Source organism: Eulemur rufifrons, chromosome 30 (genome assembly GCF_041146395.1).
Source record: "Eulemur rufifrons isolate Redbay chromosome 30, OSU_ERuf_1, whole genome shotgun sequence".
NCBI classification, from domain to species: domain Eukaryota; kingdom Metazoa; phylum Chordata; class Mammalia; order Primates; family Lemuridae; genus Eulemur; species Eulemur rufifrons.
The window spans coordinates 132,206,392-132,350,570 of NC_091012.1; the positions used below are offsets into that span (position 1 = coordinate 132,206,392).

Here is a 144,179-nt window from a genome sequence, read left to right on the forward strand (position 1 = left end):
TATTGGAACCCTCATACATTGCTGATGGGAATGTAAAATGGTGTAGCTGCTGTGAAAAACAGTTTGGCAGTTCCTCAAAAGGTTAAACATAGAATTACCATATGACCCAGCAGTTCTGCTCCTAGGTATATACCAAAAAGAATTAAAAACAGATGTTCAAACAAAAACTTGTACACAAATGTTCACAGCAGTACTATTCACAACAGCCAAAAGCTGGAAACAACTTAAATGCCCATCAACAAATGAATGTATAAACAAACTGTTTTATCCATACAATGGAAAATTATTCATCCATAAAAAGGAATGAAGTCCTGCTACAGGCTACAACATGGATAAATTTTGAAAACATTATGCTCAGTGAAAGAAGCCAGAAAAAAGCTCATATAATGTATGATTCCATTTATATGAAATGTCCAGTATAGGCAAATCAGAGATAAAAGGCAGATTGGTGGTTGCCAGAGGCTAAAGGGAGGGAGGAATGAGGAGTAACTATTAGTGGGAATGAAGTTTCCTTTTGGGGTGATGAGAAAGTTCTGGAACTAGATAAGGGTGATGGTTGCAGAACGTTGTGAATGTACCAGATACCACTGAATTGTACACTTTGAAATCATTAAAATGGTAAATTTTATATTATATGTATTTTCCCATAATTAAAAGAAAGAATTTAAAAATAAAAAAGAACAAAGCCATCTAACAGAGTGACCAAGCAGAGCATGTCTGTCCATCTTGTACAAAAAGAGACCAAGACCTTGCCAAATGCCTTGCAGAAATCTCTCTGCACAGTATTTTTTACCACATTACTTTGATCAACCAGCCTAACATCATTAGTGAAGGTACAAGTAAAAGAGAATCAAATGACCTGACATGATGTTTTGTGTGTTCCCCTCTGTCCTGGCTCCTACAGCTCACTGATTTCCTGCGTGGGTGCTTGCAAGTCATTCTTTGAACATTGTAATCCATTACCTGGGGATAACATCAAGTAAAATAGACTATTATTTTTGGTATTGTCTCCTTTTTCAGAATTAGGACCCCTCTCCTCCATTCCTCTGGAGTTTCTCCTACTTTCCAACCATAGACATTCAGGGTCTCATTTGTAAGTTTTCTCTGTTTATTGTATTCACCTAGGCCCAAATCCATACTTATAGCCAATAGGGACTGCATCCTTGGTCTGTGTTTTTTCTTTGTTTCTGATCTCACCTCCCACAACCCTCTTCTTTGTGCACTCTACTCCAGCCATATTAGCTTCCTTCCCATTCCTTACATCAAATATGCTATGCTTCCTCCCGCTAAGTTCTAAGATTTAGCACTCTCTGTTCCTGTGGCCTGGAAAGTGTATCCCTCCCCACCCCCCACCCCCACCCCGGCCAACCCCCCATTTTACCTGGTTCATTCCTTCACTTTCTTCAGATCTGTGCTCAAATATCATTTTGGCAGGGAGGCCTTCCCTGACCACTCTATCCAAAATGGCAAACCCCATGGCCCTTCTCTGGCATTTCTCCCTTGATGTTTATCCTCTCTTGATCTATTTGTTTATCTGCTTATTGTGTGTCTCTTGCAATTACTCCCTTCCTCTTACCTCTTGGCACTTCTCACTACCTGACATATTTATGTGTTTATTTTTGGGTTGTCTGGCTCCCCTGGCATGTCACGGGTGTTCAGTAAATATTTAGGTAATAAATCAAGGTTGGGCTTCCACTCGCACAATCAAACAAGAATTATTGAGCAATCTTTATTTTCCAGGCACTGCAAGGATGCAGAAAATGAAAAGACATGGTCCTTGCTTGTTAAAATCCTCCAGACTAGCAGGAATGGATAGACAACAATTTGTCATAGGAGGGGCCAAGATGTGGGGAACATCGAGGAGGCTTCACTGAAGAGCTGAAAAGGACTGAGATTTTTTTCTGAAGGCCGATGAAGGGTTCCACAGGTGTTCAAAGTCACCGAGGTATAAGAGAATATAGATTGTTCAGGGAATTTCAATATTCTGAGGCTAGAGCCCCGGATGTGTAGGAGAGAAGGGTGGCACTTCATCACCTGATTATTTGTTTATCTGTTGATCTGTCCCCTCTCTCTTTCTCCCTACCTCTTGGGCTTATCACCTTCTGAGCAAGCCCCCAGAGCCTGACCCTGAAGGGTCACCACTTGGAGTTTCATACCTGCAGGTGGCGGAGCACGTGGTCAAGAAGATAGAAAGGGAAAAACAAAGCAGGGAGCCTAGTAGCTATGCCGTTGGTACAAAGCCCTCATTATTTCTGCTTGCAGATGGCTATGGTACTTAAGAAAGCTGCCAAGTCAGATTAAAATCAATCAAGAATGTAGAATATGGGTCTTAAGTTCAACAGACAGAACTACTAGCGAGGGAGACGTTGCTATACAAAAGCCTCCCTGTTTCAGCATAGGTTGAATGAAGTAGGGCTATGTTCAGGGAAAGGCTGGTTAACCAACTCAGCATGTAATCGAGTCTGTTCTTTTCTCTGTTCTACTAATGATTCATTAAGCAGAGTGTACCGCTCACTGCGATCCAGACTCATGTCTTCAAATCAAACAGAGGAGGCCAATTTCTGCAAAGCATAGGAAGGAAATAGTCAGTGCTCTTGGCTTGGTTAGGGCAGGCTACAGAGGAAGGAATCCTGCAATTGCTTTTCTCTGGGAAAGGTGTTGTAGGAAAACTACAACTTCAGACCTAGACAGAGAACAGGTAGTAGAAAAAGTCTAGGCTACTGATAAACACATACCTTGGACTTGGTTACCATTGCACCAATTTTTTTAAACAAACCTAAAAGTAATTATGAAGTTAGGACATTTTAGCTATAGTTAAATTGTTAGGTTAGAGAAAGAAACAGACAATTGGCACTAAATATTTTAAATGTAAATATTATAGTATTAAGAAATTATATTTGATCTTCAATTCTTTAAGGAGAGCTGAGAATTATTGGAAAGCTACTGTGTAGGGAATTAATATTTATAATAATATTCACATTCCATTGTATACCTACTATGTACTAAGCATTATGATAGGTCCTTGGCATACTTTATTTCATCTTCAAAATAACTTTCTGAAATATGCATGGGTGTCTGTGTATATACATATACATATATATATATATATTTTTTTTTTTTTTTAAGACAAGGTCTTGCTCTGTTGCTCTTGCTCTGTTGCCCAGGCTAGAGTACAGTGGCCTGATCATAGCTCACTATAACCTCCAACTTCCCACTCAGGTGATCCTCCCACCTGAGCCTCAAGAGTAGCTAGGACTATAGGAGTATGCCAACACACTCAGATAATTTTTAAATTTTTTGTAGAGATGGGGTCTCACTATGTTTCCCAGGCTGGTCTCAAACTCCTAGGCTCCAGAGATCCTCCCCTTCATCCTGCCAAAGTGCTAGGATTAAGGTGTGAGCCACCCACACCCGGATGAAATATATATATATATTCTTAACCTCATTTAACAGATGAGGAATCTGAGGTTCTGAGATATTAAGCAAGCTGACTAAGGAAAAGCCAAGATTTAAAGCCTAGGTCTGCCTGACTTGGAGGACATACTGTTTTGTGTGGTGCCCTGAAAAGCTCTTTCAGGCTTTTGTGGCAAACACCAAGCACCTTCCAAAACAAAGTCCTGTCAGAGAAAGAACAAGTGGAAATTAGGAAAGTATTTTTCCTTACTGTTAATTTGCAATGATGGAAATCACAGTGAGGAGTTATAGTTTCTCTAGTAGTTGTGAAAAGTCCTGATTCCCTACTCTTAAATTAGGAGATATCCATAAGTGCAAAGAAAGCAGTTGAAGGAAAGACTGCCATTTGAGAGGAAGCAAACCACCTTCATTTAAGGTGCAGTCATGAATAGAAATGAGGCATAAAATAAGAAAGCATCTTCATGAGAAACACACAGAAGCCTTAAGAAAAGAGCCTTTTCCTTGAGGGCGTATGTGTTAGGTGTTATGGGGGCAATTCAAAGGAGATTCTAGACATTGGTCTTCTAGCCCATTGTACCTGACTATTTCAAGACTTCTGACACATAACTCATGAAACACTTCATTTCTGTTTAGAGTGGACACACACAGACACACACACATCCCAGAACAACAACAGATTTGAACTGGGTTTTTCAGGATCACTGAATTGAAAGGACCCTTAAGGTTCTGACTGTCCAGCCCTTCACTGAACATCTCCAACAACTGGGAGTGCGCCTACTTTGATTCCAGATTCGTAATTATTACATAATGTTTATATTTTATCTGAAACCTACCACCCTGTAACTTTAATCCATTGATCCTTGTTATCCTCTTGGAACTAAACAGAATTCTAGCTTACATCCCATCTCTTTAAATGCTGTAAGAGAGCCATCCTTTTGCCTGTAAATATTTTATTTCCTGAGCTAACTCTCCTCACTCATTTTGGCTATTGCTCATACGTCATGATTTATAGCACTATATAATATGACTCCTATGAAGGAGTTGAAGTTGGTCTATGTTACCTCATGAAATATGTTTCCCGGAATTGAACATAATAAATCAAAGTATGGTAAGGTTGATTATCAAAGTATGGAGCAATGAGTTCTGTTTAAACAGCCCAGGAATCCTTTGGTTCCTTCCCCCTTCTGTTCTGCAGCCTCATCATGCCCTTGGCTCTTACTGGATTCAGGCCACTAAAATCCTCAAGTCTTCTTTTCCACATACTGCTATTTAGCAAGTTTTCCCTACATCCTTAACTTTGGTTCCAAGGATAGAACACTAAAACTCATCCTATTTAAATTTCATTTTAATAGACATGGCCATTTATGCACTTATTTATGCATTTATCCTGCCTTATTCCAAAAGATCCTAGGTGGCTCATACATCATCCCTGGGCCCACGCCAGCTTGGATCCTGCTTTGTCATCTGATTTATTCACATTCCCTCCCAGCTTCTTATTCTCCATACACTGATAACCAGGCCTGCTCAGCCCACACTTAGTTTGCTTAAAGAAGTGTTGAAAAAAAAAACATGTTAGGAAAACAGCCCTGTTCAATACAGATCTTTGGCACAATTTGCCAGATTTGACAAAGATAGATCCACAAATCAGCATTCTTACGATAGGTTGGTTATGTTGCTAAATTATCTTATCATCCATCCAGTTTTTCAACCTCTTCCACAAGGATGCCATTAAAGATTAAAAAATGCCTTGCAGATACACAGAAACTCTATGTCCACAGGATTCCTTTGATCTACTAGTCTAATAAACAAAAGAAACCAAGACTTGTCTATCATGTTGTCTTTTCTTACTAAATTCATGTTGTTTTCTTTAAGGATCAACTCTTCTCTCTCTGGAAGATCACATATCACTCATTTGATATTCTTAACAGAGAATTAACACTGTGGCCAGGCGCAGTGGCTCACGTCTGTAATCCTAGCACTCTGGGAGGCCGAGGTGAGAGGATCGCTCGAGGTCAGGAGTTTGAGATCAGCCTGAGCAAGAGCGAGACCCTGTCTCTACTAAAAAATACAAAGAAATTAGTTGGACAGCTAAAAATATATATAGAAAAAATTAGCTGGGCATGGTAGCACATGCCTGTAGTCCCAGGTACTCGGGAGGCTGAGGCAGAAGGATTGCTTAAGCCCAGGAGTTTGAGGTTGCTGTGAACTAGGCTGAAACCATGGCACTCTAGCCAGGGCAAAAGAGCAAGACTCTGCCTCATAAAACAACAACAACAACAACAACAACAAAAAAAAAAAACAGAGAATTAACACTGAAATCCCTGGTTAACATCTGTATCATCTACCTTCTCCCCATTTTTGAAAAGCAGAACATTTACCCAACTCCTGTCTTCAGGAAGTACTACCATTTCCCACAGATTGCAGATGATATTTTACAGATCTCTTTTGAAAATTGTTTCACATTCTCAGATATGATTTGTCCAAAGCTAAAAACTTGCATTCCTTTACTTTGCATAGTTGGAATGGGAATGATGGTGGTAGGGGGAGAGAACAATTCCTCCAAAGAATAGGGGTACTCTTTTCAAAAGGAGTGAGAAATACTGGGCAAACAAAACAGATTCCATTGAAGTAGTGATCCTTCAAATTCAAATAGCCTTCATCAAGACTGGGTTCTCTCCAGCTAGTCTCTTGCATTACCATTACAGGTCTGTGCTGTTCTTGCGGTTTGAGTCTTTGATTGCTATCTCCCCCCCTAGGGTTTTTATGTGCCTTTTATAATCTGAGCTCCTGGGAGAGCCTCAGCCTTTCTCCCTAGCAAATTTAGTATCTTGGATAACTTCCTCCATGCTGTGGACTTAATGTTTGTGTCCCCCCTAAAATTCATATGTTGAAACCTTAATCCCCAATGTGATGATACTTGGAAGTAGAGCCCTCATGATGGAATTGTAATAATTCCCTTATAAGAAGAGACTTGAGAGAGCTTGCTTCCCCTCGCTCCATCTCCTCACCTTGTGAGGATACAGTGAGAAGATGGCTATCCACAAACCAAGAAGAGAGCCCTCGCCAGACACTGGATCTACCGAATCCTTGATCTTGAACTTCCCAGCCTCCAGAACTGTGAGAAATAAATATTTGTTGTTTAAGCCACCTAACCTAAGGTATTCTGTTATAGCTACCCAAACTAAGATACTCCACTGTTATTAATAAGGGGCTCTAGTCCCTTCATACAGACTACAGTCCCTTATGCTTGTTTGTAATTGACATTTCCTGGAGGTAAATGTATTCATTCAGTTGTATTGCTTTTAGTAGGCCCTGATCCCATTTCCATGGTTTCTGTTACCAACGTGATTGAAAATTAGCCAGAGACCAGAGAAGACAAAGCCATTGTGGGCTTCCAAGGTCAACAGGCTAGGAAATAAATTATTCCATTATCAGGATGAAAACTGAATCCTCACATTAACCTTCCTAATTGTGTGCTTACCTTGTTTTTATACTTTCTAAGTGAACAGGAACAAAGCTACTTGCTGCTATTCTCATTAACACTAATGATCAATAAGTAGAAAAAAATTTTTTTGCTGATTCTTATATTTTGTTCAACATTATGTATGCTTAATTTAGAGCTTATTAGGCCATTGCCAGTTTTGCTCATTATCTCCTCTGCAAGATGAATATGTTTCTTAGGCAAGTAGTTAGCATGAAGCAACAATGACTGACTCAGTTTTTGTAATTAAGCAAGGGTTTCAGTTATATTTGCTGGGGGAAGGGAGAGAAGAAGCAGCATTAGCATTTAATATTGACTTATTTTAGATACTCCCAAGAGAAAGAGGTACTGATAACAATTTCAGTGCTAAATATGAATGACCAGAGCTGATTTGGTGACCAAGGGAAATGTTTGGCCTTGCATCCTTCCCTAAGATCCTTTGAGGTTCTTTCCATCCATTAAAATCATGCTCTGAAATGAAGTACTAATACATGCTACAACATGAATGAACCCTGAAAACATTATGCAAAGTGAAAGAAGCCAGATACAAAAGACCACATATTGTATGATTCCATTTATACAGAATGGCAGAACAGGCAAATCCATAGGCAGGAAACAGATTAGTGGATGCCAGGGATTGGAGGGAATAGGGAGATTGTGGGGTGATGGCTAAGGGGTATAGCGTTTCTTTTTAGAGTGATTGTGGTGATGGATACACAACTCTGTGCATATACTAAAGGCCACTGAATTGTACACTATAAATGGGTGAATTGGATGGTGTATGAATTTTATCTCTATAAAGCTGTTTTTCAAAAAATTCCACTCTACTCTTCCTATTGCCATCATATACTCCCCTTCTTTTCTTGGAATCTTTAGCAACTGGGTGATCCAGTTTTTCTATCAGGTCTCGATAACATCCTGAATGACTGCGACATCCACATGGAGGACTCACCACTTGACATCCCAGCAAGTCTCCTTCTTTGATCTTTGCTTCTCCAATGACCTTCAGCTCCTTTCCTCTCGGTCACCCGCTCCACTCTTGATTGCTGCATGCCTCACCTGAACTGCTCACCCTCCCTACCTCTGAAACAATGAATCTACATCTCTCAGAACACAACCTCCCATACTTCCAGATGTCTGGCTCAGTTGCTCCAATTATAACCTGGATTTTGAAGGCACAGGGCCTTCTTCTTCCTCAACCCCATCACTTTCTCTCTTTCTGCTCGATCAGCATCCACAACCTCCCTGCCTGTCCTGCAACTCCCCAATTTCATTTTCACTGCTTTCTTTGTCTGGCTTGAATTCCATGCTTATCACTTCCTCTCTTGTCCTTCTGTCTCAATTATCTGGCAAATCTCAACCCTCCATCAATGTAACTAATTTCAGACTGACCTTGTCACAGATCTCATCTCAACTGTACTCTCAGTGCCCTCATTTATCCTTCCATATTGCTTCAGAAGCTTCTGTCCAGTTCTCCAAGGTCTCTAGTAGAAACCCACTCCACACTTTTCAACTCATCTTCACCTCCACCTACCTCTTCATGCCCAGCAGATGATCTTTCATGCTCCTCTATGGCAGACAGGAAGGAACTCCTTCCTTACCAAGAAGTTTTAGTCAACATTTCCCCTTACCCAGGCAGGGCTGTCACCTAGACTCCAGAGACAGGGCTACCAGCATGGGAATAAAGGCTTAGCATTTTAATATATTTGGGGGATATGTTTTTCTTTAAGCAAACTATATGCTTACCTAAATCCTTTCTTCCTCCCCTACCACTTGCTGTTCTGAGCAAAATGGCAGAAATGTCCCTTTGTTTATTTAAAGTTTCTCCACCTGTATCCTGGCTTGCATCATCTCCTTACTACTCAGTGTCCCTGCAGTATTATTTACACCTTTCCCGCATAACTTCAGCTTTTCTCCCTCTACTGACTCCTTCCCATCAGCATGCCTCTCCTTCCTTAGACAACAACAGCACCTCTAATTTGATGCCACACCCCTCTCTCCAGCTACCTCTCTAATTTTTTTCTCCTCTTTAAATCCAAACCTACTAAAAGTGCTGTCTCCACTTCTCCCTTTCCACTTTTTCCGTCATATGCTACAATCAGTATTTCCACACATCACTTCATTCAAATGGCATTTTTAAAAAATCCAATGAGCCCTTTTGGTTCCTACTTGAATTCTCACCAATATTCGGCACATTTAACAACTTTCTCCTGCTTATCAGGATCTCTTCCTTCAGTTTCATGACTCTACATACTTCTAGATCTCCTCTCGTATCTTCTTTTGAGGCTCTTATGCTGCCTGTCCCCTAAAAGTTAGTATTTCTGAGTTGCATTCTGGGTATTTTGTGGTTGTTGTTGTTGTCTTAGAGACAGAGTCTTGCTCTGTTGCCCAGGCTGTCGTGCAGTGGTGTCATCATAACTCACTGCAGCCTCAAACTCTTGAGCTCAAGTGATCCTCCTGCCTCAGTCTCCAGAGTAGCTGGGACGACAGGTGCACACCACCATGCCTGGCTAATATTTTTTTTAAATTTCAGAATATTACGGGGGTACAAACATTTTGGTTACATGATTTGTTTTTGTGTAGTTTGAGTCAAAGTTATATGTGTCCCCCTCACCAAGATATCTTGCATTGTACCCATGAGGTGTGAATATACCCCTCCCACCTGCTTGGTTTCTGTTGAGTTTTACTACTGCATGTGCACATGGACGTTGATCAATTAGTTCCAATTTAATAGTGAGTACATGTGGTATTTGTTTTTCCATTCTTGCAATACTTCGCTTAGAAGAATGGTCTCCAGTTCTATCCAGATTGTTATAAAAGGTATTAGTGCATCATTTCTTTATAGCTGAGTAATACTCCATGGTATACATATACATTTTATTCATCCACTCATGTATTGATGGGCACTTGGGTGGATTCCACATCTTTGTGATTATGAACTGTGCTGCAATAAACATTCGAGTGCATATGTCTTTTTGATAAAATGATCAGCTAATTTTGAAAATTTTTGTAGAGACAGGGTTTCACTGTGTTTCCCCGGCTGGTCTCAAACTCCTGACCTCAAGCGATCCTCCTGTTTGAGCCTCCCAAAGTGCTGGGATTATAGGCATGAACCGCCATGACTGGCCACATCCTGGATATTTGTATAAATGATCTATTAATGTGTAACAAGTTATCACAAACTTAGCAGTTTAAAACACCATTCATTTATTATCGCTCAGTTTCTGAGGGTCAAGAGTCCAGGCATGGGTTAATTAGGTCTTCTGCTCAGGTTTCACAAGGCTGAAATCAAGGTGTTGGCTGGAGCTGCATTCTCATCTAGACCTCAGGGTCCCCTTCCAAGCTCCTTCAGGTTGTTGGCAGAATTCAGTTCCTTGTGGTTATAGGACTGAGGTCCCTGTTTTTTTGTTGGCTATTGGCTGGGCTGTTCTCACTTGCAGAGGCTATTCTCAGGTCCTTCCATGTGACCCCCTCCATCCCAGCAATAAAGTAACTCCTTCCTGTTGAATCCCTCTTAGGCTTCAAATCTCTCTGAGTTCTTTTTCTACAAGCCAGAGAAAATTCTCTTATTTTCAAGAGCCCCATATGATTAAGTTGGTCCCACTTGGATAATCTCTCTGTTTTAAGGTCAACTAGTTAGTAACCTTAAATTATATCTGCAAATTCCCTTTTGCCAGGTAACTTAACATAATCATGGAAGTAACACAAGGTAGGGAACCTCATGGAAACCATCTCATAATTCTGCCTTCCATAGTTTTAAAAACATGATTATTATTGTATCCATTCTCCTGGAGTGATCTCATCCTCCTACTCAGCTTTATTTACCAGCTCTATGCTGATGACTCACAAATCTCTAGCCAGCTCCAACCTCACGCCTGAGCCTTTAGACCTATATCAACAACTCCCACTGTTCGCTTGAAGGCTCCACAGATACCTGATTTGGGAGGGTGAAAAATGAATCCATCCTTTCACCATCAGTTTGCCTTCTTCTTGGGTTCCTTCTCTCAGAGAATCATCCCTCAGTGTCATCTTTGCCTTTATGCCCACTCCCCCTGCCGCCATATCAAAACAACCTACAGCAATCAATCCTGCCTCCTAAAGTCTCTCCAATCTACCTCCTTTTCTTCATTCCCTGTTCAGGCTACCTTCATCTCTCACATGAATTATTCAACAGTCTCTAAATTGGTCTCTTGGCCATCATTCTTGACCTTTGCAGTGAACATTGTAGATCTGCTTATTCGATATCCATTCCACCTTCCTTGTGCTCCTTTCAGAAAACTAAAAACTATTATGTATTTCTTAGCTAGGTTTCTGGTTGTGATATAGATTCCAACAATCAGGTGCATCCATGCAAGATTTGGAAGGTGGAGGTGATATATCATGAAGAGGGGCTTTGCTTCTGTCATTTCTGCTAGCAAGTAGGGTTATGGAGGCATTGGCTTTCAGCAACAGTTTGTAGAGGGAGTCCAGTCTTCAGTCCCTAGCTACAAGAGTGAAAAGAGGCAGGACCCAAAGTATCTACTTTGCTGTCAGCAGCTTTCTGATTTCCAGATCGTAGCAGAGAAGTGACAGTCCTGCAGCCAGCAGTCATATGGAAACGGCGTTTTAATATTCCAGCTCACTGATCACAGCAGAGACAGCAACTCTCTGGCAGTCTAGTTCAGCAGTATTATTTTGGAAGGTTTTCCTGGAAGTTCAGCCTAGATTTTGCTCCTCCAACAATTTCAATCATTTTTAGACTACTTCTGTTGGTATCAGAATGGTTTATTTTATCTGCAACTAAACTCTGACTATAGCATATCCTACAATTTACCACATCTCATCCAGGGCAAGCTTTCTGAAACTCTAGAACTCAAATCCAATAATGGCACTGTCCTTGATTAAAATCTTTCAATGCTCCCCAATATCCTTATATAAAGTCCAAATGCTTTAATCTTATTTGAAAGGTCCTGCATGATTTGGTCCTCCTATCTTTTGCAGGCTCGTCTTTACCCAGGCACCATCTGGCCACACTGACCTTCCATTCAAGTGCCTAAGACAGTCATGCATCTATTTCTTTGTCTTTGCACATGCTGTTCTCCCTGTCTGGAACACTCTTGCCCTGTCTTCTCATGGCTAATACCCATTTTTTTTCAATCTTGGCCTAAAGGCTGTGTCCTGCAAGAAACCTTCTCTAACCCTACCACCCATCATTACCACCAAAACTCTGGATTAGGCATTTCCTATGTGCTCCCAGAGCACCCGGGCCTTCCCCGTTTGAAACACTTACTCCACTGTATGGGGATTGCCGATAGCAAACTGTGCTCCCCCACCATTATACCATAAGAACCTGGTGGAAGTTTCTATGTCTAAGTTGTTTTCTATTTCATCCTCAGCCTCCAGTGAGTACTTGGCCCAAATTTAGGTGTGCAAATTGAATGCGATAATAAAGAAGCAGAAGCATTTTAAGCAGAGGGTCTAATCTCCATTGGATTTATGTTTTAGAAAAACACTCAACATGGCCATTCGCAGAAGGAACTGTAATGGGATCAGGTGGAGGGAAGGGGTGAGACATAAAGTCCAGTTTGTGGGTCTGACCTAGGGCACCATTTGTGGGGCTAAAAAGGAGGGGAATACCCTAGAAAAACTGAAGTAATGAGACAGAGCCTTATTAAATCTTCTTTTGGCATTTCAATTCAATTTAATTAACATGTTCCTGAGTACCTACTCTATGCAAAGCATTGTATTAGGTTATACCATAATGCAATTGTTAAGATATTATCCCAACTTTGGAGATTGCAAGAGTTTCAGTGGGCCAGTGGAGACATAAATACTATAATAGGCAGAGAAGAGGAAGCAGAATTGAAAAATTTATGTTTTGAGGGTGAGCGAATGTGGTTTTTCAGTTGATTTATTCATGTGTTTGCTTGTTTGTTTTTGCCTAAAGATAATGGGCACTAGACAGTGAACTGTCTTGCCAGTGATGGCAAGAAAATTGCCTAGAGACAGAACATAGGAGTCTTAGTTCCTCACTTCCTATTACCTGGTAGTATGATCTTGAACACTTGCTTAACTTCTCTGGGACTTAATTTCTTCATTTGTAAAATGGAGTTTTTGAATGAAATGACCTTTGAAATTCTATTATCTTATATATTTGTTATATTTAAAATGTGTGCAGTATTTCTAAAACATTTTCAAATTATGTAATTAAAATGTTCATAAATTCTCAATAGTGCTTTAGGATAAATGTTTTAACTTTTTCTATAGTATTTATAAGATAAGGACACAATATGGTCATAAATAAACATGAAGCTTTGGTTTCTTGATTCCAAGAGATTGATGATATAATAATACTGTATTCATATTTGCCAATTTGGGACAGTTTACCCAAATGTGCTTTTTTCCCCTTCTTCCACTTCCTTGGTCCTTTCAGCCTTATGATTTTTTTTTAAATTTTGCCTTATCTATTGCCTAGTATAAATGCTAAGCTTTGTCAGAGGAATGTAAAGAGTCTCAAATCCGTCTTTTTTGCTTCTTTGATATATGAGTAGTTTTAAATTTTGGGCTCAGACTGTTTAATGATTCTCTTCAAAATTTCAATGGAAAGGAGACACATGAAGGAGCATAGAAAGCAGGATTAGAATTAAGAAAAGGAGCTAGCCACTTGAAAATTCACCTGCTCTCCCCATCACCAGGGCTCCTTCTCTTTGTAACTAAGTGGCAACAGCTTTCAAGAATGGCCAGTAATGCTAGCAGCTGTCACAGATGAACCTAGGAAAATCAGTGGCTTAACAGGAAGTTATTTCTCATTCACTTAAAGTACCATGGGTGGTAGGAGTCATGATGGTGGTAGTGGTCTGTGTATGTCTGTTCCGTGCAGTCATTCAGGAACCTAGGCTGACAGAGACTCAAGCGTCTGCAATTCATGACTTCCAGGGATACCCTTCAGCATCCAGTGGCAAAAGCAGGGATGGGGAGGGAGGAGGAGAGGGAGGGGAGGGAGGTTTCTGTGAGTCAGGCCTGATATCACTTCCATACACATTCATCGGCCCAATCTTAGCTCCACGGGGACAGGAGACTGAGGATCATGGTCTGGCTGTGTGATAAGGAATAGAAAGGGCATATTTGGGTTACTACATACTGAGTGATCTCTGGTCTCGGCCTTACCCAGGGATATTGATTCTGTCTAGCTGTTCCCTCTTGACGTCTCCTTTCTACCCCATGTCTTTAGTTGCTGACAAAATATTTCAGAAGTGATTCCAACTTGGTATGAGTAGTTGGAAAATATTTTTAAAGTAGTGATAGTCATCAAGTAAGCATGTGATTTTTATGGTGTAACCTTCAGGTTTCTCTAAGCACTCTAATTTCTGTCTTAGAATATTATAGTACATTAGTTTGTACAAGGTATACAATGATCATATGTCACTCTGGGTTGGGCATATATAGATTTAGCTTCAGGTTCATGTAACTGGGAATATTACTCTCCTAATGTTATCGGGCTTAATGACGTCAGCAATAAAAATATTCAGATCTCAAGTTTCCTTTAATCATTTGGGAAAATTATATCACAATTGCTGGCCTTAAGAATGTTCCAGTTGGGTATCATACCTTTTTTGGTATAGAGCAGTGGTTCTCGAAGTGTGGTTCCAGACCAGCAGCATAAGCATCACCTGGGAACTTGTTAGAAATGCAGATTCTCAGGCCTCACCTCAGACCTGCTGAATCAGAAATTCTGGGTATGAGGACTAGTAATCTATGTTTTCACAAGTCCTCTAAGACAATATTCTAGAACTACTAGTCTAGTGATTTGGAGTTGAGTTAGGTTATTATTGAAGCATCTCATTTCAAGGACCAGGTAAAGATACTACTTGAAATAGTCTGTTTAAAACACAGAATCTTGGCCGGGCGTGGTGGCCCACGCCTGTAATCCTAGCACTCTGGGAAGCCATGGCGGGAGGATTGCTCGAGATCAGGAGTTCCAGACCAGCCTGAGCAAGTGCAAGACCCCGTCTCTACTAAAAATAGAAAGAAATTATATGGACAGCTAAAAATATATATATAGAAAAAATTAGCCGGGCATGGTGGCACATGCCTGTAGTCTCAGCTACTTGGGAGGCTGAGGCAGGAGGATTGCTCGAGCCCAGGAGTCTGAGGTTGCTGTGAGCTAGGCTGACGCCACGGCACTCTAGCCTGGGCAAGAGTGAGACTCTGTCTCAAAAACAACAACAACAACAACAACAAAACCCCACAGAATCTCTCACATATTGCTGCGAATTAAGAGTGATGTAGAAAATGTACAGAATGAAAAAATTGCTAAGAGCCCTGGAAGGTCACGAAGGCAAATAGTTTTCAACAGGTGTCAGTCATGGAAATCTAAGGTTCTATGAAGCATCTCTAGGGATATTCTAAAAGAAAATGTTCATGTATTTGATTGGCAACTGCTCCTTTGACCATCCAGGGTTGATCTCCAAAAGATTTGGAATTCTGCATCAGGAGAAAAGGTTTTGGAGATTTAGGACCAAGTCACTATTTTCTTCATCTTTGTATCCTCATTACATTCCAAAGTGCCCAGTATAGAGTAGATACATGATAAACATTTATGATTGATGAATAGATGGAGAGAACAGTCGTCTCATGGATTCAGGCTCTTAAGTAACTTCCACTAATATTCTGGGGTCACCTTTTTAAAAAATTTGATTTGGATAGTTTATTCCAGTTGCTATTAAAGAATAATGATTGCCTTATGTATGAAGTCAGTCTTTTCGGAAGCTTAGGATTTTATCTACCAAATATTAAGAATAACGCCTCCAACTCCTCCAAGAGAGAGAGAGAAAAAAAAAAAAAACTTATATAAAGATAGTGCTTGTTTCATTTCTCAAAATGTCTATAAAAGATCTGTTACTGCATGTTAATCTTTTCAGTGACTAACCCAGGGTTTCTCAACCTTGGCACCAGTGGCATTTGGGGCTGGATCATTCTTTGTTGTAGGATCTGTACTGTACATCGTAGGATTCTGAGGAGCATCCCTGACCTCTACCCACTCGATGTCAGTAACATCACCAGTCGTGACAAGCAAAATGTCTCCAGACTCTGCCAAGTGTACCCTGGGGGCAAAACTGCCCAGGTTGAGAATAACTGCTCTAACCTAATATTAATGGGAGAATAGTAATTTTCCTGCATTTTATTCAAAGCTATGGAAGCAGGCTTCATGAAAGAGCATATGTTCCACATTTCTCTTTAGTTCCTTGTTGAGGACTTTGGCAGTGACAGCTCTATCTATTTTGAAATGATTTGGTTCACAAATTCTCATTATTTTAGGCCATTTTTCTCCTTGGAACAACTTTATCTTTGGAGATGCAAATTCACAAACTCTAAGCATTTTTTTTTACACTTACTGTGATCTTCTACGCTGCTTCAGCATTGAATTCCATTACTGGGCATTTTTATTTAATAATTTCTAAATAATCTACAGACTGGCTAAAGGAACTCTGCAGGAGTCCATAACATAGAGTTACCAACTAACTGAATGGTTTTTATCTACTTCATTACAATATTTTAAAAAATTATTTAAGTAAAAACCTAAGCAAAATATAATAATGTCCTTTGTTACATCCTACCTCAAGATTCTGTCTCTGGAAAAAAATTCACCATTGCTTCTGGAACTTGCTGGTATCTAAAGAATACACTAATAATTCTATTTCTTGATTTATTTTAGATGTTATCTGTTTTCTTCCTGTTAGTGCATGAGGATTTAGCATTATTTCAACCTCCCCTCGCTTCTGCTCCTCCATAATCTCAATATATTACAGTTTCTCTTTAAATCATCAGCGTTTAAATCATGAGCTGACAGTGTATTCTGACATCCTTATTTACATCTTCACGTTAATGTCCCCTTTCTTATCGTCCATGTGGGTATATGTTTTAAACAGTCCCTACTGTTTAGGGAGGGAGAGGGGATAAAAGTATATAGCCCACACACATTTATCAGGAAACTAAAAGTACTTTTGAAAATGTTTGAAGGATTACATAAAAAGTCTCAACATATTACTGTTAGAAGCTAAAGTCCCTATTTTACCCTCATCTCTTGCATTCAGCATAAATGACAGCAAGGCACTTTTTTCCAAATTTAAAAAACAATATGAAATCTGATTTTTAATTGTTCATAAAAATTATTTTTGTATTATAATTTTTGTATCATTATTAACACCAAGAAATCAGGACCATCTAGAAAACAAAGAGGATTAAAAAGGATACCCTATTGACATGACAGATAAAGAAGATACCAGGTGAAAAGAAACATGTATATAACAAAGCCCACAATTTGGCAATTGTGGGAATCAAAGTCAAGCAGTTACTTACTAACAAAAATGGCAACCTTGTTTCTTTTGTCTGTCACAGTGAATGCACAATTAGCACTTAATACTAAGACTGGGAAATAAACCATCTATAATCTACTGAAAAAGACCATCTGCTGCTATAAATTTTGTTCTTATACATTTGCCAGAAGAAGAGAACATATTAACAAAATAATGGGCCCTGCACTGTTAATTGCTAGGTTGTTTGCAGTTGTGCTGTTGCTATTAGAATATAATAAGCCATTCCTTCTGCTAAATTAATAAGCAGCCAAGATTATGTAATAGCTGCTTTCAGCTGCTAATTATTTTTCCCATAATTCCCTCCCCTCCCTACCCCCACCCCCACCTTTTTTTGGCTAGGAACACCCAGAGGAGACTGCCAATATGTCATCAGCAAGTCTCCCGTCCTCATTTTCAGAGCCACAGAGCAACATCAGGAGCATAACTAATGAGTTTAAACTTGGAGGTGGCTATCTCAGGAACCTTGAGGACATATGTGTTTTGTACAGAAAAAGAGAAAAGCAGCATTTGGAATCAGAGGGCAAGTTTTCACTGCGTAGTATTAGAACTATCTTTGAACTGGCTAATGGCATCTGTGTCATGTAGTAAGAGAGAAATGGGACATTGGCAAGCACCATTGGGGCATGACTGGGCAGGGAGCAGGGAGAAATTTGGGCAGGGGGCCCAGCTCTGTGCTTTGTGTCAGGGCCTTCCTTTAATTTTCCAGTATGTATTAATCTACATGTCAGTAGGAAACTTTCCAAGCAGCATAGTAGTGCTGAAAAGAGGAGGTATTATACATTTTTTATTTTTCCAAACAAGGGCAATAAAATGCCCCCCAAACTATCTTAGTTTTATACATTGTAATATACAAAAAGAACATAATCCCTAATGAAGGATTCCTTTAAATTCGCTGAATTTAGCTTCATGAAAAATTTAGCATTTCTTTTTTACTTTGGGCCACTAAAAAATTCCGACTACTATGTGTAGGAACCTCTGCAAAAGGGGAATGGCCCAACAAAAGCAATTTTCTAGCTTCCTTTGTCAGAACCTAGGTGACTACGGTAATGAATAGCATTCGACATGGGAAACCCGTGGCTGTTCAAGGAAGGTCACGTAATCCCATGGGGCTCCCCTTTCCTTATCTGTAAAAGATGATTTGGACTAGATGATTCATCCATTCCAGCATTCAGAAAAAAATATGAACATCCATTATGTGGCCAGCCTTATGCTCAGCATTAAGGTTCTTAATAAATCGATCATTTTATATGCTTTATCAGTCAACTCACATTTATTAGTTGTGCTATATACCAGGCAGTGAACTAGGTTGGGATGCAAAATGAATAAAATCCAAGATGTGCTAAATAGAGGTTAATGGGCACATGGGTGAAAGAGGGAATCGTTCGTACAGGGTTTTAGGGTGAGGCTTTGTAGGAGATGTGACATTTGAGAGGGTATGCCAGGCAGAGCAAGTCGTCCGCAAAGCTCAACTAGAAACCAGGCGGCAGGTGGGGGCGTCCCCGCGTGAAGGAAGCGGGATCTCGAAGATGAGGTGCTATCTGGGCTTTTCAGCCGAACGGACGGTAACTCAACTCATTTAGTCCGCAGCACTGAGGATGGGCAAGGCAAGCTCGGGGCGAAAGGTGTCTGGACTAGGGCTGCAGCAGTACAATGGAAGGAGGGGCCGGATTCCCGGCAATTTTGAGGCAGAATGATAGCAAAAAGCCCTGTGAATGCGTGACGAGCTCTACGAAAGAGCTGACTTGTTTTTCCCATAGTTGCAGCACTCCCTCTCTCCTCTCACCATCATCATCGGCCGTCATACCTCCCCGTCCCACCCTCCTGGGGCACCGAGAGTCATCGGAGCTCGTACTTGGCTCTTTGCGGTCTGGACCTTCCCTGTCCCGCACCATGGGGTAGGCTAAGGGCGCCGCAGAACCCCGTCCTCTTGTCACTGAAGAGTCAGAGCAGCCGCCCGCGCGCGTCCCAGAAGCACGGGCATGAGTGCGCGGACGCGCCGGCCCCCGCACACGGCGCTTCCGGGTCACGTGGCCCGGCTTCCGGTTTGTACCACCCCCTGGTGGAGAAATGGCCAATCGGCTGCCTTGGGCTGCGCCGTCATCTGCGCTGCCTCTGGTGCCGTTGGTGACGGCTGAGCCGCTTCCCGCGCGTCGCCTAGCCCGCCCCTCCGCTCGCCGCAGCCCCGGCTCCTCCCTCGTCCAGCCCCCGGGGCGGGGTCTGTCGGATCGCCCTCCCCTAGCCGCTTAAGTCTGCCCTCTGCCGAGCGGGTCCTCTCCCCACAGCAACACGGCTTCTCTTCCTCAGCACGGCGACGGGGGCTTCCCCTCAGCCGCAGCCGCCGCCGCCGGCCAAGCCCAGCCGCTCCAGCGGCCCGCGGCCGCCGTAAGTCCCGGGGGGCGAGCGGGGCCGTTGGGCATGGGGAGGGAGAGGGAGGGCTGGGCGCGCCCCCTGCCACCTCGGCGCGCCCCGACGACCCCACCCCGCGCCCGCCTGGCCCGCCACTGGGGCGCCGCGCCCCGCAACTCACTTCTCTCGGTGTCCGCGCCCAGCGCACCACTCCGCGACGCGCCCCGGGATGTGGGGTCCAGTCCCGGGCTCCGCGACAGCCCCGCGGCACCTGTGGTTCGGGAATCGCCTCAAGTTTTGCGGGGCGTTTTCGGGAGGGGCCGGCGGCCGGGGGCGGCGGCGGCCGAGGACTCTTGGCGCCCCCTGCGCGGCGGCGGATGCCATTGTCTGCTCCGCTCCTTGCCTGTCACTTCGCCCGGGCTTGGTCAGTGATGGAGTGTGGCATCGGGAGGGAGGGAGGCACTGGAGACGGCCGGACCCGAGGAACGCTGGCCCCGAGCCCGCTCCGCGGCTGAACCCATTGTTTTTAATACCAATCTCGAGGAATTGTGTCCTGTGATTTGCGGCAAAGTCAAAGCATTGGTTTTTAACGAGAGGGGAGGAATACTTATGCCTTGCAACTGGGTTTTGTCCCATGTTAGCACATCATTTATTTTAAGGAGAATACATTGTTTTCGTCCTGCAAAGTGGTAGGGTGAATACAGGACTCTGCTACAGACAGTCTTTAGCCCATAGCAAACCTCCACCCCTTCTGTTCACCAAGATCTAGGAATACGGGGTCCATTCTTTTCCAAGTTCTGGTAGCGGGTTTGCATTAAACGTTGTCCAGTTGATGCTTCATTTGCTGTCCCCTTCGAATGCCGCTATCTTCAGGACTTAATGGGAGGCAGTTTGATATCACCTAATAATGTCCGTAGATTTTTGTGTCCCTGAAGCATCTTAAGTGAGGTAATAAGGCAGTTTTAACTTTAATAAAGTTAAACTGCCACGTCATAAATTTCCAGAAATCTTGTTGATGCCTTTTGGGGTTATTACAAAAAAATGACAATAATTTCTTGTCGAAATTTAGAGCCCGTTTTATTCTACAACGGTTGTGTAAATTTCTCCTCCCCACGTTCGAATTCAAGATGGTGTGGTGAATATTGAGAATCAGGCTTGAATCTTGCTTGCAGTAACACCGTTAAAGGAACTTAAAAGGGTTAAAAGAAAAAAAGAATACCTATCTGAATTCTACCTTTAAATTACCTTTGTAGGAACAATATTTACCTTTTTGCAGTTGTGATGACCAATTAAATTACAAGAAGCCTGCTTTAAAAATTAAACATGCAGACTAATCAACAGATTTGCAGATTCCAAATAAATACATACAAATTAGTTTAAGTATAAAATACACTAGATTCAGCATCCAGTCCATCTTAGATGCTGTTTTTCATTGTTTTAAATGAAGTATTTCGTGTAATGTCTCTGAATGTTTGTAACTGTTATTTTGGCCTTTTTAACATTTGTATTGTCTTTCATAATATTACGTTAACTCAGTTGTTAATTGTGTGCATATTTATGTTGGAATTTTTAAAAAGTGATATAAAACAGATACTTTTTTATTAAGCAACACGCTATTTATGGGATCCTTTTTTTGGTTAATATTGTAGATCATTCTGTTTTGCTTAAAATATGGTAGCATAAACTGAAGAGAGCATTCTAAGTGTTAAGCAGTCTGTCTACAAGTAATTCTGCCTGGAACTAGAATGGCCTCAGGGTGAAAAATAGTAGGTCTCTTGTTTCATCTAAATGGACCTAAATCAATTGATGTCTGCAATTCTCTTTTGATGCATATACAGACTGTAGAACGTATAGTGAGAGTTATCTATATTTTTCTTCACTCCAAATTATTACCTGTTTTTCTTTTTTCCCCCACACTTTCCTCCAAACTTATATGGAACAGGGTGGGGTGGGAAGGTTTGCATCTAGTAGGAAGATTTGTCTAAAAGAATTTCCTGGTATTTCAACTGGCATAGAAATGTTGATGGCTACTAATCATTTGTCAGTTAAACTCCCCACCCCCCCAAAGCTTCTCTGTGAAACATGTAATCTTAATCTTAACTTTATTGATTTGAAGTATTGCATGTAATCTTGATTTTATTTATCTTAACAGATGCAGTTTATGTTGCTTTTTAGTCGTCAAGGAAAGCTTCGACTGCAGAAATGGTATGTCCCGCTATCAGACAAAGAAAAGAAAAAGATTACAAGAGAACTTGTTCAAACCGTTTTAGCAAGGAAACCGAAAATGTGCAGCTTCCTGGAGTGGCGCGATCTGAAGATTGTTTACAAAAGGTATAATTTTTATTTATCAGAAAGGTGAAATAGCAGAATCAAATGTTAGGTCATTTAGGAAATTGCAGACTTTTGAGTGATGACATTTACAAATCATGATTAGTAAAGATTTAGATGAAATAGGTTTAAGAGATAAAGCTTTGCGTTTTTAAAGTAACTGTTGTTTTGATTGATTACTCAGGCTGAAATGATAAAGGCAGAGAAATCATTTGAAAACTAATTATATAATTAAAGGCATAAATGGTTATTCATGCTTAATCATCTTTTTAGAAGAGTTAGTGAATTCATTTCATTGCAGAGGAAAATAGTGTCAGTATTTTAAATTGGGTGAGTAATTCTCTGAATTTAGACAAGCACAGATGCAGAGTCTAATAATCCCCTCTCCCCAAAAATCTATAAAGTAATGACTTTAGTCTATAAAGTAATGACTAATATTTGACATACCTTTTATGTGATTTTTAGAATCTTACTTTTACTCACTTATAAATACCTTGGGTACATAGACCATTTCAATCATATAGATGCTTAAAAACTTTGTGTATAGGTTGGGCACGGCAGCTCATGCCTGTCATCACAGCACTTTGGGAGGCTGAGGCAGGCGGATCACTTGAGATCAGGAATTCAAGACCAGCCTGAGCAAGAGGGAGACCCCGTCTCTACAAAAAATAGAAAAATTAGCCAGGCATGGTGGTATGTACCTGTAGTCCCAGCTAATTGGAAGGCTGGGGCAGGAGGTAGGCTTGAGCCCAGGAGTTTGAGGTTGCAGTGAGCTAGGATGACCTAGGCAACAGAGCAAGACCCTGTCTCAAAAAAAACCAAACAACTTTGTGTATATATAGGATCTGTCTGTAAGCAGTGTTTATTAATTTGAAGTACACGTTGCTGTGGCAGAGGTATGATTAGATATGATAATTTTGCCGAAGGTTTTTAAAAATTTGATTTTGCAAAGTGACTCATTTGAACACTGAGTTTTTTTTAAATGCTATGTATCTTTATTTTATTAATATCTGAAACTCTTTGAATACCTTAAAATTATCAAAATTGTTCTAAGTAGGTTAAAAGAATATACTTTCTTTGAGGGGACATTTAATTTGTTCCCCATTCCTGTTCCTTTTTGAATAATTTCTTGAATTTAAGATAAGAGCATTTTTGCATATAAAAATCTTCTTGTATGAATACTATGCATGGAAGTAACAGTAAGGGTTGCAAGGGGATGGAAGAGAAGTCTGATTTTCTTCTCGGCTTTCCTTTATTGCACTCCAAGTATAGATTGGGTTTTTTTGTGGGGGAGATGGCGGGGGAAGAAATGGAGATTATAGTACAGAGAGAGTTTCTTAAATATTATAGACTCTTCTTTACTATAGAATGAGTTTAGTCATCTTTGGGTGATTTTGCGTATAGTGTTTGGTTTAATACTTGCTAAAGATCGTAGAAAAATCATAACATTTGAGAGCTGGGAGAAACCTTACAATAATCTAGCCTTTTATTCTTTTTTTAAAGCTTTTTACACCAGGGGTAGAACCTTAAATAAAACAAGTGGAAGTGGAGTTGCTCTTGTGAAATTAGGAATGGGGAATCCTGTACCCTTGCTCACTTTGCCTCTACCTTTTGCACAGGAGACAGTTCAAAACCTCTGTTGTTGCTCAAACTTCAATTTTGTAAAAAGTGAGGATTTGGGAGAAGTGATTTGTCCAAGTTCATATGCTACTTAGTGATTGACAAGGGGCTGCAACTCAAATCTTAAGCTTGGAGGCAAAGGTTTTAAACAGAGCTGAAAAAAAGATCAGATTTGCATTTCTTAAAAGATTGAAATAGGATAATGGTGGGGGGAGGGGCTGAGACTGGCACCTGTGGGATTAGTAGGAGACTGCATAGTAATGAGTTGTTGAACCCAGATGCTGGAAAGGAGAGCTTATAAGACTTGGTCACCTCTAGAAATGGGGAAGGAGGCAAAGGAAAGGGAGGAGTGGGAGTGATTCACACTTCTGATTTGGCTAATGGGGTGAATGGTGAGCTAGAGAACTCAGCTCATTTGGGGGCAAGTTGATTTTGGGATGTCTATGTGACTTCCATTAAAAGATGCCTGGTTTTCTTGATGGGGTGTGGTTGGCATAGCCAGAAGTCTGGGGAAAATAAGCCAGAAAGCCAGCATTCAAGCAGCAGGCAAAGGGGATGAAGAAGGGACCTTCAGAGTAGAATGAGAACCAAAGAGAGAAAGTATTGGGTCTGCAAAGTCAGGGAAGCAGAGAATTTTGAAAATAAGATCACCAGTGCCAGATGCATAAAGTTCAATGAAAGTGAAGAAAGAATCTGTTAGATTTTACAGTGAGCATTTCATAAGATGCCTTTTGCCAGAACATTTTCAGTGGAATAGTAGAGACAGAATTCCCGATGTAATGGGGCGAAGTGTGAAGTGGAGAAATTTAAACAGCACGTTTGTAGACTATTTTGGGGAGCTTTGCTGTGAAGGACAGGAGAAGAGGTGGTAACCACCTATAGACGTAGGAGTGGGGGATGTGGTGTAAAAAAAAAGATGTGAGAGGCTTAAGCTTATTTCTAGATAGGAGAAGGAGTCCCCCGTGTGGAGGAGGAAAATACCAGCAAGGGAATCAATCCCAGGAAAGAGCTGTTAAGGGAAGAAAGGAAAGCACTGGTTGGTGTTCCTGTCCCATGCTGGGCCATCGCCTTTTCTTTTAAAAGCTATAAAAGGCAATCTAACCTGACTCTGATACTTATTAATACATCCAACCCCTTTAAATAAAAGGTGGATTAAAAAAAAACAGCTTTATTGAGATATCATTTATATTCAAAAGGTGTTTCTCTATACACTCCGCCCCAACATTTCATGCTGAAAACATCATCTACTGTACCACTTAAGAACTTATTTTTTGTTGATATAAACAGATGATTTGTTTTTCCTGCTCCAGCTGGAAGACAAGACCTTTTAAGCAAGAGAATTGCTGCTTAGCTCCTGAGAAATTCTGAACTAGCACTTTCGCTGTTCATATCAGCAAATGCATTTTGTTGTCTTTGTTCAATTGGCTCATCTACATTCTTCATCCTGAGTATTTGGCATACAAATGCCCGTTTTGGGGAGGGCGAGGTAGAGGGATAAGAACAATATTAGCTGAAAAGACAGACTGAAAATCTGGGGACTTGAATTCTGTTCCCTTTGTGCCATTAGCTAGTTTTGTGACTTTGAATAAGTCACTTTGCCTTTGTTTTCTCGTCTCAAAACGCTCTTGATAATCCCTTGAAGACAGAACACTATGCTTCTTTGATTCTTATTCTGTGCAGCATTTTATGGAAGAAGCACTGGATTAAAGTCTTTCAAAAATTAATTTAAAAGCACATACATCTCCAAATTACTAGCTTGAGAATTTGTCAAAGAGTACTTATTGATTTTCTTTACTAACAAAAGAATTTTTAATGGCATACCAGTGAGTATTGAGAACAGTTTAGCTACATTCACCCATAGTCAGCTGATATTTAGCTGACTGCAGAGAAGTCATGTGTTTCGAATATAAGAATAGGCACTTTCAGATGTTCTCTGAGTGCCAGTAATTAGAGTAAGCCTTAATCCACTGTGCTAAAAATAGCCAAACATACCTTTCTTCTTACTAGTCTATTATTAATTTTACTTCAGATTTAGACTTACAAATATGCACTAAGAGAACAAAATGAGCTCATTATTGAATTTTTAAAAACCATTTGGTCCTAAATATAGGGAGTACACTTCAGGTTCTCTTGGTAATCTTTTACTAAATCAGTATGACATTTTTTATTTCTCTTCTTCAAAGCTCATAAAATATTGTTTTGAGCATATTTTAATTTTTGCCAGGTGCAGAATTACTTTAATACAGTTGCTGGCTATAGTTTTTAATATAAAACTTGGGCTCTGGAATCAAATTGTTGTTCCTAGGCAGGTTACTCAAACCTGGGTCTCCTATAAATGCAAGTAATAATGGTATCTCTCTGGTAGGGTTGTTGTGAGGATTTGAATGGTAAAATATGCAAAAGCCTTGGCTGACATTTAGTGCCTCATGTAGGGTGAGGACTCAGTGAATGATATTCATGATTATGCTTGTTTCTTCTTTCCCTAAGCTTTCTGGAAAGAGTTGCATTCTTAATTGTGATAGCTATCTGTTCACCTACAATGAAGAATTCATTAATTTGATGGCTCTTTTTCCATTCTGAGTGAAAGTAAACATTTAGAGAGTGTTGTGGATTTTTTTTAATATTACTGGTTGGTGCTTAGACACATTGATCCTGATGACTTTTAAATTAATACTTCCAATTGATTCATACAGTTTAGGACCTTTGACTAGTGTTTAAGTGGTGTTTATTTGGAAGTAAAGAGGCAGTACTGTGGATAAGAAGCAAGAATGGAAACATTATAACATTATATTCTTTAATAGTAGCACTGAGGAAGTATTGAAAATAAGAGTAAAAGGAGTTTTACTTGAAATTGAGTATTAGTAAACTCTATAATGAAATTATTTAACATTCTGTTCATATCAGCTAGTTACATCTAGTTGTTGTTGTTTTTTTTTTTTTTTTAGACAGAGTCTCACTCTCTTGCCCAGGCTAGAGTGCCATGGCATCAGCCTAGCTTGCAGCAACCTCAAACTCCTGGGCTTAAGCCATCCTCCTGCCTCAGCCTCCCAAGTAGCTGGGACTACAGGCATGCGCCACCATGCCTGGCTAATTTTTTCTATATATATTTTTAGTTGTCCATATAATTTCTTTCTATTTTTTTAGTAGAGATGGGGTCTCGCTCTTGCTCAGGCTGGTCTGGAACTCCTGAGCTCAAACTATCCACCCACCTTGGCCTCCTAGAGTGCTAGGATTATAGGCATGAGCCACCGTGCCCGGCCTACATCTGGTTTTAATCTATCATTTTTATGTCAGTTCCTTTACTCTTTAGTTTTCTTAATTCAGAGAATCTTATGTATCATTTGTATCAATTTCCCCAAATTCAAAATAAGTTAGAATATCCCACTGCCTTTTTTTTTTGTTTGTTTGAGACATTGTCTCACTCTGTTGCCCCAGGTAGAGTACAGTGGCATCATCATAGCTCACTGCAACTTCCAACTCCTGGGCTCAAGCAATCCTCCTGCCTTAGCCTCCTGAGTAGCTGGGACCACAGGTGCCTGCCAGCCATGATGCCCGTCCAATTTTTCTATTTTTTATAGAGACAGGATGTTGCTTTTGCTTAGGCTGGTCTTGGACTCCTGAGCTCAAGTGATACTCCCACCTCAGCCTCCCAGAGTGCTGAGATTACAGGTGTGAGCCACCACACCCAGTCAAATATCTCATTGCCTTTTAAACAGATAAACAAAAACAGAGTAGTGATGGGAAAGAGAGGAAATACTTTGTTAAAGTTGGAGGTGATGCTCTGGTATATCCATGATTTATTCCCTTCATGATGATAAATGCACACATTTGAATGCCTACTCTCGATAAGACTACAGGAGACTCACCATTTTAAATAACTTACCACCGAATGTGGAAGTCGGGTAGAGTGGACGTAAAAAAGTCATGATATGTATGACAAGGGATTTGGTATGTAGAGTGGAAAAAGGCTTGGAGTTAAGGTCAGAAGATTGGGTTTCTTGTCCCGGTACTACCACTTGTGGGGCCTGTACTCTTGGGCATCTTTTCTTTTTCTTGTTACTGTTTTTTTTAAATCTGTAATCAAGGATGATAGTACTTACTGTTGGAAAGATCAAATGAGATGAGATGATTTTAATATTGAAAGTAATAGTGTTGTATGAATACTAGTTATTTTCATAAAGAGCAGGAATTCATTGAATCCCAAAACTGAGGTTGTGTGTATTTTTCTGTATATAATATTATTTTACATTAATGCTATGAGCAGTAATTGCCCATTGTGTTTTCTAAAAATCATTTAAGTGCTCCTTTGTGAAAATTATAATCTCAATTGAGACTTGTTTAGAATGTCTTAGGTATTTATTTTCTTTCTTTTCAAAAGCTTTAAATACACTTAAACCATTTAAAAATGCTCTTTAATCTTCCTCAAAGGACTTGCTATGCCTCAGTGTTGTTCATTAATAAGTTTGGCTTCCTTAGTTCAACCATAATCTGGTCCCATGTGCTAGGATCCTAATTTGGAGAAGAATATGAATTTCCCAATTTAATTCCTTCCTCTTGGGTAAATAAACTACACTTCAGTTCAACAGTTTTAGAACTTGAAAATTTTGAGGACAGATCTCAGTTTCCCTTAAGTGGAAGGAAATTTCTGTTCTCTTTCTCTAACTTCTGTCATAACTTGGAGCGTTGTTCTTTTCTTGGGGTTTCCCCAATCCTAGAAACCTCCTTTTTAGAAACAATTCTATGCTGTTAAAAATCACCTTAGGGGTGGGAGGTTGTGACTAGGAGAGGATAGGAGAGGGGTTTCAGGGTTCAATAGTGTTCTGTTTCTTGATCTGGGTAACATAGATGGGTTCACTTTGAAAATTCATTGAGCTTGTGTGACTTGAGGTCTTCTCTGTATGTATATTATACATACTCCAATAAAATGTCCCCCAACATTGACCTCACCTTGATAATATCTTCAATAAGTCCTTCAACTAGAAGGTTTGTTTTCTTCCCTGTTTAAACAACTTGTTTGAATGAATCCATAGTATATTTTGTTTTAATTAAGTTAAGAAAAATCTGGGTCAGCTATGTTTTAAAATGTTCATAGAAAGGAACCTGAAAGGAAGAAGAGCAAAGTTAGTTACTCTTTCTAGGTGGTATGATTATTTTTTTTTTTCAGTTTGCTTGCCTGTGCTTTTCAAAATTTCTCTTATGCATTTATTACTTTTGTAGTCTGAGAGAAAAATAATCTGTACTATTGTAAAAGAAGAAAACTGTATAAGCATGGGTTCTTTCACAATAGGGTATGAAAATATATTTAGAAAACATGATTACTGTGTAACTTATTTTCCACATTTGTATTTTGTTACAGATATGCTAGTCTGTATTTTTGCTGTGCTATTGAGGATCAGGACAATGAATTAATTACCCTGGAAATAATTCATCGTTATGTGGAATTACTTGACAAGTATTTTGGCAGTGTGAGTAGTATTTTATTTTAAGAAATTGGATGCCATAGTATTTTGTTTTAAATCTTTTCTCTAAGAAGTTTATTATTTGGTTGTCTTAGGGATTCCAACTGCAGGAGAGGACAGTAATGACTATTTCTTGTCAGTAGGCCTAGACAGTTAACTTCTAGAATTGCTGGCCCTATAGACCTAACTGATTTAATTATGATGGTGACAATGAGGTTTAAAACAGTGAAGTAGAAAGGAGTCCAACATAACCATTAATATTCTGGAAGTGCTTCGTATAGCATTTAGATTTGGTTTAGCAGTTCTAATCACATTGCCCAGGAAATATGTGTTTAAAGACCAGTTTTTAGTAGGAAATTGTTAAGTTGCCCACATTGGGAACATGCAAAGCCAGGTCTCATTTAGCTTGTAGGCATTATGTTTTCAAGTACTTGAGATATGAGATATGAAAATTAAGATTAGATAAACCAGTCAGCATGATTGCCGTTTTTAGAAAGAATTAAGATTGATTCGTTCTGGTCAAATTTTATTCGCTGCCTTGTGGTGAATAAACATCTTTTGCTTCCTTAAGTTTTTTTTTTTTTAACCCCTAATCAGTGAAGAGAGCTTTCTTAAGTTTTAATAGTATTTTCTTTGTCTTTTCAGGTGTGTGAACTTGATATCATCTTTAATTTTGAGAAGGCTTATTTTATTTTAGATGAGTTTCTTTTGGGAGGAGAAGTTCAGGAAACATCCAAGAAAAATGTCCTTAAAGCAATTGAGCAGGCGGACCTACTGCAGGAGGTAAGATACTTGTTCTCTTGACTAGGCAATAGCATGTTTTGCTTTTGCTGGGGAAGTCTCAGTCATCATTCTTATAGTTTCACAAATTACTCTGAAGCATGCTTGGCATGTAGTGTCCATCCATGTGCAGTTATTGATTGGAATATGTGTCAGTCATGTCAACTCAGTTATCTATGGATGGATGGTTCACTTTGGAGATGGTCTGTTGGTCTGGCCTCTTTTTGATGGCTCATTTTTGGGCCCCAAAACACTGGAGTCAGAACTTTTAGAGGACAGACTACTTTAAAAAGAGAAAAGATTGGCTGAAAATTAGCAGTAAGTTGAGAACTCTCCATCCATTGCTTGGAATTATTTAAGATAATCCCCTTGTTCATTAGGGTGGATAATCAGGAGTTGACTGTGAGATTATGTCATATTCATTCCAAATTAGTTCATATTTTCACTTCATGTCTCTTAAATGCACATGTAGCCAAGCATATGATAGTGTTTTCTAATTATACTTTTTGTAGTACTCTTGGGTTTTGTGTTAGCAAAACTAAATAAACAGTATTTGTACTTCTCTTTGCTCTTAAATAACAAACCATGTTCTGTCAAATTCTGCATTTTTTTTTTCTTAACTCCGTATTCCCAGAACCATAACTCCCTTTCCTTTCTAATTACCACAGTCATCCTGGGTTAATTGTATATTTGGTGCTGATATACCTTCTATTTCTGAAGTGTAAAATTTCATAGATAAGGCTACCTTTTCCTAAAAACTTAATGATACCTTTAATCAGATACCAAATTGAATTATGCTTTAGAGCTAATTGTGATTTTTATCATATAGAAAAACTATCTTATTTTTTCATTTACAGCATGAGAAGGAGTTAGTAAATATAAAAAAAATGTACTTTTTTCATTAAGGTAGTTAAGTTTGTGTGTGTGCATATATATAAAAGGTCTTAAATATTTTTGGCCCACTGGTTCATTTTCCAGAGGCACTGAAAGTATGATTTTGTATTTCCATTTTATTTTAATCCCTTCTTGTTTGTTATGTATTTGTTTATGAGTTTGTTCCTCTCTTTTTTTTAATTATTAAGAAGACTTTAAATACGTTTTTTTAGCATTTCTATTATAACAGAAAATGTCCAGTTTTAAGGGAATGAAATAAGGGAAGAAGAGTAACTTACTTTCTCCATTGTAACTTCTTAACTCTTGGCCTCTGGGGAGGTTTGTAAAACTACCCAGGAGTCCCCCTGCATCAGTCACTGACTGGGTGGGTTGTGGGGATTGCTTGAAGTTGACATGACATCATTTGAATATACATCTATTAAATGTGAGACAGTGCATTGTGTATTTAATGATGTTGGCATTATCAAAAGAATGGTTCAGGTGCCTGCAAAGGTGAGGCATTTGATTGGCAGTCCTGCTGCCACCTGCTATTCAGTAGTGAAATGAGCACCGGCCTTTTGCCTCGTGTGTACACTTTGCCTTGGTGGTTTATTAATTGACTGGACACATCATTTTAGAGATTCTTTTTTAAATATCAGGTGTGCTGACTACAAGCTTATATTTTACTGTTATAAAACTGGTTTTTTAAAGTTAGCATCTTCTTATTTTGCTGTTTACTAATCAGACTTCTTAAAAAATTAGGTCAAAACCAGGATTAGGAATTAGGAATTTTTCATATTTGTCTGTTCCTTTGATCACTTTTATATTTTGTTATTATGGATCTATGTTCTATCAGAACCTAGTATTGCCTCCAAGTTTTTCATCATTTTATGATTGATTGCATTTGCTTTAAAATGTTTTAAAGCTTATTAAAGTTTAGCTTTTAATTTTAATGTTTTTCCTGGAGAGTAATGTTTAAGGTTCTGATATCTCTGTCACCCAGGCTGGAGTGCAGTGGCTGGATCATAGCTTACTGTAACCTTGAACTCCTGGGTTCAAGCGATCCTCCTGCCTCAGCCTCCCAAGTAGCTGGGACTACAGGCGCGCACCACCACACCTGGCTAATATTCTTTTTATTTTTTGTAGAGAGGAGCTCTCGCTATGTTGCCCAGGCTGGTCTTGAACTCCTGGCCTCCAGCGATCCTCCCACATCAGCCTACCAAAGGGCTGTGATTACAGGCATAAGCTGCTGAACCTGGCCTCTTGTCTTCCTTTTTAAAATACTATTTTTATGTCTTTAATTGAGGAAAGTAGGAATAGTGAGAAAGGTATAGGATTTGCTATGATCCTATGTAAAATTTTCCTTACCCCCTCCTCATCCTTGTTTAAAAAAAAATTGACTACTGTTAATTACAGTTCCTTGTTTTTAGAAGAGAGCTATGTCCCTGTTTCCCTTCTGTGACTCTGTGACTACTTTTACATTGTTTGTACACAGTCCAAACTGAAGAGTACATTAATACATTGTCAATTTAGGGGTGTAGGTGAACCATTTTTCTTAGCCATTCAGGTCTTGAGGAAGCAGAAGGTGGTGGTCCATTCTGAACTTAGAGTGAGTTTCAATATGTTGCAGGTTAAGGCCTTTATGAAGCCAAGCACAAGGCTATGTGGGGCAGTAAGGCTTCACATTAGTCTTTTACTTCATCAACATACTTTCAGAAGAAATTCAGGGATGGCAAGATGTGTGTTTCCTGAAATAGTTTCTTTTATATGTTGTTACATGGTACAGGTTTACATCTGTGGGAAAGTATTTGAATATTATGTTCATAAAATAGAAGGTGGAGTAAAATGAGCAAAAGCACTCCATAAACTGCTAAAAAAGTTTTTGTTCTGGATACCATGACAACAAAAATGACTATGACAGTAACCAATGCTTATTGAGTGCTTGTATGTGAGGCCCTGGGCTGAGCAGTTTGCTTTAAGCATCCTGCGCTAATCCTGAGGTCACCCTGTGAAAGGGTTAGAGGTAGCCCTTTTTAACAAATGAGAAAGTAGAAGCTCAGTGAGGGTCCAGTGACTGGTCTGAGGCCACCTGGTTAGCAACTGGAAAAACCAGGATTCCAAACCCAAATCTGCTAGACTCCTGAGCTGTGTGAAATCTTAACTGCTGTGCTCTGTCCCCCCATTCATGTATTGTCTTGGTATGTATATTTAAATGTTTTGGCTTAGATACCATCTTCTGTGTTTCTCAGTTATATAGTGAGAAATTCAAAATTCTCCCAGAGGTTTTTCTGTATGGAACAGAGTAGATTTCCTAAGACCAATGCCATCTTTGACTTCTTAGGCTGGGAATTTCCAATGTCCAAATTATCAGTAGTTGGAATTTTTTATTGGATATGTAGATATAAATAATAATTTTTAATTTATTTCTCATTGGATGGATCAAAATGCCTGGATCTATAATAGCTTTTTTGGTCCTGTAATTTGGGGTATAGCATTACCTTAGTCAATATCATGAAATGATTTTGCTTCCAAAATTATAAATACAGCTGTGAAGATACTTATCTAAATTCAGCCTTAAATTTGTAGTAGAAGTCCTAATTAGTTGACTTTAATTTTTCATGTGTCATGATTTTTCTATTTAGTGTCAGGTCTTTTACTTGATTATTTCTAAGCACCAAAGATGACTTTGAACTTATAATGAACTTATGTCTGTTGGCTTAAAGGTATATGCAAATCTCAAAATGATTTTTTTTCAATTTTTTTTTTATTTCAGCATATTATGGGGGTACAAAAGTTTAGGTTATGTATATTGCCCTTGCCCCCCATCAAAATAATTTTGATATTAGTTTTTTTTAATTTTTGAACTATACATTTCTATACTTAGGAATGCTTATTTTCTTCAGAAAACTTTCTTTTTTTTTTTTTTTTTGAGACAGAGTCTCACTCTGTTGCCCGGGCTAGAGTGAGTGCCGTGGCGTCAGCCTAGCTCACAACAACCTCAAACTCCTGGGCTTAAGCGATCCTACTGCCTCAGCCTCCCGAGTGGCTGGGACTACAGACATGTGCCACCATGCCCGGCTAATTTTTTGTATATATATATTTTAGTTGTCCATATAGTTTCTTTCTATTTTTAGTAGAGATGGGGTCTCGCTCTTGCTCAGGCTGGTCTCGAACTCCTGACCTCGAGCGATCCACCCGCCTTGGCCTCCCAGAGTGCTAGGATTACAGGCGTGAGCCACCGCGCCCGGCCTAGAAAACTTTCTTAAAATTTTCCCTTTTACCCAATTTGTATAAACATCATGTAGTTTAGGGTAGTCTTTCATTTTGTAGGCAAACAGGGAAGGGGGTTAGTGGATAAAGATTTTCTGTTAGCGTATTACAGTCAGTAAATAACATAACATAATATAGATGTGTATTTGAATAATAATTGCTAAAATGTTAGCATTGTATTTAAATAATAAAATATTTTTATTTTGTAATACTAGTCAAGTGCAATAGTGAGAAGGAAGGCAAGAGTAGAATAAAGAGTTCGATCTGTAACTGTGAACAGTTAATTGAGATAACTCACTGCCTTTGGACCAGTCAAGATATCTTTTATATTTGACTTGATTACTTGGTAAACAAGGGCTCAGTTTTGACATTTCTAGACTGAACTTTATGTTAATCCCTTTTGGTGTTTGGTTATATGAATGTATAGTTAGATTTGGGGGTAAAGCCCAGAAATTGGCCATTTATCCAAATTTTAATGTTTCACTATCGGAATTTAAAACATGTCTTCTTAACATGCCACTGGCACTAAAGCTGATTCTTAAATCAACATGCTGAGATTATTATATATTGCTCTTCTTTGCAATACTTGGAATATTTTTCCCCACCACCTATTTTAAGCTAGATTTTTTGAGGAGTAGGGTGGAGGGTGGTAATGCAATTGGATTTACTTAAATACACATATAATGACAAAGGAAATAATAGCGTGGCATTTTTTCTGTAAAGTCAGGAACTTACCAGTTTTTCTCTGCTCCTTAATTTTATAGAGCCAGAATGAAGAATGGGGAGGTTTGTCTGAGGATATCTTATGATAAAGAGCAGTCTAAGGCTTTAGTCCCTTTGACCCCCAACTTATTTATTGGTAACTACTAAATTTACCATTTTTGTGGCATGGATAAAATGGGGTGCTATGCAAAGACCGTTGCACGTGAGATGATTTCAAGTCCTTGCTTGATCCGTGAAGATCAAATAGTTAAATACCGGGAGGTGGGCTTTAACCCTTAGTGGTAGATGCATGATGGTGTTGATCAGCGCTTTGAGATGTGTCAGCCTTTCTTTTTTATACTAACAGCATCATTTTGAAATTTGTGGTGTTTTTTTCTTTTGAGCTTTGTTTGCTGTTGGTATTGTTTCTCACTAAAGTAATCTGTGAAATGCAAAATAAGTGAGGTACCAAAAGCAAGCATTATACTCATGAATTTGCTTCTACTTTTGAGATGATCCACTTTATGAATAGATTTACTGGATTTACAGTTGTTTATCTGCCTTGTCTAGAAAGTGGTGCTCTATGGAGAATTAGTGCTGCTAAAATTGATTTTAGTTCTGGGAGCTGCATGATATATCTTAGTACTATGCTATATCTTTGTGAAAGTAATAATTAATAAGTCTGTGGGACGGCATAAAAATGGAACGGTAAGACTCTTATGAGAAAATGTGATTTCTTTTTAAAAAGAAGCTTTTGTAACTTTAAATTATTTTAAGTAAATAAGTACTTTTTGAAGTATTTAATAACATGCCTTTTAATATGATGTTTTAGGTTTTTTGAAAGTCAAGTCTTGCCATAACTAAGAATATTTGGGCATACTAGTCAAAGTCCAGAATATCTTAAATTATTTTAAAAGAGTTAGATACTTTCAAATATATATAATGATGTTATTCAAGAGAAAAAAGCATTTTGATATAAATCCTCTTAAAATTTGCTTTAATAAGACAAACTCCTGTAATTCCTTTGTGTAATTACCACGGTTTATGTAAAAACCTTTAAGCCTAAACCTCTCTTTTAAATTGGGTTAAAAGTTAACAAAGCTGTAGTCTTTTATGCCAGCATATTTTAGTTTTTTATAGATAAATGTAATTAGAGTCTCCTAGACCAAATTCTGGATAAATGAGCTTTAATTATATTAGTGCTTGAAATCAGTGGTCCCCAACCTTTTTGGCACCAGGGACCGTTTTCATGGAAGACAATTTTTCCATGGACTGGGTGGGGGGGTGGATTGTTTCAGGATGATTCAATAACATTACATTTATTGTGCACTTCATTTCTATTATTATTATATTGTAATACATAATGAAATAATTATACAACTCACCATAGGTTGGGGACCCCTGCTTGAAATGGAAAATACAGAAGAGCAGATAGAGAAAATTTAGAAAACAGAACAAATCTTGCCTTTTACTTAATATTTAATAAGAAACAATTTGGCCAATGTCGTTGGTCACTGGTTTTCAGGTTGTAATCATTTTGCTGTATGTTTGTGGTTTTGAGCTTTTTTCTTTGTCTGCTTTTCAGAATTTTGAGGATTTTCTCCCTTTCTGTTTCATTTCTAACTCATTTTGAGCCATCTCTTGCTACTCTACACTGTTTGTAATGATGAAGAGTCGGAATACCTTAAAATATCCAGTAACTATAAATCTGATCTTTAGCAGTTTTTGACTAGAACCCATAGTAATAAATATATTTTTATATCATGATGATATGTAAACAGAAACTGAAAAACAAATTTATTGACTAATACTCTCATTTCTTGTTTTGCAATCTCATATTTTCTATTCTATTCTATTTTTCTTTTTTTTAAATGCCTATCCTTACCAGCAATTGATTTCATGAGCCCTAGGGTTGGAATCTACACAGGGGCCTGCAAAGAGTATATTCTAAGGTGTCAGTGGTGATTTATTAAATTAAAAGGTACTTTCTGAAAAATTTCAGGTTTGAGTTCTTTTTCTCCCTACTGACATTTTCTTTTGTTTCCTCTGTTGCCTTTTTTAAAAATAAAAATTCCCATTACGGAAAAATTAGCAAATATAGGCAAGCACACTAGAATATAGTCTTACCCACCAACCAGAGCCAATGAGATTAACTCCATGGTTCTCATTGGGTGGGGGTGGCATGATTGTGCCCCCCCCAGAAGAATTGGGCAATGTCTGGGGACATTTTTGGTTGTCACATTGGGGGTGCAATGCTGCTGACATTCATAATAACAGGTAAAGACCAGGGTTGCTACTGAATATCCTAGAGTGCACAGGACAGCTCCCCCAGAATAAAGAATTATCTGGTCTCAAATGTCAGTTGTGCCCACGTCGAGAAACCCTGGTTTAATTTAACACCATGGAATAAAGATTCCATTTACATTCATAGACTGCTACATCTTTTCAATATTATATGTAGTCCACAGTATAAACAACTGGCTGAAAATTAATGAAAAATGCAAAAGGAGGAGGGGAAATAACCCCTAAAAATTGTGAAAGAAGGATTAAATGTGCTTAAGAACACATAAATAGTTATAAAAATCACCCCTGTGATTCACCAAAACTACCTTTTTACTTGGTAACCAGTGACTGGGGAGATAATCTATGGTTGACTTAGAACCTGCAGCAGAGCTTGTGGGATGTTACTATATAATTTAATTTCCTCAACAACAGCCAGGTCTTTTAACTTCTATCAAGGTAATTGAGTTTTTATGTTGAAACCAAATTGAGTATACCCTGTAGGCAGTCAGAACACTTTTGAATTTTCTGCCAGTTTCCCTATCCACTTTAGGGATTTGTTAATTTCTTAAAAGAGGAATAGTTTAATTGAACCAGAATTTACATATATAGACTTGTTGCATATAGAGGCTTTTTTGTTGTTGTTCCCTTGCACTGTCTTAGCCGTAAAGATTTTACTTAGTAAAGCTATTTAGAGTTTGAGAATTTGGAATTCTATGATTCCAATAAATCTTTTATGTTTAGAAAACTCTGATTAAATTCAGGGTATTTCAAGGCAAATACAATGCCGTTACCGTAAAATACACATAAAATATTTCTTCACAGTCTAAAGTTATATTTCCTAAGTTAATCTTTCTGCTTTTTTATTTTAAAAGTACAACTAACTGTCAGAGGAAGTAATTTGTCCTTACTATTTGATAACTAACGGATTTTAAAGCATGGTTTATAAGGTGTAGTAAATTTACTCCCATCATTATTTTTAAGACAAATTTATAAGACAAATCCAATAGAAATAGACCAACAGCACAATAGAAAAAGATAGCAGAAGACAGAACAAGTAATTCACAGATGAAAGAAAAACAAATGGTCCTTTCATTAAGGGAATGCAAATTAAAATATCAACTAGACTTTTCTTGGTTTGTTTTCTCTTGCATTGGCAAAGATGAGCAACACCCTTGTTGCTGCTTGTGAACACTAGTTGTATTTTGTTTTGGAGGATTAGTTGGGCAATATCTATTAATGATTAACTGTGTACACCTTTTGACCCATCAGTTATACTTCAAGGAATTTTATCCAACAGAAATATACTAATGTACCAAGACACATGTTCAGTATAATAAACCATTGAAACTTACCCAAACTTCCATCAATGGAAAATAAGTTAAGAAAATTACAATACAAAAATACATGAAACTGGTACATAGCTGTAAAAGAAATGAGATCGATTTCTATGTAATTGTATGAAAAGTTATTCAGGGTATATCAAGTGAGAAAATATCTAGGAGCAGGATATTAACTAATTTAAGTGTTACCTCTGAAAATGTTTTAAGTTCCCCCCTCCCTTTTTCAGAAGTGTAAAACAAGCATGTATTTAGTATTATAAATTTTTTAATAATGGAAAAATGCTGCTGTATGAATGAAAGAGTATACACTGTTGCTCCAGATGGTAAAACTAGAGTAGAATTTACTAAAATAAAGTTTCAGCACGTAAAATAAAGCACTTGTCTGCTCTTGGCCATTTTAGACACTAACCATCTGGAACAACCATATATCTCTTGCCACTCATCGCTAACTTATTGCAAAAAAAAATCATTTGACTTTCTTAGTCACAAATGCTTGTGAAATAAGACTGACACCATGAGCTGTGTCATCTGAAAGGTGCCTTATAGAGTGCTTTCAGTTCTTCTCTTTTCTTTATTCATTGCTCAAAATAGATCTTAATGAGATTAGATGCTCTCAGACCCACTTGGTCTTTAACACAAAGAATAGGGTTCCAGAGTTGAGAGTAAGGACTTTGCATCCTTTGTCACAGAATTCAATTTGGGGCAATGAAAAGGACCATTGTGTTCTAGAACATGAAAGACAAAGCATACTACTTTGTAGTGCAAAGAATAAGTGAAGAAGCAAGCCCCTTTACAAGAAAAACTGCAATAGAGTAGTAACTTGAAATTACACTTATTTATACTTTTCATTAAATGAAAATTATCTTCTTTTACCACATTGTGTACTACTATTAATAGAGAATCAGGAGACAGGCAGTCAATCTTGGATATACAATACCATTTACTTAAGCACTTTTTATTTCAACAAGACTTAAAGCCCAGAGATAATTGTTAGTTTACATAACTCCCCAGTTGGTTTTACTCTTGTGAAACGTAAGCCCAGTATGGTGAATATCTAGGAAATTTTATGGTAATAGGGTTTGTCTTTTCTTAGGAAGGTAGGTGGTTTTGAGAACAGGTGTAGCTTGACTTGTCTCTGCTGTGTGTTAATTGTCATCCTACACTTCTTCCCACTACATCTGGGCCTTCTTGTAGGAGATGAGAACAAAATTATTCTTAATGCAGAGGAAAGGTGAAGACGCATGTTTTCTAAGGGGAAAGTTAAGGTAATGTAGAGAGTAATGACAATCAGGAATAGGATAAAGGGAAAAGCATATTAGAAGGGAGAATGGAAATGGAATCAAAAGCATTGGCCTTGGCCAGCGCAGTGGCTCACGCCTGTAATCCCAGCACTTTGGGAGGCTGAGGTGGGAGGATCACTTGAGGCCAGGAATTGGAGGCTGCGGTGAGGGGTGCTCCTGCCTAGGTGACAGACAGAGCAAGACCAAGTCTTAGTATCTGAAAAAAAGAAAGCAAACAAACATTGGTTTTGGGTAAGAGTCTCTCTCCTTTGTTGTGAGGCAATAATGGGGTAAAGCTGTAGATCTTTTTTTCTTTTCTTCGTGAGTTAGATGAGCAAAATTGAGTTGTCATTTTTTTTGCCCTGAGAAATGACATCATCTAGAGAAGAACCATTAGGGACTGGGGAGGAGCAGAGGGGTGTATGACTGAGGACAGTGTGGTGAAGATTTGGCAATAGACTTAGTGGGGAGCAAATTAGTTATGAGCAGAGAGGATTGCCCAGGATGGAAGGTCCATTTCAGGTTGAAAATAATACGTTGTAATCTTTATTCAAAGAATAGCTCTCCAAAGAATCTGTACTGAGGGCACCATGTGGCTTATATTTGTGTAATACAGCTAGATTGGAAAGTGTTTTTTCTTATTATTTTCGTTTTGGCCTTTATTCCCACTTAATTTAAATCACAGGCATTTCAGTGTATTAAGAAACTAATAGATTGCTGAGTTCTATATATGATTGTTTCCAACAGGTGCCCAGGGGAAAAGCAAGATAGGAGGCCTAGGCCTGCACAGGGTCCCTTGTATGCTGTGACAGACTTTATTCTTACCCTCCCTAATTCTTAATTAATATAATTTTCTTATAACTCACAAAATGTACTGGTGTTAATGAGGGCTCAGAATACTGGAGTTTGTGTTGAATCACTATATTTTCTTTGTATATGAGAGAAAAATATCTTAGTTAATTATGGGTATATCTCTATCATTTAGCTAAAAATCAGCCTTAAATGTTAAATGGTCCTTAAGGCATTTATTTATAGCAGAACTTTTTCAGACCCTAGCAGTCTTAGCTGGGAAATTATTTAAAACATGTTATAGCAACTTAAAAGTGGTAAAAGAATACATTTACTTTTATGCATTTTAGGGTTTCTTTTCTTCTTGAAGGATGTTTTTCTAATGAAGGGGGTTTTCTCCCTATGAAGAGTATTGTTCACAATTGATGAATGCTAATTTCTTAAGTACAGTAATATGGATCATTGCCTGTAAAGAATAGTTTGGCTTACCATCAGCTCCTTCCTTTCCTAAAGGTCATAAAAGGTCTGTCAGATAAAGAGTGGTGGAAATACCTGGGGCGATCACATTTGAGAATTGTTCCTGTAGAATTGTTTGTTCTGGTTCATAGTAAGTCTTCTGGGGAGGAAAGGCTGCATACCCAGCTCTATTTGGGACACCACCTTTCTCTTTTCTTTTAATGAGCATAAGCTTTCCATGGTTGCTTTTTACATGGTGCGATATAAAATTAAGAGAGAAAACAAAAAGATTAGAAACTGTAATATAAAGGCTCAAAGAACTGGTGTTATTTAGGTGAAAGGTTATTTGACAGACTTAAACTTTTCTTGTTCTCTCTCCAGAAAACAGAGAATATGTTTCACAGCAAGAGTTTCATTGGGTGTAAGAAAGCGTACTAGAATACGTGCTGGAGTACTGACATGCATCAAAATGTAGTAGGATATATGAATTCAGTTTGTAATTATTATTTTGTCGAGTTTGTTATTTATGTTTTAGCATTACCTGGAAAGTCTATAATTATATTAAATTCCAAGGGATTGTCCCAATTACTTCATTAAACTGATATTTTCATAGGGAATTTTGCTCTGATAATGATCCATCATCAGGGCTTATAATTTATTTTTTTGCACCCAATATTGAAATATGTTCAGAGGTTCATTGACAAAAAAGTACTCATTAAATACTGTGAATTGCTAATACCATTGATACAGAAGTAGAATTTTCCTATGAAAATGAGAGCTTCTGTAAGAAAATGAAGCATTTGGGAGTTTAATTTATTATTAATAGTATTATTTTAATTTGCTTCTTCATTCCACTATAATTTATTCTGAGTAGGGAAGAAAAAGGGCAACTGTCTCTTTAAAATGTTTGGGAATTCTTGAAAGGGTACTCACCCTAACAATTATCTGAGGATTAAAATTTAACTGACTTTCCTCCTCAGATACTTTTGTATTTAATGGTTGCATAAGTTTAGGGATCTATTAGATTTTTTTTTTTTTGGAACAGTTTATATGATGTTGTAGCTCAAAACTTAAAAGTTCCAACTTGAATAAATATTAAAATGAGGATACTTTTAAAACACTCAAATAAGTAGTTTTAAACTTTTGGAGTCACAAACCTTCTGGTGGGGCTTATAATCCCTTTGAGAGTCTCAAGGGTGATGAGCCCTCTCCCCAGGAAAATTTGTATGTAATTTTGCCTCAGATTTCAGGGAATTCTTGGAGCCCATAGAAGTCCATCTGTAGACACTCTAGGGTCACTTTACAAACCTCACCTCAGGTTACATTTTCTTCCTTGTTGATGTGAGAAACATCTTGTTATAGATATATTTGTAGGCATATACATTTGACAAATCTGGAGGGTTCTTTAAAATCTATCTGGAGGATTTTTTAAAAAGCAATATCCTTAGTCTCAAAGTCACACTCTTTGGATTTTTGGTTTTTGTAGCTCTAAGTGAACAGTTAAAAACTTTCATTGCTACTTAAAGTACCCGATAGGTGACTACTTTTCCACTTTTTTTCTAGCATCTCTATTTCATGTAATAAAATCCTGATGAATGTAAACACTGGTGGGAGTATTCTAATTGAATTTTCAGTTAACTCAATACTGACCAGATAACTTACACTGAAAATCTTTTCAGAATATTTTTAGTAAATACAGTGTTTCAGGATTTTGTAGGATTTTTGGAGGACATGGGTCATCATTTTGTTTACCATCATATACAGTAAAGTTATAAAAGATGAATCTGAACTCCTGGGCAATGTCTAGAAGTTAAATATTCAGTTATAAACCAAAGAACAAAAGCAAGCAAAAACTTAAGCTTTTGGTAACTTTAGGTACTGTGAACTCAATGTTCTAGAAATCTGATTGTATCTATGTCAGTTTGTACACTGTGTATAAGAATATATGTATTTCTTTTGTAGCCACGTCATGAATATTTTAATGTCCCTGTGTACTAAATGACTACTCATCGAGTATGCAGAATTTCACAGAGGAAATAGAGTGCTGATGTACATATGAAAGAAAATGTCCTCAGCTTGGTGACTGATTATCTTGTATGACAATAACAGAATATTTCAGAACCAGTACCTTTATGATTGTATTTTTTCCTATTCTCATTCCTAATTCTTTTCCATTTTATTTTCATTCTATATGTGATCTTGATATAGCTTATTCCTGTCTGAAACTGATTTTATCTCATTTTGACAAAATATGGCCTATGAGTGTTTTGAGTAATATTTCATTTTAAACATATGCATGTTATCATTAATGAACCATCTGTGACTAATCTTGTAGAAAGAAAACCTGACAATCATTAAAATGTTTACCAAAGAAAATATAGCTGAAGTGCTAGTTCAAAATAAGCAGTGCCATAATATATAGCATAGTTTGGTCTTCAGATAGAGGCAAGGGGGAATGATTTTGTGTGATTATCTTACAATCTATATGAGCTAATGTGTTCTAATGTATCATATAAAAGTGTATGTGGAAATAATACAAGAAAGCAAAATTAATCTGTACTATTGTATAATATTTAAAGTTAAAACTTTCAGTTTTTAGGAAACCTTGAGCACCACATTTATTGAATCACATTTGTGCTATGTAATAATATCAAACAATCCCTTTAAGAATTTATAGAAAGCTATGTCTGAAAAGTCTCTTCTGTAATATCTATTGCTTAATAGTAGCTTTTTCAAAATATTAATGCTGACTTTATTTTATAGTTAAAAAATCATATTTTGAAAGGAATCTATTCTAAAAAGAAGGAAAAAGAAAACATCCTAATGTTAAGTTTTAATACCTAAAGACTTATATTTTACTAGTTATGGCTTTCTAATATATTAAGTCTGCATTTAAATACTTAATGCTTTATTAACTGTGGCTTTATATTTCTGAATATTAAAACTTTTAATATTGATCACTATTGTATATTTTAATAAAACATATAGCATGTTTTATTATAAAAGGAAAAGTAACAAATAATTTCATTATTTATATCTAGAGAGCTTAAAGCCTGAGTTTAGTAAGTTATTAAACAATAACTTCAGAACAGGATCAAACGGGTTTACCACTGAAAGAAGACCTATGAAAATGTGTTTTGACCAAACTTAGTATTGGGCAGGTACACAGATGAGTTATTTCCATTCTAACCATTCTTGCTGTAATACATTTGAAGCACCTGGATGTGCTATCAAATGAGAAATTTAGCATTATACATTTGAAGCGTTGAGAAACATTGGTCTTTCATTTCCATTTGTTTCCTCCATCCCTTCCTCTGCCCCACAATATGTTATCCATCTGGTTTTAATGCTACACAAATATGCATTGTCTCATGCCTGTTTGCTTTGGATGCTGTGTGCTGAGCTGTAACCAAATGTTGCTTCTTTTGTTATCTGTATACAGCTGCTTGCTTTAAATTAGTAGATTCTGAAATAGCTTTCCTTGCATGTCTAAAATAAAAGTATTGCATGTACTTCCTTCGTCTCATGTGAATGACTTTTTTCTTCTCCATCCCTCATAAAATAACGTTTTATATTTTCATTTTTCCAGGTAAATTTTTTTTAGTTGTGGTAAAAAACACATAACACAGAATTCACCATCTTAACCAGTTTTAAGTGGACAGTTCAGTAGTGTTAAGCATATTCACAGTGTTGTAACAGATCTCCAGAAGTTTTTCATCTTGTAAAACTGAAACTTTATACTCATTAATCAACAACTCCCCATTTCCTCCTCTCCCTCAGCCACTGGTAGCCACCATTCTATTTTCTGTATCTATGAATTTGACTACTTTAGATAATAGTTTTTCTGGGTAATTTTGAGCTATGATTTCAGTACAAACGTGAAAGGTACATTTTATTTTATCAATACAATCTTTAAAAACTATTCGTACAAGTCTCAAGGAATAAAGCATGTGAATGAGTCTTTGAAACTAGGCCTTTTAGAAAGGACAAATATTTCAAATAATGCCTATCTGATAAGCAACATGATTCTTTTCAGGAAATGATATATAAGATTGCAGGCAGTGAGCACACAGGGGACATCTGATGAGCTCCAGGGAGTAGTTATGGGACATTTTTACATGGATAAACTGAGAGTGTAAAGATGTAGCCATCCTTTAATACATTAAAGGTTGCATGAAGTTTTAAAAAACTAACATTAAATGGAAATAATTATTTAAAAATTGTTTTATTTAATATTTATGTGATTCAGATGTCATCCTCTCAATGTATTTAATGTTTAAGGCTAAACATTATAAATGAAAGAGATTGGCTTACATCACTCTTGGGAGTGTTGCATCACTTCCATTAGATTTTCTTAAAAATCTTTATCATGAAGCTGGGTGTGGTGGCATGCGCCTGTAGTCCCAGCTACTTGGGAGGCTCCCTTGAGCCTAGGAGTTCATGTCCAGCCTAGGCAGCATAGTGAGGCCCCATCTCAATTTTTAAAAATAAAAATAAATAAAAAAATTTAAATTTAATATAAAAACTTCAAGACACACAAATATAGAGAATAGTATTAAAAAAACCCTCATGTGCACATCACTCAGCTTGAACAACCGTCAACTTGTCTACTTGTTTCCCCAACCACTCCACCCCTATTTTTGCCTCATTATTTTAGAGCAAGCCCTAGACATCTTGTCATTTTATCTTTAATACTTAAGCATGTATCCCTAATAGAAAAGTACTATGCCCAACAAAATTAACACTAATTAATTCCTTATTAATATCTTGTGCCTTGCTCAGTTTTCCCTAATTGTCTGAAAAATGCCTTTTTCTATTTGGTTTGTTAGAACTGGTTTCCAAACAAGGCCCACATTGTATCTGGTTGATGTGTCTCTTAAGTTCTCTCTTAATCTTTAACAAGTTGTCTGCTTTTTCCCCCCTTTGCCATTTTTTTTAAACCAGGTTTTATGTTATAGAATATCCTACATTATGTATTTGGCTGATTGTATTCTTGTGGCAATGTTTAGCTTGCTCTTTTATCCTCCATCTGTATTTAGATCTGTAACCTAACTAGACTGAGGTCCAATTTGAGGGGAAAAAATTCACAGATTAGACTGTCTTTTAAAAAATATCTTTTTTCACTAAAGCTTATCTTTACCTATTTTCATTACTACACGAACATACCAAAAGGTCATCATATAAACTGTAGAGTTGGTTAGTAGTACTTCAATTTAGTACTAAATGCTAAATACCTTCATTTAGATTTCACTTGGTGTAACTATTATATATCAGCTAACATTTTTTGAGCACTTTCTATAAATCAGGCACTGAATCTTAACTCACTTAATCTGAACCTATGAAGGTAAGTACTTTTATCCTTGTTTTCCAAATAAGGAAACAGACCATAGAGTTTCAGCAATTTATTTAAGATTACACCATGAAGTGCTTTACATACAATTAAATCTAATGTTATAAGGATTTATGGTTTAATATGATTTTTCTTCTTGTTTTGTGCTGTACCACAATTAGGATGCAAAAGTAAGTTTATTATTGGATACCAAAAATTTACATTGTTTCCCCCATTAAAATACAGTGTGCCATTTAATTATAAAATTGTTGCTAGTAATACCTGGAAGTTGACCTTTTTTATTTTGTGATATACAATATCAGCCACTTTGGACATTTTTAAAACAATTTTTTTCTAGATATGCCTGCTTTGTTTTGTCTTCCTTTGACACTTAAAAACAAGTATTGGTTCCTAGATAGGACAAAAATGCCTTTTGTCGCAGAGCATTCTTTCTATATGTGGCCTCCACTGGCACCACCGGTTGCCCTGGGGAGGTCTGGGAAGGTGGCTGGCTGTTTCTGAAGCCTTGTCACTGTGGACAGTCAAGTAGAAACTTCAAGAGGGAAGACATTTCTGTAAATGCATGTGACAAAAAAGAGCATGGAAAACATTAGGTGAAGAATTTGGGAACTTGGTGGGTGGTGGTGGTGGCTTCCTGCTTTTTATCTGGAAGAGGTTTTGAATTTAACCACTAAGATAACTTATCTTTCCTACATATAATTGAGTAGCAGTGATTTCATAAACTGCCAGTGAAATTGCATTGGGCCTGACTGCTTTTTGTGTTACAGCACAGGTATCCAGCACATTGGTAGGTAATCAGTATGTGTTTAATGAATGCTGAAAACGTCCTTCTGTGGTCTCCAAAGTTTTGGGCACAAACCCCTAAATAACCACTGGCTGTCACTAGTAGAATGTACCTATGACACTAAATTGCTTTCTTTATTCTCTAAAATGAGCATGTCCTTCCATGTCAATTTTTCACATTCTCAAGACTCCCTGGATCTGCTTACCAGAGTCTCACATTTTCCCTCCACAGGAAGCTGAAACCCCACGTAGTGTTCTTGAAGAAATTGGACTGACATAACTCTCCTCCCTTGTTGATGACTTCTTGTGGCATTTCACACACTGTAGATGGTCACTGCCTTCATGTCCATGTTAGCTAATGGTGTAAGATGATGTCTTGTCAGTATTACTGTTTTGCTAAGCCGCTTCATTCAGGCCTACACAATTTTTTTTTAAAGGGAACTTTGCTTAATCAAGTGATAAAGTAAGGGACTTAAATATGAATTAGTAATAGAATGATACAGAAAGATAACTTTTCTGGATATTCTAAAGTTTATAGGTTAGTTTCTCTTAATCTGATTATGTGCATATATGAAAATAACACATCTATATACGTGTAAAATCAAATAATCAGGCAATATACATTTATTAATTACTGTATTTGACAACGGAAACTTAATTATAAGGTGAAACCTGGTTTTATGAAACCAAAGACTAGTGCAGCATTTCAGTATATATAAGAATAAAGGGAATTGACATGTCACATAGCAAATGAATGGAAATTTAACTCTGTTGAAACTTAAAAAAACAACCAAATTTATACCAAAGACTCCTATTGGAAACTACATAGCTTAAAATAAAGGGAATACAGATTTTAAATGACTAAATTAGAATGATGCTGTTTTACACTAAAAATTATTTCTTAGGCATTCTGAACCTGGGATGAGGAACAGAGATTGTTTCATAATAGTGAGCACATAATTTTTAAGGCCGAGGCACATTTGACTCCTGAGATGAATTATTTGTGGTCATAATCATTTATTGAGTTGGATTGTTTTTGATGCCCCAAACTAAAGTGGGAATATTAATTTACCAGGAATTCTTCATAACAGTATCTTACAGAAAACATGTTGTTCTCGTCACAGTATTGTGTGTAAAGTCATTGGTTTAAAGCACGAATGTTCCTTCTGGGGTGGTTGTTAAAGCCAAATTTATTTTGCTTCCCTATTGCTTCCCTCAACTTAAAAGTGCTGCAAACTCTCCGGCAGCTTCCTTTCTTTCCATGGCACTGCCTAGTTAACAGAAGTCTTATAAGAATATAAAAAGACACCTTGCATATAAAAAAGTGAGAGTTGAATGAGGTAAAATGGCATTAGTTAGCCCTATATTTTTTAAAGCTACACAATTATTCAGCATCAACTTTTCTAAGTCCTTATACATATCTAAACATGTCTTCGTAGTTTATACTTTCACTTGTACATGCTGGGCTGGACTAAGCTTTGTTGTGATTGTGACCAGTATTCAGGCCACGTGAGCACTGTCTTACCACATCGCCAATTAGTTGTAATAAACGTTCAACGTACAAACACTGGAGTGTGTTCTTATCTCTCTTTCCAAAAGTTTGTCAAACTATGGAGAGCTGCTGAAGGAAGAATTTTTAATTGTTTTCAGTAAAATGTTGAAAATTCCCCTCCATTCGAATATGGTGGTTGTTATATAAGCACACACAGGATAAATGGTGGAAGAATCTAAGGAGTCTTCATGTACTTCATTAAAAGATAACATGGATTCCATGCTACTGAGAGCTTATCTACACATTTTTCACTCAATAAATGCCGCTTTAAAAACCTTGATGCAGTTGACTTTTCTACTGTTTCTGAATGAACAACTCAGATTATCCTAGGTAACCAAAAGGTATTCCAAATCAACTGGATTCTTCTCCCCCTACCCACCATCAACTAGAGGTGCTAGCATATGCGACAGAAATGGACTAATATTTGCAGACTATACTGCTCAATGGACAACAAATCAACACTTTGGTTATCATGTTAAGGGGCCTCCTATTACTACAGATAGGAAATGTTACATTCTAAAACTGGGATATTTAACAATGAGGAAAGGCCTACTGTCAAGTTGCTGACCTACGAAAAGAAAAAAAGGTAATTTATAGGTTTAAAGAGCCTTGGACGTGCAGCTATTCACTGAAAGCCTGTGGACGGTGGGCCTGTGGGCTTCTAATAGCAATGTAGAGATGGAATTTTTGAATCATAGTAATCAGGCAATATGTATAAAAACACATTAATAAATTTAAGTTCAAAATGGATATTTATCATGATAATGAACCAGTCAGTTCTGCCCTCCGTCCCTGCCTCTGCCTATTAACATTCGAGGGAAAAATCATCAATATCTCAATTGTCCTGAGCTCAAGATGGTGGTTTTGTTATCCCTGATCCATTAAGACTATTCAGCTTTGCATACCACATTTAATTGCATGTTTGACTATATTTAGAAAAGTATTGGAAAAAACTTAGTGATAATAATTCAGCATTAGTGAACCCAGTAGATCGTTCCAGAAATTTTCAATCATTTTTAGGGTGAAGCAGGCATTTAGAGTCTGGAAACAAATCAGAATTTTTAAAGCACAATTATTCTGAATCATATACTTCATTTCTTTTATTGACTACAGATTAAAGAACTCTTTAACTGGTAACACACAGAAATCCCAATCTTTAAGAAATTTTTTTCCTATTTCATTTTTGTTAACTTTTCAGTATTTCGTGCATCTTTAAGTCCTTATGTTCCCAAATCTAAATTGACAAATGTCACATACTCTGAAATTCAAGATCCCAAGTATGTCAATGGAAAGAAAATTATAAAAAATGTATAGGAAAGCTGGGGAGCACCTTATTTATGATCTGAAATCTGGGAATGATATTTTGCCTGAAACTTTTCCTACGTTACGTTTTATTCTCTAACCACTCCATGATTTTTATACCAGAATTGCTTTAACACTAGGCATAGTCAGTGTCAATGACCCTAATCTTCCTGGAAATGACAAAAGTTATCTTTACCCCATATAGAAAACTTTCTACCAAACTAAAAAAGGTACACCATGACAGCTCCCAGCTCAAGGGGTACTGCAGATAGAGGGTAAGTGGAAAAAAATTGACTCTATCCTTTAGTATTGTAAAACAGAAAATGAATTTTAAAGTGAAAACTGTTCAGCTATTGCATGTAGAAAAAACCAGTATATTGTTAAGTACATACAAGCTGGGTGCAGTGGTGCATGCCTGTAGTCCCACAGCTACTTGGGAGGCTGAGCCAGGAGGATCGCTTGAGCCCAGGGGTTCAAGGCTACAGTGTGCTATGAGTGCACCTGTGAATAGCCACTGTGCTGTAGCATGGGTAACATAGTGAGGCCCTGTCCCTTAAATGAAAAAAAAAAAAAGGCAAACAAGAATCAATGGCCATTAAATATACAAACATAAGATTTACCAAATTGGCAAAGATTAAAACAACTTGGTATCATGGGAGCAGCAAAGTTTATTATTGATACAGTAAATTTTCTATAGTCTTCTAGAGGGCAATTTGCAAATAGTATTCATCTCCCTCGATGTAATTTATCCTAAGGAAATGATCAGAAATATGTGGAAATACTTAAGGAAATCCATCAAAGAATTGTTTTCAGTACAGTATTCTTTAATAGTGTAAAATTTAAAATTCACCAATAAGGATATGGTTGAATAAATTGGTAGATCCGCACTATGCAGTGAGTAAAAATAAGAATAGGGCTTGATGAAATATGACAATGTTTCTTGTGGAAAAAAGCATATTCAACTGCAGTCATATGATCTTTGCGTAAAAAATGTGTATACAGCCACAAGAAAAAAAGAAAAGATTAAAGCAATGCTCCAGTGTTAAGTGGTTCTCTCTCAGGGCTACAACTACAAGTCATTTTAAGGTTGTTATTTATACATTTTATGTTTTCTAGGTTTTCTATTCTAACCATACTTTCTGATTATCAGAGAATAGAAGTATTTTTGAACAGATTTCAAGGCTATATAGGGTTCAGCCAGACTTGAGAACCCATTTGAACTCATAGCCCTCTATCAGAGTATATAGCAAGCATAATAAATAAGATATACAATCATTTAAGAACAAAACAGGTTTATTTGGATTTGGGACTCTGAGTAGTTCTGTCTCTACTGTCTGACCTCCTCCTGCCACGACTCCTGGACCTAGATGAGCTCTGGCTCCGGCTCTGGCTCCGGCTTCGGCTCCGGCTCCGGCGGCTCCTGCGGCTCTGGCTCCGGCTGTCCCAGTCCCGGCTCCGGCCCCTTTTTCTTCCTCTACTTCGTGAACTGTGCCTCTCACGACTCTTTGACGTGTGTTTGTGAGATTTCTTCCCCCTGTGACTACTTCTCCTTTTCCTCTCAGATTCCCCATTTCTCTTGTAGGGGTGGTCTGGACTGGGGCTTCTCCTCCTCCTCAGCCTGCCGTAGTGTTCGTCATGGTGGCCCATCCTCTCTCTCCTCTCCAAGTTCTTACCAAACGAGGAGCTGGTCTGATCTGGAGACAGGTACTTGTCTCTATTAGCTTCCCAAAATTCATTATTGGGATTTCTGAACACATGAAGAAAGTTGCAGTGTTTTCCTCTTGGACACTGTTGTATCTCAAATAAACCTGCAATGGCACAGTGATGAAACAGCACTTATTACTGTGTACTCTGAAGATGGTTCTTTACCCTTTTCGGAAGGTACATTTCTGATGTTTGGATATGCCAGAACTATTTCCCACTGTGTATTATTTAAAAGGGGCTTATATAAATTGATGTTACGGCTTTGTTTCCAGAATTTCAAAAATGCTCTAACAAATGGCACTCTGAAAGGCAACAATTCAGAAGTTTTAATTAACCAGACTATCCCGTGCCCTTATTGGATTATGGCGCAGAGTGACACTGAACAAATGGTGGCCACGTTGTCTTTCCTAGGGTTCCACCATCCCACTGACTGCCAATTTAGGACCCCTAATTAACATTGAAGAGCCAGCCTCTGGGTTCCCTGTGGTCACGTGCTTTGAGACATGGTGGTGGCAGGATAGAACCATTGGTCAAAAGAGAAGGCCCATTATAGCTGGAGAAGCCTGTATTTTCTTTTCTTTTCTTTTTTTTTTTTTGTTGTTGTTTGTTTGTTTGTTGTTTTTTGTTTTTTTTTTCTTTTTTAGACAGAGTCTCACTCTGTTGCCCGGGCTAGAGTGCCATAGCATCAGCCTAGCTCACAACAACCTCAAACTCCTGGGCTCAAGTGATCCTCCTGCCTCAGCCTCCCGAGTAGCTGGGACTACAGGCATGCACCACCATGCCCAGCTAATTTTTTCTATATAGATTTTTAGTTGTCCAGCTAATTTCTTTCTATTTTTAGTAGAGACGGGGTCTGGCTCTTGCTCAGGCTGGTCTCGAACTCCTGAGCTCAAACCATCCACTCACCTTGGCCTCCCAGAGTGCTAGGATTATAGGTGTGAGCCACCATGCCCGGCCTTTGGATTTTCTTTATACTTTGTGAATAAGATGATAAACATTGGCCTAATGCCTTAAATTTAGCAAGTGCTTTTAATATGGAAGATTCTTGTCAAACGTGAAATCTCATTCAACAACTCTGAAATCTTTTTGGGGTTTTCAAACTTTTTAAGCAATAAATTCCCCAAATATGTATAACAGTTAAAAGTAAAATACCTCCATACCAAACAGTATATACAAAAATTAACTCAAACTGGATCAGAGACCTAAATGTATGAGATGAAACTATAACTCTGAAGAAAACATGTAAGTAAATTGTCATGACACTGGGCTAAGCAATGGCATCTTAGATGTGATACCAAAAGCACAAGCAAAAAAACCCAAAAAAGGTAAATTGGACTTTATCAAAATTTAAAACTTGTGCTTCAAAGGACACAAAGTGAAAAGACAACCCACAAAATAGGAGAAAATATTGGCAGGTCATGTTTGTGATCAGGTTCTTGCATGCAGCATATATCAAGAACTCTTACAACTCCATAAAAAGACAAATAACTTAAGAAATGGGCAAAGGATCTGAATAGACATCTCTCCAAGGAAGATATACAAATAGCTAATAATAAGAATATGGAAAGATGCTCATTAGTTGCTAAGGAAATTAACAAAGCTGTAATTTTTTTTTAAAACATGGAATAGTCTCCTGCTTTGGGGAAGTCAAAGCCATACTCAGAAGCACCTCACTGAAATCACAATGAATTGTCAGGAACTGACAAAAGTAACTGCTTTTATGGAGAAAAAAAAAATCCCATCTCTCTCATCCCCCAAGCCTTTAAACTTAAGGTACAATGGTTCTTCTGATTTTTCTATGCAGGAATCCTAAAATCTTCTTTTAAAATGTCAACATTCATGAAGACAAGGCTGCCAAAGATTCAGACTTTATAAATTATGTTTTTTAATAAATGGTTTTAAGCAGGTGAGCGTAGAGCAAAGAAACACAAGTAAAGGCTAAGGTATGTGTTCCACTGAGGCATTTAGAGGTTCATCTCTTTACTTGGGGAACTTCCACAACAGTTTAGCTAAGCCCAGTGGTAGAAATCAAAAAATAACCAAGCCTTCAAAGCCGCTGGCTACTCTCCACACAGGACTGAATCATTTCCTGATTTGGCTGCCACCGTCCAATGAGTCAGTCTGACTGAACGCATGCGTAACTGATCCCATGCCTACGGCCAGCCCCCAACGCACAAAACCCTGTATTTTCAAGTAAGGCGGGAATTGCTATAGGTAAGGTAATGTAGGTGGCAATGATGACAGAAGATTCGTTAGGAATAAAGGCAAAAAGAAAGAAACAAATACAGCTCAAGTGAGGAGAGCCAAGGAATAGAAAACACCACACAACTGCGACAAGAAAAATGTGGCTTCCTATAGACACAACTTCTCAGGCTTCCTGAACCGTCAGACACAGAGCCCAGGACTGAGGATCAGAAGACTGGAAATCTAGCCCCAACTCTGTCACTGATATGTTGTGACCTCAGTCACCTCATCCATAAAATGACCCACAAAGTCAGTTACAGATCTAAAGTGTGGTGTTCTTTATATAAAAATCTCTGCTCACCTACTGCGTGAGGCAAAAGCTATGCTTCAATCCTTTAAAAGATTGTTTTTTCCTGAAGAATATCCCTTTATATAAACAGTGGAACAATTGGGGGAAAAAATCATCACATCGTCTTACCACAAATTGCCATTTTCCACCGGGTCACTGGGCAGAATTCGCACTGAAGCTGTCGTCCTGCATACCAACGCCCATTAAACAGAGAAAGGGCTGCTTGGCATTCTTCTTCCCTTTAAACCAAAAATCAAAGGATGTGCTTTCCAGTTACTTTCTAGTATGTAGATTAGCCTAATTATCAATTAACCCTTTTATTACTTTATTGTTAGACCACCAAGTTCACTGTTTTTGTATTACCTAGGGAGTCCTCATTAGAGTATTCCAGCTCCCAACGCTCACAATTTATTTAGAAACCCTTTTTGCTAACTCTTTGAGGATTTTATTTTATTTTATTTTGAGACAGAGTCTCACTCTGTTGCCCGGGCTAGAGTGAGTGCCGTGGTGTCAGCATCACTCACAGAAACCTCAAACTCCTGGGCTCAAGTGATCCTCCTGCCTCAGCCTTCCGAGTAGCTGGGACTATAGGCATGCGCCACCATGCCCGGCTAATTTTTCTATATATATATTTTTAGCTGTCCATATAATTTCTTTCTATTTTTAGTAGAGACAGGGTCTCACTCTTGCTCAGGCTGGTCTCGAACCCCTGAGCTCAAACAATCCACCCGCCTCGGTCTCCCAGAGTGCTAGGATTACAGGCGTGAGCCACCGCGCCCAGCCTTTGAGGGGTTTTGATACATGGAAATTGGCTCGAGTCAAAGCTTCTTAATCTAAAAGATTGGACCACTAAAAATGCAGAAGTGTCTTCCATTGTTAGAGCCTATTCTTTCCCAGCTAGGACTGCTGTTCTTCTGTAAAATGGTTAACTTAACCCATTAGCCATGGTGCAGTCTAGGCAAACTGTACAACACACAGAAATAACTCAGTAACTGCTCTCTTAGCTGCTCAAAGGTACACTAGGATGATTTTTGGGCATCAATCTCTGGCTCTTTCGATTTATACTTTTATATTCTCTACTCTAGTTATCACTTTTCAGTTTGTATTTTAATTATTAAAATTATGTAAGTAATAATATAACCATACTGTAAAAGATTCAAAGCTATGTAAGTATATAAAGAATGGAATACAAATGTACTATTTTCACATCCCTTCTATATTTCTGCATCAACTTTCTCCCCCCACCCTGCCCATCAACTCTTAATACTTACATTTTTAAAAATACCATGCATATGAAAGCTATATATCCAGTGGAAAAATTCCAGATGTCAACAGAAACAAAACACCATGCTATGACAAGACAGGACGTTCCTGTTAAGAATACTTACGACTGGTACTGAACATACACGTTACCCCTCAGGTGAGGCTCCAAGTTGCAGCTGACCTAAGGAGCAGTGAAGAATGCTGTCATAAAAACCTCAGGAAAAGAAATCAGTCAGCTATCAAATGCACTCTGTCCAGACTAACACTCCCAGAAGTAGTTACCAATCAAAGATTCCAAAATAGGGATACTAGCCCACTCTTGCATCTATTTAAGGCATACTTCAGCACATAGCAGTGCTGCAGGCCCTAATCATCTCATCTCTGTTAATCCAGTGTTGCTTTTTTTTCCACAAATATGAAATGTTTCACATATGCATAAAAATACAGAGAATATCGATCAGCCTGTATATATACTATCCAGATTTAACACTAGCATTTTCTATTTTGGGCTGAGAATGTTTAAAATAAGTAAAACATTAAAGACCCAGTTGAAGCCCTTCCATCCTATTCTTTGCCCATCTCCATCACACCGGTGAGCACTATCCAGATGCTGAGTGGAGCCTTCACATTCCAAACACAAACACAAACACAAACACATACGCACATATACATACAGAGATCTACAGATGCAAATGTAGACACATAGGCATATATACATGTATCATATGCATGCCCAAAACATATATATATCATGCATATAAGTGCATGTCTATCATGTATAATGGGTATACACATATTTATGTATACACATACAAAGAAACACATATGTATTGATAAGCAACACAGTATTGCTTTGCATGTTTTAAAATTTTATATAAATAGTATTCCACATTTTTTTTTCAAAATGTAATCACATAAACTTAATGACTCAACCTTTGTATATTAGATATATCAAATTATCAAATTTATTTTTCCACTCCTCTAATGATGGCTGTCCAAGGTGCTTCCAATTTTTCATCCACAAATAGTGCTGTGGTCAGCATTCTTGAACAGGTTTCTGTGGGTGTAAAGATCTCTCTAGTGTGCATAACCAGGAGGAGCATGCTGATCCATGTTATGTGTGCCTTCTACTTTACTAGATATTGATGAACTGCTCTCTGAGGTGGTTTTTCTAATGTACACATCCTCACCTATTCTTGGTATTATTGGAATTTATAATTTTTTGCCTAATAGGTGTGAATAATATCTCATTTTCATATGCAATGTTCCTATTACTAGTTGACTACTTGATCATTTGCTTACAAAAATGACAGACCTGATTTGTTTTCATATGATAGTATATAAGAAGGTCCTCAAACATTCATGCTAGTGTTTAGCTTTTTTTTTTTTTTTTTTTTTTTGAGACAGAGTCTCGCTTTGTTGTCCAGGCTAGAGTGAGTGCCGTGGCATCAGTCTAGCTCACAGCAACCTCAAACTCCTGGACTTAAGCGATCCTACTGCCTCAGCCTCCCGAGTAGCTGGGACTACAGGCATGTGCCACCATGCCCGGCTAATTTTTTGTATATATATATTTTAGTTGTCCATATAATTTCTTTCTATTTTTAGTAGAGATGGGGTCTCACTCTTGCTCAGGCTGGTCTCGAACTCCTGACCTTGAGCGATCCACCCGCCTCGGCCTCCCAGAGTGCTAGGATTACAGGCGTGAGCCACCGCGCCCGGCCGTGTTTAGCTTTTATCTTCAAAATGAATCCATACTTTTAGGAATTTGTTCCAGAGTATTTTTATTAGGGTATCTAAAAAGGGACAGGATCCAGACTCAATGACAGTTTGTATCACCATCCTTAGAAAGAAGAGTAAAAGGCCTTGGGAGTCCGTGTCAGTGTGCACGGGACCTTAGAGATCCTTTAATCCAGTGGTTCCCAAAGACTCATTAATTTTCCATGATGAATTTGATGCTCTAAAAATTTTCCTACTAAAAATTTACTAAATAGCTTTCCATTTGTAACTGCCAATGGGACTAGCATGAGCTTGGCTGATAGAATTCTAAACAAATTAGTTTGTGGTTAGTGGGTGCAGCTTGTTGCAGGTAACAGTGCCATTTCCATTCACCGGTCTGAAGTTTTAAAAGCTGCTCTACTGCTACCCCTTCACAGAAGCAGTATAATCCAGGGACCCTGTGAGGGAAACCATTGATGTGATCTAGTCCCCTCATTTTAGGGATAAGGAAAAAGCCTGAAGAGGTCAAGTGCCATGTTCGAGAGCACAGGGCTAGTCAAACCACACTGCCCCCTTGGCAAGCCAGCGCTGCCAATGTGGATTGTGTGGGTGTGACCAAGCATTTCCACTTTAGTGGTTATTGCTTGTGCTGAGTAGTGCAAAGACAGGAAGGCACACACCATAGAAACAAAAGGTTAAGGGGGGAAAGAAATCTAAAAAGCATCTTTAAAAATCTTGAAATTGGTTGCTAAAAGTATAGCCTTGAATTTCATGAATATCTCTGTTCCTTGGGTGTTCCAACTCTCCACTGTCATTTCCAACTAGCAGAAAAAAATATATAGATTTATTCCTGTCTTGTCCCAAATTATGGGACATTTTCCCTTCCCTAACATAAGGTCATTCAGGTTCAGATCTGATGAAATCACAGACAAGGTAGAAAGCTTCACTATGCTAGGATTCAATTAATGGGTCCCGGGAGCAGCAGGGATTACATCTGGCCTTACCCTTCTCGCCTTAAGGAATGTTTTTTAAAAAATTGTTTGTCATTTTAATGCTTTTTTTAGCCCAGTATGGTGCATCACAAACCGTGGTTTTTGGCATATGATGTTCAGTACTGAAAGTATCCAATGAATAAAAACAAGGTTAAAAAAATAAAGGTAGGATGTTCAGTACTGAAAGTATCCAATGAATAAAAACAAGGTTAAAAAAAAAGGAATCTAGCTTTATGTTCTTGTGCAGCTCTAGAACGAACATGCACCTTGGTAAACACTGCAAGCAGGCACTGTCGACACAGTGCACCAACAGACTCAGTGAGTGGAGTTGTGTCACACTGTGTACACTGCAGCTGTAGGGGAGACGCCTGCAGAGATGCAGCTTTTAAGTGAAAGGTTGGATGGCTATGTGCAGAGGACCTGCTACAGAGAATTCATTTGATGGAAAAGAGCTGGAACACAAAGGTGTCAAATAAATGAAAGGTCCTTTTCAGTCTAGACCCTAGCATTCAGGAAATAATGGGGTGGGGGTGGGGGGTGGAAAGGGAGAGAGGGAAGTCACATTTCCAAGTGCCTGAGTGCCCAATCCCTGGCCAGGCACGTACCATCGCGCATGGCACCACCCAGGTGAACAGCCTATGGCCTGGCTCTCTCATGCCATTGAGTGCTGCAGGCTGAAGCAAACCAGCCCCCTCCTCTACATGCATGCCCACCTTGAACTGAATCACTTTCCCCACATTCTTAAACTCGGGGAGCACATCATTATAGAAATCTAGGAACTGCTGGTAGGTTTCCTCTTCGCTGTACTCCAGGCTTGCGTCGGGGTCATAGTCGTCTCTCCTGCACTGCTCCATTCCAAATGTTGTAAACATGCTTTTAATAAGCAGGGTGGGACTTGATGCTGGGAAATTGTGTTTACGTGAACACCTGCATATGAAAGAAAAACTTGAATTCACTAGTCCAATGTTAAAAATTACACATAAAAGGTCTGCTCTAAACTTTGAGATAAACATTCAAGTAACTCAGTTGTTTTGACTTAACTGTAAGATAATAAATCCTACTCAGATGCCAAGTTTCAGCACTTAAGAAAACTGTTTTAAGACTCACCAATATATTGGCTCTCATTAAAATGTGAAGTTGGGAATGATTTCTAAGTTCATATGCCATTCAGTTGCCTTTGAATGAAGTTCAGGAAGCCTTTATATATGTCAAGCCATAGGGAAAAAAGAAGGCCCATTGGCATGACAGGGTGTGGTGACAAGGCACGAAGATGCCACACATGGGACTCCTGAGAGGAAGGCGGGAAGTCACAATGCAATCCTGGTTCTGTGCAATCTTCAATGAACTCAAATGCTTAGAGAATAGGGTCATTTAAGAATTTCCAGTTAATGGAGTATTTCAGTCTCAGCTATGTACAGCATTTTATAGTGTTCATGTCATTTTTACATTTTTTTTCTTTCTAATCCTTGTAACCTGTTAGGACAGTTGGTGCTAGTATTTTACCCACTTTGCAAAGAAGGAAGCTGAGGCCTAGAGAAGCCCACTTGCCCAAGCCATGCAGCTGGGAAGAGATGGACCCAAGAGATCTGCATTAACCTACAATCTGGTGCCTGTTCATTATAGGGCATAATAAATATACTTCAGTTGTCATTTAATGAAGGTGGCTAACCATTATGAAGAACAATTTTCTTTTCATTATTTAAATCGGGCCAAGGCTAATCTGACCAAGCTGTGCCTGGGTAATGTTTCAAAAATCCTTTATATGAGTTTACTTTCTTATTTACTTCCTTCTCCTAAAATAAAATGAGAAAAAAATGTAGTTTGAGGTTCCAAATAAACAAATTTTCCTGGTCAGTTCCTAGTTAAAAATCAGTAAGACAAAATTTTTAAGGAAAAAAACAAATCCACAGAACTTAGGGAGAAAGAAAGTTGAAGAACAGGCCATGTGTTGGAAAAAAAACATGGCCCTGAAATGACTAAATGTTTAATCATACTCACCTTCTATGTCTGTAACATACACCCAGGCACATACTGAGATCATGCAAACAGAATGCCCAGGATACACCGTGGCCAGCTCAAAAATGTTCAATCAATGTTCACTAATGTAAAAGTTTCTATTTTCCAAATGATCTCCTAGATTATTCAGTTAGAGACCTTATAATTAGCTACATCTTCCCAACTACCAACAGAATATAGAGTGAGGATTCAACCTGGCTGGCAACATTAGCAGCAAATCAAAACTTTACAAATAAGAAGCACATACAGAATTAAATGAGGAATTAATTTATTGAGGTTAAAATTCTGCTCACAGGATTCTTAGATCTGAATGAACTTGGCCCTAGTTGCCAAGGGCATCAAATGAGTATTTGTCAGTTTTGGAATAGAGCCCACGTCCCTGTCTAGGGAAAGACCCTACTTGACCTGGAGACCATCCTTACAATCTGCATGTATACAAAAGGCCAGCCCTACAGCTACTACTGAAAAGTCAGCTAAAAGAAGTAACACTTAGGAAGGCAGTCTAAAGCTGTGGGTATCAGTCTAAAGCTGTGTGGGTATCAGAATTACCTGGGAAAAATGGAGATTTCTCAGTCCTGCCCCAAATCATCTGACCAGACCTCAAGGGATGGGAGACCCATATTCTCAAAGCAGCTCCCTACGTGGTCCTGAAGATCTGCTGTGTTTGGGAACCACTGATTTAGGGCATACCAGTTGCCCATTACTCTAATACTTGAATCAAGGCAGACTGCTACAAAAACACATTGGTAGACATTACCTTAGACTGAGGATGGCCAATAAACGGTGTGAGTATCCAAATGTCCCCTCAGGTACAGCTAACTGACTACTCCTCTTTGTTTTCTTCTCAAGGGAGCACTCCTAGTACCCACTGTCTTTGTTCTACATAGAATCCCTGCATTGCATGCTAAAGTTAGATTGCATTTATCGAAGGTCACTATAAGAAACATTCTCATGAAAATTACATATGTGACTGTTATAAAATATCTATGAAAGTTCTTGTCCACCTTCCTATTTAAATGCTCTTATATAACATTCCATGGGAGAAACCTTCAGAATCTAGTGCCAGGAAAATCTTTTGTCTTTCCAGAGATACCACTCATTCTTCCTTTTTGGTAAGAACTATAGCTTATTATCTGCTTGGAATACATTAAAATTTAGAGTCAAAAGTATTGCACATTCACAATAACTCACCTTCTCTTCCTTTGCTTGCTTTCAATTTCCTCTATTTTATTTAGCTTAATGCAGTAGATTGTGAGCATTCTTTAAATCACTTTTGCAAGTAGGTGAGGTATAAATAGATACTCAGACAAATAAGTTTTACCTTCCATCAGTAATTATGATCTTTCTGGGGAAAAAAATAGAACTTTCCTCAAAGCTGTGATTCTAAGAAATACCAATTCCAGAAAGGCTCTAGAATTGAACTCTGTATTAATTACAAAAATAAACAACCGAGGAAATGCTTGGGTTAGGGAAGTGTTTCTCTAATGACCTGCCAAACCTTAACAACAGAATAGCTGTACCATCTAGAGCAAGTCACCAGGGCTCTCTGTAAAAGGAGAACAGAACAGCACACTTGTCTGAAGGGATGGTGCTGGATTTCCTAACTGCTAATTTCACAGTATTTTATGTCACAACTTATCACTTGAATGATGAAACTACTCTCATAGTTCGATAGTTGTGATGGTGAAATTTCATATGCCTATGAAAACAGTAAGAAATGTTCACAAACTTCTTTGACCACTGTCTATATTTCCTTGAAATGATTCCTGGAGATGGGGTCTGAGAGTCTGATGGGCCACTCCCCTTCCCACAAGCAAGTGCCTATCTACCAAGTTTTTGAAACCATTTAGGACATCTCCCCTTCTCTCTCTTATGCCCAACAGAAGGAGAATCCAGAATCAGGCTACCACAAGTCTTAAATTTCAAGGAAATGTTAGAGACACACCATACACGAGGGATCCCGCAGCTGGAAAACCTTAAATGCAATTTGGTTCAACTATCCAGGCAAATGAGAACTCATATTGAGTCTCAGTTGTCCCTGAAAGGTAGTTTCTGGTGCATTTTTCTTTGGTGGTGAGTGTTTTACAACAATCAATTAATTACTGCTTTTTGCTGAGACTGAGCATACATTTGAAACACACTTCTAAAGGTACCAAAGGGAATGAAGTCTCCCTTCTTCCCTTAGTTCCCAGTTCCTCAAGAGGAGGCTTTCTACTAGTTACCAGATCCTGCGAATCCTTTCACAGATACTCTGGGCATCTACAATCCCAGCTAAGAAATACAAAAGGAGGATAAATACTCTACAATAGTGACTCTCAATACTGGGGCACATTAGAAACACCTGAGGACATTTCAAAACTAAGACTACCCAAGTCCCCATGATTTTGATTTATTCAATTTGAGGTGGGACATAATTTTTTTAAACCTTTCTAGATGATTCTAATGTGCATCCAGGGTTGAGAACCACTGTTCTTAAAAAATAAAAAATGGTGAGAAGGCTTAAATTAAAAAAGAAAAAGAAGAGAAAGAGAGAAAAGTCTATATTTTCAAATAAAGAAAAAAACTCACAGCATGGATATTTTATGAATAAAATAAACCTGAAAGACATATGGTTTCTCATTAAATACATATGAATTTTCCTACTCATATCCCTTTTTAGGATAAATAGCACGTTAAGATTATGATTAGATCTTCTCTTCTGCAGAATATACAGTGATAATTAGCTTTTGCCTCAGATGGATTCATTCGCCATTAGGAATTATTTACCAACTTTAAGTTGTTCATTCATAAACAAGCCAAATTATAAAAATCACCATTATCTGGTATGTAGTAGGTGTTCAAATGTTTGCTAAATGACTAAAGGGATCAACACTAGGTTTCCACATGAATGTCCTGTTTCAAAAACATTGATCCAAAAGAGGCAGGGGACAAGAGTGTCTCAGAGAATAATGGCGACAATAACGATAATGAAAACACCAGCAAACCAGATAGCATTCACTGTGCACCTGGCCCCGTTACAGGCTTCCCAGGCATTGGCTCACTTCAGCCTCATAGCCCCCTCAGAAAGGTGAGACTGTGTTTAATCCCATTTCACACATGAGGGAATTAAGACACACACAGCGCAAGTAACTTTCCCAAAGTGATAGCCACTGAAGGCAGATTTTGAACCCAGGGGTGTGTTCCTGAGTCTACACACACTGATAATGGGAATTAAAATGCTTTTCCTCTACTCACTGGGATCCTGTCTTTCACAGATATCCCTTTACACATGCCACATTTTAAAAGCCTGTTTGGGGCACAGTGTTTGTGATTCAAAAAATAAAGTCAGGCTGCTCCAATCTCTTCAAATATATTACTTCCCCATCCCAGTTAGCCACTGTGGACTAATACGAGCACAAGACAAAGCCACAAGCAAAAGGTCTTCCCTAAAGCTGTGGAATGCACAGGAAGAGAACTAGGCTAAGCCTACCCAGGGGACAAGGATGGAGGAAACAAGAATGGTAGAAGCAGAGGAAGACCAGCTGGGGAAACAGAGTAGCAGCAAGAACACAGCAGACACCTGATGACAAACATTCTAAATTGAAGCCCGGGCCTCTCCCAAAAGTAGAACTCAAAGACTTCAACATTTTGAATCACTTCATTCTGACATGATAAAACAAAGTCAGTTACCTATCTCCAAATCTGCAAGCTCCTGTTTTACTGTAGAACGGACAATTAGCTCGATCCTTCTCCATTATTCTTAAATCCAAGGGTGGTTCTGGGTTTTGCCATGTAGCACCATTTTCCAACTGTTGAAAATAACCATACCTTTACTGGCAGTGTAAAAACCCATGAAAGACTAAATGTTTCAAAATGTATCACAATCTCCTCCTCAAAATGAAAACTGTTTCATTTAAGAACACAAACATTTACAATATATTACAGTAGCCAATAAAAACTTCACAAACAATTATGCTGGGATGAGCTCTATTTCCCTCTTGGCTCCCAGTCACTTTCCTTTATTTGGCATCACTGCTGCTATCAGGGCAGTCACCAAGGTCTCCAGCCATTCTGAAAAGGGTCCAAGGACTTATTAGAGAACCATCACAGACAGAAATAGAAGTTACTCTGAATCAAGGTAAACCATCCATGTGGTGTTGGTTACACACACTGTAAGGACTCTAAACAAGTACAGTCCACGAGGGTGACTCCACACCATTTGTTTTTGTTCATCAATAAACTTTTGTTGTTGTTGTTGTGTAAATAGTAGAGCCATGGGCTGGGTGTGGTGGTTCATGCCTGTAATCCTAGCACTCTGGAAGGCCGAGGCAGAAGGATCACTTGAGGTCAGGAGTTCGAGACCAGCTTGAGCAAGAGCGAGACTCCATCTCTACCAAAAATAGAAAAATTAGCCGGACATGGTGGCACTCGCCTGTAGTCCCAGCTACTCGGGAGGCTGAGACAGGAGGATTGTTTGAGCCCAGGAGCTGGAGGCTGCAGTGAGCTATGATGATGCCACTGCACTCTAGCCTGGGTGACAGAGTGAGACTGTCTCAAAAAAAAAAAAAAAAAAAAAAAAGAGCTACAAAGGTGATTCCAGATATCCAGATGTGATCTAAATAGCTTACCGCAAAACTGACATCACTGGAACTATTGTTTCTAATGAAACAATACTTGGTCTCAAATTCTTAATGAAAGGTTTTGAAAATACCTCATTTTCAGCCTGATCCAGCATCTTCTGCACAGCTTCCTACAAATGGTGTAAACATAGGACTAATGAAAACCTAGAAGTCAGGTAAGTCACATCTGGTTTCTCTGGCTAAGAATCTCACGTGTAACAATTAAAACACACATGCGTGCGTACTTCAGGTTCTTATTTTCTTTCTAAGTATAGATCTTCTGAAAAGCTTTCAAAGGATATATAGCTGAGACTTTCTATTCAAATAGAAAATTTAATAAATCACATTGCAGAATACTTCAAATAGTCATAATAATTTCATTAACAGTAATATTTAGTATATTTGAGCATATATATACCATATTCTAGTTTTTAAGAGAAGGTGTTCATGAATATAAAACACAATGCTAGCTGAAACATAAACATTTAACAGAAGCTAAATATGACATGACCAGTTGTAATTAGCACTTAGGAGAAATTTCAAACTTTTTAATAAGTCAAAGGAAGTTCTGCAATATCCCAGTAAATTTGTACTTTACTGGCATTTGAACAAGTTTTAAATTGTGTACCACAGACTTCTCTTCCTCAGCCCCTTAAAGCATCACATAAGACTCATATGTCTAGCTGTTTGATAACTCCACCTTGTCACGTAGAATCCTCAGTAATTTAATGTGCTCAAACCCCTCCCCCACCCCCACCCTTCTAAACACCCCTCTCAATAAATAGTGCTGCCATTTGTCCACCTGTTGGAACTAAAAACCTGAAAGTATGACTTGAATTCCCCTCCCTTTCCTTTCCCTCCCTCCCATTCAATCTACTAGCTAGAGTCCCACTGACTCTGCTCAACATACTCCAAATGTGTGACTTATCTTTCTTAAGCACTACCCTCATCCAAACCACCATCATCTCCTGCCTGGAACAGCAGCCTTCTAACTGGTCACCGTATTTCCACTCTGGCCTCCTTGGTCACTGCTCCCTATCCCCCATTCTATATAGCTGCGATCCCCAAGCCCCAGGACGGTCGGCCGGTACCAGTCCGCTCCCCATAGCTCACCATCTCCCCACCCCACCCCCCATCCGAGGAAAAATTGTCTTCCATGAAACCGGTCCCTGGTGCCAAAAGGCTGGGGACCACTGCTATAGGAAAGTTAGAGTGATCTGTTACAGGTAAAGATATAGGGGGGTGTGGTGGCTCACGACTGTAATCCTAGTATTTTGGGAGGCCAAGGCGAGAGGATTGCTAAGGGCAGGAGACCAGCCTGAGCAATAATAGTGAGACCCCGTCTCTACAAAAAAATAGAAAAATTAGCCAGGCATGGTGGCATGTGCCTGTAGTTCCAGCTACTCAGGAGGCTGAGGCTGGAGGATTGTTTGAGCCCAAGAGTTTGAGGTTGCAGTGAGCTATGATGATGCCACTGCACTCTAGCCCGGGCAACAGAGTGAGACCTTGTCTCAAAAAAAAAAAAAAAAAAGGTAAAGATATAAATAAGATGAGGTCACTGCTTGCTTAAATACCCTTCAGTGGCTTTCCATTACATGCAACATAAAATCCAAACTCCTCCTTCAAGTCCAGGAGGCCCTGTATGATCTGACACTGTCTATCCTCCCGACCTCCTCCCCTGTCCCTCTCCTTCGGTCTCTAGGTTTCAGGCACTCTGGCCTTCTTTTAGCCTCCAGGCTTCAGGCCTCTTCTCCCTGAGAGCTCTGTACTCAGGTGTCAGCTCAAATATCAACTCCTCAGAGATTTCCTTGACTGGGAAATTGAAAGAAGTACTTCTCTATCCCCATTACTCTATTACATCATTATCTCCTTTATTTCTTTATAGCACTTAATATTATCTTATAACATTTAAAATGATCTGTTTTTGTTTATGGTCTGACACTCCTATCTAAAAAGATAACTCAATGAGAACAGGGACTGTGTTTTTCACTGTTCTATCTCTGTCCACTATAGAAGTGTCTAGCACACAGCAGAAACACATATTCCTTTATATATGCTTAGACTCTCTTTCATTTTACCCACTTCTCCTTAATATCTCACCAGACTTCTTTTGAAGAAAAAGTATTTAAAAACAAGCCTTAGGCTGGGCCCGGTGGCTCACGCCTGTAATCCTAGCACTCTGGGAGGCTGAGGCGGGTGGATTGTTTGAGCTCAGGAGTTCAAGACCAGCCCGAGCAAGAGCAAGACCCCGTCTCTACTAAAAATAGAAAGAAATTATATGGACAGCTAAATATATATATATATATATATATAGATAGAAAAATTAGCCCCAGCTACTCAGGAGGCTGAGGCAGGAGGATTGCTTGAGCCCAGGAGTTTGAGGTTGCTGAGAGCTAGGCAGATGCCACAGCACTCTAGCCCCAGCAACAGAATGAGACTCTGTCTCAAAAAAATATAAATAAATAAATAAATAAATAGAAGCCTTACCTTTTACCTGATTCCTAAAAGACCTCAGTTGAAGAACATTCTATTGTTAGAATGGGACTGGATTCCTCTCTATAAAAATGACAAGCTCCAAACAATTTTTCTGTCCCCTAAAAAGCTAGTGTGATCTTGCCTCATTTGGAAAGCAGTGCTTAAATAAGGGTGTCTAGAATTGGCATTGAAACTTACTGATGGCCTGAGACACAGAAAACAAAGGTTGTGGAGGCTGCTTCTACCCCATCATGACTAGGATGTAAACACATGCATTCTTCCCCATTATAAGTAATTAACTACTCAATTTTGTGCTAATAAAATTTAGCAATATTATAGAAAAGATACATCCTGATGAATCAGTCAAGGAAAGATGAGAGGTGATATCTTTGAAATTAATATACTGTTAAGGAATAGCAGCAAAATATATCAAAGCAATCTTTTAAAAAGAATCCCGGAAGACAGAGAAGATATAAACATATACCTTATAAATTTTTTTTCTTAGTGAGCAACTGTGTTAGCTACAATTGCCTTTATAGCTCAAGTTGGAAAGGAAGTCGAGATTTAATAAAAACAACAAAAAGTATTTCCTAATTCCTCAATATTAAGTACCTGATTTCTTTAAATCCACTAATTCTTGCTGACATATCACAAGCAGTTAGATCTCTTATGAACTAAATAAATGTAGAAACCAAACAAAATATTATTTTCTAAAGAAGTCAACCCACATACAGCAGAACCTCAGAAAAACATCACTTGCTATAGAGTAGTAGAGAGTGTAAAGCAAGGGCCAGCTGCCTGTTTTGTAAATAAAGTTTTATTGGTACACGGCCACCACCATTCATTTACATATCATCTATGGCTGCTTTCAGGGTATACTGGCAGAGATAGATGTTTGCCACAGAGACCAGACAAACCACAAAGCATAAAAATATTATCTGGCACTTTCTAGACAAAGTTTGCCAATCCCTGGTATAAAAGGTAAACTGGGTGAAGTTGAAGAAAACCTTAATTTAAGGAATATGCTTCTGCACAGACCCAAAGAAGAGCATGATAAGGCAACTCCAGGGTACATCTAGACTGAAAATATGACTGTTTTCAAACAAACAAATGAAGCAACAACAAAAAAGGAAAGCAAACCCAAACCCAGACATGACTAGAGCTTATTCTTCAATCACATCACACAGCACATGTGCACACTCAGAGGATATGCGGTGCGTCTATCCTCCCACAGCAGGAATCACCTCTCTTTCTTTCTTCTCCTGTAGTTTCTGCTCCTCCTCTTCTCTCTCTTTTCTCTGCTGTTCTTCCCATTCTTCCTTTAACTTTCTCTATAAAGGAAAAAAACAGAGAAGGAAAGGTCATTTTTTTTTAGGACTCACTTTTTAAAAATATTTAATATACAGGGCAAATAATTAAAAAAACTTTAAAAACCTTGGTAAAATGAATAACAGTTTTTTTTAAGTTCCAGATAAGGAACTCTTAACGAGGGTTATTTCGGTTAACTAATTAATTGGTTCACTGGTTATGTGATTAATACTATACCTCTTGCTCTTCCTGCCGTTTCTTAGCTGCCTCTTCCTTTTCCTTCTTTATTCTGAATTCTTCTTGTGCCTTCTGCTCCCTCAGCAACCACTCCTCATGCAACTTTTGCCTATGAATATAATGACACAATCAATTAAAAGGAATGGGCATTAATTTACAAATACATACATACACATATGGTAGCAAAATGACATGTTTTGGGACTCATTAAAATACCATGAAGGATAAAGCAGTCAAGTGTGGGTAAGAGAATGAGAAGAGTAGAGCTTCTAGAAAAGCACTAAGTGTTAGCAACTATCTTCCTAAATGGTAATAACTTAAAATCCCTACTTTTACATTTCATAGGTGTGTATGGCTGTGACATCTTTTACAAAAAAAAAAAAAAGGACACTATGACATTCCCTTTAGGCTGATCACAGTGATTTTGGGTGCCGATAAAGTGGGTAGCAAGTTTCAAAGCAACATCTAGCTTTTCACACTCAGAAAGCATTACCCTTCCTATTCTATGCATTTAGAAGTGGCAATTCCATGACAGTCACACTCTGAAAACCCAGCATCTTCTGCCATAAACCTTTGGAGTACTACTCCACACAGTTGCCTCTAAACACCTAAACTGCTGAATGATGGAAAATAAAGCTACATTGAGATTATGTCTTTAAAATAAAGGAAGCTATAGAGTTTAAAAAAAAAATTCTGGCCGGGCGTGGTGGCTCACGCCTGTAATCCTAGCACTCCGGGAGGCCGAGGCGGGTGGATCGCTCAAGGTCAGGAGTTCGAGACCAGCCTGAGCAAGAGCGAGACCCCGTCTCTACTAAAAATAGAAAGAAATTATATGGACAACTAAAAATATATATATAGAAAAATTAGCCGGGCATAGTGGCGCATGCCTGTAGTCCCAGCTACTCGGGAGGCTGAGGCAGGAGGATCGCTTGAGCCCAGGAGTTTGAGGTTGCTGTGAGCGAGGCTGACGCCACGGCACTCACTCTAGCCTGGGCAACAAAGTGAGACTCTGTCTCAAAAAAAAAAAAAAAAAAAAAAAAAATTCTGAACACTCCAGAGGAGAGAAGAAAGCTATAGGGTTTAAGAAAAGATAAAGTTATAAAAATAAATTAGCAAGCATCTAGTCTATTCTTTAAATTGACTAATTATAAAGAGTGATGTTACCTTAAAGTGGCAAGTGCCTCAGACATCCAACATAACAAGTTTCTAATTTAAAGGGGGGTCAGATTTCCCAAGTTCATTTGCCAATCAAGTGCTTAGAACCTAGATTTCATTTTTTTCCACTGAATTTATAAAAGGAAAATGAAATATGAGAAATTATTCTATATTACTTCAGCAACATTAGGAGTTGGGGACCTAACCACAATTTTAAATATTCTACGAGAAAATATATTACATTTCCAACTCCAGATTCCAGGAACACATCTTTTAGACATGGTAGAGGCTGATGTATTATATATGTCAATGTTCCTATGCATGTTTGAGGGTACTATATAGATGTTTCAGTGTTCAGAACTCTGACTTACAAATCATTTGAGGAACATATTAATTGTATATAACTGAACCAAATGGTATATAATTTAAGACCACAAAAAAGTAAAATGCTATGAACTTTATAAGTTAATAACTTGAATGTACCATACATGTGTTTTAAAATAGGACATAAAGCCATACAGTATTTTCACATAAGTAATTTTCCTTTTTTTTAATAAAGCAGTATGCAACTCATAGTAATATAAAAGAAAGATAAAAATACACAGATACATGTATGTGATTTAAAACAATGGGAAAACAAAAATTACTTCCCTATTTCATACCATATATATCATCTGCATCCTTAAAGAAATCTATAATAGAGTTATTACAGCACCTATCTGCTGACACTGTTTTAAGCACTATACATGTACCACCTCATTTAATCTCCATAATTCTATGAGGTAGACACTATGTTTGATTTTACTTCCACTTTAAAGACAAGGAAATTGAAGCTTAGAGAGATTAAGAAACTTGAACACAGCTAGTAAGTAGCAGGGCCAGGTCTGGAACTCAGGTCTAGCTGAATCCAATTCCATATTCTCAATCACTACTGCTCTTTTAATTTTTTTGGCATTTTGATAATTCTACCTATTTATGTGCTTAGGTAGATAATAAGAATCAATTACAAGAAAAGAAGCAACATTTCCAGTGAATATACTAAATAGCTAGAGAATGTCTATAAAGTTTTTTTCTCCTTTTTTAAAAATTTTGTTTAATTATGGTAAAATAGACATAGCATAAAATTTACCAGTTTTACCATTTTTAAGTGTATAGTTGAGTGGCATTAAATATATTCACATTGGTATATGCCACATTAAAAAAAGAAAGAAAGAAAGAAACAAACAAACAAACAAACTACCCCCTGAAAAAATATTAACAGAAAAAACAGCAGAATATTTTCATCATCTTGGGATAGGGGAGACCTTTTCAGTCAGACACCAAGGCCAGATATCATGAAAAAAGATATCATGAAAATCAAATCACAGTAAATAATGCTGTAAGCCAAGTTAGGATGAATGACAAATAAGAAAAATATGCATCACATATATGACAGATAAAGAATTAACACCCTTAATCAAGTAATAAAATTGCTTACAAAACAAATTAAAAAACATGTATCCAAAAAGAGAAAGATATAAGACTTAAGCAATCTATAAATAGGTAATAAAACACATAAAAAGATACTCAACCTTACTAGTTCAGAAAGGTATGTTTGAAACAATGAAATATAGCTTTTCACTATGTGAGTTTCAAAATTTGATAATGCCTAGTGTGAGTGAAGGTACAGGGAGAGGCACTTTTATTCACTGCCATAAGGGCTGCAAACTGCAAACTGGGATGCCCTTTCTACATGGCCATCAACATTTTACATGGACTTATCCTTTGATCCCACCAATTTTATTTCTAGTCATTTTCCTAAGGAAATAATAGGACAATTACCAAGGATATGTAAGCATGGATGCTCACTGCAACTTCTTATATAAAACTAAAAAACCATTATAACCCAAAAGTCCATCAGTAGAGAATAAATTATGAATGAATGAATTATGAATAAAGAATAAGTTATGCTAGATCCATACAGTGGATACCGTACTGCCATTAAAATGGTTGAATTAGATCTCAGCATCAACAGTGAGATATATGCACTGTATATTTAGCAAGAAAGCAATTCATAGAAACATATGTATAAATATCATCCCATTATAGAAATACACATGTACATTTACTCTTTCTTTCTTTCTTTCTTTCTTTCTTTCTTTCTTTCTTTCTTTCTTTCTTTCTTAGGAGTGGCTATCTTTGGGTGTGTTGCATTTATTACAGCCCTTTTGATTTTTACACTTGTTAATTATTTGGGTATTTCTATTTCAAAAATGTTTACAAATTAGCAAAACCAGTGAAGAATATTTCCATTAAAAAAATGATAACACCTAGTTTTAGCCCATCAGCTAGGGATTTAAATAGTTTACACAGGTTATTTTATAAGACCTATTTTTTACAAGATTTTATACAGAAAACCCATACTAGTTAGTAAAGGTTGATAATATTCCAAAATAACTTTATTCACTTTAAGTGTCTCAATTAGCCTGACCTCTCGCTCTCCAATAATTTCTCTTCTTCCAGTTGTTGTTCTTCAATGAAAGCATCCTCCTCCTCCTCCTTCTGTGAGAGTACTGAGGAAATTAAGATGGTTATTAAACTATCTGAGTATTGCAAATCCTTGGTCAAAAATTCAGGAAAAAAATACATACAGTCTTTAATCTTTACTATTATGGTTAAAAACCCATTTCTAAAACTTTCTAATATTAAGAGCTCTAACCAACCTTATTTGGTACAATGCAAGCATCAAAAAGTACAATAATGGTAGTGGACAACACATTAAACTAAAAAATTAATCAATGGTTTCAAAGACACACAAAAAGGTGGTGGAGGTGTGGGAAGGAACATCTATCTTTACAGAAGCATGGTAACTTAAAAATGTAGAAACACTTACTGTAGAAAAATCATCACTTTTGTAACCCCTCACTGTAAAAACTTAGACAAAAATGTTAAAAACACTGGATGAAAGCATGTTGGAAAGAGGACATTTACATTATTTCAAAATATCACTCCACAGATGAGGACTAATTACAAATGGGGAAAAATGTACCTTTACAATGGAATAACCTAATGAGTAACACTTTAACCACACTTAGCATCATTAGGAGTGGAACAACCTGATAGGATAGGTCTCCTGATATACGTAATTAAGAAATTTACAACATCCACTCTGTAATCTTTTTTCATAGAAAGTGTCATCTGAAGCTAATCATGAGATGATAGACTAATCCAGAATGCAGGGGATTCCACAAGATAACTGGCTTGAGCTTTTTAAAACAATCAATCCTGGTTTGGGGAAGTTTAAATACAGCCTGTATACCATACCATTGAATTACTATTTGTTTACTCAGGTGCAAGTTTGGTATTGTGGTTCTATGGGAGAACTTCCTCATTCTTAGGAGTCACAGGCTGAAGGATTTAGGGGTGAGGTGCTATGATTGATATCTGCAACTGATGTGCAAAGGGTTCAGAAAAAATTTTGTATGTATGTATCTTTCTATATAAAGAGAGAGAAAGAAAGTAAGGTCAAATGTTGGCAACTGGCAAATCTACAAATCTAGCTGAAGGGTTCATGGATATTTATTGTACTTTTTTTTTTTTTGGAGACAGGGTTTTGCTCTGTTGCCTGGGCTAGAGTATAGTGGCTCATCATAACTCATTGTGACCTCAAACTCCTAAATTCAAGCAATCCTCCCACCTCAGCCTCCCAAGTAACTGGGACTACAGGCACACAGGCACACACCACCATACCCGGATAATTTTTCTTTTTTTTTTTTTTTTTCTGTGATGGCCTGCTACACAAGATAATTTTTCAACTTTTTTGTAGAGATGGGGTCTTGCTATGTTGTCCAGGCTGGCCTCAAGCGATTCTCCTGCCTCAGCCTCCCAAAATGCTAGGATTACAGGTGTGAGCCACCATGCCTGGACTTATAGTACTATTTTTTCCAACATCATGTAGATTGGAACATTTTTAAAATAAAAACATGATAAAATAACTTTTAATAGACTAGAAATTTATATTATATCCTATTCAAAATTTAAATTTGAGGGGAAAAAAAGCAGTGAAAATGGAAGTGAAATGGGGGACAGCTGAAGTGATCCCAAGGAGATATAATAGAAGATCTCAGGCTTAAAGGAAAAAGATTTGTATCTGTCACATATATCGAGTATAGCACTAACCAAAGGCTCATCTATTCCTAGATAATTATAATAATTTACTTTTCTTAACTAAGTAAACTTTATTATTTCAACACTTGAAGTTAAAATAGGCAAAAATTTGGGATAAGTTCAAAGTCATATAAAATAATATCTAATTACTCAGATAATTAAATGATCTAATATACATAAAGGGCCATAAACCTAGAACAGAGGATATGCCTGACTTAGAGTTATGCCATAGATTAGACATGGCACGGACACAGCTGATATTCACAAATACAATACATTTGACCCCTGAACAACACAGTTTGAACCACATGGGTCTATGTGGATTTTTTTCCAATAAATATATTAGAAAAGTTTCTGGAGATTTGTGACAATTTGAAAACACTCACAGATGAAACTTGCAGCCTAGGAGCATTGAAAAAATTAAGAAAAATTTAGGTATGTCATGAATGCACAAAATATATGTAGATAATAGTCTATTTTATCATTTACTACCATCAAATATACACAAATCTATTATAAGAAGTTAAAATTTTAATTACACTTTGTAGACAGCACATGGTGCCATTCACAGTCAAGAGAAATGTAAACAAATGTAAACATGCAGTATTAAATTGTAACTCCATAAAATTAACTATAGTACATACTAGACATATTGTAACAGTATCATAGCCACCTCCTGCTGCTACTGTGGTGAGTTCAACTGTTGTGAGTATCCGCACTTAAAATATCACATAACTCCATGGGAGCAGTTTGCCTTTCCAGTAAATTGTATATTACAGTAAAAAGTGAACTCTGGAGTATTTTGCACTGTATTTAGTGTGATACTGTAAACCCTGAATAACACCATGGGACCTATATCAAGTCCCACTAGTGATGTTGAAAGTGCTCACAAGAAGCAAAGTCATGCCGGTCGCGGTGGCTCACGCCTGTAATCCTAGCACTCTGGGAGGCTGAGGTGGATGGATCGCTCGAGGTCAGGAGTTCGAGACCAGCCTGAGCAAGAGTGAGACTCCCGTCTCTACTAAAAATAGAAAGAAATTATCTGGACAACTAAAAATATATAGAGAGAAAATTAGCTGGGCATGGTGGCACATGCCTGTAGTCCCAGCTACTTGGGAGGCTGAGGCAGGAGGATCGCTTGAGCCCAGGAGTTTGAGGTTGCTGTGAGCGAGGCTGATGCCACGGCACTCACTCTAGCCTGGGCAACAGAGTGAGACTCTGTCTCAAAAAAAAAAAAAGAAGAAGCAGCAGCAAAGTCATGGCATTACAAGAAAAAGTTGAATCGTTTGATATGTACCATAGATTGAGGTCTGCTGCTGCAGGTACCTGCCATTTCAAGATAAACAAATCCAGTGTAAGGACCATTGTTTAAAAAAAAAAAAAAGGAAATTTATGAAGTTACTGCAGCGTGAAAACCTTACACCCTTTGCAAAGTACCTTTTTATCTCATATTGAAAATGTAGCTTTTATGTCGGTGCAAGATTGGTATAAGAAAGCATATCTATAGACTCTGCTATGAGTCAAGAAAAAATGAAATCATTATATGACAATGTAAAACAAAAGGAAGATGAAGGATCTAAAGCTGGAGAATTTAATGCCAGCAAAGAATTATTTGATAATTTTAGAAAGAGGTTTGGCTTAAAAAATGTCAAGATAACAGGAGAAGCAACTTCTGTTGACGAAGAGGCAGCAGATGAGTTCCCAGATGCTACTAAGAAAATCACTGAGAAGAAAGGATATCTGCCTGAACAGGTCTCTAGACAAAATTGTCCCATTCTGGAAAAACTTGCCACAAAGGACATTTAGTAGTAAGAAAGAAAAGTGAGCACCAAGATTTAAGGCAGGAAGGGATAGGCGAACTCTATTGCTTTGTGCAAATGAAGTTGGGTTTATGATCAGGACTGCCCTTATCTATAAAGCTGCTAACCCCAAGCCTTAAAGGGAAAAGAAACACCAGCTGCCAGTCTTTTGGTTGTACAACAAGAGGGCCTGCACAATGAAAACACTTTTTCTGGATTGATTTCATTGATGCTTTGTCCCTGAAGTCTGGAAGTACTTTGTCAGTAAGGGACTGCCTTTTAAAGTTCTTTTGATATTGCACAATGCCCCTGGCTACCCAGAACCCCATGAGTTCAACACTAAAGGCATCAAAGTGGTCTATTTGCCCCCAAACACAACATCTCTAATTCAGCCTCTAGATCAAGGGGTCATAAGAACCTTTAAGGCTCATTACACAGAGAACCTTGATAGGGCATCATGAAAGTCCGGATGTCATCATTGTTACAGAAAAAGCCATGAAAGCCACCAAAATTCCTGCTGGAGAAAATTGTGTCCAGATGTTGTGCATAACTGCACAGAGTTTACAACAGAACCAGTCAAAGAAATCATGAAAAAGATTGTAGATATGGCAAAAAAAGGTAGGGGGTGAAGGGTTTCAACATATGGATCTTGGAAAAATTCAAGAGCTAACAGGCCGGGCGCGGTGGCTCACGCCTGTAATCCTAGCACTCTGGGAGGCCGAGGTGGGCGGATCGTTTGAGCTCAGGAGTTCGAGACCAGCCTGAGCAAGAGCGAGACCCCATCTCTACTAAAAATAGAAAGAAATTATATGGACAGCTAAAAATATATATACAGAAAAAATTAGCCGGGCATGGTGGTGCATGCCTGTAGTCCCAACTACTTGGGAGGCTGAGACAGGAGGATCCCTTGAGCTCAGGAGTTTGAGGTTGCTGTGAGCTAGGCTGACGCCATGGCACTCACTCTAGCCTGGGCAACAAAGTGAGACTCTGTCTCAAAAATAAATAAATAAATAAATAAAGAGCTAACAGACACCACACCAGAGGAATTAACAGAAGACAACTTGATGGAAATATGTGCTTTAGAACCAGTGCCAGACGACGAGAAAGAAGATGTAGAAGTAGTAATGCCAGAAAACAAACTGACATTAGTTAATCTGGCAGAAGGGTTCCAATTATTCAAGACTGCTTTTTACTTCTTTTGCAACATTTAACATTGTTTCTGACATCGATCTGACATAACTTTACTCGGGAGGCAGTAGCCACAGCATGTCACCCCATACAGTACTTAACTTCTTCCTGACACTGGGGCCTCACGTTAGCGCGGGAGTGGAGGGAGCAATTTCGTACACAGAAAACAGGATGAGTAATCCATTACCTGCGTCTCTCAGTCGAGCGAGTTCCTGTCGACGTTTCTTTCGTTTCTCCTTCTTCAGGGCGGCCCGGTACTTTTTGTGGCTGGAAGATTAAGACATAGACACACCGGCGTCAGCGGCTCCACCTGCAGCGCTGCCCGAGGTCCCCTCTCCTCAGCGCCCAGTGACAGGAAATCGCTCAAGTGCTCAGGAGAGATACCTTGCTTCCCTTGTCTTAAATACAAAACATGCATCTACCATGGCCTCATCTTTCCACGTCCCAACGGCAGGTATTCTTCGCCGGCCACCTGTTCCTCTCCTCGCCTCCCTTAGCCCACAGCCGCCGGTGACAGTCTGTGGGCGCGCACTGGGAAGGGCTCGAGCTGCCGCGGTGGCTCATGCGCTTGGCCCAGGTTTCCTTTTCCCTTCCCTTCCTGCCTGCACATCCTGCATGCCCAGGATCGGCCCGCTCCGTCCCCTCTTCTCGCCTGCCCATCTCCCTCAGCGGAGCTTACCTCAGTTTCTCACGAAACACCACCCTCTCCGGCGCCGCCATCTCAGCGGCGCTTACCCCCCCCGCACCCCTGCCCTCCCTTTCCCCTCCCCTCCCCTCTCCTCTCCTCTCCTCCCCCCAGGATCCGGCCGGAAAGGGCGGGCGCGCGCAGGCGCAAGTGTCCCGCGAGCCCCACCTGAGCCATACCAAAAACACAAGGCGGGAGGTTCCCTTTGACAAGTTAGTCTTGCAAAGCCATGCTCAAACAAATGTCTCCTTCCTGAAAAATCCTTTGGTGGCTCTTACCCTGCCCTGAAAGTAATACTTCTCGCCTCAGCGCTTCCCCAGTGCTTTATCACTATCTCTCTCCACGCCATACTGGGACGTCTTGTGGCTGGGAGGTTAAAGTCACACTTCTCCCCCTTTTCTCGTCCACAGGAAGGCTAATGACACACAGCTGCGCGCCTTGCTGCCCTTCCAACTTCTCTGGGCTCCGCCTCCTTCCGCGGCTCCACCTATCAGCGCCTCAGGCAAAGCTCTGGACTCCGCCCCCTGCCATTCTCACCCGTCTGGGCTCCAAAAGGGAACCTAACTCCTGGGACTGTAAAGGTGTATCATCTGCCCCTGAGGACTTTACAGTCGAGAGGCAGAGAAGGACCAATCCATAAATAAGATAATAACAGTGCAGGGAAAGATAAAGTTTTCTTAACATAGTCCAACTGGGTATTCAGAGAGAGCTTTCTGATGTTTGAGTTGAGTTTTGAAGGGAGATGACATTTACCTAGAGGGAGCGGGTGGGAATGGGATTACAGCCAGATCAGCATAAGCAAAGGCACTGAGAGGTGAAATTGGAATGCGCCTGGAACAGCAAGAATTTTGGCGATCGAATTTAAAGTGTAATTCGAGAGTATCATGGTATACAGTGGCAGTAGCGGGCTGCGGGGGCTAGGTTATGGAGGAGGGCCTGGTACGCCATGCTAAGACTCTAAAATTACGTTTTGTAGGCAATGGTGAAACCATTGAAAGCCTTCAAGTAGAGGCTTGTTGCAGTCATATTTTCGTTTTAGGTAAATCACTCTGGTTTGCAATATAAAGGATTAAAAGATAAAGCTAGAATATCACAATAATCTAGGTGAGACGTGATGAGGAATTAGGTTGGGGCAATGACAGTAGGGATTGAGAAAGTAAAAATCGTCCCTGATAATAATCAGACTGTGATATACTCATACAAGGCCAACAACAAGGCCAAGAAAAAGATGTTTCTTTCGAGGACACAGTATAGCTGCAAAATGACTAACAGCCTCTATCTTTTGAGTGATTTAATAACTTCCCTAGCTTCCCTTTGTTCCTTTCTTCTCCAAATTAAAATTGCTGAGATATCCAATTACTAAACTTCCCCTGCTTCCCCTAATCCCTCATCAGAATCATTCAGCTGAAGCCCAAACCCTGCATAAAGCCTCGCCCTACTACCTCTTACCGAGAAACTTGGAGCAACAGGTTTCCCTTCACCTCCAAGTTGACCTTTTCCAGTTCAGTGCATCAGTTGACTCTCTGATCTTGAGTAAATTCCTTCATGTCTAGTCCTGTTTTCTCATTTGTAAAAATCAAGATAGTAGTAATAGTTTTCATCTTACAAGGCTTTTTTTTTTATTGTGAATACTGAATAAGATAACACATGCTTATATGTTAGCACAGTGTCTGGCAATACTGAATGTCCCCAAAACTTTAGCTGTTATATCATCATCACCATCATCATCATCATTGGTGAGAAAACTTCCCGACCCCCTCAAGACTGGGTTAGGTACTCCATGTGCTCCCAGCATAAGTAAATATTTTACCTTTTGTAACACCTATCACCGTATACTGCACTTTGTGCCTTTGCCTGTTTGCTTCTTGCACTAAATTTTAAACTCTTTGAAGGCAGAGATTTGGCAGTTGTACCCCCAAACTAGAGGATGTCCTGGATGGCACAGAATGTGGTTGCTATGCAAGTCATCAATTTTGCTGGTCCCTATAATCAGAACTTATGCTAAGAATTGCTGCCATTCTGAAAGCATCAGTGTTTGGGTTGCTATAACATTTCTTATGAATCAGACCAGACTTTCACTTCAGAACAATAAGTAAGAATATCTTCTAGGAAGATACTGCTAATTATAAAAAAGATACAGATGTAGATTTTGTTTTATTATGAGTCAGAAGTGAATGTAAATTTTCTTTTATAGGAGTTAGACATTTATTTTCAACAATTAACCACTGAATTCATTTTCAGGAACAGGCTTGAATTGCTTAAGTTAATTTCATTACAGAAGTAACTCTAAAAGCCAATTCCACTTCCAAACTATAATTATCATCATTTTAATTTAATAGAGAAAGACATCTTCCTAGATTTTTTTTAGGTGGATGCCTGGTTTTAAAGCAGCCAACTTTACCTTAACCCATGTGCAAGACAGTTCTCCAGGTGGCCTTGGACCAACCCAGTTCTCTCCTGCTTTCTTGCTTGTCATTCTTAACTGTAGACAGCACTGGGAATGCAATATCCTGAGATAGGGAGGAACTCCCTGAAACAGCCGGGCCTTGTTCCTGTCCCTCCTAGGTAATGTAACATCTTGAGTTAGGGAAGAACTGCCTAGCACAGCCCAGGCTTTGGTTCCTCTTTCCCCTGGAAGCAGGATGTCCTTCAAAGCTTTGCCCAGTGAGTTATGTGTGGACACTGAGGTATATAACTTTTGTGTTCCCTCAGCTATAGTGCAAGTGGGGCACGTGCAGTCAAGACTCCATCTACCCCACTCAAGGCAGCTTTCGTGAGTGTTGGGTTTCCAGCTCACAATGGATCCTTAGCTTCTTTTGTCCCTTGCTGCCTGCCTGCAAGTAATAAACCTGCTTCATGTAACTTATTACACAAATTGGTAACCAGTGCACAGTGAACCTGCTTCATGCCATGTAGCCCCAGGAAAGGAGAAAAAGGCTTACAGCTTGCCCTACATGGTGATATCAGTGCTACTGAAAGAGGTGAGCTGAGGAGGATTGGCTGCTTCTTCCCACTACTGCATCTCTAGTAAATCACTTAGGAGTTTTCTAGATGCTTTATGATCTGTATGTTAAAGGATGTGTCTCACTAATTTTACATACATCTTACATACCAAAACAAGAGGAAGGAAAATCTTTCACCAACCATTAATATCGCACATAAAGGGTTTTATTGGTCTAGTATTATTTAATGAAGATGAGCATCAATTTTACTACAAACTTCTTCCCCAAGACCTTTGACAGAACTTAGGCCCATTTTCCACCTTCATGTCTAGGAAAGTACAAGTAAAACACTTTTGAGGGCATAAAAAACAACAATAAAAAATTCTTGTTAAGGTATATCAGTAGCCAGGGAATCCACAGTGCCCCTTTGAGGGTCATATGACTAAGGCAGTTTCCATAACCTTTGCAGGGAAGGTGACCAAGAATTTATTATGCAAACCAGGACATGGCTGAGAGTAAAAGAGGGTGCCCTTAATAATTACACCAGGCCAGGCGCGGTGGCTCACGCCTGTAATCCTAGCACTCTGGGAGGCCGAGGCAGGAGGATCACTCGAGGTCAGGAGTTCGAGACCAGCCTGAGCAAGAGTGAGACCCCCGTCTCTACTAAAAATAGAAAGAAATTAGCTGGACAACTAAAAATATATAGAAAAAATTAGCTGGGCATGGTGGCACATGCCTGTAGTCCCAGCTACCCGGGAGGCTGAGGCAGGAGGATCGCTTGAGCCCAGGAGTTTGAGGTTGCTGTGAGCTAGGCTGATGCCACGGCACTCTAGCCCGGGGAACAGAGTGAAACTGTCTCAAGAAAAAAATAAAAACAAAGAAAGAAACTGTATCCACTAAACAAAACTTCCCCCCACCTCCCTCCAGCCATTGGCAACCACCTTTCTACTTTCTGTTCTATGAATTTTACTACTTTAGATACTTCACATGAGAGGAATCGTACAGTATTTGTTCTTTTGTGACTGGCTTATTTTGCTTAGCATAATGTCAAGGTTTATCCACATTGTACATTTGACAGGATTTCCTTCTTTTTTAAGGCTGTATAATATTCCATCATATGTATATACCACATTTTCTTTATCTATTCATATGCTGATGGACATTTGGGTTGCTTCTACCTCCTGACTATTGCAAATAATGCTGCTATGAACATAGATGTGCAAATATCTCTTCAAGATCCTGCTTTGAATTCTTCTGGATATATATCCAGAAGTTAGATTGCTGGATCATATGGTAATTGTTTTCAGTTCTTCAAGGAAGCTCTGTACTGTTTTCCATAACAACTCCATTATTTTACATTCTTACCAATAGTGCACAAGGGTTCCAACTCCTCTACACGCCCCCCCAACACTTGTTATTGTTTGTTCTTTTGATAGTGGCCATCATCATGTGTGTGAGGCGATATCTCATTGTGGTTTTGATTTTTCCTTTCCCTAATAATTAGTGATGTTGAACATCTTTTCATGTTCTTATTGGTCATTTGTATATTTTCTTTTGAGAAATGTCTATGCAAGTCCTTGCTCATTTTTTAATCAGGTTATTTGTTTTTTGTTGTTGTTGAGTTATAGAAGGTCCTTATATATTCTGGATATGAACTCCTTATCAGATATGCAATTTGTGAGTATTTTTTCCCATTCTATAGGCTGCCTTTTCATTTTGTTAATTGCTTCCTTTGATACACAGAAGTTTTTAAGTGTGAAGTAGTCCCATTTCCATCTTAACCATCTTTAAGTGTACATTCAGTAGTGTTAAGTATATTCAACCCTATCTTGACAACCAGATGACTAGTATATTAACGAAAGAAATACTACCAGTTATTGATGCAACGTTGAGTTTGAACATAGGCTTAGAGGCATTTGGATATGCTCCAAGATATTTAAAAGCAAGAGCAATAGTGGCACAGATTCAGCAGAGTAGGTAGAATTATCTAGAGTTTAGATTTTAGCTTATCTGACAAGTTTCTCTCCCTATTACCATAACAAATGTCTTCTAAACCACTGTATAAATTGGGAGATTTAAGTTGACCAACTGTTTTGCAAAAAACCTTGATTAATGAGTAAATAAAATAAAGTTCAGACAGTTGTAAAGGGAAGCCAAAATAGCTCTGTCAGTGTAGAAAATGTTATCATTTTATTATATATAATGGTATACAAATAATGCAAAATAATACTATAAACTATAGACTATTAGTCCTTTGAACAATATTTCTTAAAGAATATGAATGAATTCTAAGTTCTAGGCCCTTTAAACATTTTCCTTAAAATGTTCTGCATATGCTTTCTATATGACCAAGCCATTAAGTAAAATATTTGATCTTCAGAAATGCAAAAGAATTTCTAGATATAGTAAAAATCTTTGTTTTCTTATGACTATAAAATATATTTTCTATATCATAAATTGATAGTAAGCATATCATATACTGGTAATGACAACTAAAGACTGGGGCAAACATACTCATTGAGAAGCCCTTATAAAAGAATACACAGTCATGTTTTGAAATAAAATAAGTATATTTTATGATTTTATTTCAAAATATGCCTATGTTCAGTCAGGAAGTACCAGTCTGGACCCTGGGGCAGTTTCTGAAAGGCCTGAGTTCTGGATTGTCAGTGTTTGTGCCTTACCAGTTGCTAAACATTTCGTTTATAATCCCTGCTTATAACTCTATAGAACTGCTAATTGATATAAAAAGATAGCTCAAAAATGTCAGACATGAAAAGACATTACAATTACCAACAGGTTGCTGTAAGAGAAACTTGTGTCTCTTGCTAGTACTTTACTGATAAACATAATTATCAACCAAAGTAAGAATTTGTTTACCAAATAGCTCTCTACAAAGACTGCTGAAGCACTCCCACACCAAGAAATGCACATCTATAAACACTGATATGAATGCAGGCATTTAGAATAGTCTAGTTAACAATTTTTTTAAAAGCTAGTATGTATTAAAGCAAAATATTGCCTAGATATGAATGTTTCAGGGGGTCGCTTGGCTGGTTGTAGGCTTGGGTTTCACTTGTATATTCAGCACATAATCGTGATGGAAGGATGAGCGGACGGTGCGATTCATCAGGGGCTGAAGGGGCCGGAAGTTGTCCACCATTCTTTTCTCTTTCTCCCCCTCAGAAGTGAAAAGCAGGGTCCGAAATTGCTCAAGCTAGAAATAGAAACAGAAAGCATAAATCAGTTCAATAGAGAACCAGCTTCCCTTGAGAATAAATGAATTTCATTTTTACAGTTCTGAAACATTCATCACAAGTTGGATATAGAAAGAGAACTTATTTCTGAGTCAAAATGCCTTCACCACTTGACAGGGAATAAAATGCCCGGTGGTTGCAGCAGCTGGTGAAATCAGCGGGGCACTTGGCATCCAAAGACTAGGGGCAAAGGCCCTGTTCCTCACATACTAGCCATTCAGCAAGGATAAGTTACTTCTTCACTTTGGTTCTCAGGAACCTCATCTTTAAATGAGCAAAATAGCCAGCTTGTAGGATAATCAGGGGAAGGCCTGATGCATGAAGTAACAGCACAAAAATGTGCGTTTTTCTTCATCTAAATTATTAACATAAAAAGTATATTACTGATTGCTCACTGTGCCTGGGCATTGTGGGCAAAGCAACGCACGTAGATGTTTTAGCTGGCAGTGGGATGCTCCATGCTGGTGCTGTCCAACAGAACTTTCTGCACTGATGGAAATGTCCTCTGCACAGTCCATTACAGTAGCCATAAGCCACATATGCCTACTGAGCACTTGAAATGTGGCAGTGAGACTGAGGAACTGTATTTTTGATTTAATTAAATTTAAATTTACTTATGTTTATTTAAATGCTCACATATGGCTAGAGACTAATGTATTGGACAGTGCAGCTCAATGCAAAAGGAGAAACCCAGAGCACCAAAGGCTTGTTCCTTGACGTGGCAAGAGCATCAGTCACAGCCCTGTGGCTTTCTGAGCAACCACGTTATGCGACATTTCACTTCAAGCCAGCCGGAAAACTGTTCACGACATCTCCCCTGAGTCAATCCAGCTCACTGGAGCTCAGAAGATGGCCTGGGGCGCTGCAGGCAAGCATGGGAAGAATTGTCTGGAACAAAGACCTCAGACGAAGTGGCGCTGAAAAGGCAGGACTAGGATGGGAGGCAAGCACCAGAAGCAGGGCTGTACTTGCAAATGACACATATGCCCTCCCCAATTAGGAAGCTGCACAAGTAGTTAATGTGTATTTTTATTCAGCTAATTGCAAAAGATTAGAAATAGCCCCAGACCAATAATAAATGACATTAGAGCTATGAAATGAACTAGTATATATTGTCCTTAAAAATAATACTGAATATAATGTTTATTATCTACAGAACATTCCATGCATCACTGAGTGAAAAGAGCAACAAAATATACAGAATGATTCTACTTTGTTACAGAATTATGCATCTTTATATAGATTAAAAAACAGAAGGATTTACCCAAACAACGATTAACACCAGGTGGTAAGATTATAGGTGACTAGGATTATAGATGACAGGTTGCATTTTTTTCTTACTAAATTTTCTGTGTTGAAATTTTATTTGCTAAGTCTTCACACGGGCCACTGACCCTCTGATTTATTTATTTATTTATTTATGTTTCAGAGTTATGTCAATTTTTTAATATGAAGGATAGTGGGCAGACCAAATGTATGGTCACAAAGCCCAGGCTTATGGGCAGTCAAGCTCTGTATTTTGTTGTTGTTTATAGTGGTTTTCATCATACAGATTTAAAAAAAAATTATGTAATCTAATTTACTAGTTGCTTTCTTTAAGACTTCCGGTTTTGATTTACAGTTAGAAAAGTTTCCTCCATATGGAAGTATGAAAGGATTTTCCTATGCTTATCCTAGTACTTTTATGGTGGTAGTTTTTACATTTAATATATCTGGAATATATTCTTGTGTAAGGTTTGAATGGTGGGTCCAATATGTTCCCCCCAATATTTGCTCAGTTGTTCCCCAACAGCATGTACTAAATATTTTATCTTTCCCCCCACTGAGCTGAGATGCTACCTTTATCATAAAATAACTTCTCATATGTATTTGGACATATTTCTAAACTTACTGTTTTCTTCCTGTGATGGTTAATTTTATGTGTCAACCTGATGGGGCCATGGGATGCCCACATAGATGGTTAAACACTATTTCTGGATGTGTCTGTCAGGGGGTTTCTGGAAGATATTAGCATTTGAATTGGTGGACTGAGTAAAACAAATGGCCCTCCCCAAAGCAAGTGGGCATCATCCAATCCATTGAGGGCCTGAACAGAACAGAAAGGCAGAGGAAGGGTAAATCTGCTCTCTGCCTGACTGCTTGAGTGGGGACATGGATCTTCCCTTGTCTTAAGAGCTCTTGGTTCTCAGGCGTTCAGACTAGAACTGGAACCTACACCACTAGCTCTCTGGCTCTCGGGCCTTTGAACTACACCATCCATAATTGTGTGAGCCAATACCTTATAATAAATCTTTTTCTACATCTAAGCATTATCTATCCTATTGGCTGTTTCTCTGGAGAACCCTAACTAATGCATTTCCCTTGATTGATCTCTTTTTCATGGGCCAGCACCATGCTACTTCATTATTGAGGCTTTATAACCTTGTGAGTCTAATCATATCCTCATTTTTCCATTTTAGAATTTTCCCTGGCTATTTACGTTTTTTTCCCTCATGAGTTTAGAAGTAGCATATCTTTTTAAATATCCTGTTGATATATGTATTGGGACCACAATAAATACGTGGCGAATACATAATTTATGGAAAATAACAACCTAAGGAGAATTGACAATCAAAGGTGTCACTATGTGTTTCTATCAAATAATATGTTATTAATTTTATTAATTCAAGCCTTCTTTTCTGTTCTTCAGAAACATTTTTAGTTTTCTTATTACCTTTTCTTGTTAAATTTATACCAAAGTATTTTATATTTTTGTTTCCCTTATAAATAGGGTTCTTTCTTCTATTATATCTTTATATCATTATATCTTTAAACTAATTGTGATTTATATGTGTCAAATATATTGATTTTTATAAATTAATATTGTACTCCACTGATTACCAAATTATCTTATTTTTGTAGCAGCCTTTTATTGTTTCTCTAATTTATTTTTTGTTTTCTAGTCTAATTGTATTGGCTACTTCCAGAATATAATTTAATATAAAATTAAAATGGTAATAATCCTTTCCATATTAAGCATACTATTTACTTTTGAACTAAGATCAATCTTTTCTACCAAGTTAGGGTATTCATCTCTCTTTTATTAAAAATGTTTAAGAACTGAATGTTAAGTTTTGCAAATGTCTTTTAGGAACTTATGGAAATGATAATATGATTTTTCTATTTAGGTCTGCTGATATAATGAATAATATTAATGTCATTCTTAACAATGAACCATCCTTGTATTACTGGACAAAGTATATATTTCTTCTAAGGTACTGCTGGATTCTAAGATTTTCTTTTAGCTTTTTTTCCTTTTATTCTCTTCACAGCTATCAGTCTATAGTTTACTTTTTTGGGGGGTTTCACTCTTCAATGGGTGTTGGCATCAGTTATCCTGGCTTCATAAAAAGAATTTGGAAGCTTCTGTTCTTGTGAAAATGCTTTATGAGCAATAAAAATCCCATAAAACAAGTATGAGCAAATATTATTGTAGTTTAGTTATATTATAAATTAAATAAGATTTTACATATTGACATAGTAATCACCATCTAGACTTAGCTTCTAAGGGAAAAATAAACCTCAAGTTCAAAACAACTGACTTATATTAAAATTTCTGGACAGACATTGTTGGATTGTCTTCATCCTGAGATTCTACAATGAAACATCCTTTAGGATGTTAAAGGGTTCTGAAAACATCCATCTCCAGCCTTCATTCTTCCCTTTAAAAGGGTCTTAATTGTTACAGAAAATCTACACAATGCATGCATAATAAAACGTATGCCATTAACAAGTATGGAAGTAAAAAGCTTACGTCCTTCTGTGTTTTGAACTCTTCTCTCTAGTTAATGTGAAGCATCCCCAAATTCATGTCTAAACTGAGACAGACATTAACACTCTTCAATAAAAAGGTATAGGCATTACAAGATGTTAAAACTGATGCTACAGTTTGAGCCCAGCCTTGTTTTAAACGGGCAGACTAGATTTCCTCAGAAGGAAAGTGGAAAGAACCTACCTGATCATGATCAACCTCTACTGGCTGCTTCTTAATGATCCAGGTGACGGACTCGGAGAGGGGTGGGGTAGTCAGAGAGCCCGAGTAGGTCCAGTAATCCGGGCAGATGGGCATCAGACAGGAAGGGTCAAATGACCCAAATTCCACAAGGGTGTCCTGGCCAAGAGAACGGGTCATTGAGTCATTATTTAATGGTGAAAACCATTCTGGAATCTGATGACGAGGTGATGCTTCTTGGGGGGTATCCGGGGACATCAGTGTCCCAGGGGAGCTCCAGGTATGTCTGGGCAGCTGCCTGAAGCATCACTGCTTAGGACAGAGCCATGCCAGGCTTTGTTTCTGCAATTAACTGTGTATTTTTGATATTCCTCAGTGGAAAAACGGCCAAAACTATTTTCTCCTTCAATTCTAGTGAGTTTACAGCAGGTGGTCTCTGGCATTGCTGGGAGGTGTTAGACAGTGGCTGGCACATAAAGAAGGAGGCTTCCCTTTTTCAAGTTTCCCTTTTTCAAGACAGACTGACATAGAACTGTCCTTTGAAAAGGAAACGCAAATCAGGAGGAGCCAGAATCCTGGACTAAAAAGGGGGGGAGGGAAACGGGGAGGCAAGGAGATGGAAAGAGGTGGGTGCAGAGGGATAGAGTGGGGGTGATGGGAGAATACATGGACCTCCAGGGAGCAGCCCCTTGGATATTCGGAATATTGAGGAATTACTCTTGGGGGCAGGACAAAGGTATCCAACCTGAAGGATATGGGTCATTGCTCTTTACTGCTGGACAAGTCAAGTTTCTGTAAAACTTTTCTCTGCTCCCTGCCCATAGGAGGGTAGCTGGAGAAAAGAAGGCTGCTCTGAGTGTGTTCACAGGACCTGGAAGGAACTAGTGTTGGGGAGCGAGGAGGGGACAGCAGTATGTTTCTGAGTCCCCAAGTCCTCGGCAACATGGCAGCAAAACCAGAAAGCTCAGTGCCCACCAATGCAATCGCTTCTGTCCCCTGCAATGTGACCCAGAGGTTTTTCTTTTTTTTTAAGAGATGACAATCTCATTCTGTTGCCCAGGCTGGACTCAAACTCCTGGGCTTATGCAATCCTCCTGCCTCAGCCTCTAGAGTAGCTGGGACTACAGAAATATGCCAGTGCACCAGGCTGTAGCGGTTCTCTTAACACAAGCATCATAAATGACAACTTTCTTTCTTTCTAAGGCAACGTTTCAAAGAGAACCTGAATACATATCACCTAATTACACCTCCTGATTCAAAGTGCCTTGGTAATGTCTCCACTCTGAGACTGAAGCATAAAATATATTTCAAGTGATTTAGGAAAACAAATATATTACCTTGTGCTTAATTGATGGCAGAGTATTCACCAATTTCTGTAGCTCTTTATGATGTTTGCCTAGCTAAAGAGCAATCAATGAGAACATATTATAAACAATGGACATCTCACTGTAGAAACTGTAACAGAATATGAATTAAAATTAACCACCTGGTGGTTACATAAAAACAAACCACAAGACTGAAACTACACTTAAAGTGGTAATTTAGAATTTTATAAACATCACTGAATTAAATCAGACAGAGAACAAAAGAGTAGGCTGTTGGCTGACAAGGTCAGCATGCCTGCAGGGAAAGGTGTCCCTGCTCCATTTAAGCATCAGTTCTTAAACTGAATTAAAATTAATTAAAATTTAGATAAAATTAAAAATGGTTCCTCCATTGCAGTAGCCACATTTCAAGTGCTCAATTGCCACGTGTGGCTTGTGACTACTCTGTTGGACTGTGCATTTTTATACCATTTAAAATGTATTCTTAACAGTCTTGTATTTCAAGCATTATTGATCTTACCAATGTATTGATCCTATTGATCCCAACATTCTTAAAGTAAATAATGTTGTAATGCATACAATGCATCATTTAAAGTCAGTGAGATTTGTTTTTTACCTTTAAAAATACTCCTATCACAGCCAAACCATTTTCTTCCAGTGCTGCATCGTCGAAGCTTTCAAATTTGACTGCATTCCAATGCACCAAGTGCAGCTGAAACACCATTAACAGAGGGTTAACACATGACCATGTGGGATTGTGCCAAAACAAAATGACAGCTTTATTCATCCTATGATATTTAAACACATTTCCTCACTCAAAATAAAGCCACTGAGAAAAGCACAGGACAATCTGGTGCCAAATGAGATAGAAATAAAGAACAGGAAGAAATTTATGCAAGAGCAGCAATTAATATTACTTTGGAACAGAGGGTTTTAATTGGGAGGAAAATAAAAGAAAATGCACACAACAAAGTGAGTAGCATTTCAGTGAGGGATCAATGTTTGTCCATTCCCTTCCTGATTTGCATAAAATACTAACATCCAAAACTATTTGCATCTGAAGGAGAGAATATATTTATAGTGAGAGAAATAGATTCTCCCTATGGAAATTAGGTAGGAGTTAAAGATAAATTTCTTCTTTGAGGAATAACCACTTAAAATGTGCTTTTATTTTTAACATAACATTTAAAACTAAATTAGAGAAAATGTTGTAAGCAGGAATTCTATTTCCCCACAAATCACTCCTCATCCATCATTCATGAATGCATTATCACCCAGCCTTCCGAGTGAGACACTTAAAGGTCATGGTTAATTTTGCCTTCCCCTCTCCTGCAGGGGATCCTACCTCCAAGTCTTGTTGCTTTAATTTCAGAAATGCTTAATATATCTTACTCTTTTTCTCTATTTTTATTGCCATAGCCTTTATTCAGGCTCCCACCATCTCTCACTAGGGTTAATCCGACCTGTGGCCCTGCCTTATTACCTTAGGCTATCATTTGAGTCTACCTTAGAATTCTGGAAGAGTCAGTTTCAGAATCTCAAGGTTCATTTCAGCTATATTATTTGAGATGACAGATGTCATTTTTACATGTCTAAGCTGAGAATGAGCAAATACACCCCTGAGAGAGCTATTTAGCATTTATAGGAATCACTGGATTCTTCCTGTAATTTCCTTCTTTGTTTTTTATTTTTTAATTTTTTGTAGAGATGAGGTCTTGCTATGTTGCCCAGGCTGGTCTTGAACTCCTTGCCTCAAGTGACCCTCCCACCTTGACATTCCAAAGTGCTGGGATTACAGGTGTGGGCCACCACATCCAGCCTCTTCCTGGTAATTTCTTACAACTAGAAAACCTCAGAATTATCTCCACTTCTGTACAGTTGTCGATGTTCCTGACCTTCTCAACATACCTCTGCTGGGTAACATTTGCTGTCCACGGTGTGCTCAGAGCCCCAGGCATCAATGGCCCCCCAGTGAAAATGGAACTGCTTCAATCGGTAGTTGTGTTCCAGGGGTCCTCCTTTGATCACTGAAATGGCACATCCAACAATTCAGGGCATGGTTATTTATGCTGTGGGGGAATGTGGGTGAAAGGCCAAATCTCTATGTGAACTGTCTTAAATGGAGTACGCTGTATTACATACAAGTGTTTATAAATTTGATTTCCATGTGGTCAGTGCATGCATGAGGGCAAGAGTGAATGACACCAAGATTTAAACACATACCAAGCTACATACAATTGTTAAAGGCCAATTCTTTTTTTTTTTTTTGAGACAGAGTCTCACTCTGTTGCTCAGGCTAGAGTGCCATGGCGTCAGCCTAGCTCACAGCAACCTCAAATTCCTGGGCTCAAGCGATCCTACTGCCTCAGCCTCCCGAGTAGCTGGGACTACAGGCATGTGCCACCACGCTCAGCTAATTTTTTTTATATATATTTTTAGTTGTCCATATAATTTCTATTTTTTTTAGTAGAGACGAGGTCTCGCTCTTGCTCAGGCTGGTCTCTAACTCCTGAGCTCAAACGATCCACCCGCCTCGGCCTCCCAGAGTGCTAGGATTATAGGCGTGAGCCACCACGCCTGGCCGTAAAGGCCAATTCTTGACTTATTTTTATATTCCATATTTATTATGTCTAGTTTTCTTTTGTGTGCAATTAAATGCAAATTTTTCTCAGCATATTTACTCAACCCAATTGCATAATACTAAAATATGGGGGCAAACGATTCTTTCTTTTTTATACATGGACACTTTGCTTTTCAATTTTTAAAGATACTAGTGGTTTCTTTCCCTTTCATTGAAATGGAATAGGAAATCTGCAAGTCAAAAATTACCACCTGGGAGAGATTGGCCAAAGGGCACAAAGTTTCATTTAGACAAGGGAAATTAGTTTTCCAGATTTATTGCACAACATGGTGATCATAGCTAATAATAATACATTGCATATTTCAAAATTGCTAAAAGAGTAGATTTTAAATGTTCTCACTACGAAGGAATGGTATGTGAGGTGATGGATATGTAAATTGTTTGATATAATCATTCTATAATGTTTACATATATCAAAACATCACATTATACCCCATAAATATATACATTGCCAATTAAAAAATGCAAAAATTATCACCTGTCTTTGGGCAGAATGAATAACATGAGCCATCCACATACTTTACCTCTGGTCTTGCCATGTTGGATAATAAATACCTTTTGTTTAGACTAGACATTTTTGGTACTAGTGAAATCAATACATTAGAGGGAAAATATTCAGATAAGGAAAGTTTTTATAGTCACCCTTTTTTCAGGTTTTGAGTTGTGTTGATTTTTTTTTTCCTTGAATTTGCTGGGGCATATTAATTCGTCTTTTCTTCTATCTGATCAGCCCCGGCGATGTCTACACATGGTCACATCAATGTAGCAACACTAAATCCATCCATCTCATCCATCTTAACGATCTTTAGAGTTTATTGCATCATTAGTTGAATTTTATGTGTTCAAATGATGGAATACAGCAATCCCCAAAACCAAATATACTGGCCACACATCATGCAATGGTGTGCTATGTATTTTACCAACTTTTGAGAAATTCTTACATAATTTCCTCCAACAAAAGTTTTGTAAAAGGTGAATGAAGAAACCAATGACCACTTCTCTTTGGGGGACAGGGGAGGTTCAGAGAATAATACAACCTGATTTGCTAAGTTAATAGGAGGAAGGTACTAAAATGCACTGAAATATCTTCCAAAATATCTTATTTTTCTATGCCAGCTCCATATTATAGCATGATTTTGCCAAATACTAAATCCAGTCTTTTGAAGGAAATTGAAGTTCTGGTCCCAAGTTAGGTGATCATGACAGAGGAAAAAGCCAACTTTTCTCTCCTATCCCTAGAACAACACTGGCAACATTTCCTGGACGCTCACTGTATGTCTCCTCCAAAGATTATGAGCATGGCAGGAAGGCGATGTCACCCATAGGTGGATGCAAGGGAAGGGGGATGCTGAATTGGTCTTCAGGTGTGTTTTGATTTACCCATACAGCATTGATTCACATAATACTAAACACATGTTTAAATTAGTTGCCAACATTTAAAGCTAGACAATTTCATATAAAAATCTACATTTCCAACTTAACTTGTGAAAATGAGACACCCTGGCTACGATGGGTGCACAGTCCCACTGGGTGACAACAGGCTGGGTGGGAGAAATGGCTGCCCCCTTTAGAGGGGCATGCCAGTTCTTCACTATTGCCACTGCTGCCATTCCCTTCAAATACCCCTAGCCTCACTCTGATTACCTCCCTGGCCTATAGGTGTGTCTGCCTTTGTGACCCCTGGGAGAGAAGAGGTTAGAGGCCCAGGAATCTGACTTGGGTGCTTGCTAGCTGGAAAATCATTAATTCCCTACCATGTGCTGGGCACCATACCTATATAAGTCGTACATGGGGGAGAGGTGAGTCGGGGAGGTATTCTACTGTAAAATGTGATTAAGAGCATATACTATACTTTGTAGGAAAAGGCCCTCAGTTTGAATCAATTGACTACATGTCATTAGCCATGTGTGCTGGCAGCTTCTAAGTTGGTGCCCAATGATTGCCATCTCCTGGTATTCAAAAAACTTGTATAATCCCCTCCCCTGAGGCAAAGTGATGAGATGTCACTTTTGGGATTAGGATACAAAGAGACACTGGCTTCTACCCTGCTTGCCCTCTCTGAGTTCACTCACTTGCTTGGTCTGATGCAGCCAGCTGCCATGCGTGAGCTGCCCTGTGGAGAGGCCCACGGCAAGGAAACAAGGGTGGCCTCTGGCCATCAGCTACCCAGGAATGAAGGCCCCCAGAGAAACTAAATCCTGCTAACAGCCACTTGAGTTTGGAAGAGGATCCTTTGCCAAAGGAGCCTTGAGATGAGACTGACACCTTGATCACAGTCTTTTGAGAGACCTAGAGCCACAGGGCCCAGCTAAGCTGTACCCAAATTCCCAGTCCATGAGCATGCTCTGCAAAACTCTCCACGAATCAGCTCTTGCTTACCTCTGGACTTGCTTCTCTGCCACCTTCTTACATTTTATACACAGTAATACCTAACACAAGCATCACACTGCCTCACTCCTCCAACCTCCGCATAGATGGCCCAGGTGTCACCTCCACCAGGAAGCCTTCTTCCACCAGCACTATGTACATACTCTGCATTAGCATCATCTCTTCTAGGGTCTGTCTCCCCACTACACTCTAAGCTCCTTAAAGGCAGAGACCATCCCTTCCTTCCTCTTTCTAGTCTGAGCACCCAGCATGGTGCCTAGCACTTAGTAGACCTGCAGTGAAACCAGGAACTAAAGAAACAGACTGCCAAGTGGCTGTCCGATTAGTTAACAGGGATGTAACTGGTAACCTCAGCAAGACTAAAGGAAAAGGGTGGGGTTGGATGGGGCAAATGAATAGAGGGGAGAAGGAAGTACAGTCCTCAAGAAATGGGGCAGAGAAGGGAGACAGGAGATAGTAAATTAGATTGCAGAACAATCATAAGATATAGCAAATAAATATATACTTATGTATTTGAGGTTGTTGATATTTTGTTCTTTCTGTGCTCTAAGACAAGAAAGGATTAAACTTGTAGAAAATTAGACAACAAATATAAAACATCTAGCATAGAGTTTGGCTTACAGTAAGCAATCTCTGTAATATTCACTCCCTTCTTTTACTTTTCAATGTAAAAATGAAGGCGCTAGCAGAGAAAAGGATGATAAAGAGAAAGGTAACACACAGAACGCACACCAAAAAAGTAAATGCAGGAAGTGGGCAGGAGCAATCTCTCTGGGGTGATGGAAACATTCTAAAATTGGATTGTACTGATGGTTGTGCAACTCTGTAAGTTTCCTAAAAATTCTTTAAAAAAATTTTTTTAAAGAAGTAAATGTAGGACTAAAAATAGGGAAGGAAAACTTCAAATGTTTGTGAAAGCATTCTTACTGGGTTCGCTGGTGCTGCCCCATGAAAGTGTAAAGTGAAGTAGGATGGGGCAGGAAGCACCCTGAGGAAGAGAACGAGGGACTTACCTCTCCTTTTCTTTAATGCCTGTTGACATTGCCAAAAAAAGGAATTCCAGAGAAGGCGATAATTTACAGGGACTATCCATGTCAGCCCAGGGATAATTTAGTGCCCTTCCCCACAATAGTTCCTATCTCTCACATGCACTCGTTAAACTCAGTAACTGTGTGCTACTCAGGGGAACCCAGTAACAAAACAATATCCAGCAGGGGGTGGTGGGATGAGATGCTCACACATCTCTTTTAATTTCTGTAACGTGCGTCATGATGTCTCCTCTTTCATTCCAGATTTTAGTCATTTGAGTCTTCTCTCTTATTTTTTTCTTGGTCTCCCTAATTAAAAGTTTGTCAACTTTGTTGATCTTCCCAAAGAACCAACCTTGATTTCATTGATTTCTGTTCTGTTCTTTATTATGTCCTTCTTGTTGCTCTCTGTGGGTTTAGTTTGCTCTTCTCTTTCTAAGTTTCTTAAGGTGGAAAGCTAGGTTATTGATTTGAGAAAGTCCTTCTTTATTAAAGGCATTTTCATCTATGAATTTCCCTTTAAGCACTGCTTTAGCTATATCCCATAAGGTTTGTTATGATGTGTTTGTCACATATCTTCCACAGCTCCTTTGCCTTGCACTTTACTCCAGATCTCTATAAAGCACCATGTAGCAGCATTCCTTGGTTTTCTTTTTTTGTATTTTAAAATATCTAGACATTGCTATTTATAAGATCAATACTTTTCTAGAATTGATTCTTGCCTTTCTTCATTTCTAGGATATCTTTGCTTTTTTTTACTTTTTCTTTTTTATGTTCACTTACTGTTTTTTTCCTCTTTGAATGCTAGTGATTATTTTGCAACAGCATGGAGAAATAGCAGTGAAGAGTAAGCAGGAAATAAGAGGCAGTCACTAAAATGTGGAAAGAGAGAGAGATAGAGAAAGTTAGGTACTTATTAAATATTAATGGTATCTTAAAGAAAATAATTGTTAAAGGGTAATGAAAAAGTAGCTATCAGTTTTAGTTATTCCCAACCAAACAAATGCAAAATTAACAGCCTTTCTACAATTTTTCTTCTGTATTTTGTAAAAACAGTGTGAGACTGACTCACCTTAGGAAGACAGGATCAAGGGATGATTTAGTCAGTTGGGTTTGTAGGTACCTAAAGAGCTATTATGATGAAAACATGGGTTGTTTGTTTTCCATCTGAGATTACCCACGCAAAATGGATGGATAAGAATTCTTGAATCTATTGTTCAAAAGAAAAATAGATGACTAAAAAATAAAACAAACAGCTATTTGTCCTGAAAATTCTTGGGCTTAAGAAATCCATTAAGCAACTTTCTAAGACTTCTAGCTCAATGAAGCAATAATATTATATTGGAAACAAACAGTCCCTAGACTGTCAAGGGCTTTAGAAAGCTGACCACCACCTAGAATCCTCAGAAGAAAGAAGGTTGCCAGGAACCTTGATGGGATTGAGACTTGAAAGAACTTCTATGCATCCAGAATGAATGGATGAGAGTTGGTGCCCTAAAGATTGGGTCTGTCCATGAGTTCAGTTCTGGCAGGGATAATGGTAGAGCTCTAAGTGGGGTAAGCAGAGCTCATCAGAGTGCAAGACAGCCATCTGGAACACAGAAATTTAGCTCTCTGTTTTGAAGATTTCTGAAATCCTTATATGCAATGTAACGTTATGGGATTCCAGTTGAGATGGGGGCACACTGCAGAGTTTTGGTAAAATTAAGAAAGATGCCCATGAATCTTGGAGGAAAAGAGCTATTCCTTCTTAGTTTGAGATATGTATGTAAGATGTTCAGGATCTGGGAGCTATGTCATACCATAGAGGAGAAAGAGGAAAATGGGGGATGTGGAAACACTCAAGCCCTTAAGGAAAGACTCAAATACTTATTGAATCACAGCAGAGAAGTATGTCAGAGGGAAGAGAACCAGAGAGAGATTAAGACCATTGAAGGAGCAATCTGTTTGTAGCTGGGCCAGAGGGCCATGCCTAAGTATCTGAGCATCACTAGGAAAATGCAAAGAAAACAAAGACACGATTAAGAATCCTAGAGCCAGGATAAATACAGTCATGACCATTTCTATTTATGCTTTAAGTTACCCTTTTTACTCCATTCATTATCATTTTTATGGACTCATTTCCTAATATTCATGAAAGAAAACAAACTTCTTTTAGATCAAGATTGCTTAACCTCAGCTCTATTAATATTTGAGGCTAGCTAACTCTTCCTTAAAGCTGTTCTGTGCACTATAGGATCTTTAGCAGCATCCTTGACCCACTAAATGTCAGTTTCACTCCCCTACCCCAGTTGTGACAACCAAAAACTACATCCAGATGGTGCCAAGTGTCTGCAGTCCTGGCATGGGGTGGTGGCAGAAAGACAGGTGGCATAATTCCCGCTGATTGGGAACTACTTTAGATATGCTATTTCAAATAATAATTATTTCAGACTAATTAGGACTATTTGATACCATAAAATTCAGTAAAGAAAGAAAAAGAAGAAACCTGCATGGAATTATTCACATTCTGTCTTCTATAGACACCAAAAGTTTCAGGTAAACTTTGAAATCATTCCCATTAGTTTATATCCAGGTAGGTTAAAAAAAAGAAGAAGAAGATTCAAAAAGCAATATAATATTTGGCTTTAAGAAATTCTTCTAAACTGTGTTTCTTTTAAACTAGGTAACATTGTTTATTTAACAAAATTAACGGAAGTTTCCATTTCTTACAATGTATCACAATCTGGTAAGTTACATCTGATTAAATAGTGTAACTATTTAATATAAAAGTTTTTGTAAAGTCAGCAAGCAGAGGAAAAAATAGTACATACTCAATATACACATACAAAATGAATTTCTGGCAAAACTTCAGTTTCACACTCTATCTTCTATACCAGTTGTAGAATCTATACATAGAGACATGTATTTATTAACAAAAATACTACCCATATTAGTTCAATAAAATGTAAATAAAAACTAGAAGGGACTTTTTTCATACATTCAAAAAGTAAGATCAATGAGTTCCATGCCATTGTTAACAGAGCTCAATACTCTCATGGAGGGAGTTTGATGTGGCCTGTGTTGTCATGGCACTGTTTCTTTAACTCCAGACAAGACCAACAACACCAGATCTTGCCCTCACCTGATTTATCTGTAGAATCTTCGAATTCCACGAGGAAAGAGTACCCATTGTTCCAGACATGGAGGCAGGTGGTCGGGTCATAAGAGATGGTGAGCGGTTTTAAGCCAGGGTCATAAACACTGTCTCTCCACCGGATGTTGATGGGTGACTGTCGATCGCCTGCAGGAGCCAGGTCCACACTCTCCCAGAGTGGGTGCACTAGGAGAAAGCAGGTCGGGGATATTATCAAGACCATCCACTATCTAGCATCACACATGAGGCAATCCCACTTCTGGAGAACCTGTCGAGCCTAATGGAAACTTAAAGTCTTAGGAATCAGCCACTGCGATGGTTAATTTTAAGTGTCAACTTGACTGGATTAAGGAATACCTAGAAATCGGGCAAAGGAATATTTTGGGGTATGTTTGTGAGGGTGTTTCCAGAGGAGATTAGCATGTGAGTCTGAGCGGACTAGGTGGGGAAGATCTGCCCTCAGTGTGGACGGGCATCATCCAATCTGCTGGGGGCCCAGAGAGAACCAAAACAGAGGAAAGGCGAATATGTCCATCTAACTGCTGGAGCTGGGATACACTCTTCCACTCCTGTCCTCGGACAACTCCAGGCTCCCTGGCCTTTGGACTCCAGGACTCACACAAGCAGCCCCCAGGGCTCTCAGGCCTTTGGCCTTGGAACTCAGGCTTACACCATCAGCTTCCATGGTTCTGATGCCTTCAGACTTGGACTGAGCCACACTAACAGTATCCCAGAGTCTCCAGCTTGCAGACAACCTGTTGTGAGACTTCTCATCCTGTAGGATCGCGTGAGTCAATTCCCCTAATAAATCCCCTCTCATATATCTATACATCCTATTGGTTCTGTCTCCCTGGAGAATCCTAAATAATGTTACCCACTTAGGGCCTTAATCAGTTGGCTAAAGCAGAGGATAAAGGCAGGTCAGAGAGCACCTTCCAGAGGAACAGCACTCTGCCACCTGGAAAAACCAACACATCTCAGTCTGCTACTAAGTTCACCTAAACCAAGTGCAATCAGTCCTGTGATAACAGTAAAACGCATAGAGATCAGTGTCAGGTGGAAATACGGTATTCACAAATGAGTTTCTTTTCTTCACTGATAATTTCCTGAGCCCCAACCCCCAAAACTAGCTTTAAATACAAAGACAAAGTAATTTAGTTTTCAATAACAGACTCATTTTCAATAAAGAAAATAGGGAAGAATTTTGGAAAGCAAACTTTTAGTCAAATATTGTCGGTTTTTAACGGTTGGCTGGTAGACAGAAAGGCTTGTGTAGCCTGCATCCTGTAAAATGCTCACCCCACATAAATGTGCATGCTGAGTTCACCTCTTATGTAAGCAAACTGAGGACCACGCAGCCGTCCTGCAAAACCTGGGTAGAATATCAGCATTGCCAAGGTCCCGGCAGTTCACAGTATGTCAGGTAAATGTGGACATTATCTATTAATGTGTATCCATATAGTCTATCCCACAGAGGCACTGATGACATCACTGATGCTGATTTTCTTCTACAGAGTCAAGCGCTGGGTCTTTGTAGCAAGTCCCTGATAAATATCAGCAGACTTCCTGATAATGTAGATGGGCCTACTGAATCATCAATGAGTGATGAACAGAACCCACATATATCAGTTCGGGATGGTCCAGTTCTCTGACCTTGAATACCACAGATGGGGAGAATCAAGATCAAAACGAAAACCAGGAGAAACATGCATCGGGAGAAATCACTACCAACAACCCTCTGCATCTTGGCCCACAGCTAAGAATGAGTCTAAGAATTTGACTAAGATAGCTGTCTCATTACCCAGTCAAATCCCCCACGTATGGAAGGGTCATCTTCCTATTTCCATAAAAAACAGAAACCTGCCTCTGTTTTACTCTGACAGAGGAGACATTACTCTTCCTTTGGTAGTTGTCCAAAGCTGGAAGTCAAGATCTTAGCCTTGGTGTTTTTTTGTTTTGTTTTGTTTGCAAAAGTACCCCAGCAATTTAGACATAGAGTTCTCCTGAGAGCGTCCAGATCAGTGAGTCTCAACAGAAGGACGGACTCAGCCCCCCAAAACATTTGGCAATGTCTGGAGACATTTGAGGATAGTAAAACTGAGGGAGGATGATACTGACATCTAGTGGATAGAGGCCAGGACTGCTGCTAAACATCCTACCACGCAGAGGACAGCCACCACCATAAAGAATTATCTGACCCAAAATGTCAATAGTGCCAAAGTTGAGAAATCTGGGTCTGGAGATAAAAGGTGCATGCAAAATCATGTATTTTTTCTATTTTTTCATATAATGCAGTACTCTCATCTTGGGAGAGGTCTCAACCCAATGTTTTGGATTTTTTTTTCCTTAGGTACAAAAGAACTTGTGACGAACAAGAACTTTAAGAACAAGAACTTTCTGTTTCAGAAATCTAAAATGGAAAATGAAAATCAAGCAACCCTATCAAAAAGTGGGCAAATGACATGAATAGAAACTTCTCGAAAGAAGATATAAGAATGGCTAACAAACATATGAAAAAATGCTCAACATCCCTAATCATCAGAGAAATGCAAATCAAAACCACAATGAGATATCACTTAACTCCAATGAGAATGGCCTTTATCAAAAAAACCCAAAACAACACATGTTGGCATGGGTGTGGAGAGACAGGAACACTAATACACTGCTGGTGGGACTGCAAACTAGTGCAACCCCTGTGGAAAGCATTATGGAGGTATCTTAAACAGATTCAAGTAGACCTGCCATTTGACCCAGCAATCCCATTACTGGGCATATACCCAAAGGAAAAAAGGTCATTCTATAACAAAGACACATGTACCCGAATGTTTATAGCAGCACAATTCACAATAGCAAAGATGTGGAAACAACCCAAATGCCCATCAATACATGATTGGATTAGTAAGCTGTGGTATATGTATACCATGGACTATTACTCAGCTATAAGGAATGATGAAGATACGACATCTCTATGGTTCTCCTGGAGAGAGTTGGAACCCATTATATTAAGTGAAGTATCCCAAGAATGGAAAAACAAGCATCACATGTACTCACCAGAAAATTGGTTTCCCTGATCATCACCTAAATACACATCTGGGAACGACACCAATTGGATATCAGACTGAGGTGGGGGGTGGGGGAGGTGATGGGGATATGCCTACACAATGAGTGCATTGCGCACCGTTTGGGGAGTGGTAACACTTGAAGGTGCTGACTCGGGAAGGGGGGGGTGGGGAAGGGAGGGATATATACCTCATGATGGGTGCAATGCACACGACCTGGGGAACAGACACGCCTGGAGCTCTGACTTGGGGGGAAAGGCGGTACAGGAGCAACATATGTAACCTGCAATTCTGTATCCCCCATAACAAGATAAAATTAAAAAAAAATAAATAAATAAATAAAATAAAAAAAATAAAATGGAAAATGCATATGAAGTAGCACAATATCATTATATTATAATCTGATTAGAATGCAAATTCTTTACGGGCAGGAGCCACATCTTCCTCCTTTTTTGTTGCCCTGTGGTGTCTTATTAAACATATGCACAGTGAATATTGATTATCCAACTGCCATTGTTGGGGGGGAAGCTATATTTTATTCAAATTGTGTTAATTTTTAAACTTCTATAAAACCCTAGAATAGCCCTCATTCAGTTCCAAAGATTCCTGGCACAAAGAGACCACACCTTTCTCCTCTGAGATACTCAGACTGTGGGTGATCATTTGAGAATTCACACTCTTCAAAGCCAATTAATGAGGGTCTCCTGTGAATAGCAGGGAAGAGCTGGAATGATGGTTAGGTCCCTAAAGACCATGCCCTCAAGCCCTCAGCCAGCCTTAATTGTCCCCCATTTCATTTAGGAAATGGAAAGTCTCAACTCTCACATCCATGCCAACACCAGCCCAAGAAAAATGGGCCTACCTGGGCTGTCCGGAAAGTAGCCAGCCATTGTTAATATAATGAGAACGGCTACATGGCTGGCTACTTTCAGGACAGCCCTGTATTCCTTCCGTTACTCTTGAACTCCTGACCTCAAGCAAGCCTCTTGCCTCGGCCTTCCAGAATGCTAGGATTACAGGCGTGAGCCACCATGCCATGCCCGGCCCCTTCCATTACTCTTTTATGACCATAATGCTACTTTCAATTTATGCCCTTCAATTTACAAGTTCAGCTTTCAGAAGGTTTTTTTTCTCCCTACCCACCTATTCCTTTATTAACCCAGAGCATCCAATCTCCCATGGCAGGGGTCGGGGAGGGGGATCACCGTTCTCTTAGTGAAGCCAGCTTTTTGCCAAAGACTTGTTTTGCTAAAGATAAACTCACACTTTTGTTCTGCTCTCCCCTCCTCTTCTTCTATTTAAGCAAAAAGCAGATTAAAATAATTCCTCATAATTGCTCATATTTTCCCTCAAAAATAGGAAGCCGAATAAGTGTTCTGCCTAACAGAGGCTTCATTTTGAGGTTTTTCTTGTACAGGGAAAGCAAAATAAATGAAGATAGTGATGGTGTCAACCATGGTTTATGTGAGCGAAGTCACACTGCCATTAAGAAGCTGTCATTAATCTCCTAGCGGATGAGCAACAAAAGTCCTTTAGGAGATTCTCTGTTGAAAACAAGCTTGGTTTTAGTTCTTATTTATATGAGTAATCTTAGGTTTGATTTATTTTGTGTTTTAGCACTGTCTTAGTCCAGTCAGGCTTTATCATAGACTAGGTGGCTTATAGACAAAGAGAAATTCATTTCTCACAGTTCTAGAGTCTGGGAAGTCCAAGATCAAGGCAACAATAGATTTGGTGTCTGGCAAGGGCCAGTTTTCTTGTTCGTATTCAGCCTTCTTCTCACTGTCTTCACATGGTGGGAGGTTCGAGGGAGCTCTTTGGGGTCTCGTTTATTAATATATTGGAAACTAATCCTATTCTTGAGGGCTCTGCCCTTATGACCTAATCACCTCTTAAAAACCCCACCTCTTTAATACCACATCATCTTGGGGGTTAGAATTTCAACATGAATTTTAGGGGGACATAAAACATTCAGTCCATTGCCACCACCTATTTCTCCAGCCTCGAGTGTTGTTTCAACTCTTGAAACATGGAAAGCTCATTCCTGCCTTGGCCCCTTTGTTCCTGCTCCTCCTCCTCCATGAAAATCAGTTCCCCCTCATTCAGGTCAGGGCTGGCTCCCATTATCTTTAGGTCTTGGGCCTAACTGCCACCTCCTCAGCAAAATTTTCTCTGGCTACTCTCTTATGATCCTCTTGTATTATAATTTTTTAATCACAGCACTCTGATTTTTTTCCTTCATAACATTTATTACATGGGTATAGTTCTAATTATATGCATATGTGCTTAAATGTCTGCCTCCCCCACTGCTCTACAAGCCAGCTGGCTTTCAATCACTATTGTGGATGGAATGAGTACGATAAAGAGCCTCGCTGGGAAGGTTTGTGCTACGGTGTGAATGTATGTGTCTCCCCAAAATTCATATGTTGAAATCCTAACTCCCAAGGTGATGGTATTAAAAGGTGAGGCCTTTGGGAGGTGAATTAGGTCATGAAGCTGGAGTCTTCATGAAGGGGATTAGTTCCCTTATAAAGGAGGCTTGAGAAAGCTCCCCAGCTCCTTCTGCCATGTGAGGATGCAGGAACAAGGCACCATCTTTGAAGCAGAGAGCTGAATCTGCCAGTACCTTGATTTTGAACTTCCCAGCCTCTAGAACTGCAAGCAATACATTTTTGTTGTTTATAAATTACCCAGTCTAAGGTATTTTGTTATAGCAGCCTGAATGGATTAAGACAGTTTGCTTCTCCTTTTGCTTTATGTCCTATTACCCCACTAATCACATGATTTTTTTCTTTAAGAATCGTTCAGGTTTATCTCTTCCTCACCTTGCCTGTGACCACCAGCCTAGTTCAGGCCCCTACACCCCAGACTTCATACAAAGCCTCTGTGGCTTTTCCTCCTCTCTCACTCCCTTCTACTGCTGAGTTCTGCCACTCGGCCGTTCTATGTTATCACCTCCATCTTGTCGCTCCTGTGCTAAAGATTGTACATCAAGTTGTAACTTCTGTGTCCAAGTGCCCGGTTTTCCTATTAGGACCCACCTCACTTATCTAATCCCATTTCTCATTCTTCTCAAATTTTGGTCTTCCCATGCTGCTTTTCTTGGCTTGCTACTCTTCTTACAATTGCCCACGCACACAGACTTATCCCCATTTTTGTTTGTGCTTGAATGTCATTCATTCTCCTACCACTTATGGACATCTTTTCCAGCTCAAGTCTTATCTCTCTGATGACATTTTCTCCACCCACTCTGATCTTTACTTTCTCTGAACTCACCCTGAATTCACTGTCACAGCATTTAGTACTCTACCATTCCTCATGTAGTGTGTATTTGGTTTATCTGCTCAAAGGGCCTAGGTCAACTCCAAGTTCATGAGGCCTGTGTCCTACATTTTTTTCTACAGCTTCCAGGGCTAAATGCGGTACCAGGCACAGAGGGGGCACTAAAGACTTATTTTGCTGATACAGAAAACCAAACAAGTTGACACCACGGCTCTCTACCCTTACCTCACACCCACTGTCTGAGCAACATTAATATTAAAACAAAAACCATAAGACTGACCAGACTCTTTGTGACAATAAAATAGTAAATTATTAACAAGACCTAAGGCCATAGAAAACAAAAGTTAAATCACATCTACAGGCCACCAATTTGCTTGACAGATCACTTGAGTCTGTATAGTAGGACTTGTCTCTAATTAACAGACTTCCTTAACTTAAAACATTCTAAGCCTTTAGACAAAGCTTTATTTCTTTAACCAATTACAAATCAAAAAATCTTTAAACCCTCCTATAACCTATAAGCCCCCACTTCAAAATGTCCTGCCTTTTTGTACCAAACCTTCCATATATTGATTTATGATTTTACCTATAATTCCTGTCTCCATAAATATATAAAACCAAACTATAACTTGGCCACCTCAGACACATTTTCTCAAGACCTCTTGAGGCTATATCCCTAAGCCATGGTCACTCATGTTCGACTTAAAATAAACCTCTTTAAATTATTTTACAGAATTTAGATTTTTTTCCATTATCACAGGCTTTATTTGTATTGGTCAAAATTAATTGGAAAAATAACAGAACAACTTTCTAACAAAGTTCAGTTAGAACATAGATTGATTCTATCAAATAGAACTTTCTCTGATGATGGACATTACTATACTGATGTCCAGTATAGTAAGTGGTAGGCACATGCAGCTATAAAATGTTAATGAATTTAAATTTACATGTAAATAGCCACATGGAGCTAGTGGCTACATTTTATACATTGCCATTCTAGTCCCAGTTATCCTAAAAGGTTTATATTCCTTCTAAAAGTAGGGAGATCATGAACATTAAGAATCATTGGAATAACAAACCTGTACCATTTCCATTCTAGATGATATTCCTTACATTTCATTAAATTAAGAATTATTACATTCATTTTCCTATTGTCTAAGATCTCATGCCTAAATCTTATTATGTGACAATTAGGCTAAATTTCACTAGATGATACACTAACTGAAATTGATTTTATTTTCATCTTGGGTAACAGGTGAATAGCCTACAAGTCCCCAAAGTTAGGATTGTTAAGCTGCTGTCTGCTACTTGAGATAATAGCAAACAGCAATCTGAGTTGACAGCCACAGATGACCTGGGGGGAGCACTAAGAGCAAAGGTAGGAGCACGGAGCAAAGGAATGTCCTGAAATGCTGCTTTCTGAATTTCCTACAATCTCCTACTTTCATTCATTCATTCTGCTTCACCTCATCTTAAAAGTAGTCAGATTTAAACATCTGAGGCAGGCACTGAGCCTATAATGATGATAAAGATGATGATGATGAAAACAATCGTCTTAGTAGAAGTAGCTGCCAACATTGAGTCCACTGTGTGGCAGGCACTAGCTAAGGACTTTGCACATTATCTTTTCTTTTTTGGTTTCTTTTTTGGTGGTTGTGTGTGTGGGGGGTGTTGAGACAGAGTCTTGCTCTGGTGCCCAGGCTAGAATGCAGTGGTGCCATTATAGCTCACTGCAACCTCAAACTCCTGGGCTCAAGCGATCCCCCTGCCTCAGCCTCCCAAGTAGGTGGGACTACAGGCATGTGCCACCCTCAGCTAACAAGTTATCTTTTCTAACTCTTAAGAATCTCAGATTGGTCACAAGTGCACACTGGGCCTTCTGCTGGGGTAATGAGCTGCCAGAAACGATGACTATTGTCTTTATAATTGATCAGATGAGGCTCCAAGATATAGGAATAGGACATGTTCAATGGCCCAGGGCAGCGAGACCATAATATTCTCCTGAGTGAAGCAGGTCAGGAGGACAGTACAATATGCCAGAAGCAAAATCAAATGGTAACTGTCACTTGCTTTTCCTAGTAACTGAGAAACCAGAACATGTCATATGATGAGGGAAATTCATTAACTGAAGCTTCAGCCTCCACAAGCCACTATTGTTTGTTTTATTGTCAGCACTAAAAGCAGCAAAACTATCCTAATAACATAAGCATACTGGATGCTTAATTTCAACTTTCTGTTAAAAAAAGCAAAACTTTAGTAACTAGATAGATATGACTAATATTTTCCAGTTTAAACCTTAGACCACAATGTACCAGTGTTCAGAATAAGCCAGTCCTGGTAGGATGTGGGCCTGCGTGTAGGAAGTCACACCCAGCAACCAGAAATTCATTATGCCTCTGGCTAGTTTATTTTAATAACAACACAGTCAATGTTTAAGGAAACAAAATAAACTTACAATAAAAATATATTTATAGAGCAGTTTCAAGCCCTTGGATTTAGCTATATTAGCATTACTAATTTATAAGCATTCCATTCTTACCCATTCTTTTTATTATGTGCATATGAGATCAAAGACAGTAAATACAAAGAGTAGAGAAACAGACTTCCAATAGCCCCAAATTTGAAAACTCTCTGTCAATGTCTTTTAAATAATAGAAAACATGAAAGATTCCTCTTTAATGATATACTTGGCCACTTCATCACTCCATAAACTCAAACTTATCTCTCCACAAATACACACATTATCCTCTCCCATCCTCCCAGAGAAACAGTTATTCTCACAGCTCATAAGGCATGTATAATCCCATGCTGAGATGCCAATGACACCACAGCTATAAATTCTTAACACACATGATTGTTATAAAGCCGAGAAGCCTTTTGCTCTCTTTAAAGAAGTGGTGTACTCACAGGTTCGGTTCCGAGTTTTATAAGTGCAAGTATACAGGCTGCAGGGCCTTGCTGGCATCGACCTCGAAATCTGGAACTTTCTCCACAGCAATTTGTATGGAGCTGCTTGAAGAATGACCCTCAGGTTGTTCATCACCATCTTTAGCTTGAAATCTTGATCAGTCCCCAAATAACTTGCAGGAACCTAATAACCTAGAGGGAAGAGGGCAGAGGAGGAAAAGCTACAAACAATAGAGAGTTAAGATCTTGGGGAAACCTCTAAGTAGGACAACATTCAGACTCATAGTACACACTCTGAGGTGGGGGAGGGCGAATGGGAGTCAATAGTTTATTCACTCTTGTTCCCTAAACTCATTGGTCCCCTCAGTGGAGGGAAGGGAGGATCCTGCTCACTGACTCATGTGCTCTGCCTTTCCCTCAGGGTTGGCAAATACTACAGGTCCAGAGAAAAGATTCTCTTTAGCCACAGGAAAGAAAAAACTGTTTCCTGTACAGCTTCTTAAAATTAAAAAAAAAAAAAATTTGCTCCCTGAATTCCCGACTAGTTATCCAGCATGGTACTTACATGTAGGAAGAAGCCCAAGATTAATGTTGTCTCCAGGCAGCCCGAATAAAAACAATCATCTGTGTCTGGATTGCTTAAAAAGAACCCAAGATGCATCCTGCCAAAATAGTCCTGGGTGGTTTTGAAATCTAAGCTTAAATGTAATCTGTGATTCTTTGCCAGTAACACTAAAACTGGCAAAGGCCCTTGAATATGGGAAAAATGGGCACTGTTAATTAATCCTGAACTCTCTTTCACCTCTCACATGTTCACAGTGAAAGTCTCTTCTGAGACTGAGGTGATGATTTCAAGGTATTCACTATAGTGTTCTGAAATACTGTAATACTAACTCTGAACACTTCCCCCCCCACCCTCACACCTAAATTGCTTCATCCACATTCCTTGAAAACTCCCATCCCTGACCAAGTGAACAAACACATTCTGAAATGAAAAAAACACCTTTTTTCTTAATTACACATTCATTCCACTATAGATTTCGAAATGTGTACTGTACTTTAGATGCATGCAGGCAGCTGTTGGGGACACCATTTGAGCAATTGTGACTGAGGAGTGGCTGCCAGGCCATGTGCCCTGGCCCTGCTGAGGTCTCAGCCTCATGTCCATTTGCACTCCTGCCTGCCCGCCAGCCACGTGGACTTTACTTCTTCCAACTCCGGCCTCCCTCCCGCCTGTGCAGATGTGCTTCCTTCCCGGGACCCCTCTCCCTCCATCTAGGTCTGGTGAATTCCTACCCTCCCTCCAGGTGACTGAGTCCTGTGTCTCTTCCTCAAAGCTCCTCTGACCATGTGCTCACCAGGTCAGCCCAGCACCCTCTTCCTGGCTACAGCACTTAGCACAGTGGAATAAAATACCTAGCCAGGAATGTCCTTCCCGACACCATCCTCCCCAGCATCTAAGCCCCACAGTGGCAGGAACCAAGTCTGTCCCTGTCAGAGCTGCATCTCTAAGGGACACAGCACCTGGCTCCTGATGGGTGTTGGGGGAGTACTAGTTGAATGACCTCAGCAGGCTCCCTTGGTGACAAAAAAGATGTTGATCTAATTTCAAGAACCCAGAACTGTGCCACAACTGCCAGCATGTTCTGGGACAGTACTAACGGACCTTCCTTTTCTCAAATGCCACCATCACCCATTTGTAAGGTTATTTATACTTTCAAAACATTTTTCAATGCTTATCCTTTAAGAAGAGGGTCTCATATCCCCACCTATAAGATCTGAAAAGACCCTCAAAGTCCTGCCTGTCCTAAAAGAGGAACCTGCCTGAATATGAGCCTTACTTACCTAGTCTCACAGGGCTGGGACTCTGCCAGTAAGCCTTTTCATTTCAACATTTATTGTCATTTCCATTACTCCAGGAACTGTATTGGGTGCTGTGGTGCAAAGGTGACCAAGGGCATAAAAAGGAGTGAAGTCCTGTCACATGCTATAATGTGAATGTGCCTTGAAAACATGGTGCTAAGTGAAAGAAGCCAGACACAAAAGTCACATAGTACATGATTCCATTCACATGAAATACTCAGAATAGGGAAATCCATAGAGACAGAAGGCAGATTTGTGGTTGCTAGGAGTTGAGAGAAGGGGAAAATGAGGAGTGACTCCTTATTGGGTACAGAGTTTCTTTTTGGGGTGATGAAAAAGTTTTGGAACTAGATGGAAGTGGTGGTGGCACAACATTGTAATGTAAATGCCACTGAACTGTACACTTAACAAAGGTTAATTTTATATTATGTGAATTTTACTTCAGCAAACCAGTTCAAAGTAGGGCATTCAGCAGTATGGCCATGCTCACAGAAAGGGGAAGGGTGCCAAAAGGCACAAAAAAGAGAAATTGAGAGGCACAAGACACATTTGTGAAAGCTGATTATACAGATTGGGTCATTCTTGTCACACCCAAATAAATCAGAGCCAAGGGCTGGGGAAAAGTACTCAAGCACTCAGAACACATAGTATGTGCTCCAAGAATTGTTCCACAAGCCCAGTTGCTGAAACTGCCTGCTGTAACCTGAAACCAGTTTTTCTAATAGCTACTGAAACAACCTGCTGCAATTCTAAGACTAGTTTTACCCACGGCCATCACACACCAATCTGAGTTTGCAAGCTCCCCAAAACTTTACTAGTGCCAATGAACTTTCTTTCAAAACAATACATTTCTCCTTTTTATAAAACCTGCAACCTTCTCTTTGTTCTTTGGACATGCTGAAGACCACCCAGTCTGTGTGTATGCCCTGAATTGCAATTCTTGCTTCCCAGATAAAGCGTTAAATTTACATTCTTCTCTACATTTTCATTTTGACTTTGATACAGTTCACTTACAGACCTGAACTTTATTTCTTCATACCATCTTTCCAAGAAGACTGTTAAGATACAACACCCACATCATGATCCCAGTGATGATGAGCCAAGAGGCAACATTGTGCTTTCATCCTCCCCTCTCTGTGCACACCTCTGCTAGTAATTGGCCAGGGAACTTGCTCCTCTCCTCTGCACTGCTGTTCTTGGCCCTGCTCTGTCTGAGCTAGAGGGGAGAAGGCTATGCCTAGGTGAAAGGAGAGAAAAATCACACCTGGCAAGCCATGTCTAATGAAAGCAGGAAGCAGAGTTATTTCCTGTCACTATTCTTCAAGAAACCATGGAGGGCTCCAGGCAGAGTTATCAACAAGCCATCTGCCCAGACAAGTATTGTGGTATGTATCACTTTGCTAATATATGCAATGAACTGAAATCACAAAAAAGGGGAGGAAGTTAGTGATTATCATGAGGCTCCTCACCTCCAGGCCTGACTCCCTACCTGGGGTCTTTAGGCTAGTGACATCTAAAGTCATCTGCATTGCCCAAAGGTGTCTGAAATTCTCAAACCAAAGTTAAAATCAGTTTTGTTTATAGTTTTGTGTGTTTGTGTATATACATTTTTTAAGGGGGCTTGTACTCAAAATGTATCTTATTTAAGATATGCAAAAGTTTGACTCAATTTCAAACATAGACCAGTAACAAACTTTCAAGGGATTATCTTGGTAGTGCCTTGAGCCAAATAATAGCACCTTGTTTTCAAATGCCTTTCTTAACTGAATTAACTGAGCAGGCTTCTAGAATAACAGACCATCAATGACCTCAATTCAAAATCTGATTCTGCTTGGTTTTTCTTAACTTTTTAGTATGAAAAAACTTTAAGTTTACACAAATATAGTGAGAATACTATCATAAAACCACATATGTATCCAATATTTAATTTCAACAATTGTCTATTAATGGTCAATCATGTTTTATTTCTACTGTCCCCCCTACCCGACTTCTTTCCCTCCCCTGATTATTTTGAAGCAAACCCCAGACATCCTATCAACTTATCCATGATTGTATTTTTCACAGAAAAAATAGTCTACTAATTCATAGTTTTTTCTCCATAAAAATTATCTGTACTAAATAGCCTTTGGTGATAGTGTATTACAGATTATGAAAACTATCAACTTTTCAAAATTAAAAAAATAGCAAAAAAGCCCAGTAACCCAGTAAACTTTCTCGGTATCAACCAAACCTTTAACATAAACACTTAGATACTTCTCTCTTGATACGTCCACCCTCATCTTAGATGAAAGCTCAGATTAGGAACTTTATGTTCTTTCTAATGTGGAAGACCACGTTCAGCATAAAACTGCATCATTTATAATTGCAGTTCAACAGAGTAAAAGGATTATATGAACTGAAATATTTAAGATTAAAGCTTAATGTACGCCCTTAAATTTATGCAAGAATATAGAATCTGAGGAGCAGGAAAAGTAGTTGTTCAGGAACACTGTACAAGAAATTAACTCTGTGACTTCAAATGGTGCAGGCTATGACAAAACTCTCTGAAAAAGCCAATAAGTGTTATATACATGCAAGTTATTATTACTCAAATTGAGTTTGCTAAAATGCTACCCAAGATATAAATGCAAAAAAAAAAAAAAAAAAAAAAACCTAAGAAAAAAGAAAGTAGTTTTGGAAGACTTTTAATATCTCTTTTTTCCTTTTTTTTTTTTAAAGCCAATAGCATCAAACAATTGCAACTAATCAACATTCCCCCTGATAAAACTGATTTGAGCTAAAATGAAATTTTAAAAACTGCTATGTGATATGGGGACACTTTGCCATAACTGGTGTTTCCTTTCCACTGGCTTCCATTTCTGAATTGAAGCAATAGTGCATGATTATCTCATGTCAAGCACTTGCTTGTGTAAAGATGAAAAAGTCATGCTCTTTCCCCATTCCCACAAGCTCAAAATCTACAAGGAAAAACTATTTAAACAAATACCTCTCTCTCTCTCTCTCTTCTTGTTACCTTTTTAAAGTTGTGGTAAAATATACATAATAGTTACTATTTTAACCAATTGTAAAGTGTACAAATTCGGTGACATTAAATATAGTCATAGTGTTGTGTAACTATCATCACCATCTATACCCAAAATTTCCCATCCTCCCCAGTATAAACTCTGTACTCATTAAACAACTCCTCCTCCATCCCCCCCAGGCCCTGGTAACCTCTCCTCTACTTTATGTCTCTGTGCATTTGCCTATTCTAGGTATCTCATATAAATGGAATCATACAGTATTTGTCCTTCTGTGGCTGGCTTATTTTACATAGCATAATTAAACAGATATTTCTTAATCAAAGCCGGCTGCAATGACAGCTTTGATTTAGTAATGAGAACATATGGGGCAGAGGCTCTAAGTTTCAGGAAGGGGTGATGTCTGACCCATGTGTCACAGGAGAGAGACAATTTCAATGGGGGGCAGAGGCAGAGGGATGGATGGGGAAACTTCAGGGATGATGAGCACATAGGGGGCAATGATTAGGCCTCAAGCTCATAGAGTACAATTGGGGTGGAAATGGGCAGAATCTTAGGTTTATTCAATTAACAGTTCCAGTGTCAGGTAGATGTGGGCAAACAAGTGGAAAAGGCCTCCTTTCTTGCTTACAATCTAGTTGAAAGAGAGACTTAGTAATTTTCAGGAAGATGATGCCAAGTACAATGTACACTCAACAGAAAGGATGTGCTGGCTTGGCCTTCAAAGGGAAGGTTGTGATAAGACAAGGCCCAGGGCATGCCCACCATCCAGGAGAGTTGTACCAACAGATGAGTAGACATGCACAGGGCCAGGGCACAGGGTCCTGCACAAAAGGCTATGTGATGGTCTGAGGCCTGTTAGCATGGCACCCAGAGAAGTCTGGGAAGTGACCCTAGGCTTTGTTCCACAGAGAGCCATCAGGAAAGCACTGAGGTTGGACAGGCTGGGGCCTGACTGCCAGGGTCATGGCCATGCCCTGGGGACTGCCCTACACTCTGCAGTCATACTGTTTGTGCACAACACGGAGGCTGGCGGCCAATAACAACTGGCCCAGAGGAAGTTTCTTCCGTACACAGCCAGATTGGCTCTCTAGGCCTAAGGATCAGGAGGGCTCCAGAGGGCCTGACTTTACCCTCACCCTCTCGGTCACTGTCTTCCACAAAGCCCCCATCACTCAGTGGTGGACTCCTGCAGTGGTCCAGAAGTCTGAACCTCCGTCTGTCCCCAAGAATGTTGCTGATCTCACCGCAGGGGACCCTGACTCTGAAGATTTCCTTTTGTGTCCCTTAGATAAACAAACAAAAAAATCCCAAACCTATTTTTTTTAGAGATGGGGTCTTACTATGTGGCCCAGGCTGGTCTTGAACTCCTGGCCTCAAGCGATCCTCCTGTCTCAGCCTCCCAAATAGCTGGGACTACAGGCATCAGCCACAATGCTGGCCCAAACCTATTTTTTGAAACAAAGCCAAGAGTATGTCTGAACTTCCCATCATGCCAAGTCTGCTATTAATATTTGTCAATGCACATGCTCAGGGGATGCAGTGGAAGGTGGGGCTGGATGAGGATTTGAGATTAATTTGGGGAATATGAATTTCCAAGAGACTAGAAGGCTTTCAGCTATTATTCCATTTGTGTAGAAGGAAGCACTGATGGTTTCTGATGACTGACAGTGGAGCACAGGATGGATGGGAATGGGCAAAGAATGAAGCCAGGGAAGTCAAGGAGAAGGTGATTCCTTCAACCACCCTTCATTCAATCCATCACTCTCTTATTCTTTCTTTCATCAAGATATCAATTGAACATCTGTTAAATACCAGATACTGTTCTAGGCTCACTGGGGAACAGAACAAAGTCCCTACCCTTGTGGAGTTTACATTCTAGTAGGGGGATACAGATAATATATAACAAATACAATAAATAAGTTAGTTGCAGAGACAATTAGAATATGTCCAGTGCAAATTAGAGGAGGATAAGGTGAATTTGGAGTGCCACTGGAGAGAGGGTATTGTATTTGGAAATATGTTGCTCAGGGGTGGCTTCATTGAGAAGGTGAAATTTGAGCAAAGGATTGAAGGAGGTAGGGAATTAGTTAGTTACATGGCTATCTAGAGGAAGGGCATTCCAGGTGGGGCAACTGCCTGGGCAAAGACTCCGAAGTGGGAGCATGTCTGGCACATTCAAGGGATAATAAGAAGGCCAATATGTCAGAAGTGGAGTGAACCGGGTAGAAGGGAGTAGGAGATGAAGTACAGGGGTAATGGGTACCAGATCGAGTAGACTTCTAGAATATTATAAGAGTTCTTTCTCTAAGTCAGTTTCTCAACCTTGGCACTATTGACATTTTTGTCCAGATGATTCTTGGTTGTTGGGGAGCTGTCCTGTGCACTGTAGGGTATTTAGCAGCATCGCTACTGGCTGGCATCCATAAGATGCCAGTAGCACCCTATATAAGATCTGTGATAACAAAAAATGTATCCAGACATTGCTAGCGGTCCTCTGAGGGAGAAGGGGGAGGGTTGCCCCAGGTTGAGAACCACTGCTTAAAGTGCAATGGAGAGACAATGGGGATTTTTGAGCAGAGGATAACAATCTGATTTATATTTTTAAATGATCACTCAACTTGTCCTATTGAAAAATCACCTTGAGGAGTATAGAGGGGGAGGGACAGGAAAGAAGTAGGCAGATCCTTCAGGATAATCCAGAGACTTGAACTAAGGATGTCACAGTGTAGGTGGTAAGAAGTGGTTGGATTTGGATATCTTGGAGATACAGCCAGTAAGAAGTGAAAGGAGTTAAGGATTACTGGAAGATTCTTGGCCTAAGCAATGAGACGAATAGGGTTGTCATGAACTGAGATAGGGAAGACAGTGGGTAAAACAGGTTTTTAGGTGGGAAATCAGTAGCTCAGTTTTGGCCATGAGGAGTTTGAAATGAAATCCAATAATCTAAGTGAGAGAATATGAATCACTGAACTGGGCAGGAACAGTAGAGATGGACAGGGTATTTTGTCTTCAAGAAATAGCCATTTTTTATGAGACAGCCATTTTGATTTTAAAAAAACATAGGGTTTGGCACTCAACCAAAGGAGTAAAAAAGAAGAAGTGGAAGAAGGAGTCATGATTTTATGGCTGGAGTGATACTGGTGGCAGAATGAAGATGAATCCCTGAACAGAGAAACAGAACCCAGCATGAGAAACAGGAAGGGGAAAGATGGCAGTCTTACTGCTAATCATATTGGATGTGAGGTGGCAATGGGACAACCCAGAGAACCTGTCTAAGAGAAAGGTGGAAACGTAGCTCTGGTGCTCAGGAGCAGTCAGGAAGCTAGAGACAGGAGGAAAATTCCCTCCCCCAAGGAGTTACAGGTGTATGGAAGGAGGCTGACCAAAAGGAGCAATTAGGATGCCAAAAGACAGAGAAGGAACAGTCAAAGGCAATCAAGGAAGGAAGGAAGGAGCATGGAAGGTGAGGTGAGGAGGGTTCCAGGAAAATTCAAATAAATGGAAACTCACTTTAGCTAATGCTAGGCTATGCTATCTCTAACAATACATGAAGTTATTTATGCTCAGGCCTAAGGCCAATTCCCTGTGTTAAATTAAAAGTAAATAATTTGTTAAGAGTTGGTTATTTAAACTTACTCACTGAATTCACAAAATCCAAGCTTGTGAAACCAAAAATAATGTTTAACCATCAAACACAGCACACAATGATGAAACACTACATTACTGTATTTCCTTGGGAGTCTGTCCATACTTAAGTTTTCCACAGAGATGGGTCCATGGGCTCCATGGGCCAAAGTGGAGCTTTCTGTGCTATATGTCCTTTGCTCTCACTGATTATTTATGTATGTCCTTGGATTTTATTAACACGCCCCTTATCTGCTCTTTTGCAGACTTAGAAATGTGTGGAAAAAGAAAAGATTCTGAAAAACCCTTAATGAATCATTCATAAATCACATATTTATTAAATGGCAAGCAGTTTGAACTCTGCCTGATTAAGCCATTTATATTTATGTGAAATAGAGAGCAAAAAAATGTACTTTGACCAAAGGTTACAATTACATTGAAAAAAAATTCTTTGATTCTCAACAGATTGACCCTTTGTTTTCTCTGATTTCAAAAGGAAACAAGACTTTTGCAATTCCCTGAAATCTAAATTAGAGGTTAGGTTGCCATATCTTGACTGAGAAAGCTTAGCTTCCTCCTCTCACCCACTTCTTCCCTGGGAGCATGATCCCAATCTGATGTAGCCAAAGGTTTCAAAATTTATTTCTAATGACTGCTCTGTGTGCTGCAACTAATCAATCGCCCAGTGTGGCCAATGAGTTGAAATACATTTTCTCCTTTCCATCAGATTTCCAAAATATTCATATTCATTCATTCCCTCAACTTTTATTTCCTTCCTACTGTGAATGATTGTAGACTTTTGCCTGAGCGGCTCCAGGGAGAACAGGGCAGATATGTACAGGTACAAAGAATGGTGCCCTTGGCTGCTTTGGGTCTCTCAGGTACTGAGGTAAAAAAATAACTCAGTAAAAGTGGAAAATCCTAGAAAGCTGAAAGGTTTTCCATTTCCAACATATCTGAGAACAGTGGTCACTTTAAGAGATGTGCAGGGACAGCTCAGGGGTAGGGTAGGCAGTTTCTCTAGCCAGAGAATGGGCTTCTCCTCTCCATATTCCAGCATGGCTTTTTTTTTTTTTTTTTTTTGACAGAGTCTCACTCTGTTGCCCGGGCTAGAGTGCCGTGGCATCAGCCAAGCTTACAGCAACCTCAAACTCCTGGGCTTAAGCAATCCTTCTGCCTCAGCCTCCCCGAGTAGCTGGGATTAGGCATGCACCATCATGCCTGGCTAATTTTTTCTATATATTTTTAGTTGTCCAACTAATTTCTTTCTATTTTTAGTAGAGACGGGGTCTCGCTCTTGCTCAGGCTGGTCTCAAACTCCTGACCTTGAGCGATCCTCCTGCCTCAGCCTCCCAGAGTGCTAGGATTACAGGCGTGAGCCACCAAGCCCGGCCTCCAGCAAGGCTTTTAAACAGCTGAGTGGAGATGGGCCAGATCATCAGTAAAGGAAGAGGGAAGCAGAAAGCAATGTGGTTTTCAGTGGCTGAGAGACCAAGTTCTAGCCAAGGGAAGGTGTAACGTTAACTCCCCCTATTTCTCAAACTTTCCCAGTGAAAATACACCGGAGGGGAGGGCACTAACATTAATACTAACGAGCTGCCACCAGCCTCAGGGCAGAAGCATTTAACAATAAATGCCACAAAGAATCACAGCCATCCACATTGTATTCGAGGCTACTCTCCTCCAGCTTTAGGGCGGAGCACAAAACAAGAATGCCAGAAGAAGGAATTGCGAAGTGAAGGCTCACATTTGTCTACATGGCACAGCTATGGATGCTGATACCCTGCCCTGCGAGTGGCTGTGAGTCTGTCCACAGCCCTAGGCATAGTTAGAGGAGTGGGGAGAGATATGATATAGATCCGAGGGAGTTCCAGTTTACTGCACCTCGGTTTCTGGAACTACAACCTTAGGTTTGTAGCCCTTACATCTGTCTCCAGCTATTTCACAACAGGCTGGACTTCCTTGAGTTATTTAGATTCAACCAACCCTGCCAACACCCCCTCCCGCCCCCGACAAACTGTCTGGAACAGCTGTTCTCCCGTCAAGTGCAAAAAACCCTAAAGGAGGTGCATCCGTCTGACTCCCACAGTGTAGGAATAGGGGTCGGGTGGGAGAGGCCAATGCCCCATTTGGGCCCCACCCAGTCCTCCGGGGCACCCCGCGGGGGCCCAGGCAGCGCTCGCAAGACTAACAGCTAGCTGTCCGGATTCCAGAACCCGGGGCGGCGGGTCTTGGGAGGACCTGGACTCTCTGGGTCGGCCCACCCCTACTGTCGCCCCCACCCCATTCGGCCGCTGGTCCTTACCTGTGAGTTTCCTCAGATCACAAACCCGCCGCTAGCTCGCCTCTGCGGACCCGCTGCCCACGCGCCCGGCCTTCGTAGCCCTGCCCCTTCACGCCCCGGACCATAGCCCAGACCACGCCCCCGTTTGAAGCCACGCCCCCACCTGGCATCCGCGCCCCGCCGAGTCTGTACGTACCACCGCCCCGGTCACACCCCACAGCACAGCGCCAGACTCTGCCTTCCATCCTGGCCACACCCCTTTCGCCACAGCCACGCCCCTTCCATCCGGGCCTCGCCCCTTTCTCCGTCCTAGCCACGCCTTTGCGCTCCGCCTCCGCTCCCCACACTCCCCTGGGCCACACCTTTGAGCGCCGCTGTGGTGCCGCCGCCACCGCTTCCCCGGTCCAACCCCCTCTTTGTCCCCGCGCCCGCAGCTGGCGGCATTGGTGGAATGCAATCAGACTGCAGGCTTAAGAGCCTCATCTAAAAAATTACTTTCCTCAGGATTCTCCCATTTCCAAACACCACGACTTGGTGTTCTGAGAACAGTTACACTAAGTAGGGAAACAAACACTGGATGTGTCCTTTTCCTGCTAGTTTTCATGTCCAATTTACCCCAGTTTCTTCGAGCTAGTTTTTGTGTTCTCTGAACTCGAGCTGTGGACCCATGTTCCTTCCAGCCAGTTTTCATACTCTCTAAACCAGAACCGTGGATGCGCTTCTTCTAGCCCTTTAGCCGACCTGAAATGCTAGGCAGATGAGTGGAGTAAACAGAATCCCTCCACTTCCTGATGCCTCCTCTCCATGACATTTCCTGGGCACCCAATGCCCTCTTGCTGTCTAGGGCCTGTCGCGACATTGCCCCCACTTAGCCTGAAACTCCGGTTGCAGTCCTGTGCTCTGAGATTGCTCTGCTGTCCTTGCTCCTTCCATTTACAACTCTGGCTCCACATGAAACATGCGAAGATGTTATAACCAGTTTTCTTCCCCTGTACATAAATCTCTGGCCCATTCATTCGAGTCTCATTTATTGAGTATATCCTCTTCTGACAAATAAAACAAACCTCAAGGGTCTTACAGTCTGAAGTTGCCCCAACCTGGGTTTGGATGTGACAAGAAATGATAAGGAAGTTAGGGAAGATATGGTAAGGGTGGAAAAGGACTTGGTAATCACAGGTCTTCTTCATCCCACTAGTAGGAATATTAGGATAGCACACATAGGAAGCCACTTCTATAGTATTTAGTACACTTATTTACACAATACATTCTCAATAAATCTTCACTGAATATCTACCCTTCCCTCATGTATAGAAAGATATCATTTCCTCCCTTTGCAGCAAAATTTGCTGCTTATATTTGCTACTTACTTCTTTGTATGCCAACGACAAAGATTTTATGATTACATATTAGTTCTTTTTTCTTCTCTTCCCACCCTCCATTCCATTGCTGGCTGGAAGACAGTGAGAATATTCAAAATGTTGCACTAGAAGGAACACAGAGAAAATAACAAGTTTCAACAGAACAATTTTATTAAGCTCCCCCGACCCTGAGAACTCTGCCTCATTTATAAAATGTTTCAACTGTCAGTCATTTTTTTTTTTGCCTGAAAAATGAACTCAAAGAAATTGGTCCAAATTCAGCCTGTAGAAATTACTGAGTTAATTTTTATGCAGGTAGTTCTACCTCACCTTCTTCCCCAAATGATTCCAGGCAGCTTACTAAAATACAGACATTACTAGATAAAAGAAATAGTGAAATGAACAAGGGAAAGGAGAGCTTAATGGACGGGGAATAATGTGGCTAATGATAAAATTAACATTCAAGGATGCAGTCCATTACATCCAGAACAGTTGTCAGAGGCAGGCCAGAAATCTGACCTTAAGCTTTTGAGTAGCCAAAGAAAAGAGGAAGTAGCAATCATTTTTAGGTTTCCAGTATTCACATGACAAAAACTGGTTTTCTTTGTTTTGTTTTTATAGAAGCACAGTTTTTCTTGAATTTTAGTCCTGAGAGAAATCCTGTTTTCTTGTGAAGATGATGTAGTGAGCTGAGTGGGAACCAAGTGTCATGAGGAGTTACTTCAAGATCCCCTCAATGGAAACAATGGGCACAGTCACAAAGCACAGTACATTAAATTAATTCTATAAACCATCAAAACTTTTTCATTCATTGGAGTACCCAGGCCCTCAATGGTCTGGGTTGATTCAGGGTAGCATTTAGATAGTCTTTACCCAGATGACAAAGAGGTTTCAACTCACATATCAACTCTGAACTATTCATAGTAGCTGCCGGAATAAACTATGTTAAGAAGGTTTAGGGCTTTGTCCATGCTCAGAAGGAAAAAGTTCTGTGATTAATTAATGTTGTGAGTGCAAAAACTTATCTGGTACCTCTGTTTTGTAGAAATAGAGGTCTTACATGCAGGACTTTCATGCAGTCACTCTAAATCATCAATTCTCATTATAGGGTTTTTGATAAATGTCTAACAATAGAGTATTCAAGGCCCCTTTCTCACTCTGTTCCACCCACACTGGCCTTCCCCTGTTCATTCCTGTCTCAGAACATTTTTCTTTGCTGTTCCCATTGTTTGGACCACTCTTTTCCCACATGTTACATGGCTGGTTTTTCTCATCATTTGGTTCTCAGCTAAAATGTTACCTATTTAGAGACATCTTTCCTGACAACCATATGTGAAGTTGTATCTGTGCATAAGAATCACCTGAGGACCATGTTCCAATGCACACTCTGACTCAGCCGTTCTGGGGTGTGGCCTGAGACTCTGAATTTTAAGCAAGCTCCCAGGAGATGAAAACCTAATGTTCCCTAAAAGACTCCAAGTAATAGCTTCACCTCTCCATCTCTGTCACCTGTTTCATTTTTTTCATGGTGTTTCTCACTATTTGAAATTATTAGTGTATTGGATTGTTGGTTGGTTGTTTACTAGAATGTAAATTCCCTAAGAGCAGGGATTTTTTTTTTTTTTGAGACAGAGTCTCACTCTGTTGCCCAGGCTAGAGTGAGTGCCGTGGCATCAGCCTAGCTCACAGCAACCTCAAACTCCTGAGCTCAAGCGATCCTCCTGTCTCAGCCTCCCGAGTAGCTGGGATTACAGGCATGCACCACCATGTCCGGCTAATTTTTTCTATATATATTTTTAGCTGTCCATATAATTTCTTTCTATTTTTAGTAGAGATGGGGTCTCGCTCTTGCTCAGGCTGGTCTCGAACTCCTGAGCTCAAACGATCGGCCTGCCTCGGCCTCCCAGAGTGCTAGGATTACAGGCGTGAGCCACCACGCCCGGCCAGAGCAGGGATTTTGACCAATTTGTCCAACTTTGTATTCTCAGCACTGAACACAGTACCTGGCACATCAGTAGATGCTCTGTAAACATTGTTGAATGAATGATGTTGTTCAAGATTAATTCTGTTATCCCTTCAGTGCCTGCTTATTGACTACTTCAGTGACTGTTCATTTATATATATACCAGGAACTAGACTATAAATGATAGAAGGCAGTGCCACTCAAGTGCCAGTCTGTGAACTGCTAGTTATTGGTCCAAGCTGAGATAAGAAGCTTGAACTAGAATGTAAATCTGATATTTCACTAAGCACAATGCTTATTTAGGATGACTTTCTTTTTTCATAGCAAGGCTTCCTTGATGAAGGAAGCAATGAGTTGCTTCCCTTTCTGAGGAAGGGTCGTCTTCTAATCCTAGACTGATGAGCGTATGAACTGGGCCCCTCTGGTGTGACACATTTTGAGTAGCACTGACATAGAGACTAGAAAGCATAATAAGATATATTTTCCATCTTCAGAAAACTCATAGGCAGGTAAGAGAAACATATTTAAGAGAATAATTACAGGTGGGAGGCAGTGGCTCACACCTGTAATCCTAGCACTCTGGGAGGCTGAGGTGGGACGATCACTTGAGCTCAGGAGTTCGAGACCAGCCTGAGCAAGAGACCCCGTGTCTACCAAAAAATAGAATAAATTAGCTGAGCGTGGTTGGTGGTGCTCACCTGTAGTCCCAGCTACTCGGGAAGCTGAGACAAGAGGAAACCTGGGTGCTGTGATTAGCTGATGCCATTTTGAGATCCCAGCCCCAGAGCACGGCGTCTACCTAGGGATCAGATCCGTTGCTACTGCCTCCCCATCACCCCTGCTGGACCAGGGAGGCAGTGGGGAGACAAGGCACTCTCACGAACACGTGGGCAGGAGCCATGTACTCCCACTGCTTCTAGGGGACCTGGGCTGGGTGCACTCTCCAGCCCCTGCAGGCCAATAATCCCTGACACTGGTGGACATGAGCAGGACTGTGCCCAAGCTAGGCAGCCAACAATCACCACCGCCTCCTAGGGATGCAAGGATGATTCAACATATGCAAATCAAAAAATGTGATACACCACATAAACATAATTATTAATAAAAACAAAACCATATAATCATCTCAATAGATGTAGAAAAAAACATTCAATGAAATCTAGTACCCTTTCATGATAAAAACCCTCAACAAACTAGACATAGAAGGAATATACCTCAAAATAATATTATAAAAGCCATATATGACAACCCCACAGCCAACATCATACTTAATGGGGAAAAGTTGAAAGCATTCCCACTAAGAACTGGAACAAAACAAGGATGCCGGCTGTCACCACTTCTCTTCAACATAGTGCTGGAAGTCCTAGCCACAGCAATCAGGCAAGGGAAAGAAATAAAGGGCATCCAAATCAAGAAAGAAAAGACCAAACTATCCCTGTGTGCTGACAATATAATCTTGTATCTAGAAAACACTAAAGACTCCACCAAAAGATTCCTAGAATTGGTAAATAAATTCAGTAAAGTATCAGGTTACAAAATCAATGTACACAAATCAGTAGCATTTCTATATATTAATAATGGTCAAGCTGAGAGTCAAAACAAGAACTCAATATCATTTATAATAGCTGCAAAGAAAATAAAATACGTAGGAATATACTTTGCCAAGGAGATAAAAAATCGCTACAAAAATAACTATAAAACACTGATGAAAGAAATCATAGATGACACAAAAAAATGGAAAAACATCCCATGCTCATGGATTGGAAGAATCAACACTGGTAAAATATTCATATTGCCCAGAGTGATTTACTGATTCAATGCAATTCCCATCAAAATACCAATGTCATTTTTTACAGATCTAGAAAAAATAATCCTAAATTTCATATGGAACCAAAAAAAGAGCCTAAATAACCAAAGCAATCTTAAGCAAAAAGAGCAAATCCAGAGACATCACATTACCTGACTTCAAATTATATTATAAGGCTATAGTAATCAAAACGGCATGGTACTGGTATAAAGGTAGACACACAGACCAATGGAACAGAATAGAGAACCCAGAAATAAAACCATATAGCTATGACCAACTGATTTTTGACAAAGCAGACAAAAATGTACACTGGGGAAAGGACACCCTATTTGATAAATAGTGCTGGGAAAACTGGATAGCCACATGCAGAAGAATGAAACCATATACAAAAATTAACTCAAAATGGATTAAAGATTTAAATGTAATACCTGAAACCATAAAAATTCTAGAAGAAAACATAGGAAAAACTCTTCTAGACATTGGCTTAGGCAAAGAATTTATGAGTAAGACCCCAAAAGTAAATATACAAACAAAAATAAATAAATGGGACTTAATTAAACCAAAGAGTGTCTGCACAGTAAAGGAAGTAATCAACAGAGTAAATAGACATCCTACAGAATGGGAGAAAATATTTGCAAACTATACATCCAACCAAGGGCTAATATTCAGAATCTACAAAGAACTCATAGGAACCAGCAAGGAAAAAAAAACAAGTAACCCCATCAAAAAATGGGCAAAAGACACAAATTTTTTCCGAAAAGAAGCTAAACAAATGGGCAAGAAATATATTTAAAAATGTATGTCACTAATCATCAGGGAAATGCAAATTAAAACCACAATGAGATGCCATCTTACCCCTGTCAGAATAGCCATTATTAAAAAGTAAAAAAACAACAAATGTTGGCATGGATGCGGTGAAAAGGGAATACTTAAACACTGTTGGTGGGAATGTAAACTGGTATAACTGCTATGGAAAGCAGTATGGAGATTCCTCAAAGGACTAGAAGTAGATCTACCATTAGATTCAGCAATCCCACTACTGAGTATCTACCCAAAGGAAAAGAAGTCATTTTATTAAAAAAAAAAAAAAAACCTGCACCTGAATATTTATTGCAGCACAATTCACAATTGCAAAGACACAGAACCAACCTAAGTGCTCATCAACTGATGAGTGGATAAAGAAAATGTGATACACACACGCACACACACACCATGGTGTACTACTCAGTCATAAAAAGGAATGAAATAATGTCTTTTGCAGCAACTTGGATGGAACTAGAGACCGTTATCCTAAGGAAAGTATCTCAGGAAAGGAAAAACAAATACCATGTGTTCTCACTTTAGTGGGAGCTAAACAAGGGATATATATGGTCATAAAGAGGGGTAATGAACATTGAAAACTAAGAAGGGGGAAACTGGAAGCAAGGAAACTGGGAGGGGGGTGAGGGATAAAAATCTACCTATTAGGTACAATGTACCTATTCTGGTGATGGGTACACTGAAAGCCCTGACTTCAGCATGATACAGTTCATGCGTGTAACAAAAAACACTTGTACCCCCTAAATTTTTTGAAATTAAAAATAATTTAAAAGAATAAATTCCCACTTTAGAAATATAACGTTGGCAAAATTACATTCACTCAGATTGTCTCAGTTAATTTTTATTTTCAAACAGTAGTAAATAACATTCCCTGAAGTAAAAAGAAAATGTTAGCCTGTGAAAAATAAGTCAAAGTTCATAATAGTTATGACTGTTAATTAACCTACAAAATTTGATGAGCCTTTTGAATATGCTAGTTTCATAAGATTTTCTCATCTTAAAATAGGGCATAAAATATCAGGATGGAGACAAAAATATTCCAACAACTAGGATTCTTTGTTTATGATAGATCCTAGAAGTTGGTTTTTTTTTTTGTTGTTGTTGTTGTTGTTGTTATTCTTTTAGTTTTTGTTTTTTTCTTGACTAGGAATGAGGGGGAAAAATGTAATATACTTCAGGACATTTCATTCCCAACACTTTTGTGCTTCTTAGAACTCCAGTTTGTGATTGCAATTGGTCAATTTAGTTTTATTCAACAGTTAAATTCTTGGGCCATGGGAAATACAAAATGAACCAAATATAGTTCTGTGCTTCAGAAACTTACAATTTTGTAGGACACAAAAGTAAATCATGTTGGCAATAAAAGTGTGGATGAATGTGAACAAAATCCTATGGGAACACAGGAGAAGAGAATGAAAAGTAAGTGGATTGGACAAGTCAATCCTAAAACTCTCCAACAAAAGCAGAAGAAAGGAAAGGATTCTCAAAGGAGGTGATGACCAAGACAGACCTGGAACAATGGCCAAGACATTTAAAGGTAAACCATGAAAGCTCACGGGATTCAAGTTCAGGAAATCGCATGAAAACAAACACAAAGGACAGAGGAAGGACACGGTGACTGCAGGGACTGGCTGGAGGAACGGCTCAGGGGAAGGGGGAGAAAGCCTCTGTGTAGCCGCATCTGAGAAGCCAAGTTGGGTTCAGATCTTAGAGGACAGAGAGTTTGGATTCTCTGACATCGACCCTGGTGGTGGCTAATGACAATTTCTATGTGGAAATGGCTTCCGTGTAAACGACAAAGAGAAGGGCGGTGGGAGGCAGGAAGGGCATCCGTGACAGTGAGTTTCCCGTGTCCTGGTTCCTGATCTAGGGCTGTTGTACTGGCAGCCCACGGGGGCTTTGACCTACCAGGGCAGGGCCAGGACGGCTCTGGAGGCACGAAGGGGACAGGGAAGTCCTAAAACGAGTGAATGAGAGCCGGAGAAGAGGCTGGGAAATAAAGTCAGGCGACAGGCGACGTGGACTTCTTGCCGCCCTTTCTGGCCCTCGGTTGTTTCCACGTGTAAAGTGACACCCTGGGCTGGAGGGCCCGGCAGGTTTCTTTCAGGCTTACCAATCACACGGTGCTCTGTGGAGTCTCAAATCAGGAGCAAACGTGAGGGGAGAACCCCAGGGCTGGACGTGGGCGCGTGGGAACCTCAAAGGCAGCTCCTGGACGGACAGATGCCAGAGAGTTGGGAGAAAAAGAAAACCTCAGGGGTGAAGTGACGGAAAAAGCGCTGAGAAGAAAAGCGTTCTTGGGATAGGGGTGAGAACGAGGTGGCGGAAGTGGCAGTAGATTAGATCCAGGGGGTCTTCAATCCCGGGGACCCTAGAACAAGCTTTGACGTGGAACAGATGAGCGGATCCGAGGGCCGCGGGAAGCAGGGAGCACTCAGCTGCCTCCCTCCACCGCGCTGCCCTGCGGGTCCCTCAGCTTTAATGTGTGTCCAGCTGACCTCGGCGCAGTCCTTTCCCTCCTGCCCCTGCTTCTGCATCCCGCCAACAGAGCAGGAGTGTCTCCGGCCATTCAGTTTCTGGGCTGGAAGCCTCCATGGCCCTCAACTGCTCTCTCTTCCTCTCCATGAGCAGTGGCTGGGAAGCCCTGTGGGTTCTGCCTCCTGAAGGTTTCTCAAGTCTGTCCTCCCTTCGTCACCTGCCACTGCCATGACTGAGGCACCAGTCTCCTCCCTGACTCCCCACAAGTGGTCACGGCTGGCATCTTGGCGTGTCTCCCACACCCATGCACTGTCGGGGTCCTACAAGCAAACCTGAGTGTCTTTACTTAGAAATCTCAACTGGCCTGTCCCAGATCTCCGGATGAAGTCCGAACTCCTTGGCAGAGCCTGAGAAAGCTCTTATTGTCTGGTCTCAACCTGCTTCTCCAGCTTCTCTCCATCCCTTCGCTCCAGTCCCACCCTGTGGCCACCCCCAAACAACATACGGACTTTCTGCTTTGTGTCTCCATACAGGTTCTTCTTGGGGTTGTCTTCCTCCTCTCCCATGTTGGTCTGTCTTGCAAGACCCAGTCTGAATAGCACTTCCTCCAGAAACTCTCACCAATGCTCCAGAAACTCTCACCAATCCTCCAGAAACCAATGTAGTCACTACATTTTCTGTGTCCCTTTAACCCTTCGCAGATTGTTAAAAATAAAGCATTGTACTGTGCTTATCTATTTGTGAGTTTCATATATTGTACTTCTCAAGGACACTTGTGCCCGTGGCTACAATGGTGCTGACCATATAGTAGACATTCGATGGATATTTCAGATCCAATTCAGCTAACCTGTGTAATATCCCTAGCAAGTACAGGACACCGTGTCAGAGACTTAATAATGGAGGCTCAGTGTGAACCTTTTGGCCTTAGAGTGAAACTTTAAGTAGCAGAAGCTTAAGGACACAATGAACAAGTCACCGTCATCAGGACAGTTTATCTAAGGAGAAGCCTGTCTGTAGTTACTGTGTGTCATCTGTATCCCTAAACTTTTCCCCCCACATGCAGCAAAATATTTCTTGCATTGTGAATAGCTTCCTGCCCTCACAGAAGCAGCCTAAACTGAACAGGACACAGCCCAAGACTAGCCCATACCTCAGTCCCAAGAGTATCACTGCAGAAGAGAAGGCTGCCAGCCCTTGGGTTCTGGCAGGAGCACGTTACCTGTGATGGGCTAACTGAAGTCTGCTCTTGGGGGGGTCGTCCTGCCCTGGGCTGGTTTCCTTACACATATCCGGATCTTCAGCCCAGACTGCCCTGCCTCGATGGTTTACACGCAGATTGGAAATTTCACTTTCACTGGTCTGCCTTTGAATTCTACTCCTCACCAACATTTGCTCCGGTTTTTCCTCAAACTGGGAACATGTTACATAATTTATTAATAATATTATTATAATTGGCTTTCATTGAATGCCTACGATGTGCCAGGAACTATCACATAGCATACAGACCTCATTTGATACTCACAAAATCTGATGAGGTAGCTACTGTCATTAGCCCAATATTACAGGTAGAGTAACACTCAGTGAGATTTTGCAAGAAGGGCTAGTCCTCAGCTCACCAGGATAAGACTGAGATGACCAGTTCTGTGCCCAGATGCTACTAACCCTTGAAGTTATTGTGACAGCTCTTACATAGCACACCCATGCCTTTTACTTCGATTATGTCATCTAGCCCTTAATAAATTTAATAAATGTTGCTATTGCTCAAATCTTATTTAAAATAAAAAGTGGTTAAGAAGATCCTAATTCTTATTAAGAATTTTTTAAATCCCAGAATCAGTTATTATTATTTTCCAGCTACACCTTTTGGAACCATGCAATACATCCAAAGCTACGCAAACTCCAATTTTTCATCAAAAATCTGTAATTTAACACTATTATTATAAACAACCTTTGAGCACTCGTCACATGCAAGGCTCAAATATTAGGTACTAGTGCAAGATGGTGAGTGAAATGCACGGTGATCCTGGCAGCATCCATTCATTTTAGTTAAAGGTGTTTTCAAACAGCCCCACTGTAACAAACGGGGATGCTGAGGGCCGACAGGACCCTAATGGTGAAATAAGGAGGGGAGAGGTGGCTTCCTTCTCAAACAGCATTTGTGGGCATCAACCCGCTGGTCCCAAGAGGAAGGTACTGCAAACATGTAGACTCTTCTCATAAAAAATTTTCCACCTTGTTACTCAATACTAACAGTTAAGTATTCACATAACAAGGGGATATTTAGAGCATAAAATATAAGTACAAAATTTATATTAAAAATTTTCTATTAAAAATTGAGGCAAGATAGATCTTTTCTCACCAGCCTTAAGCAGACAAAGAAAATGAAATTTTGATTAGGCAGGTCAGATAAAGTAGATGAGAGAGGGTAAAGTCAATCAGTTATAGTAACAATGGCATTAACTGAAATTTGATTGGAAACAGGTATCACAGGTTTGATTATTCTACTTTCTCATTAGCCATCTTAAGAAGATAAAGGAGCTTTTTGTAATGGTAAATTCAGAATAGAGAGCAAATGATAGATTATAATCTTATATATTATATGTATTAGGCTGATCTCCCATTTTAACCAGTATCCCATGAGTTTATTAAATGATAATCTTTAGAGAAACATTATTTAGGCCTTTAACTAGCAATTTCTTCCTCTTTATTAGTTGTGTTAACAGAAATAAGCCCAAATAAAAAGAATGGGAGTTAATAAAAGGAGGCAAAAAGAGAGGAAATTTGTAAATTGATAAGTTAGGCTGACGGTGATAATATTGGGAGAAGCTTCATAAGAATATACCAAAATGCTGTGCTAACCATAGAGGAAAACAGAGTTTTAAAAGAGAAAAGAGTCAAGCCAAAGTAAAACTTCAGGCCGGGCGCAGTGGCTCACGCCTGTAATCCTAGCATTCTGGAAGGTGGAGGCGGGAGGATCACTTGAGCTCAGGAGTTCGAGACCAGCCTGTGTAAGAGCGAGACCCCCCCCATCTCTACTAAACATAGAAAAATTATCCAGGCATGGTGGCGCATGCCTGTAGTCCCAGCTACTCGGGAAGGCCGAGACAAGACAATTGCTTGAGCCCAGGAGTTTAAGGTTGCAGTGAGCTATGATGGCGCCATTGCACTCTACCCGGGGTGACAGAGCAAGACTGTCAACAAAAAAAAGTAAAACCTCATTTGGTATGAGCAGTGTAAAAGGTTAAAAGCAAACTCTGCATTCTCTTCAATGTAAGCCAAACATGTCCAAATTGAGAACTCTTCAAGGTAGACTGTGCAGTCCTGAGACGAGAAGCTTCTATGCGGCAGTCAAGACTGAACTTGATCATTGTCACCTAAGCAGGTAGAAAACTCACTAAGCAGAGAAAACTCATTACACCTACAGTTAGGAAGTTTTCCTCAGAATATGACTTATTTATTTATACATGTGAACAATAAAAGTAGTGAGCCCAATTAACCATGGTGTCAGCACCAAATATACCAGATCCTAAGTTGTTATTTCTAACAACTATTTATTTGGGAAACTAGGAAGGAATACATTGTTCGTTATCCAAAACAATCTACACAATGAAAGTGGCACCATTAGGTAAAACAGGGTTTCTCCACCTCAGCACTATTGACATTTGGGGTTGGGTAACTCTTTGTCATGGGCACTGTCCTGTACATTGCAGGATGTTTAGCAGCTTCCCTGGTCTCTACCCACTAGATGCCAGTAGCACCCCCATCCCTGTCCACTGTACTTGTGACAACCAAAAATGTCTCCAGACATTGCCAAATGTTCTCTGGGGGGCAAAATTGCCCCTTATTGAGAACCACTGGGTTAAAATAGAATAGATTTGCAAATGAGGCAAAAATCTTTTATCTCTATATGTATCTTAACCTGACAATAGCTTAAAGAGAGTAGAACCATTTCTTTATCTCTTAATTATTCAGAAAATATTGGGCTAATTATTATAAACCTCTTGAAGTTGTTTATTCTGTAGACATATCAATTTCATTCAAATTAAACTATGAAGGGTCACATTTGATTAAAAATCTACAACTTCTATTCTGGAAAATTACTGAGTAGTGCTAAATAATTTAGATGCTAGTTTTAAAAGTGCAAGGTTTTTAATCTTATAAAAGGTTTCCATATTCAGCCATTAAAGGTTTTATTTGATTTCTTTTAATGTGTCACAGCCAGATACATTTCCCAAAACCCGATAAAAATGTACAGAGTAATGTCACATTTGAACTGGTTTCATGGTTTACTATACTACTTACAGGTGCTATATGTTTACTAAATTCCTGTTCGTGACAATCAAACAGAATAATCGGGGTAAAAATTTAAAAGGAACATCCACCTTCTCTACCTTGTGCTTTATTGCAGGTAAATGGAACCTACCTATCCCCATATGCTTTTATGACTCTGATGAACTTTAAAAGGCATCTTGCATGAATCAAAAGAACAACACATGTGTTTTCTTTTCATGTAATCTTGTATTTTATTTATCTCAGAGCAGTAGATCAATAGCTATGTGCCCAGAAACTGCTTTTCAAAAGTGTCGCAGAGTATAAAAAACACAAAGAAATCACTTTCTTTTTTTCTGTCTCAGGAGACTTGGTGCCCTTTTGTGTTGCTCATGGCAACAGTAATCTGAACTTTTTATCTACATTCTCTAAACTCTGAACATTTGGAAGTAAATAGTAACATATTCACAATGATTGAAACTGCTTTATTTGTCATCATTACCATGGTTACTAATAAGTTATTAAGCTCCCCATATGTGAAACTGCTGAAATGAGCAGTTTATGAAGCAAGTTACATGGATATAAATCCTCTGGAAGTTTACTACTTAAAACTTGCACATCAAGACAAACACTAAATTTGTGAAAGATTTTAAAAAGTGTGAGAAAATAAAGATAGCATGTTGAGAGGCAAGAACCCTTGTATCTAGTTCTGTTTTCCTTTTATTTTATTGAGATCTCCATCAAGCTATTCAACAATGAATTCGTTTTCAGTACCTTTTTTTTTCTTTTCTTTTTTGAGACAGAGTCTTGCTCTGTCACCCTGGCTAGAGTGCAGTGGCTTCATCATGGCTCACTGCAACCTCAAACTCCTGGGCTCAAGCCATCCTCCTGTCTCAGCCTCCCAAGCAGCCAGGACTACAGGAGTGCGCCATGATGCCCAGCTGATTTTTTCTATTTTTTTTTCTTTTTTAGTGGAGATGGGGGGTCTCACTCTTGCTCAGGCTCCTCAGCTCAAGCAATCCTCCCGCCTCGGCCTCACAGAGTGCTAGGATTTAGGATTACAGGTGTGAGCCACTGTGCCCGGCCTCGTTTTCAGCACCTTCTATGTGACATGAAACTTGTGGCGTCTTCATATTTGAAGTCAAGTTGTTGGCAGTGTCTCATATTTGTTATTTCAGCTTTTGTCTTTTTATTCATCTGACAAGACTTATAGAAAGTCATTATTTTGAATCTTGCCACTTTGGGCAGCACATTAAGCAATTTCTTTTGCTGTTGTCAAACAAATGTAAACATATGAGCACATCAACCCAAGGGCAGGAATTTACTTTATCCTGATATCAAAATCTTATTACCTTAAGAAAGTTTCTATTTCATACCTTTTAATAGTACGCTAGATCCGCTTTAAAACAATATGAAAGTCACAGATAATGCTTTTATTATAAAAACAGAAATTTGACAGTTCAGTACACTTTCATAATTCCTTTAAAAAGAGTACTGTCAGATGCTTATTCGAAGTTATTTATAAAATATATTTGGAGATTAATGGGTAAACTGTATAAACTTCCTCTTATAAATTCTAAGACCAAAAACACATTAATGTGCTTGAGATTAACAAGAATACTACTTAAAGTATGACATATACATATATATTTATAGTTAAATCTGAAAAGGACTTAGAAATTTAGAAAATACTTTTTAAAGTAATTATTGGGTTATAGAAAAAAATGAAAACTGTAATTATACACTACCTGAAAATTAATGATAATGAGATCATTGTATATCTATATTTCTCATGTCATGTGGCTAGAGCGGTACCCAGGGGAAAATTCATAGCCACAGATGTTTTCACTATTAAGAATTTTATAAATGAGCTCCTTAGTCAACTCAAGAATTATAAAAAGAACAGGAAAACAAGTATAACAACAACTGCAAAAAGGACTTAATACATGTAACTAAGATAGATGAATCAGAAAACAGAAAGAATAGGAATGAAAATTAATCCAAGAGTATGTCCTCTGAAAAATGGAAAATGAAAAAAATTAATGTACTCACTAGGAAATATAAAGAGAACATAGCAACAACTGTAAGTATTTTATGGGAGATATTCTATAATGCTCATGAGAATACTGGAAAATATGAATGAATTAAATGATTCTCTTAGAAACTGTAAAGAGTCTAAATGGATTTAGAAAGAAACATGAAATCTGAAATGAATAACAGTGCAAGAAATGGAAAGTTTTCAGAGAAATTTTCTCCCCAAATATGCATGGTCCAGATTATTTACCTATAAAGTTTTTATTTCTTATGCTTTCTAAAGTATTTCAAAACAGAAAATGCTAGAAATATTTCTATACCATGTTTAAGGTAATATAATAGAAAAAAACTTCAAGATTTAGCTCCTGAAAAGAAACCTACATGAAATTCTTCAACTGAAAATATTAATAGATCTAACTGAGCATGGTGGCTCACACCTGTAATCCCAGCACTTTGGGAGGCTGAGGCAGGAGTACCTCTTGAGCCCAAGAGTTTGAAGCTACAGTGAGCTAAAAAAAAAAAAAAAAAGCCAGAGTGCGGTGGCTCAAGCCTGTAATACTAGTAATCCTAGCACTCTGGGAGGCCGAGGTGGGAGGATTGCTTGAGCTCAGGAGTTCGAGACCAGTCTGAGCAAGAGCGAGACCCCATCTCTACTAAAAATAGAAAAATTAGCCAGGCCTGGTGGCACATGCCTGTAGTCCCAGCTACTTGGGAGGCTGAGGCAGGAGGATGGCTGGAGCCCAGGATTTTGAGGTTGGAGTGAGCTATGATAATACCATTGCACTTTAGCCCAGGTGACAGAGCGAGAGCGTCTCAAGAAAATAAATAAAAGGAAAGAAAGAAAGAAAGAGAGAGAGAGAAAAGAAAGAAAGGAAGGAAGGAAGATCTAAAAATTCTAGGGAAAAAAGTGGCAAAATAAGTCCAGTAACTTGTCAAAAATAATACAAAATAATCAAAATAGCCAAAATCAAAATAAAAATAGCTTATCTAAGAGTTGGATCAATGTAAAGAAGTTGATTAGTATAAAGCACCAAATGATATAAAACCCCAATGATCACAGTAATAGATACTGACAAGATAGTTAAATTTCAAAATCAATAATTGATAAAAATCTTTTTCTCTTAAAAAAAATAAAACTAGGAATAGAAGGATACTTTTATCACAAAACACACCATATTTTGCAGTGACTCACCAGATTCTGTAGAGTAGAAACCTTCTCATTAGAGTAAGGAAGAAGACAAATGTCCATGTAACTCCACCATTATGTCACCCTGTTCTGACAGTGCCACTACAATGAGACAAAACAACAGCAACAGCTAGGTATTACTGTTGAAAAGTAGGAGATAAACTTACAATTATGTATAGATGACATGAAATACAGGATTGTTTTCTGGGAAAATGCAAGAGAATAATCATTTATCAAATTGAAAGGAGAACTATAAACTGGCAAAGAATGTGCACACACAAATTTGAGAACAATGAACACTTCAAGGCAGAGAAAAGGGTAAAGGATCAAATAAGCAATTTACAAAACATAAAATACAAATAGCCAGCTTTACCATGAAACAAAGAAACAAAACAACAAAGCAGTATTTATATACTGCTGTACCATTTACTTTGCCAAAAGAGTTTTCAGAACCAATAATATCTGGTGCAGGATTCTGGAAAACAGATACTCATATACTGCAAAAAGTATGTACACTGACATAACCTCTTTGAAAAGAAATTAACATGTATTAAAACTTTATATTTTTGCATACCCTTTGACTCCAAAATCTACATTTATACCAAAGATATTAATGAAAATGAATAAAAATTGTTAGGTACCAGAATATTTATTATAGCATTGCTTGTTACAGTAAAGAAAATAAGAAATTAAATTTAAAAGCATATGAGGCCGGGCGCGGTGGCTCACGCCTGTAATCCTAGCACTCTGGGAGGCTGAGGCGGGTGGATTGCTCAAGGTCAGGAGTTCGAGACCAGCCTGAGCGAGACCCCGTCTCTACTAAAAATAGAAACACATTATATAGACACCTAAAAATCTATATAGAAAAAAAAAAAAATTAGCCGGGCATAGTGGCTCATGCCTGCAGTCCCAGCTACTCGGGAGGCTGAGGCAGTAGGATCGCTTGAGCCCAGGAGTTTGAGGTTGCTGTGAGCTAAGCTGACGCCACGGCACTCACTCTAGCCTGGGCAACAAAGTGAGACTCTGTCTCAACAAAAAAAAAAAAAAAAAAAAAAAAAAAAAGCATATGATATATTCCATAAAATGAATGTAATATTAGACAATCATTAAAAACTGTATTATAGAGGAAGAGGTGGAAACACATTCAAAATACATTAAGTTCAAGAAATAAGATGACAAAGCTGCATACTAGTATGATCCCAGTTTTTTTTTTTTAAGAAGAAATGTATCGGTATTTACACACATATACACAAAAGAAAACACAAGGCTAAGAATGGTATGTTCTAAATATTTAGAAAACATTAACATTAGTCATTCATTGATCTGGTGGAATTACAGGTGATTTCTACTTTTTTCTTTTTGTTCCTGTGTACTTTTTTTTTTTTTTTTTTTTTTTTTTTTGAGGCAGAGTCTCACTCTGTTGCCCGGGCTAGAGTGCTGTGGCGTTAGTCTAGCTCACAGCAACCTCAAACTCCTGGGCTCAAGCAATCCTCCTGCCTCAGCCTCTTGAGTACCTGGGACTACAGGCATGTGCCACCATGCCCAGCTAATTTTTTTATATATATATTTTTAGTTGTCCTGCTAATTTCTTTCTATTTTTTCAGTAGAGACGGGGGTCTCGCTCTTGCTCAGGCTGGTCTCGAACTCCTGAGCTCAAACGATCGGCCTGCCTCGGCCTCCCAGAGTGCTAGGATTACAGGCCCTTTTGTATTTTTTTATAAAGAATATCCATTGTTCTTTTTAAAAAGATGATACAACAAACATTAAGAAATCATAATTCAAAAGAGAAGAGATTTTCTTCTCTTCTCAAATGAATGGCTTACACTGACTAAAATTTATTGTCTTTGATCCTTGTCACATAAATAAATAAGTAAATGCAAGAGAGAGACATTTGATACTTTTGCAAAGTGTAAGGCTAAAAGAATGCTGAATCAGATTTCTGTGTCTCTAACATGGTTTTGTTCCTTGAGGCAAATAAAATAATTTGTTACAATTTCTGTCTCTACATGTATTGGCTTTTCCTTCCCATGACGATCTAGTCTGACAGTTTTTTTAGGGGTTAGTTAAGTGAGCTCTCTCTTCTGGAAATTTCCATTCACCTAATAGTGAAATTGCTAGAATGGCTGGGCTAACTTCTGGCTGCCTCTCCCTCTAGTACAGCTTTTCCTGACTCACTGTTTTTACAACCAATGTAAAGGAGATGAGAAAAAGCTTCCACAGGTGGATTTAGCTAACAGAAATGGGTCCTTTACCATAAAATACCATCTTTACTAGGAGGGGGAAATGATGTCTCTCAAAGTGCTGCAGAAGTGTCATTGTTGATATTTTCCTAATGGTCGCTTAAAATATCCAATTTTTCTATTAAATATGTAACATCAGGCTCACCCAGTGTAATTCTGCCACTCATGATTTTCCAGGAACCAGGTGGAATTTGGGGACTGAATTCATGAAGAGGCAGCATGGTAGTGAGCAAAGCCCTGACACAGACCTTCTGGAGGGGGCGTCTATTGGCATCTGTGGAACGCCCAGCAGGAGGAAGGTTCTTTTACACTCATCAGCTTAATCCTCAGAGCACCTCTGAGGTTTTGCTGAGATTTCAGTTTTTACCAATGATGACCAGAGACACCACGCAGTTCGGTGTGGTGGAGACAGGGCTGAAGTGTAAGCCAGCCTGATTGGTAAAGTGACATCCATTCCACTCATCCATTGCTGCCAAAGACTTCAACACGGGAGCCTCAGTTCCCTCCCATGTGAGGTGATTGTAACAACAACGACTGTGAAGTGTTGTTTTGAGGATTAGAGAAATAATCCAGTGAGCCTAGTTCAGGGTAGGTAGCCCTTAATCACCATTGTATTGCTGCACTGACCAATGTAGTCACTAGCCACGCGTGCCTACTTAAAGTAAAGTGAACTAAATGAAAATTCAGTTTCTCAGTAGCACTAGTCCCATTTCAAGTGCTCAATAGCCACCTGTATCTAGTGGCTACCATATTGGATAGCACAGACATAGAGCATTCCCATGATCACAGAATGTTCCGTTGGACAGCACTGCTCTATATCATTAGCTTTGATTTACACAAGTGCCAGACCTTAGCACTGAACAACACCATTCCCTTTGTTTGAAGTGGAAGCTCTCCTGGATGTTTACCTGCTGTGGTGAGAGTCAGGTGAGGCCATTCTTGGAAGACATCCTTTGTTTCCCGGAGATAGAAAGGAGTCACGTTTGTTTCCTAAATTAAGATAGCCTATCTATGAACCAGATATTTTAGCCCCGAAAAGGTGGAAAGTTCATGCTGAGGAAAACCTCCAGAAAGGACTCAGTGCTTTCCACCGTGCACTTAACCAGACAAGCACAGAAGGGGTGGGGGGAGGATTCCAACTTTGAGACAGCAGAGGAAACTTCTTTTGAGGTAGAGTCTGGGAAAAAACAATTGATCTGTAGATTTCCATAAATAACTGACAGTTACTATGAAAGTATTAGCCCAAGTGATGGGTGTTAATCATTAAATCTTTTAGGTGGTGGCTCACTTGTTTCTCTGATATTCTAATCCGGGTCACAGAATGGCTAAGGTGGCTTTAAGTGCAGGGTGGATTTTTTTCTTTTTGTTTGTCTTTTGTTTTCCACTCTGAAAGAATGTTGTGACCTCTTTTCCTGGTGACTGCTATTCATGCTGAACTCTGTCAACCCGGTATGTAGCCTTGAAACTTAAAAATAGGTTAACATGGGGCCAGTAAGAAAAGTCTGGACAACAACCATTGTGAAACAGCAATAAAAAACCTAACTAATTTTGTGCCCAGCTCTGTTCTAAGGAAAAAGAAAAAACAAACACAAAAACACAGTTTTTTGTTGTTTGAGTACAGTCTTTGGCTTAAAGGACTTGTTACTTCTCTAAATCTGCAGATGTGTTGAGGTTTGAAATTTCAGCCTCTGACTGCTTTACGAGTTTTGAAAGAAAATATTAGACCACCTAAAATGACTGAGAGCAAACGTTCAGGAATATTTGGGGCCATTTAATTGTAGATCTGTTTTATGTTCCTTCCAGTTGCATGAAATATTAGGACTTACTGGGCTCTGTTGGGCACATTTTGTCATCATTTGCTGCTTTTTCAAGTGCTCAATAGCCACCTATGTCTATTGGCTGCCATGCTGGACAGCGCAGATATAGAACATTTCCATCATCACAGAATGTTCCATTGGACAGGGCTGTTCTATATCATGAACTTTATTTTCACAACTACCAGACTTTGGGCTGACCAAAACCAATACCTTTGCAAGAAAGTGTTTTTGAAGTGAGACAGTATCAGAACAGCTCTGGGAGCTAAGGCAGTAAGTGGAGCAGCTGAGTATTCATTTTTAAAATTTATTTTCTTACAACTCTGTGCTTTCTTTGTTAATGGGCACTTTTGCATAGTTATCTTCAGCTTGAATAAATTATTCCTAAAGACCTCAATCTGATATTTTATTAATATTATATTTTATGAATTTATCATCTAAGTATAGATTAAAATGGAAATTATTAATAAAATGGTTTTGCTTAAAGTAATCTATAGTATATGCTAGAAATTTTAAGTGATGACACTATTATATGTCACTTGGCCTGTGAAGCCACATGTGGGATATAAAGATATGTTCAATTCAATTTTACACACTTATTGAGCACCTATTATATGTCAGGTATATGCACAGCAGGCAGCTAAGCTGCTATGAACAATCTTGTACATGTATTTTCCATATGATTTTTCTTGGGTATTTACCCAAGAGTGAAAATGCGGGTCACAGAGTATACATATATTTAGCTTTAGTATCTCTTTCCTTATCTTCTCTTAAGTTGTACATTATCCTATTACTACATGTGCTCAATTCCTTATATGAGTGAAGCCTGTCTCTTTGAAATGTTTTGAGTACCATAGCTAAAATATGCTACGTCAAATGCACAAGCTTTCAATCTTTCCATACTTACCCAAGATAAGTTGATTCAACTGGCAGGATAGCCAACCCAATCTAGAACTGTGTCAATCCTGTTCTGATCTAAATAGCTTGGGGCTTTGTTCTGTGACCAAAACTGAACCCCTACCCAGCCAGCTCACACTTTAGGTTTTAAGAGGAACCAATGCAAGGACAAGAGATCAGGTCAAGTCATCCCCAAGATTTGAAAAACAATTTAAATTCATGTTCTGGTGAGAGCTGGCTAGCATCTTCTTTTTAAAATTTTATTTTATTTCTCTTTTTCTCAGATCCAAGCTAAAGGAGAATCCTGGAGGGAGGGTTTCCTGTCCCGGGATTGAACACAGTTGCAGAGTATCTCCCAATTGCCAGCTGCTGAGCAAGCTGGGAATGGAATGGGTGCCTTTGCCAGGCTTGTTTGCCCTCCCATTTCCGAAGCTGCCAGACTACAAGCCACTCTCCAGACATGATCCCGGAGGGGAGTGTCTTCATTTTTATCTGCTGCACTGAGCTTGTCATTCTCGTCTACACTGGAGAGGGCTCAGCCCCCATCTCTGCATTGCGTTAACAAGCCTTCCCTGCCTGAATAGTGTGTGCCAATCCCCGGTCAACAATGATCTTTCTTATTTTCAAGTTTGTAGATTTGAGGTCTTTCTGCACTTCTGCTACTTAAGCAGGGAAAGGAACCAAGAGGAGAATGAAACTCAAACTTATTTTCCCTTATATTTATGAAAGTAGCTTTGAGGAAAAAGAACCATAAATTTATTCACCAAAATGAGGATTTGGATTTTATTTGTATTCCAGCAAGTCATTCTTTTCCTCTCTGAAGTTATTACAGATAGTACAAGGGGGCCTGTCTAAAGCCAGCTCTTCCTTCATGCTCAAGGGAGTTGTTTTACTGCAATGTAAATTAGTTTTAAAAATCCATCCTCAGAGCAAAATAGCCATTAATGACATATGCAACATTCCTTCTAGTTTTCAGTAGTCAATGAGCATGCCCTTTCTCAGAGACAGTGGTGACTTAAGATTTTCTCTGTCGCCAGGTGGAAAGCCTATGGGGACTTATGTTAAAATTCCATTTTGACAGCAAGCTCCCATTTCACTGAGATCTCACATTTATACGGAGTGCTGTGATAGAAGTACTGATGGAAATTATCGTGGGCTGAATTTTCCCTAAACCATCCCTTGGGGCCACCACTGTCTACATACTTGCACCTTTACTTGTGCGAAATTGCACAAAAAAAGCAGCAACAAACTGCATAAGGCACAGTGGTATAAATGGCAGCTGATGCTATGGTGTGAAAAATTTCCCAAATCAAAATTAGGACACATGGTTGACCACTGTGGGTGCCCTTAGGAAATGCTGTTCATGGTGTCTATAGAACAATGGAGAGATTGGTGGTAAGTATGTGTTACAGAGGAAAGGAACGACTAACTATCTTGATAATGATATGATATGATATGATATGATATGATATGATGGGATGGGGTGGAGGCTTCTTTACTTTGGGTGGTCAGAGGAAGACCTCTCTGAGGAAGAGCCATTTAAGCTGAGACTGGATTAACTAAGAGGAGCCTGTGGATGGCAGGGGCGGGGGAATGTTCCAGGCAGGAAGAGTTGGCTCTTGGCCAGGTGCCCTGCATGGAAGGACATGCTGATCTTGCTGCCAGGCGGCAGGAGTCCCAGCAATACTGCTGTCAGGGAGGTGAGTGATGAGGGCGGCTTAATGAAGCGGCATGTGTTTAAGATGCAATCCACGTGCTGTGCCGGATTCTACACGCACTGCCACAAAGAAGGCTGCGTCCCTATGTGAACAGCCTTCTCCTATGGGAAAGGGCACCACACAGTGCAAGATGGGGCTGCCTCTCTCCAGTGTGGCGGGGGGATGGAAGACACCAGTAGCGTGGCACATGCGTCAGTTTGAAACCTTCCGCCTTCCAGAGGTCTTTGGGTGCCAATGTGGGCAGAATGAATTCTGGAGTGTGGCAAGTATCCCTTTCCAGGATGGCTTCAGAATCCAAATCTTGGGCATTGGCTGTTTGTTGTTTTTTTCCCTTCTCATTGTTTATCCACTAAGATTGCAAAGATGTTGAAAATGTTGTGAAGCACAAAGAATAAAACAAATCACGTGAACTGAAAATAAAGATATTCCAGTGATTAACAGAATAACGAATACACTCATTTTCATCCCACCTTTTACCCGCTCCTTACTATAATATCTCTTATATCAAGTCTGGCCACCACCAGTGATACAGAGCTCCTTATTTCCTGAGGATGCCTCTTCATATTTGGAAGCTGCCGTTGGCACACGCTGACAGTGTGACCCTCACTGGCTACGGTAGAGGATGTGATTTCTAAAGAGAGGTCCTGGCTGCCTCCACGCAGGACTTACTGGAGAGCTGCTCTGGTCCAGTCGCCGTTGCCCAGGTGGGCAGTGGAGGAGGAGGCAGGGATTCCTTAAGAGGGTCAGACAGGCAGAGGGTGTGGCCCTGCAGAGAGGGCTGTGGCATGTCCACCCACTTCCCTGTAGGACGGGGTGGAAGTTGTTCCCGTGCAGATTCACCAGTGCAGCCCCTCGAGGTGTTGACAGCTGGCTCCATTCTGATCAGAATGCCATTCCACGCTAGTGATGTGTTTGGAGTAATATTCTTGCTTGTTTCCCTGCCTACCTCAAGTCACGTGGAGAACTGCTCTTAGAGGGTGGAGCTGTCCGTAAGAGGGGAGACTGGCATACTATTTCCTGGCTGGATGCTCCCCAACTTGCAGACATTCTCAGCCCTCCCTTAAGTTGCCAGCAGAGTAGCAGCAGCTGGAGTTCTAGAGAATAGGATGGTGTCCTCAGTCACTGAGCTCATACCTGGGACAGCAACCTGAATACATTCCTGGGGCCAAGGAACAGGATGGAGTCACTGCCTATTGGCCCAGAACCAACTGCAGGGCAGTGCAAGGCAGTGAGCGAGGCTGCAGGTGGACCACTGGAGGCAGAGCCTGTGTGTGTGTGTGTGTGTGTGTGTGTGTGTGTGTGTATGTGTAAGGTGTCGGTCAGAGCCTCTCGCCCATGTCAGGGGAAGATGCAGCACAAAGGTCCCCAAGTGGCCGTGAAGGCATTCAGGTGCACTGTGAACAAAGAGCATCGGGACACTGCTAGGGCAGGGGACCACTGACAGCAGTGGGAACCACTAAGGGCCCTCCTGGTCCAGGAAAAAGAACTTTGCCCTTTCTTATCTATCTCATCCCCATCTCCCCTTCCCACCCTAAAGGAGGAGAATGAAGCCTGGGGGAGGGGAGCGCATGCAGGTAAAGAGAGGATGGGCTGGAAGGTCTGGAGCCTCCACCCAAGGTCTCTGATCCTGCCAGACCTGCTGTAAGGAGCACAGCTGCAGGTGAGAGGGAGGGCAGTTTGGGTTAGACTGGCTGGGACACTTTCTGGAAAGTTACACCATCCACTCCGGGTGCTGCCAGGAGGCGAGGAAGAAGCAGCTGACCCAGTGCCCAAAGGCAATGGTGTGAGAAACATCAACCTCTCCCTTCATTGTGGTCCACGAGGCCAGCCTGTGGAGCTGCATTGCTGTGGTTGGGTCCACAGAATTAAGCGACCTCTTCTGAAAGCTTCCTATATGCTGGGCACTGAGATTAAAATGAGGTGTAAGGCCAGCACTCGGCAAATCATGGCCTGTGGGCCAAATGTGGCCTGATGCCTCCTTTCATATGGGTCACAAGCTAACAATGATTTTCACATTTTTTAAAGGTTGGAAAATGAAAAAGAAGATGTGTTATGCCTGAAAATTATCTGAAATTCCAATTTCAGAGTCCACACATCAAGCTTCATGGGAATACAGCCTTGGTCATTTGTGTATCTAGTGTCTGCAGGCTGCTTTCCTGCTACAATGGCAGAGTTGGGTAGTCCTGACAGATGCTGCATGCCTGCAAAGCCTGGGATGTTTAGTACCTGGCCCTTTCAGAAAAGCTTGCTGACCCCTACAGAAGACCATGGCCTCTGATCCTAAAGGAATTCAGTCTGTTGAGGGGATACCTCATGAAAATAATTCATTTCCACAACAAATTGTAATGTATTTTTGAAAATCTAAAATGTAATGTTATATATTTTTTAGTCCTTAGAGTGAATCTGAATTTATCTTTCATCAAAAGCTAAGCATCTATGAATTCTGCCATCAAATGAAATTAAGTAATATATGTGAAGTACTTTGAAGCATATAGAAAAAAACCATGAGTGCCATATATTATTAATCTGTATGGAATTCCCATTGTGCTCTTCTATAGTTGTAAAGGTAGAAGGCAGCATGGGCTATGTAAGTTTTAGGGCCCAGTGCAAAAAGAAAACAGAGGGCCCCTTGCTCAAAAATGATTAAGAATTTCAGGACTGCAAAAGCAGAACATTAAACCAAGGGTAAGACCCTCTTGAGGACAGAGGCTTGTGTGAGTACAGGTCCCAAGCCCAAGAAATTGGTCCAGGTGGAAATTATAGGAAGATGGAATAAACATGACAGAAAGAAGGCAATTCCTTTGAAGTAGTTATTTACACATCTTGATATCAAATGGCTTTCTTGTTATTTGCTGTTTTTTCTTAAGAGCACAATGCAAGATGGATGAAAAAACTTAGTTGATAGAAGACTCTGACTTCTATAGGTCATGCTACTTGAGGTTTTCTTAGGACTTGGATTGAAAATGTCAATCAGGTGTTTTCAACTAATTACAGTAAAATTTAGGCCAGATCTACTAAAATGATGTTATAGGACTTTTAAAATGTTGAAAGTAGTTTCTAAGCAAGTGATAATCTAACTTTAAACTTTAATTTCCCGGATCAACTGGGAAGTTCTCTCCCTCCTTTCCTCTCTTATTTATTATTACAGGTCCTGACTATTTCCCAGGTCAACTGGGAAATTCATCTGTCATGTTTACTCAAATATCAGCTTTCAGATAACTTATCATTTCTAGCAAGAGTGGTAGAAGTCTAATTCAGGCATGGCTTT

General features: G+C 39.4%; 3 protein-coding genes and 1 non-coding gene across 8 annotated transcripts; 1 reads left to right on the forward strand and 3 right to left on the reverse strand.

Annotated features, from left to right (window-relative positions):
* Positions 1 to 21,748: 21,748 nt before the first annotated feature.
* AP1S2 (adaptor related protein complex 1 subunit sigma 2) lies at positions 21,749 to 47,335 on the forward strand. Of its 2 annotated transcripts, none has more exons than XM_069463611.1 (4): positions 21,749 to 21,927; positions 28,901 to 29,009; positions 29,649 to 29,786; positions 47,142 to 47,335. In XM_069463611.1, the coding sequence occupies exons 1-4, from the start codon at positions 21,749 to 21,751 to the stop codon at positions 47,187 to 47,189; spliced, it is 474 nt and encodes a 157-aa protein (XP_069319712.1). In that variant the 3' UTR covers positions 47,190 to 47,335. The 2 variants fall into 2 exon arrangements, with proteins under 2 accessions (XP_069319712.1, XP_069319713.1); XM_069463612.1 differs by lacking the exon at positions 47,142 to 47,335 and adding an exon at positions 34,691 to 34,735.
* Positions 47,336 to 51,038: 3,703 nt separating this feature from the next.
* ZRSR2 (zinc finger CCCH-type, RNA binding motif and serine/arginine rich 2) lies at positions 51,039 to 77,952 on the reverse strand. Of its 3 annotated transcripts, none has more exons than XM_069463082.1 (11): positions 77,857 to 77,952; positions 77,081 to 77,160; positions 72,231 to 72,312; positions 68,606 to 68,714; positions 68,305 to 68,391; positions 64,678 to 64,716; positions 63,657 to 63,775; positions 58,685 to 58,898; positions 55,389 to 55,444; positions 54,130 to 54,239; positions 51,039 to 51,571 (listed from the first exon to the last, which is right to left on the reverse strand). In XM_069463082.1, exons 1-11 carry the CDS (start codon positions 77,925 to 77,927, stop codon positions 51,057 to 51,059), a joined length of 1,482 nt encoding a protein of 493 aa, XP_069319183.1. In that variant the 5' UTR covers positions 77,928 to 77,952; the 3' UTR covers positions 51,039 to 51,056. The 3 variants fall into 3 exon arrangements, with proteins under 3 accessions (XP_069319183.1, XP_069319184.1, XP_069319185.1); XM_069463083.1 differs by lacking the exon at positions 77,857 to 77,952 and adding an exon at positions 77,573 to 77,640; XM_069463084.1 differs by lacking the exon at positions 64,678 to 64,716 and having other exon boundaries at positions 51,057 to 51,571.
* Positions 77,953 to 83,015: 5,063 nt separating this feature from the next.
* Positions 83,016 to 118,424, reverse strand: LOC138377946 (carbonic anhydrase 5B, mitochondrial). 2 transcript variants are annotated; one of them, XM_069463124.1, is made up of 8 exons: positions 118,350 to 118,424; positions 107,535 to 107,726; positions 98,275 to 98,472; positions 91,002 to 91,120; positions 89,710 to 89,805; positions 89,106 to 89,168; positions 87,772 to 87,927; positions 83,016 to 83,737 (listed from the first exon to the last, which is right to left on the reverse strand). In XM_069463124.1, exons 2-8 carry the CDS (start codon positions 107,671 to 107,673, stop codon positions 83,558 to 83,560), a joined length of 951 nt encoding a protein of 316 aa, XP_069319225.1. In that variant the 5' UTR covers positions 107,674 to 107,726; positions 118,350 to 118,424; the 3' UTR covers positions 83,016 to 83,557. The 2 variants fall into 2 exon arrangements, with proteins under 2 accessions (XP_069319225.1, XP_069319226.1); XM_069463125.1 differs by lacking the exon at positions 118,350 to 118,424 and adding an exon at positions 108,100 to 108,116.
* A 21,105-nt stretch (positions 118,425 to 139,529) lies between these two features.
* On the reverse strand, positions 139,530 to 139,668 carry LOC138379340 (small nucleolar RNA SNORA7). Its single transcript, XR_011232107.1, has one exon. It is a non-coding gene; the product is annotated as a small nucleolar RNA SNORA7 (small nucleolar RNA).
* Between the last annotated feature and the right edge of the window lie 4,511 nt (positions 139,669 to 144,179).

Bases quoted from the DNA above. Each gene is read 5' to 3' on its own strand.
- AP1S2 (XM_069463611.1), top strand. From the start codon at position 21,749: ATGCAGTTTATGTTGCTTTTTAGTCGTCAAGGAAAGCTTCGACTGCAG. The intron at 21,928-28,900 runs GTATAATTTTTA...ATTTTGTTACAG, and splicing joins CTGAAGATTGTTTACAAAAG to ATATGCTAGTCTGTATTTTT. The intron at 29,010-29,648 runs GTGAGTAGTATT...TTGTCTTTTCAG, and splicing joins TTGACAAGTATTTTGGCAGT to GTGTGTGAACTTGATATCAT.
- ZRSR2 (XM_069463082.1), bottom strand. From the start codon at position 77,927: ATGGCGTGGAGAGAGATAGTGATAAAGCACTGGGGAAGCGCTGAGGCG. The intron at 64,717-68,304 runs GTGATTCCTGCT...CACCATTTGTAG, and splicing joins AGGAGAAGAAAGAAAGAGAG to GAAGCTGTGCAGAAGATGCT. The intron at 55,445-58,684 runs GTGGGCATGCAT...ACTGCTCCTTAG, and splicing joins GGAAAGTGATTCAGTTCAAG to GTCAGCTGCAACTTGGAGCC.
- LOC138377946 (XM_069463124.1), bottom strand. From the start codon at position 107,673: ATGGTGATGAACAACCTGAGGGTCATTCTTCAAGCAGCTCCATACAAA. The intron at 98,473-107,534 runs GTGAGTACACCA...GCTTTCTCCTAG, and splicing joins TAAAACTCGGAACCGAACCT to TGCACCCACTCTGGGAGAGT. The intron at 83,738-87,771 runs GTAGGTTCTTTC...TTCTATTTCTAG, and splicing joins TAGAGGTTGATCATGATCAG to CTTGAGCAATTTCGGACCCT.